This window comes from Biomphalaria glabrata, chromosome 5, assembly GCF_947242115.1.
Source record: "Biomphalaria glabrata chromosome 5, xgBioGlab47.1, whole genome shotgun sequence".
In the NCBI taxonomy this organism is placed as follows: Eukaryota; Metazoa; Mollusca; class Gastropoda; family Planorbidae; genus Biomphalaria; species Biomphalaria glabrata.
The window spans coordinates 23013839-23137438 of record NC_074715.1 but is presented as its reverse complement, the minus strand read 5'-3'; the positions used below and the strand labels follow the sequence as shown (position 1 = coordinate 23137438).

At 35.5% G+C, this 123600-nt stretch overlaps 3 protein-coding genes across 14 annotated transcripts; 2 read left to right on the top strand and 1 right to left on the bottom strand.

Moving 5' to 3' along the window:
* The first annotated feature begins 4820 nt into the window (after nt 1–4820).
* On the top strand, nt 4821–50364 carry LOC106060093 (ceramide kinase-like). Of its 4 annotated transcripts, none has more exons than XM_056030757.1 (10): nt 4821–5117; nt 6460–6716; nt 21020–21208; nt 32223–32351; nt 33848–33911; nt 44226–44446; nt 44742–44888; nt 45370–45626; nt 45845–46011; nt 46460–50364. In XM_056030757.1, the coding sequence occupies exons 2-10, from the start codon at nt 6602–6604 to the stop codon at nt 46515–46517; spliced, it is 1347 nt and encodes a 448-aa protein (XP_055886732.1). In that variant the 5' UTR covers nt 4821–5117; nt 6460–6601; the 3' UTR covers nt 46518–50364. The 4 variants fall into 4 exon arrangements, with proteins under 4 accessions (XP_055886732.1, XP_013073323.2, XP_013073322.2 ...); XM_013217869.2 differs by lacking the exon at nt 4821–5117 and adding an exon at nt 5165–5256 and having other exon boundaries at nt 6488–6716; XM_013217868.2 differs by lacking the exon at nt 4821–5117 and adding an exon at nt 5165–5256.
* Nucleotides 50365–62119: 11755 nt separating this feature from the next.
* Nucleotides 62120–114939, bottom strand: LOC106060096 (uncharacterized). 5 transcript variants are annotated; one of them, XM_056030736.1, is made up of 54 exons: nt 114873–114939; nt 111933–112043; nt 111528–111663; nt 110854–110976; nt 110369–110580; nt 109747–109847; nt 109224–109493; nt 108556–108738; nt 107668–108400; nt 106985–107313; nt 106482–106654; nt 106302–106376; nt 103730–103947; nt 102941–103112; nt 102439–102664; nt 101798–101880; nt 101392–101612; nt 100242–100406; nt 99320–99526; nt 91977–92093; nt 90920–91054; nt 90567–90710; nt 89654–90180; nt 89018–89309; nt 88590–88816; nt 87105–87194; nt 82196–82306; nt 81988–82077; nt 81563–81699; nt 81139–81425; nt 80422–80646; nt 79469–79573; nt 79047–79099; nt 77855–78707; nt 77302–77452; nt 76900–77030; nt 76628–76739; nt 75232–75353; nt 74466–74610; nt 73513–73627; nt 72922–73066; nt 71646–71750; nt 71072–71154; nt 70697–70840; nt 70030–70219; nt 66963–67221; nt 66332–66569; nt 65559–65782; nt 65151–65258; nt 64985–65035; nt 64481–64606; nt 64215–64381; nt 63357–63457; nt 62120–62751 (listed from the first exon to the last, which is right to left on the bottom strand). In XM_056030736.1, the coding sequence occupies exons 2-54, from the start codon at nt 112011–112013 to the stop codon at nt 62604–62606; spliced, it is 9966 nt and encodes a 3321-aa protein (XP_055886711.1). In that variant the 5' UTR covers nt 112014–112043; nt 114873–114939; the 3' UTR covers nt 62120–62603. The 5 variants fall into 5 exon arrangements, with proteins under 5 accessions (XP_055886711.1, XP_055886715.1, XP_055886712.1 ...); XM_056030740.1 differs by having other exon boundaries at nt 88632–88816; XM_056030737.1 differs by having other exon boundaries at nt 88590–88813.
* Nucleotides 114940–117230: 2291 nt separating this feature from the next.
* LOC106060100 (uncharacterized) lies at nt 117231–122540 on the top strand. Of its 5 annotated transcripts, none has more exons than XM_056030748.1 (3): nt 117231–117304; nt 118542–120148; nt 120964–122540. In XM_056030748.1, the coding sequence occupies exons 2-3, from the start codon at nt 118559–118561 to the stop codon at nt 121189–121191; spliced, it is 1818 nt and encodes a 605-aa protein (XP_055886723.1). In that variant the 5' UTR covers nt 117231–117304; nt 118542–118558; the 3' UTR covers nt 121192–122540. The 5 variants fall into 5 exon arrangements, with proteins under 5 accessions (XP_055886723.1, XP_055886721.1, XP_013073333.2 ...); XM_056030746.1 differs by having other exon boundaries at nt 117289–117422; XM_013217879.2 differs by lacking the exon at nt 117231–117304 and adding an exon at nt 117311–117706.
* Nucleotides 122541–123600: the final 1060 nt, after the last annotated feature.

Below are 123600 nucleotides of genomic sequence, written 5' to 3'. Positions count from 1 at the left end.
ATGATTTATTTAAAATGATCCCCTTTTCACTATTCTGTACACTAGATACGCCGAACAAAGCTTTCTATTTATGGATTGTATGGAAATCTTAAATAAGAAATCCTTGTAAGAAGATGTCACAGAAAAATGTGTGTTTATTGAATGATTCGATCTAAAGTCAAACTAAAGTGTTGTCACATTGCAAAGGATATTGAGAAGAGCTCAGATGACAGTATAACGGTAAAGTAACAACGATTTGATTAGGCTATTGTTTGGTATCTGTCAAAAGGAATTCAACACTAATCTATTGTGTATACAGAAAATAAAACCGTGAAAAGAATTAAATGCAGGCGATTAAAATGGTTTGAGCATATGACGAGAGATTGGAGAATGGTGAGTATAGTAGTAGGCCTGTTGTGTTTGGGCTTACCCAGAGACGTTGGAGAATGGTGAGTATAGTAGTAGGCCTGTTGTGTTTGGGCTTACCTAGAGACGTTGGAGAATGGTGAGTATAGTAGTAGGCCTATTGTGTTTGGGCTTACCTAGAGACGTTGGAGAATGGTGAGTATAGTAGTAGGCCTATTGTGTTTGGGCTTACCTAGAGACATTGGAGAATGGTGAGTATAGTAGTAGGCCTATTGTATTTGGGCTTACCTAGAGACGTTGGAGAAAGGTGAGTATAGTAGTAGGCCTGTTGTGTTTGGGCTTACCTAGAGACATTGGAGAATGGTGAGTATAGTAGTAGGCCTGTTGTGTTTGGGCTTACCCAGAGACATTGGAGAATGGTGAGTATAGTAGTAGGCCTATTGTGTTTGGGCTTACCTAGAGACATTGGAGAATGGTGAGTATAGTAGTAGGCCTGTTGTGTTTGGGCTTACCTAGAGACGTTGGAGAATGGTGAGTATAGTAGTAGGCCTATTGTGTTTGGGCTTACCTAGAGACATTGGAGAATGGTGAGTATAGTAGTAGGCCTATTGTATTTGGGCTTACCTAGAGACGTTGGAGAAAGGTGAGTATAGTAGTAGGCCTGTTGTGTTTGGGCTTACCTAGAGACATTGGAGAATGGTGAGTATAGTAGTAGGCCTGTTGTGTTTGGGCTTACCCAGAGACATTGGAGAATGGTGAGTATAGTAGTAGGCCTATTGTGTTTGGGCTTACCTAGAGACATTGGAGAATGGTGAGTATAGTAGTAGGCCTGTTGTGTTTGGGCTTACCTAGAGACGTTGGAGAATGGTGAGTATAGTAGTAGGCCTATTGTGTTTGGGCTTACCTAGAGACATTGGAGAATGGTGAGTATAGTAGTAGGCCTGTTGTGTTTGGCTTACCCAGAGACATTGGAGAATGGTGAGTATAGTAGTAGGCCTATTGTGTTTGGGCTTACCTAGAGACATTGGAGAATGGTGAGTATAGTAGTAGGCCTGTTGTGTTTGGGCTTACCTAGAGACATTGGAGAATGGTGAGTATAGTAGTAGGCCTGTTGTGTTTGGCTTACCCAGAGACATTGGAGAATGGTGAGTATAGTAGTAGGCCTATTGTGTTTGGGCTTACCTAGAGACATTGGAGAATGGTGAGTATAGTAGTAGGCCTGTTGTGTTTGGCTTACCCAGAGACATTGGAGAATGGTGAGTATAGTAGTAGGCCTATTGTGTTTGGGCTTACCTAGAGACATTGGAGAATGGTGAGTATAGTAGTAGGCCTATTGTGTTTGGGCTTACCTAGAGACGTTGGAGAAAGGTGAGTATAGTAGTAGGCCTGTTGTGTTTGGGCTTACCTAGAGACATTGGAGAATGGTGAGTATAGTAGTAGGCCTGTTGTGTTTGGGCTTACCCAGAGACATTGGAGAATGGTGAGTATAGTAGTAGGCCTATTGTGTTTGGGCTTACCTAGAGACATTGGAGAATGGTGAGTATAGTAGTAGGCCTGTTGTGTTTGGGCTTACCTAGAGACGTTGGAGAATGGTGAGTATAGTAGTAGGCCTATTGTGTTTGGGCTTACCTAGAGACATTGGAGAATGGTGAGTATAGTAGTAGGCCTGTTGTGTTTGGCTTACCCAGAGACATTGGAGAATGGTGAGTATAGTAGTAGGCCTATTGTGTTTGGGCTTACCTAGAGACATTGGAGAATGGTGAGTATAGTAGTAGGCCTGTTGTGTTTGGGCTTACCTAGAGACATTGGAGAATGGTGAGTATAGTAGTAGGCCTGTTGTGTTTGGCTTACCCAGAGACATTGGAGAATGGTGAGTATAGTAGTAGGCCTATTGTGTTTGGGCTTACCTAGAGACATTGGAGAATGGTGAGTATAGTAGTAGGCCTGTTGTGTTTGGCTTACCCAGAGACATTGGAGAATGGTGAGTATAGTAGTAGGCCTATTGTGTTTGGGCTTACCTAGAGACATTGGAGAATGGTGAGTATAGTAGTAGGCCTATTGTGTTTGGGCTTACCTAGAGACGTTGGAGAATGGTGAGTATAGTAGTAGGCCTGTTGTGTTTGGGCTTACCTAGAGACATTGGAGAATGGTGAGTATAGTAGTAGGCCTATTGTGTTTGGCTTACCCAGAGACATTGGAGAATGGTGAGTATAGTAGTAGGCCTGTTGTGTTTGGCTTACCTAGAGACATTGGAGAATGGTGAGTATAGTAGTAGGCCTGTTGTGTTTGGGCTTACCTAGAGACATTGGAGAATGGTGAGTATAGTAGTAGGGCTGTTGTGTTTGGCTTACCTAGAGACATTGGAGAATGGTGAGTATAGTAGTAGGCCTGTTGTGTTTGGGCTTACCTAGAGACGTTGTAGAACGGTGAGTATAGTAGTAGGCCTGTTGTGTTTGGGCTTACCTAGAGACATTGGAGAATGGTGAGTATAGTAGTAGGGCTGTTGTGTTTGGCTTACCTAGAGACATTGGAGAATGGTGAGTATAGTAGTAGGCCTGTTGTGTTTGGGCTTACCTAGAGACATTGGAGAATGGTGAGTATAGTAGTAGGCCTGTTGTGTTTGGGCTTACCTAGAGACATTGGAGAATGGTGAGTATAGTAGTAGGCCTATTGTGTTTGGCTTACCCAGAGACATTGGAGAATGGTGAGTATAGTAGTAGGCCTGTTGTGTTTGGCTTACCTAGAGACATTGGAGAATGGTGAGTATAGTAGTAGGCCTATTGTGTTTGGGCTTACCCAGAGACATTGGAGAATGGTGAGTATAGTAGTAGGCCTGTTGTGTTTGGGCTTACCCAGAGACATTGGAGAATGGTGAGTATAGTAGTAGGCCTGTTGTGTTTGGGCTTACCTAGAGACATTGGAAAATGGTGAGTATAGTAGTAGGGCTGTTGTGTTTGGCTTACCTAGAGACATTGGAGAATGGTGAGTATAGTAGTAGGCCTGTTGTGTTTGGGCTTACCTAGAGACGTTGTAGAACGGTGAGTATAGTAGTAGGCCTATTGTGTTTGGGCTTACCTAGAGACGTTGGAGAACGGTGAGTATAGTAGTAGGCCTATTGTGTTTGGCTTACCCAGAGACGTTGGAGAATGGTGAGTATAGTAGTAGGCCTATTGTGTTTGGGCTTACCTAGAGACATTGGAGAATGGTGAGTATAGTAGTAGGCCTGTTGTGTTTGGGCTTACCCAGAGACATTGGAGAATGGTGAGTATAGTAGTAGGCCTATTGTGTTTGGGCTTACCTAGAGACGTTGGAGAACGGTGAGTATAGTAGTAGGCCTATTGTGTTTGGGCTTACCTAGAGACGTTGGAGAATGGTATGCTCTAATTATGATGGGTCTTAGTAAGATGTTTGGGCTTATACAGAGACATTAAAAAAGATTAAGTATAATAGTAGCCTAGTATCAATATGTTTAAGATCATCCAGAGACATTGAAGGAGATAGATCTAGCAGTCATGTGAAGACTATACATCTACTAGGCGTCTTTCTCACATCCTCCAAAAAAAAAGGGGGGGGGGGCTGTACTGGGATCCTTCTTCCGGGTAAATTAATATTAATGATACTACCGGAAATTCCATGTACAAATGTATCATCAGATAAAAAAAAAGCAGAAGAGGATGAAATAGTTTATTTAAAGTATAAAATAAAATTCTATTTTAAAATGAAAACGAGAAAAATTTGAAAACAAAATACAATTTCATCACAGGCTATAAAACAAAAATGTTATGTTAAAAGCGACATTTTGATATGTAACTCCCATCTGTACTTTATATAATAAAAATTAAACGGTGCTATCCATGTTGCGTATGAATATGTTAAGGGGTTATTATCAGGCCTAGGTAGACATATAACCGTGACATAATCTTTGATCAGTTTGATGTGTCTCTGCGTGTGGAAAGTTTGGGTGGGTTAAAAAAAAAGCGATCTACTATTTTAAAGTCGCGTTCATCATGTTTCATGTATATTTGGATCTAGTAATTTATTATTAGGGCAGATAATGTAAAAGTCATCTGTTTGTGTGGCCTACGGTTTTAAGCTAATGAAAAAAAAAAGGCTCTTTGTTACCTTTATTAAATAAGTCGTGTGTCTTATCTTATAGTCTATAATACAGACGTTACTTCAAAAAAGAAGATGATTACATCTTATACCTTTATCTGACGATTTATTTTGTTTATCTTTTTTGTAAAATAAAGAATATAAATGGAATTTAATTTAAACCAACTCTTTCATTATCCCTGTATCATTATTCAGGACGTAGATCTATAGAGAAACAAAAAAACATTCTTTGCATACTTGGAATTGTTTACCGTTGCCAACCAATCACCTTCACCTTCGTCGCGCGCTTAGTCCCCCTAGCATATGCGTGATGTCACCAAGCGGCTTAAATCTAAACGTCCCATTGGCTGGTTGTGAACTTTCATGGCGTTTCGCTCCCAGTCCAATGAATTGTCGGAACTAAGGGGGTTGCTCGTAAACACCGCGAGCAACAGTTTTAATAGAAATGTTTAAATACATCGTTCTTTCTAAACACAGCTCTGTTGTGAAGATATCAAATAGTTGTAATCGCGGCTTCGCATTTTTATCATCGAACGAACACCACACGTGTTCGCAGTTTAGTAGATCTATAAGTGTATTCTGTTTTGTAGCTGTAACCACCGGATAGCTTTGTTTATACTTAACCAGCGGTTGTGTTATGACTCGGTTTTTTAACCTTGGTATTTAGATCTAGATCTAGATTAGATCTGATCTGGACTACTGTGTTGATAAAGGACATGTAGTAATGTAACATTCACTTTCATTCAGGATTGTGTGTAATGCTTATGTGTTCTCGATTTTGTTAACCAAGATTCCAGAGTAAATAATTACTATTAGTGTCTAGAAATAGTCTAGATCTAGATCTATATAGACAGATCTAGATTCTAGATCTATTCAGTTTCTACTAATGTCTAATTCTAAATCTACATATAAATAGATCTACTTATAGTGTATAGTATCATATACTTATACCATATAGACATGTATATCATTCATGTATGTAATCATATTAATAAAAATCATAATATATATTTAATAATATATTTTTCTTTAGACTAAATCTAGAATAAATCTACATAATTTGGATCCAGAGATCTGACTCACTAAGACTAAGTTGTCATAAAACTATTTTCTAGAAAGATTCTCATCTACTTTTAGGGCCTACTATACTAGTGACTATTATAAATTATATAGTGTAGGTCTGTCTTCGGTGTCTAGAATCTAGAATGTTTATTGACTATTGATATTTAATTTATTTAAATTATTCAGCTGGTGTAGATGTTTGTGCTAGAGATTTAGTCAAGTCTATCTAACGGTAAAACTGTTCTAAAACGAATGAGTAAAGAGTGGAGCCGCAAATAGCTAAACAAAAAGATGCGGCTTTAGTTTAAAAGGATAAAAAAAAAATGAAACACTTCAAATAGGAATAAAGCCTATAGGCTATAGGCCTAGATCTAGATCAATAAATATTTCGTTGACAATATAGACTCCGATAATATCAAATCTAGTACAGTGTCTTTAACTTTAGGCCTAGATTTAAATAGTCAAATATATTATTTTTAGCTCTGGGTCTAATTAAGTGTATTATAGTCAACATTTCGACAGTTGGATTTATAGACTATTTATACTAACTATGTAGGTTTAAACATTGTTTTATAAAAGTATGTTCGTATTGTTATAGATCAATAATCAATAAGAAGACTTACGTTACTATACTAGTAGTATCAATAAAATTACCTTCTACTAAACAAGAACTGAGATCCCTCAGACCTATATCTATGTAAGGTCAAAGCTAGTTAAATTTAGAATAGTCCTTCTTAATCATTTAACCCACATACAAGTACGACTAGAGCCTAGAGGTCTAGGAAAATACACGAATGTATAACATTGTAAAGGTGTTCTAATCTACACAAGTTATATACTGGATTAAACATACATGTGCTTTAAAAATTCATAATAATTCTTTTATATATATATATATATATATATATATATATGTTAATCATATAGACTATATTCTAGAAATTAAGAATTCTTAACATCAATCTAGACAAGTTTTATGCAGTTTTGGAAAACTAAAAAAGGAAAACATTTAATTTGAGAGACATTAATAGTGATGACCATTTTCTAAGAGTACGGAACACCATAGACAACATTTATAAAAATGGAAGGTTCATTTACTAAAGTGTGTAAAGGCGGAGGTCGCCAGTGTGATGTAACAGTTACTAAATCTACTCTAAAATGTGTTTTGAAAAATAGCATAGCACCAAACATTCAAGGTATGTAACTCAAAATATTAAAATAAGCTTACTATTGTTGTCATTGAATGCATCTTTATCCTATAATAAGTATATTTTATTATATTTTCAGCATTTCAATTACTCATTACTGTAAACTGGTTAAACATTTAATTTTAACTTGCACAACAAAACAGTCTGCTTATTAGGCCATTTCTCTGTTCCACTAGTAATAATACAATAAAAAATGTTTTCACATCCTATGAGCCCCTCCTAATATGGTACAGATCAGAGGCTCTAGGTTTAGGAACACACACCTACCAGTATGGCTTACTAAAAAGTTACATTTAACCCTTGCAAGTAGATCTAGTACAAGCCCCTGGACTAAATAAACATTACCCTTCAAGTGTTGACATTAAACTTCTATTTTTTTTTATGTGAGCTTTCATAATACATGTAATGTCCTCAGAATATAAATATATATAATCTTATTTCCCTTTGTATAGAATTAGATTAATATTTTATTTTATTTTGAAGAGAAATAGATGTTAATATATAAAGTTGTAGATTATATAATTATTTGACCTTTAGGGTGTTACGTTTGTTTATCTTTTAAGCTAGTTGCGTTAAATAGTATTATACCAAGAGCTTATGTTTTGTAACGCTAGTTATTGTCTATTATCAACTATAATAAATTAGCCACTTTAATAATGTTTTATTACATAAGTCTGTAATTCACACATTTATGTTTATTTGATACATCAATACTAAGTTGGTTTGTGTATAATAGTTCAAAGAGCTTTTGCCAGGAATTAGTGTAGGAAAACAATTTGACACATTAGATTTACAAGTCTTGTTCTCTAGCCAGCAACTATTCTAATTAGATTAGCCAAACAGGAGAGAAACAAAACTCTTTATAAAAGAGATTTAAAAGGGGCATTATTGAGGCACGTTCTCAAATTAAATGTATTTTACTATGAAATGTTACCTTATTTGATATAATAACTTAAGAAAAAATAATTAATACTTTCAAGGAGTGTTTAATTTATTTTTAATCATCATAGATTTTGGCTTTCATTATTTTTTCAGTTTAATATTGACAAACTGTAATTTAAAAAAAAAAATCCATTGAATTTAACAAACTGATTTTTTGACATTGTTTTTTCTCAATTTTTTTTATAAAAAAATATATTTCTCAGAAATTTTATTTCTGTACAGTATTTAAGTATCAACTTATATATATATTGCTTGGATGGCTTATGAGGAAATGCCATTATTTGTTGTTGTTGTTGATAGTACTTCCAGACATCCTTTTAACATTAATGTAAAAAAAAACAACAACACTGGAATAGAAGGTTTCCAAAATCTTTTTTTATCTTTAGAAATTTTATTTTTCTTTAATATTTGACATTGTGCTGTTGTGAATTATTTTGTTTGCTTTTTATAACAATAACTGAGCATGCAGTCTAGCTGTACTAGTTATAGGAACATATGATCCATTTTTTGTGTTCCAAACTAAAGCAAAATAAGAACTGTTGCACAATACCTTGTCATGTGACTATGATAATAAAAATAAAAAACTTTTTTTTTATTGGATATGATATGTTATTGTAAAATTAGATATCTACCTTAGAGAACATCTTTGGCCTACTTTATTCCCCTCCATTTGAAGATTAACTCTGATAAAATTGTAGTCTGGTGCACACTTCAATCTAAAATGAGATATAGTTTTATCATACTATACATGAGTGTATTGTGTCACTTGGCTCCCCCAAATACACAAAAGTATGGATTTTTTCCCCCAGCTATGAGTATTAATAATAGGTTAGATGGCATATACCGGTACAGAGAAAAAATAAGCTAGAGATATATAGGTAAAAATCTATAGACGAAATAATGTGTTATGTTTTATAGATGACACATTCCCCCCCCCCTCCCTTTTTTTCCGTTGTTTAAAAAAATGATGATACATTTGAAGTAATCTTACTAGTTACAAAGCTATGTAGAATTGAAACATATTGTTATGACATGATTAGGAATCAGTTATTTGTTTCGGGAATAAGTTGAAAGTTTTAATTAGCGACAAGTGACGTGACAGATCTTTAAAAAATAAGAACGCTCTAAACGACGCTAGAAGGAGGACGCTTATTGTAGAGCAGTAGACTTGAGTACGACATTATTGACATCGGACGATTCCCTTTTTGAGTATTAAACATATTGGTAGAACAACATATCAGCGTCGACTACCTATTTGATTGTTTCGGCCTTTCGCCGGTGTTACTGAAGTGTTGAGTTCAGCGTTACTTCCAGTCAGATCTACACTAGACAGATTGTCAAGAAGCAACACCGCGCAGAGGTCTTAACAATATATACATTATCTGTTCTCTTTGATTGTTTTTCATTCTTAGCTTTATAATTTCATCATGTTTTTACAAAGCTTATATCAATTCACTCTGTCTGCCTGGAAAAAAGTTAGTACATGTTAATTCTCCCACACCCAATCTTGGATTAAGCTGAAATTTTACACTATTATTTTATTTACATGACAACATAAGAATCTTTTTTTTTTTAAATTAACCAATTAGTAAATTAATTATTGGTAATTAATTATTTTGTTTGGTATATTGAACAAGGGAAAGGAATCGTACTTGACATGTAGTGGTATAAGTTGAATTAGTCCCCTTGAGGACTCGAGCCTGAGTGAAATTTTTATTTAATGCAGTTAAAAAAAAAACAATAATGTAAATATTCACAAAGATACCCCCCCCCCTTTCTTTTCCCAACTGGTCCAGACAAGTGATAATATCATAGCGCATAGAGAAAGCTAAACAAAAACAATTGGTAAAAATATTTTAAATCGCATAGATTTATTATCTGTAAGTCGGCTGTGGCTATAATTAAAAGACTGACACAAACTAATTGATACAATTACACTTCATTTAAGCTTGTTTTATTTTAAATATTTAAAAAAATGTTTTTCGTGTTTACAAGCTTAGCTCAAGCTTGGAAAAATGTTATCAAGAAGTGACTTTTATATTATTTGACCAGCTGTGTAGTTATTGTCTAAAAACTATCTTGGGACATTCGGGCACTTACTACATTCTCTTTGACTTTAAACAAAATGAAATCATTGAAAAGTCACTGAAAAGAAAGTTTAGTGCAAATAAAAACTGCTCATTAATTAATGTACCATTCTATTTATTAGGAATGTAGGAGTGTCAGGACACTAGGTCTTGAATACATATATTTTAAAATATAGCAGCAATTCATAGTTGACAGTAGACATAGAACTAGTTCAAAGAGAACAGTAGACTCGGAATAAGTTGACAATAGACATAGAACAAGTTACAGTTAATAGTAGACTCGGAATAAGTTGACAGTAGAGATGGAACAAATTATAGATAATTGTAGACTCGGAATAAGTTGACAGTAGAGATGGAACAAATTATAGATAATAGTAGACTCGGAATAAGTTGACAGTAGAGATGGAACAAGTTACAGATAATAGTAGACTCGGAATAAGTTGACAGTAGAGATGGAACAAATTATAGATAATAGTAGACTCGGAATAAGCTGACAGTAGAGATGGAACAAGTTATAGATAATAGTAGACTCGGAATAAGTTGACAGTAGATATGGAACAAGTTACAGATAATAGTAGACTCGGAATAAGTTGACAGTAGAGATGGAACAAATTATAGATAATAGTAGACTCGGAATAAGTTGACAGTAGAGATGGAACAAGTTACAGTTAATAGTAGACTCGGAATAAGTTGACAGTAGAGATGGAACAAGTTATAGATAATAGTAGACTCGGAATAAGTTGACAGTAGAGATGGAACAAGTTACAGTTAATAGTAAACTCGGAATACGTTGACAGTAGACATGGAACAAGTTACAGTTAATAGTAGACGTGTAAGAAGTGACTTTTTCTTCCGTGGTTAGTAGCATATTTTGTAACAATGTTTTATTGCTTTAGAACTTTGTGCATTGACTGTGATACGGCTATCGATCTCCAGGCTACATCACTATTCTAGTACATTGATAGACTTCAATTAAAGAAAACAACAACTTGTTAGTGCAACTCTTCAATGGCCTCAATCTACTTGCTTACGTCTACGCGAAGAGACTAGTGTGGGAGGTTGTTATTTTCTTTCCAGCCTATTTCTAATGTAATTTTCTCCAATCATTTGGCTGGAAACAGTCCAACTTGGTTTCACCTTTTCCTCATATGAAATTCAAGTCTTGAATTTGGTGTGTTGCTTCAAGAATATTTGTAGCTGCTGGTGACAGGAACTTTACGTGAGGCAAGAGAGCCGGCCTTAAGTAATTGGAGGCAAATAAGGTGGCCTAAGTTGAAGTGAGTAGTGTTGCCCCAAATAGAAAAAAAAATAAGACCGAAAAATACACAAAGAATTATAAACCATCCTGTATCTATATCTAAATCAACTAATAAGTTAAATTCAAATAGCACCGATAGAGCTAATGTGTTTCACCAGACTAGAAATAACGTTTCGACATTTCACCAATAGGAAGAAACAACGGTACGGTATTCTAACATATGCAGTCTAACATGTAGAATTAAACATTCGCAAATATAACTTAAAGTAGAGCCATAGAGTTCTTCTATGTTTGTAGAGCCCTAAAGTTCTTCTATGTTTGTAGAGCCCTAGAGTTCTTCTATGTTTGTAGAGCCCTAGAGTTCTTCTATGTTTGACATTTGATCCATGTTTCTTTCGCAATTTTTATCTTAAAACAAATTTAAAACAGTCCTCTGCGAGGCCCCCACCAATCGGAGGCCTTAGGCGACTGCCTAATTTACCTATGCCTAAGGCCGGACTGATTTGTGTTGAAGTTAAAAATGAACACACAGAATGAGGAAAAATATATCATCAATTGAATGTTTGTCTGTTTTGTGTGTGTGTGTCGTAAAATTGGCTACAACTCTCGATAATTAATTACAGGGACTAACTAGTAGGTTACTTTTCATTATGTTTAGATACGTCAGTGAACTCTAGTATACTAGTTTTATTTGAATGTTTACGCTCTGCATAGACATCAGTAAGCAGGCAGTCTACGTATGTATGTGAAAAGACGACAGTCTACGTATGTATGTGAAAAGACGACAGTCTACGTATGTATGTGAAAAGACGACAGTCTACGTATGTATGTGAAAAGACGACAGTCTACGTATGTATGTAGCTTATAGCATGCTCATCCCTAGTAAGATGGGTAAATTTTTTTTTTCAGAAAGGCATGAGACCTCAACAAAGCTCGCATTTAGATAAAACCTTGAGACAAAGAACTGAGACAGAATAGTCAGTGATGTTTAAGATTCGTTTTTCCATTTAGACTTCATAAAAACTGTTTGAACAAACGTCTCACTCTATGTAGTCATGTTCTGCAAGTCTCGGATCAGCCAGTGGAGGGGAGGGTCTGCTTTACTACTGTTAATGTCTAATAGTCATTTGAGGAAACGTCCTTTTCATGTCCGCTACTGACTGCAGGACCACAACCTTCAGGTTTTTAAATTGTCCTAGTTATCTACTTCACTGTGATCTATTTTCTTGAACAACATCGGAAACAATTCTAAATGAAATAGCTTCCATGACCAGGTAGGGAAATAGGCCTCTAATGTTGCAGAACTTAAGACGCTTGATGTCAACTGAAGAGTAGAGAGAGCGTATACTATTCAAAAAGTATGAAGTATGCTTCAAAGAAAGCTAGTTGTTTTAGAATTAGTTCACTTGGGTGCTTGACAAAGTAAGTTGCGCTGATCATTTATTGAAAGTAAAGACAATTCGCGCAACAAACTGATTCATTCATTTTAAAGGTTTAAAAACACGCATGCAGCGACTATCTCAACACTATTCCTTCTCCTGGTGGAAATTCGTGTAGATCTGTTGGTGCAATAGCGTTGGGATTGTGTTGATTCAGTAGGTCCTCTGTTCAAGGAATGTAGGCCTAATCCTACACTATTTAACGTATGCAGAGATGTTCACTTACCGTACATCATTTTCAAGATCAATGGCGATGGCAGTAACCTGCTCTTTCTTGACATTTTTACCATCAGACGACATTCTATAGCAATACAATGATGTAGATAAAAGTAAACTTAAAGAATAATGTGAGAGCATGAACGGAGAAAGATTCCGGGGGGGGGGGGTAGTGATTTTCACAATTATAGATCAAATACGCAATGTCAAGAACGCTAACATTGATCACTTTTGCCAACTAATTCTAACCAGAGTTGATCTTCCTTCTATTCTCTCCTTTATTCCCGCTAATTGCAGCACTGTCCTCATGAGACATATTGATAGTAGTGAACGCTACAAGAAGAACAGTTTTCAAATAGTGTTTCTGCATTGCGATTAACAGCTCAAATACATAGTTTATCAACACTTTCTATACTTAGGATGTGTGGCTTAGAGGCCAAAAACGCTAGTCTACGGCTCGACTTCCTAATAAGGAGGCTCGGATTCGAATGCGGACTCGAGCAGAGTGTGTTTGCTGACCGCCTATAGGCAGCACGTAGTACAGAAACTTTCTCCCAAGATACCCCCTTCTCCTACTGATCCACAGAGCACCATAGCGCACTGAGCATGCTGGAAATATGAAAGATACGCTAGATAAAAGCAATTTCTTAGCATAACACATTTAAAAAAAAAGCTTTTGTTATCCGCCATTTTTAAATCTCCAATGTCACTCTCCAGATACCGGTACTTTTTCTAATTTATTGCTGAAATGCGAACCCTACCTAACTGTTCATCAAAGTTGAAAATACTATCCACCATTTTACAATAAATCGTTTAGCCCATAGCAGGAGGGTGAACTTAAAAGCTTATACAATGTAAGCTGATGTCCCAGAAAAAAGTCGGGGACTTATGACAGTGTTTGTTTAGCACAATTGGCCTTTGGCATCAGTTCCCGCAGAGATGTTCCCTGGCCCTCGCCTTAAAAACTAATGCTGTTGTCAAAGTTTGGCTAGAGTGTAAAGTCACGTTTCTTTCGACTAGAGAGTGACTCATTGAAAAGACATCTGTGTAACCAAGCGAAACGAAACATTAAACAGAACATTAACTCTTCATAACGTGACTTGGCCAGGGACAAAAAAGAGTTCAATGTCTAAATTTATTTTCTGGGTAAAATGAAATACAAGTAATAAAAAAAATGCAGCTAAATGAAATGTGAAACTTTTGTTATAATTTCTGATCTGTCTGTGATTCTGATCCTTGTTTCTGTATTAAAGTCAGGATTACCTTTGGTTTTTGAAATATTTTGTTGCCACGTCAAACACAAGCCACAAGTTGATCAATAACTCGTCAGATTTGAAGTCGAATTCAGGAAAATAGATTTCATTGCTTCATTGCTTCAAATGAACAGCATTTAGTAGTAGCACCTATCTATTCGTCCGTTTGAGCACTACACATGATCTGTCGACCGTCTTTCTGCTTTTATCTCTGTCTATGGTCTCGACTACAATCTCTTTCATGATAAGTCTGTCCATTCGCATTCTTGGATGTCTTCCCATCGCTTTGTCTGTTGTCTGTTTCGTTCATTTGCAACTGTGTTACCAGTGATCAGGCATGCCTCCTACATTTTGTTTATATTAAACTAGCCTGGCATTACCCGCGGCCTGCGGGTCTAAGTTTGTGTTTACTAATGTAGTGGATTGGATTTAGATGTATGTTAACTTAGCTAATGATCCTTTCACATTATTTCTCTTTCGCTACGAAAATAAAATCATTTTTTCGAAAATGGGTTTACCCGGGGCCGATACATTCATATCTATTAAAAACGAAAAGAGCGATAGCTTTGTTAAATGAATGGGATTATAAAGTGAACAATTAAACGAAATAATTTTTAGTACGCGATTCATGAATGAATATAGATCTAGGCCTATCTCAACTCGGCTTCGCAGCTTTCGTAAACGAATGCAGTCTATTAAAAATGCTTTAGAAAACCAAATTTGAATGTTTATTTGATCAAAATAGGAAATGAATGGACTATAATTAGTAGTATAGTATAAAACTATCTGTGCTAAGAGAAGTTTTATCATCTTAGAGTTGAATTAGAGTTTTAGATCTAGGGATGGGATTATAAAGTAAACAATTAAACGAATTAATTTTTAGTAAGCGATTCATTACGGTATTGTCTAATGAAAGAATGTTTGTCAGGAAATCTGCAGTCACAGATATAACGAACTAATTAATTCAAAAAATGCTTTTGAAACACAAAATTGAAGGTTAATTTTATTATATAATGAAATCAATGGATCTTCTTTTGTCTTTTCATGTGTCAAAGTAAAAAACTATCTGCGCAAAGTGTATTTCTTAAAATTAGATCTAGGTCTAAATCCTTTCTATCTTTTCTAATGTCAACATTGTAGACATGGCCTAGATCCATAAAATACTATAGCTGTAATAGAGTCGGACAACATTATTTTTTTTTTAGGGTCTTACGTTTGTTTTAGGGCTACAATACATACACTAAGGTCTAAGTTGGTACCCAAGAAACATTCCTGCCAAGTTTTATCAAGATTGGTCAAGCGGTTTTGATGTCTATAAGTAACATACATACATACCCCTCACATTCTACTTTATAATATAGATAAAGGAAGAATGCCCAACTTTAAAAAGATTTATTTTTTTTTGCACATGCGCACATCTGATATCGCTCGAGGTTCAAATAAAAATTAAATTTTAATACTCTTGGTTTAGATCTTGAGTCAGTCTCGACCTTTGATGGCTGCCTGGTCTTGTAGTAGATCTAGAATCTTTGCGCTTCGGATTTTTGTTACGATGGCCCCGAACCCTGCCCGGGTCCATTCCCGCCTTATTCCAGGAGGTTTGGACTAGGACGTAATTATCTTTATTTGTAGGACTTGGGATTAAATCTAGATCTAGATTTAGTTCTAGTTGATCTTCTGTGAGATGTACCTCTAAGTTAATATTATCTAGAGTAGATAGATAGATTATTTAGATCTAGATTCTCTTGACCATAATCTTCAAATACAAAAACAAAATTTAATAAAATACTCAGAAAGACACAAAGATAAAGGTGCTTTCCTCATCCCATATGCTAGGACAAATTAGTACAAATACTCCTTCTTCCCTAGTGCTATTAGAGCATGGAATGGGTTGCCTGAGCTAGCCAGGAAAACCAGTGTTTTGTCAGAATTTAAGTCATTGGTTAATATGCATGACTGAATGCATGACGCGTAGGACGTAATCATCTTCTTTTTTGAAGTAACGTCTGTATTATATAAGATAAGAAGAAGACAACGTACCGGTATACAAACATCAAATAGTATTTTAAAAAAATACTTCTAGAAGCAGAGCAAAATTAACAACTAGTTTAGTAGAGAATAGATGTAGATCCTTTAGAGATTTGGCTTATATATTTGGCTCCTTCTGTCTGGAAAGACAATGGATGAATTACTGGTTTCTCATTGAATCTGGGCAGAATCTGCAATCACTAAACAAGACGATACAGGAGCGGCAAACTTTGCCATAGTTTATGGAAGTGAGTGCAGCTGCTTTCTGGCAGATTCGTAACAGTCTATCTTCATGTTGTCTCGGCCAGATTCGTACCAGTCTATCTTCAAATGTTGTTCATCATGTGCAGTTTCCTCCCAAGTACTTTCATTGATGTCTGTAGTCCTGAGATCATGCTTTCAGACATGTATGTTGGTTAGTCTTTTACGTCACTTGGGTCTGATTACCTCCACAAGCTCAGCATTGAGGATGTCTCTGTGAAGTCTTCCAATACCTTCACAAGCTCAGCATAGCGGATGTCTCTGTGAAGTCTTCCAATACCTCCACAAGCTCAGCATTGAGGATGTCTCTGTGAAGTCTTCCAATTTGGCATGCGGATGACTTGTCCGTCGCAACGTAATCTTCTCTGTATACATAGATTTGTGTATTGGCAACTTCGAAACTTTCTGATTGGAGACACGATCTCTCTAAGAAATGGCTATTACTGTATGCTTAACAAGCAGCACATGTGAAAACTATTCAACCCATGCTCTTGATATATATTATGTTGACCAGCTCTATCATAAAGAATAGTGCTCACTATACAGGCGTTTTAGACTAGAATTTTGGTTGCCTTGGTCAATTTTTCCAACTCGCTTAGTTTGATGACCACAGAGACCTATGTGTCTAGATTTTGGTTGCTGGCGATAGTTGATCCCATGTATGTAAATTTTGCACCACCGTTAAAAGATTACCGATACGGGTAGGCCTACTCCTCATCTGGTTGATCTTGCTTAAGAACTCAACAGTGATTCAAAAGCTTTTTCACAGTTGATTGTTTCAGCATTTTCAGTGAAACTAACATACGGTACTTTTGAAAATCAAGTTTTGATTTTAAAACACTTCTTTAGAGTTGTTTGCCAAATATCACTGCCATAACCAGATCGAAAACGTAATGCCAAGTGTTGGCATTTTGTGTTATGTATGCAGTAAAACATGTAGTGTTTTTATGATAAATAAGTTCTACATTTTCAAAAAAAAAATTCAGCCACCCCTTATCAGGTCACCTTGAAACGCCTGTTCACAAACGCAGGTGTAGAAAAATTCATAAATTTTGTGCATAGTCTGTCCCCATCATTACGTATGTTCGGTTACTGTTTGTTTTTTTTTTGTAAAAGTAAATGAATGAAATTGTATAGGCTTACCTTCCAGTTGTTGGTAGGGCGGGTACAAGAAGGTTGGTAGAAGGAAAATGAAACTGTTGTTGGTAGGGCGGGTACAAGAAGGTTGGTAGAAGGAAAATGAAACTGTTGTTGGTAGGGCGGGTACAAGAAGGTTGGTAGAAGGAAAATGAAACTTGTTGGTAGGGCGGGTACAAGAAGGTTGGTAGAAGGAAAATGAAACTGTTGTTGGTAGGGCGGGTACAAGAAGGTTGGTAGAAGGAAAATGAAACTGTTGTTGGTAGGGCGGGTACAAGAAGGTTGGTAGAAGGAAAATGAAACTGTTGTTGGTAGGGCGGGTACAAGAAGGTTGGTAGAAGGAAAATGAAACTTGTTGGTAGGGCGGGTACAAGAAGGTTGGTAGAAGGAAAATGAAACTGTTGTTGGTAGGGCGGGTACAAGAAGGTTGGTAGAAGGAAAATGAAACTGTTGTTGGTAGGGCGGGTACAAGAAGGTTGGTAGAAGGAAAATGAAACTGTTGTTGGTAGGGCGGGTACAAGAAGGTTGGTAGAAGGAAAATGAAACTGTTGTTGGTAGGGCGGGTACAAGAAGGTTGGTAGAAGGAAAATGAAACTGTTGTTGGTAGGGCGGGTACAAGAAGGTTGGTAGAAGGAAAATGAAACTGTTGTTGGTAGGGCGGGTACAAGAAGGTTGGTAGAAGGAAAATGAAACTGTTGTTGGTAGGGCGGGTACAAGAAGGTTGGTAGAAGGAAAATGAAACTGTTGTTGGTAGGGCGGGTACAAGAAGGTTGGTAGAAGGAAAATGAAACTGTTGTTGGTAGAAGGAAAATGAAACTGTTGTTGGTAGGGCGGGTACAAGAAGGTTGGTAGAAGGAAAATGAAACTGTTGTTGGTAGGGCGGGTACAAGAAGGTTGGTAGAAGGAAAATGAAACTGTTGTTGGTAGGGCGGGTACAAGAAGGTTGGTAGAAGGAAAATGAAACTGTTGTTGGTAGAAGGAAAATGAAACTGTTGTTGGTAGGGCGGGTACAAGAAGGTTGGTAGAAGGAAAATGAAACTGTTGTTGGTAGGGCGGGTACAAGAAGGTTGGTAGAAGGAAAATGAAACTGTTGTTGGTAGGGCGGGTACAAGAAGGTTGGTAGAAGGAAAATGAAACTGTTGTTGGTAGGGCGGGTACAAGAAGGTTGGTAGAAGGAAAATGAAACTGTTGTTGACAAGTGTATCGACTATTTGATTGGACAGGAAAACTAAATTTACTTTGAGTTTCTGACTAATTGCCCCGAGGCAAACTTTTCGTCGTCATCAAAATGTATAATTAGCTCTAATGACGTTTTTTTCTCATCTAAATCTCGGTAGTATCATAACCATGAGTGTGAAGATTGAAAGAGAACACTTTGTTATGTTGAGTTTAAACTAGAGATTAGCATTAGGTCAATCATGAAAAGAAGTACAAGTGAACTACTGGAGTAGATTTTCTCTTCTTTCAACATATCTATTCCTGTCACATCCTTAGATCACTTGTTCTGTAACTGAAGGGATTGGTCAAGGTATTGATGGTATCACTTTTATCAAATAAAAAACTCTGAATGCAGGACTAGTATCACAGAAATGGTTGTAAGGACAGTTGCGGTGCAGAATATAATAACGTCTAGATTACAAATCCAAACTCTAGATATAGCTTTGAAATCAAGTGAAAGATTTCTTTTTAGTTTGGTCTTCCACTCGGTAAAGACGAGAATATAGAAACGACAATAGTCTACACAGAGAAAACTAACATGATCTACCACCAGACGTCCCAGTTAACTTGTTTGATAATCTACAAAGAAAAAACCTAAAAGGGTTCTACCACCAGACGTCCCAGTTAACTTGTTTGATAATCTACAAAGAATAAACCTAACAGGTTCTACCACCAGACGTCCCAGTTAACTTGTTTGATAATCTACAAAGAAAAAACCTAACAGGTTCTACCACCAGACGTCCCAGTTAACTTGTTTGATAATGTAATTTAAAAATGACACAGTTCACCTGCTGTATAATGAATATTGAAAACAACAAAAGGTTATGCATTGAATGTGTCGATGTTGTGTTCTTCCTATCATCTCATCTCACTGAACATATCTCTGTACAGGCATTAACTTTACATTTGCTTACCGCCAAGTGTTACGGTGTCAACCTGCTCTAGTGTTAGGCTTATGTTTCCTGCGAGGTGCCCAGTAGTGAAACAAAGACAGCAGAGATGTAGTTTTAAACGAAGGCCACATTTACAGCGTGCCAGAAATGAGAATCTATTCAATCTGATCTTTAAGCTTCCCCGAGTCAGCAAGACATAAACCTTCATTGTTAGAATGTCAGACAAAAGTTATTGATAGCATACAATTGAAACAATTACCTTACTCCCCCTGCTTCTCTCTTGGATGAAACAAAACAAACAAACAAAAAGTATAAAGCGTTGATTTCTACACATTGACTTAGAGGGTGTGTAAACCGGTAGCCCTACATAGTATGTGTGCGTGTGTTTGAGTATGTTAGATTGAAATTTGTATCACCTGAGTTCAAATCCATTCAATCAATAATTAGAAAGACACAAAGATTCTTATTCCATATGCTAGGATCAAGTCGTACGGTACCTTTCTTCCCTAGTGCCTTAAGAGCATCAGGCGGGTTGCCTGAATCAGCCAGGAAACCCAATCACTTAGAGTTTCTAATTAACAATGCATGACTAGATTAACACTTAGTAGGGTGTATATGTTTTAGAAAATGTATTCCCCCCTCCCCCCGTTAGTTTATATATTTGTGTTTGAACGTAAAGATCTGGTTTGAAAGCATACGATATTCCTGCTATGTCTTTGGGAAATATCTTTTTTGATTTATCTGTTTTGATATTTCTTATTTAGATGAGCTTCATTTATGTGGGAAAATTAGCACACACACACATTTTTTTTTAATTGACTAGAGGAAAGAAAACAAACCCAATTTCCCAAAGCAATGTTCCAACTCTCTATTTATGTACAAGAGACCTGGGAACTCACTGCAGGCTAAGGGGAGAGTACAGCTGCTGGATGGAACATCTCGAGTTTTAGTTGTACGTTCCTTGTAGTTAGTTTACTACCAACACCACAACGTCATCAACGTGAACTGTGGGCATGAATCTGTGCTGGAAATACAAAGTGTGTGTCTCAGTCGCGGCCAAATGGTCAGAGAGCTAGAAGAAATCTTGGTGTTACCGGTCGTTGACTTGTAGCACCAAACTGCTGGTAGGCAACTCAACCGTTATAGGCGTAGTTTACCTTAACTAATACAACTTGAAAGAACTTGAATGCCTTCCTTGTGAACAAGACCAAATGTAACTGTATTTATAATATGGACAAAATCAACTTGTGATCAAATAAATGTAGTAGACTTAAGTCATGATATCTTTGAACAACATCTAACTCACTACAATAACACAACCTTTCAGTCTCATGTTCTGGAGTAGTCTGGCCTAACTAAGACCAAATGACGACAATGCCACCTATGTTGCATCATTCACAACCAATCGCTAACCTCTTCCCACCATCATCATAGCAACACACACACACACACTCCATAACAACGCTGGAATTTGTTGAATAATCATTTGATCTTCTTTTTTTTTTTGAACTTGAAGATTGTCCTAACGTAACTTGTATGTGTTTGTTTGACTCTTTCAGTTGAGGTAAACCTGTCTGATATCTTGGCCATACAGACAGGACCCCGGGAGAACTCCAATGCTAGTAGCGTCATCATTCACTATGCTGGACGGAAGAAGGACAAGTTGTTGACCTGGGAGAAGTTGGTGCTGGCAGCCGAGCCTGGTCTGTGTACAGAATTAAAGGATTCATTTTCCTTAGCATGTCCAGGTTAGTGTCAATAACAACAGCACCTCTGTGTGGGGACTTTTTTTTTTTTATGAAGTCAAACTTTCGACTAATACAGACTGTTGGTTACTTAATGTGGTCGGTGTTTAAAGAACTATGATGTGCCACACTTTTCTCAGCGAGTCTTGTCCCCCCCCCCCCGGCTCTCTCTCTCTTTTTTTTTTCTCCTTTTTAAAAATTCTAATTTGTCCAAGTCATTAAAAACATGAGAAATATAAAAAAAAATAAACTTCCAAAAAAGTTGTATTAATTTTTAGCGACCCTTACATGTTTGGATGCTGTCACATTTAGATCTCACAAACTTCAGGCACTATTGAATATTCATTGATCTATCGCCCGGAAATAGATGCACATATGAGAGTCATGCCTTGTGACGCTGGTGAAATTGTATTCAAAACCAAGAAATGAGGGTTTAAGACACGATCTTGTTCCTATGTATATTTCCTACTTACGAAAACTGGCGACTTTGTAACGTAATTAGAGAAGAGAGCTTTGCCTTGAGGGCGACCTTTAATTGGAATCTATTTATGCTCTAAACAGATCACGTTTTCAAGAAGTCCCCGGTCATTGAATCGCAATGAGAAACCCTAACACAGAAACTTGCACACGATGGTCTTGAAATAGCTACATCTTACCAATAAACTACACAATATCGTTGGCCAATAGATGACCTTTGACAATATCGTTGGCCAATAGATGACCTTTGACAATATCGTTGGCCAATAGATGACCTTTGACAATATCTTGGCCAATAGATGACCTTTGACAATATCGTTGGCCAATAGATGACCTTTGACAATATCGTTGGCCAATAGATGACCTTTGACAATATCGTTGGCCAATAGATGACCTTTGACAATATCGTTGGCCAATAGATGACCTTTGACAATATCTTGGCCAATAGATGACCTTTGACAATATCGTTGGCCAATAGATGACCTTTGACAATATCTTGGCCAATAGATGACCTTTGACAATATCGTTGGCCAATAGATGACCTTTGACAATATCGTTGGCCAATAGATGACCTTTGACAATATCGTTGGCCAATAGATGACCTTTGACAATATCGTTGGCCAATAGATGACCTTTGACAATATCGTTGGCCAATAGATGACCTTTGACAATATCATTGGCCAATAGATGACCTTTGACAATATCTGCTCCGTGGATCGTGAGCTCTGAAAAGAAAGCTTTACTTTTATCAAGGCTAATAGTTTGTATAAACACCTCCAAAAGGTTGAGATTTCCAAAAATCTAGCAATCTTTAAGTTTTCATAAGTATTCAGGCTTGTCACAAGTAGTTCAGGTTGTCATAAGTAGTTCAGGTTGTCATAAGTAGTCCAGGCAATGGCACCAAGACCTTGTACTTGGTGAAATTAAATTAACATCTTATTAGCCTCCGTGATTTCACTTAGTACAATTAGTGGATTTTTTTTTTCTTCTAAGATTGTTGCAGTCCTAGAGAGGCGACAGAAAATAACTAAACTCCAAATGTAATAAACACCTTTCATCATTCCTTGTTTCTTTGTAACCTCTTGAGCTAGTCTGCTCTAGTTAGAGGTCGGTGTACTAGTTGAATACAGTGTTCAGAAAGATGACGCTTTTGATGTTACTCCTAGCCTAGAGACATTTTGAAAATCTATCTATTTTAACTCCATGACTTCGTTCGTATAATTGGCTACGTATTTTAAGTCCATTGCTTAGCTCCTCTAATTGGCTACGTAGTTTGAGTCAGTTGCTTAGCTCCTCTAATTGGCTACGTATTTTGAGTCCATTGCTTAGCTCCTCTAATTGGCTACGTATTTTGAGTCCATTGCTTAGCTCCTCTAATTGGCTACGTAGTTTGAGTCAGTTGCTTAGCTCCTCTAATTGGCTACGTATTTTGAGTCCATTGCTTAGCTCCTCTAATTGGCTACGTATTTTGAGTCCATTGCTTAGCTCCTCTAATTGGCTACGTAGTTTGAGTCAGTTGCTTAGCTCCTCTAATTGGCTACGTATTTTGAGTCCATTGCTTAGCTCCTCTAATTGGCTACGTATTTTGAGTCCATTGCTTAGCTCCTCTAATTGGCTACGTAGTTTGAGTCAGTTGCTTAGCTCCTCTAATTGGCTACGTATTTTAAGTCCATTGCTTAGCTCCTCTAATTGGCTACGTAGTTTGAGTCAGTTGCTTAGCTCCTCTAATTGGCTACGTATTTTGAGTCCATTGCTTAGCTCCTCTAATTGGCTACGTATTTTAAGTCCATTGCTTAGCTCCTCTAATTGGCTACGTAGTTTGAGTCAGTTGCTTAGCTCCTCTAATTGGCTACGTATTTTGAGTCCATTGCTTAGCTCCTCTAATTGGCTACGTATTTTAAGTCCATTGCTTAGCTCCTCTAATTGGCTACGTAGTTTGAGTCAGTTGCTTAGCTCCTCTAATTGGCTACGTATTTTGAGTCCATTGCTTAGCTCCTCTAATTGGCTACGTATTTTGAGTCCATTGCTTAGCTCCTCTAATTGGCTACGTATTTTGAGTCCATTGCTTAGCTCCTCTAATTGGCTACGTATTTAAGTCCATTTTTTACCCCTCTAATTGGCTACGTACATTTTCCATTGCTTAGCTCCTTTAATTGGCTACGTATTATGAGTATATTGCTTAGCTCCTCTAATTGGCTACGTATTTTGTGTGTCCATTGCTTAGCTCCTCTAATTGGCTACGTAATTGAGTCCATTTTTACCCCTCTAATTGGCTACGTACATTGTCCATTGCTTAGCTCCTCTAATTGGCTACGTATTTTGAGTACATTGCTTAGCTCCTCTAATTGGCTACGTGTTCTTTTAGAAAGACGTTTTGTCGAATCACCTTTCACATTTGGACGTTGAATGTTTGCGTCATGCAACAAACTCCCGGGGACGTAGAGCGTTTGTTTTGTATTCTCATCTTGTCTTCATAGCTCGCCTGCAGCACTTGTCCAGGGCAACTCTACCTTTTGTATCTTGTGTGGATGACACTAAGGGAGGGCTGTTGTTTGAAATGTCACGGCTTTGGACAAATAGACAAAGAGATGAGCCCCCACCCATTCGGTTCTACCAAACACTTGTCCAATTTCAATAGCTTGCCAGATTTCTGTAGGTTACAAATGCCATCCTGCAGGTGCCAGGTGTAATGATAAGGTCTAATAGGAAGTTATTCTAACACAGCATATTATCTTTCGAGAATTCACCCGAATTGGACATCCAAATAGTTTAAGTCATTCTCAGTGTTTATTTAAACAGTCAAATCATCGATATCCCTATATTCAACATCTTAGTCAACTATTTAACTGAATTAAGAAAGCAGAAATGTGAAATTGACCAAAGACAAAAATAACAAAATAGCTACGTAACAAGTTGAACACACATTTTTCTTTGTGGGTTGATCTTCAGGCGTACAATGTATCAAAATAGTTTACGAGATGGCAACCAATTTAACAAAACTACAACCGGGTATTAGACATTGGATGAGCTGAGTAGAAACGTTAAAGAAAGCTGGATTCGTTTGACTTTGACGGGCATCACCTGTCTGATAGGTCTAGGAAATGATCTATACTAGGACTTCTGTTACAAGATCTATACATAACATTTATTTATTTCAATTATAATATGAGAAATGATCCAGTTAAGTGTCGATACAGAACGCAAAATAAAAATGAAGTTTATTTCTATCAAAAAGCAAAAAAAAAAAAAAAAAGGGAAAGAAGCCAGTTTTGAAATCAGACAGATACAGCAGAAGTGTTTATCTAAATGAACTAGATTTGTGGTGCTAGTACCCAAAGATGGGCGTTCCTAAGGCGTCCATGTACTAGTTTCAAGAGGACTTGACAAATAGGAAGTAATTGGTTCACTGTGGCCCGCCCTTTCTATGAACTAGGTAAAGGGTAATGAGTAACCAGTAAATGTCTTGAACTATTCGACTCTATACGAGACCTAGTGGAATCTCTGCTTGGACATATAGTACGAATACATTTGAAGATGACTTGGAATAAAAAAAAAACATTCGTGTTACGAAATAGTTGTTTTTGTAAATACATCTATATAATTATATAATAGTCATGTGACTAAAGTGCTGTCCTCATTAAACCCTAGCTTTGGATTGACCAATCGGCTGTCTGATCTGTGGTCATTCAACCATTCTCCCTCGACTAACTACCTGAACTCATTTCTTTCAGCGACCTAATCGGCAGTGCCACTGATTGTTGATGCTAATTAAAAATATATAGTCATAAACATTCAAAGGCGATTAAAAGTCTTGTCATTAACTGATTTACTAGTCCAATTAATGTTGGCATCCGTTTGGATTGGATGGAGTTTATCTCTCCAGCTGACTGCTCCTCTCTACACCTGACTGCCCGTCACGTCTGCTGGGACTTCCCCACTCCTCATTGACTAAATCTTTTCCGTTAGACTCGATTGGACCTGTCGCCGGCGTACCAAGTTACTTCACGCATCATTGAGCTATTAAATACCCCCCCACACACACACACACATATATATATTTATAAGAACTCTCCTCAAAGTCTTTGTTTTTTTTTAAATCAAATGTTAATTGACTGCTGTGTGTACAGTCTTATTTGTAACTGACTTGATTGATTGACTGCTGTGTGTACAGAATCTTATTTGTAACTGACTTAATTGATTGACTGCAGTGTGTACAGAATCTTATTTGTAAATGACTTAATTGATTGACTGTTGTGTGTAAAGAATCTTATTTGTAACTGACTTGACTGATTGACTGCTGTGTGTACAGAATCTTATTTGTAACTGACTTAAGTGATTGACTGCAGTGTGTACAAAGTCTTATTTGTAACAGACTTAAGTGATTGACTGCAGTGTGTACAAAGTCTTATTTGTAACTGACTTAATTGATTGACTGCTGTGTGTACAAAGTCTTATTTGTAACTGACTTAATTGATTGACTGCTGTGTGTACAGAGTCTTATTTGTAACTGACTTAATTGATTGACTGCAGTGTGTACAGCATTTTATTTGTAACTGACTTGATTGATTGACTGCAGTGTGTACAAAGTCTTATTTGTAACTGACTTAATTGATTGACTGCAGTGTGTACAAAGTCTTATTTGTAACTGACTTAATTGATTGACTGCAGTGTGTACAGCATCTTATTTGTAACTGACTTAATTGATTGACTGCAGTGTGTACAAAGTCTTATTTGTAACTGACTTAATTGATTGACTGCAGTGTGTACAAAGTCTTATTTGTAACTGACTTAATTGATTGACTGCAGTGTGTACAGCATCTTATTTGTAACTGACTTGATTGATTGACTGCAGTGTGTACAAAGTCTTATTTGTAACTGACTTAATTGATTGACTGCAGTGTGTACAAAGTCTTATTTGTAACTGACTTAATTGATTGACTGCTGTGTGTACAGAGTCTTATTTGTAACTGACTTAATTGATTGACTGCTGTGTGTACAGAGTCTTATTTGTAACTGACTTAATTGATTTACTGCAGTGTGTACAAAGTCTTATTTGTAACTGACTTAATTGATTGACTGCAGTGTGTACAGCATCTTATTTGTAACTGACTTAATTGATTGACTGCTGTGTGTATAGAGTCTTATTTGTAACTGACTTAATTGATTGACTGCTGTGTGTACAGAGTCTTATTTGTAACTGACTTAATTGATTGACTGCAGTGTGTACAGCATCTTATTTGTAACTGACTTGATTGATTGACTGCAGTGTGTACAGAGTCTTATTTGTAACTGACTTAATTGATTGACTGCAGTGTGTACAAAGTCTTATTTGTAACTGACTTAATTGATTGACTGCAGTGTGTATAGCATCTTATTTGTAACTGACTTGATTGATTGACTGCAGTGTGTACAAAGTCTTGTTTGTAACTGACTTAATTGATTGACTGCAGTGTGTACAAAGTCTTATTTGTAACTGACTTAATTGATTGACTGCAGTGTGTACAGCATCTTATTTGTAACTGACTTAATTGATTGACTGCAGTGTGTACAGCATCTTATTTGTAACTGACTTAATTGATTGACTGCTGTGTGTACAGAGTCTTATTTGTAACTGACTTAATTGATTGACTGCAGTGTGTACAGAGTCTTATTTGTAAATGACTTAATTGATTGACTGCAGTGTGTATAGAGTCTTATTTGTAAATGACTTTATTGATTGACTGCTATGTGTATAGAGTCTTATTTGTAACTGACTTAATTGATTGACTGCTGTGTGTACAGAGTCTTATTTGTAACTGACTTAATTGATTGACTGCTGTGTGTACAGTCTTGCTTCCTTATAACTGGCATTGCCACTTAAGTATCGAGACTTGTTAACATAACTCATACTAGTCTTCCCATCTGTTGGGATTTGACGGTCTCTCTCTCTCTCTCTCTCTTCAAGTCTGTCTAGGTCTAGGTCTGGGTCTAGGTTTATGTCTGGGTCTAGGTCTAGGTCTAGGATTATGTCTGGGTCTAAGTCTGGGTCTAGGTTTAGGTCTGGGTCTAGGTCTAGGTGGTGATTGTTTTACACATTTTTACTTCCAATTCCCATACTCGGATCAGGTTGAAGTTAATTAGGACACTCATCGTGAAAGAACACTTGAATCAATAGAAACAAATTATGCAATTAATTCGTGGGTTTTTTTTTCTTTAGCAAAAATGGGAGATAAACCTTGCAGTGTTAACAAATATTGCAGCAGTCGTCTCCCTTCACTCAATATACGCTTTATATTTTTTAAAATTGTTTTTTTTGTTATTAATTTCCATTGGCTTCTAAGCCAGTTTCTATTATCCCAAGTCAGTGTAAGAAATGCAAACCATCTCGGTGGCTATGTTCTCTTCTGTCTCATTGTTTCTTGTATTTAAAAAACAACAACACAACTTTCTAGAACATTTTCGTTTTCAACTTTCACTCAGGAGAGAAATCCCATGATACTTTTTATTGACTTTTTGGTTGAAATAACGAGTTGCTCATTGGTTGAAGTTTGACTGCGTGCGCGAGTTTCTTCCCTCTAGCCATGGAACAGACTCTAATGCTGTCTCCCAATTCTTCTAGTCCTTTCAAAACACCCACGCGCCATGTTCTTTCACATTGTGGAATGTTGTGCGGAGGGAGGAGAAATCAACAGCAACTTGTGTGAAATGTGAATCTAACAAATAGAATTAGCTTTGTTTATTTACGGGGGATAAGCTCCCGATTGCTGAGAAACACTGGAACAGCTGTGGCTGGCTAGAGAAAGGCTAGAGAGATATACGTTTTTTGTGAAATAACTTCATCTGGTTTGCAGTACCTACAATTCATTACGACATTTGGTCCATAGTACCTACATTCCATTACGACATTTGGTTCATAGTATATAAATTTCATTACAACGACATTTTGTCCATAGTACCTACATTCCATTACGACATTTGGTTCATAGTATCTAAATTTCATTACAACATTTGGTCCATAGTACCTACATTCCATTACGACATTTGGTCCATAGTACCTACATTTCATTACAACATTTGGTCCATAGTGCCTACATTTCATTACAACTACATTTGGTCCATAGTACCTACATTTCATTACGACATTTGGTCCAAAGTGCCTATATTTCATTACGACATTTGGTCCATAGTCTCTACTTTTCATTACAATAGTTGGTCTAGAGTACCTACACTTCAATACATTTGGTACTTACTTACATTACGACATTTGGTCCATGGCAACTACATTTCATTACGTCATTGGCCAAAAGACTTTTTTTTATCAATTGTAAATTTTAGAGATTGTCTTCTATGCGCCAGTTAACCTCTCGATTCATTGGTGACATCTGAAAAAAAATGCACTTGGACTAGCGTTCACCGCCTTCAATGAGAAACACATTTCCTACTAAGTGAACCCTAATGAGATTAATTAATAGATGTATATGTTTAAATGAATTACATTAGTGATTATGATGGTCACAAAACAGCTGAATGGACGGACGTAAGATAGCCTCCCTAGAGACTCTTTGTACTGGGAGTCATCTCTCGTTCTGCAACATTTATGAGTCCGTCACAGAACAGATTTAGAGGTTGACCTTAAATATCCCTAGGAGACTCTGAGGGACATGCAGCACGTGCACTGGGATACAATACGCGCATGCGCACCAGAGAACACTTTCGTCACGCCATGTGATTTATCTAAACTTTTCTTTATCTTTGAATTAGCCGTTGGTCATTAGTGTTCATTCCTCAGCGGTTTCTATTTCACCTCTGTCCCAGGAGTTTGTCTGTTTGGTCTTATCTCAGCTGCCAGCACTAAGTCTCAATTAACTGAGTGATTCTGAGCAGTCGTAGGACGTAATCGCGCTTTTTTTTTTATTGATTACCTTCATCCTAATTTTGTTTCTCTTTGTTTCTTTAATGGTTGAAACTAAATTTAAGATGCGTGTCTCGATTATGTTGAAAACGACTTTTAGAATGAAATCAATTTTTTAAAACTCTTTGTTTGGTAGAAATGTCAATAATTTACATTTAAACCCTTGGGCTCCTACGAGGACTTTTTTTTTGAAGCATCAATGTGGGTAAGATTTGTACAAAATCAAATAACTCTTAAAGAATTGGGGCGCATTTGTTTGTCTTCACGCCTGAAATGTTCTTTATGAAATGTACACACAAAAAAACTGTATCTGACGCAATCACTTATTGAACTTTCATCATTCAATGATACTTGATTAGTGGCCCGATTATTTGCGTGTTAACCTTTAACCTAGCACGCCAAGGCCTCCATTATAACGTTGGTGGCTAAACTAGAGGCAAGCCTTCTAGAAATGTTCCACATGGCCACTTTCAGTCTAACTTTAGACGTACTTGTAAATATTGGCCTCTCGACTTGATTGACGCTCGGCAAGAGATTTCTGGAGGAAGTCTGGTCTAAATGGTCCAAGTAGTTGGTAGACAAGGAAAATATAGTCTCTGTATACTATACATTTTGACTATCATAGAACATTTATACGCTATATATTTTGACTATCATAGAACATTTATACGCTATATATTTTGACTATCATAGAACATTTATACGCTATATATTTTGACTATCATAGAACATTTATACGCTATATATTTTGACTATCATAGAACATTTATACGCTATATATTTTGACTATCATAGAACATTCATACGCTATATATTTTGACTATCATAGAACATTCATACAAATTTTGAATATGGTAGAACATTTATGCACTCTAAATTTTGACTATCTTAGAAGACTATAAATGTAGATATATTTATCACATTTGACTTTCCTCATTCTAATGCCTGCTAGGAGGTCTGATGGAAACTAAAAGCTTTTACACTTGAGATTTGGATGCAGTTGTCTAACACTGACCTATATAACTTACAGACAAACTATGGCAATGTCATGAGCATTCCTGAGCCAATTAACAAGCACATTTCGGTTGACAGTTCTTGTATGGTCATGTAGTGGCTTCTGTAGGTCTAGTATCAAGAGTGAAGGATTCCCTCGTTATCGCTGAAATGTTCACAAGTCGTGTGGCTGTTGTAGTTGGATGTGGAAATGTAGCCTTGCCATTCCAATGTATTACCACATGTCCTCCACGGGTCAAGTTTTCTATCAAGGTCGTTATTCAGAAATGTAACTAGGCGTTTGGCCTGTGTGTGTTTGTGTAAACATTCTTGACAAGCAGCTGCCACTATCAGTTTTTCCTATCTGTTTTATCAGGCTGATAAACGAAAAGATCAAAGGTAAAATGAATATATATATATATATATATATATATATATATATATATAGAGAGAGAGAGAGAGAGAGAGAGAGAGAATATGAATATATATATATATATATATATATATATATATAGAGAGAGAGAGAGATAGATAGATAGAGAGAGAGAGAGAGAGAGAGAAGAGAGTTAGCGGGTGGGAATACAAAGTTTGTATTTCATCTGCATCTTTAAAACTGTAGTTCAGAGTCCTGCCTTGAAGACTCCAAATCAGAGATTTGAAGCTGCGATGAGTGCTAAAGTAGACATTGAACTGAAGACGCGACAAGGCTGTGTCAAGTGGGGGCCAGGTCTCTACTACTTTTCAAGCCGAATAGTGTTGATATTCATTCAGAAGTGTACCTTCGCTTTCTACACAGATTATCTCCCCTTGATCTGTGGCACAATCATCCCCCCCCCCCCCCAAAAAAAAAAAATCCTTTATTATTATTATTATTATTATATTTGTTTGAAGTGTCTGTAGTCTGATATACTCAGTCCAAAATATCATTTGAAAACATTGAGTAGGCACTTTGATAGGATCTATTTTTAACTTACAAGTTCAGCCTAATTTGGTACTTTCGAAAAAAAAAAATGAATAAAACTATTTGACAGAAACATTTTCATCGCATTCTGGACAGAGAGACAGACCGGAAATAAATTCCAAATAAAGTCGATGGCTCTTGTGACTCCATTCTGGTTCTCAGGTGTACGCGATGACGAAATGCAAGCCAGACGTCCTGAATACATAGTGTGGACAACTGTTTGATCACTTTAGTGACTTGTGTCTGAGCCTGTTGCATGACCAGGACACCATGAGAGGTAGTGAACTTGAAATGTGTTGACTTATTCACACGGTAGTCAAGCGTACAGCTGATATGACATTAAATAACAATTGGACGTGTCTCTTCATGCACTAGTTAGCTCTAGTTAATAGCAACAAAACACATTAGAAAATGAATTATCTAGTGTTCCAGGCGGATCTCTTGTTGTCTTTCCAACATTAAGTCTTCTATCTGCGACGTGCTGGTGACTGTCTTCGCGTAAGAATCAAACTTCCTTAAAAAACAAAAGCTGCCTTAGTCTCGGACTGGTGGAGCACTGCGTTCGAGAAATTGGTGTAGCAATGTGATTTAGTTGCAAAGTTCCTGTAATGCCTCCATTCTGTTCAGGTCAGCGGCCAATGTTACGCTCAGACTCTATTGATCAGCATGATCTCACTGTCTGTTTCACTTCCCAGATCGAGACAGGCCCAGACACTTCCTTGTCATTGTCAACCCACACAGCGGCACGAAAACAGGCAGCAGAATATTTCACAAGAAAGTGGCACCTCTCTTTAAGGCGTGTGGCATTACCTTTAAAGTGTATGGTAAGTAAGCTTTCATAGCATTCAACGTTCGAATTACTTTGGACATGGTTTAAATCTTCTACAACCTAGTGGTTTATTTTTTCTTGGTGGGGGGAATCCTCTGTGCCCTACATTTTTAATCACCATTCTATAGTTGTATATCATATAAGTGTAATCCTTTACTTGGTTGCATGCTTGTTGCATAAATCTAAGATGCTCATGTTGTTTTCATCTAGCTTATATGATATATTAATATGATCTAGTATAGACTCTATATTCTGTGGGCGAGTGATTAGCTAGCGTGTGTATGATACTTACATATACTGTCTATTACGAGTGTACACAAACTAGTTAGGCTCAACTCCTACTTTATGGCCATTGCTGGTAGAATACAACATTTGTGAGATTTTAATGGCTGGCACTTGATTCAGTAGCTAGGATGTAGCCAGTGTATCAAGTCATAAAAAAATGTAGAGGCTAGTGAACACCTGAGCCAGCAGACGATAAAGCTTGTACATTTCTAACCAATGGGATCGCTGTTGACGTCCCTATATTTCGAATAGCCAGACTAGTCGTTTTAGGAACGTTTATCTGGCACTGCCTACACAGAGAATGTCATAAAATACTGGCCAGGCAGAACCATGTTACTTGCAATCAGTGCAAGATTAGAGAGACCACTATTTTGTCCAGATTATTACTTCCTCTTTTCTACCCACATTAGTAAGCACAACTTGTACATCTTGGAGCAACGTGGAGCTTTATGGAAAAGCGCAGCAGTCTAAAATAGATAACCGGAGTTCGAGCTCTAACGAACTAAATTCATTTATATCTAGCTCAAAATATACATAACTTCTGAATCACTTGGCAGTGGTGGTAGACATAACTTCTGACTCACTAGGCAGTGGTGATAGACATAACTTCTGACTCACTAGGCAGTGGTGATAGACATAACTTCTGACTCACTAGGCAGTGGTGATAGACATAACTTCTGACTCACTAGGTAATGGTAATAGACATAACTTCTGACTCACTAGGTAATGGTAATAGACATAACTTCTGACTCACTAGGTAATGGTAATAGACATAACTTCTGACTCACTAGGCAGTGGTCATAGACATAACTTCTGACTCTCTAGGTAATGGTAATAGACATAACTTCTGACTCACTAGGTAATGGTAATAGACATAACTTCTGACTCACTAGGCAGTGGTGATAGACATAACTTCTGACTCACTTGGCAGTGGTGGTAGACATAACTTCTGACTCACTAGGCAGTGGTGATAGACATAACTTCTGACTCACTAGGTAATGGTAATAGACATAACTTCTGACTCACTAGGTAATGGTAATAGACATAACTTCTGACTCACTAGGCAGTGGTGATAGACATAACTTGTGACCCACTTAGCAGTGGTGATAGACATAACTTCTGATTCACTTAGCAATGGTGATTTTAATTTCCCCTCAAACCCTTGCAAATATTTTCACTCTAGAACTTATTATGGTATTATTACAGAAACAACAAGACCGAATGACGCTAGAACAGCTTTCCAGGATGTTGATTTGTCCACAGTACAAGGGTAATTAATGATTTTTTTCTATTTTACTCCACGGCTTGCATGTTGAACTAGGTACACAAACGTCACCACCCCACACACTGTGTGTGTGTAATATAAAAAGTGACAAATGTCAAAAATAAAAAAAAAGGTAGAGGGATTAAAGAGATGGTATATATTGTGATAAAACGCTTGGCTTCCGAACCGAGGGGTTCTGGGTTCGAATCACCGTGAAGGATGGGAATATTGAGTGGTTGGTCGTTTTGCTGGCTACAAGACACCCTCGTTAACTGTTGGCCATACAAAACGTGACCTTTATCTCATCTGCCCTATAAATCGCAAGGTCTGAAAGGGGAACTATAAACTTTTTCATCGTATATACGTTGTTCCTTCCTTTTGCTTGAGATTTCACCAACTCCAAATGACTCCATTTGAAAGAGAACTAAGTCTGGTCCCAACACACACACACAACTCTTCCACTGGGGTCTACCGAGCTAGTTGGATTGGAAGACTTGCATCTATTTGTTCTTCCAATCTCGAAGAGTTTGTTTTATTGTTTGCTTGGAAATTTTCTCTTTGTTCTAACCGTAAAAAGAGACGGTCAGTGGCTCCCGCCCAATGTCTAGAATAGCGCAGCCGTACAGTGAAAACATCTGGCATACTCGTGTCTAGAGAGACTTGGGCTGGACCTATGTGTCTGGGTCATGGGCGTAGCCAGGATTTTTTTTCGGGGGGGGGGTTTTGGGGGGGTAAATTTTTTTCTCCCCCCCCCCCCGACCCCCCCCCCCCGGCGAAAAAAAAATTATATGTATTTATGTGTGTGTGTGTGTACATAATCTTTATTACATTCTGACCCTTCATTCTTTCGGAAGACGTTTATTGTGCCCTAGAATAGGTTCTTCCATGAGTTAGTGAAAAAATTGTAGATTCCCCGACATTACTAGCAAAGGGGTCTGGGGGAGCGCTTGAAGCTCCCCCAGCGCGGGGCATAGCCCCGCCGCCAAGCACTATTTCTGATATTGAAAACCAACAAAATGCATATTCTGAGGTATCTACAGTGCATTTTCCTGCTATTAAAAAGTTCTATTTAAAAAACCTATTGTGCTCTTCTTACTGACTTAGACCCTCCCTCGTCGTTCGGCGCATTTGCCATCAAGCTGTTTCCATAAAATTGTGAACTCCCCGCCATTATTAGCAAAGGGGTCTGGGGGAGCGCTAGGAGCTCCCCTAGCGTGGGGGGAAGCCCCGCCGCCAAGCACTATTTCTGGTATTGAAAGCCAACAAAATGCATATTCTGAGGTATCTACAGTCCATTTTAATGCTATTAAAAAGTTTTATTTCAAAAACCTAATGTGCTATTCTTACTGACTTAGATCCTCCCACGCCGTTCGGAGCATTTGACGTCAAGCAGTTTCCATAAAAATCTGTCACTGGTAATGTCTGAAGCCTCTTCCCACCTACCATGAGGACCTCCATGAATGAGTGGCGTCAAGTTGTACTAGGATATCATTGCAACTCTTCTTATGCGTAATTCATTTTGTCGGAGAACATGTCCCGCAAACCTCATGCGTCCTCTCACAATCTTACTAAGGGGTCGACTCCCAGTTCGGCATAGGATTTCCTTGATTTAGATCCGATCTCTATAACTGACTCCTGAAATCTGTCTTAGCCATCTTTGTTGAGCTATATTTAGCGTTTTTCGATTTCGGCAGATGACTATTCACTGCAGTTTATTAATGGAGCCCTGCCACTGGTAAAAATGTGTAACCTCTCTTGAATACGCTCTTAGAATTAAGTGACTGTAGTTGCTTTAGATTTTATATTGAAAAGAGAAGTTTTATCGTCAAAATCTTCTGTTGGGGGTTTTCCACCTCAAAATGCTCTGTAGGGGGATCTTAGACTCAAAACCATCTGGAGGGGTTGTAAACTTTAAAAAAAAAAAGCCATCTGTAGAAGAAACTCAAAACCCCCGATTGGCTTGGCTACGCTCAAATAATTTTAGTGTGTAATTTGCTTTTTTTTTATATTGAAGATGTATTTTTAGCACCAAACCCCTCTGAATGGGGGTTTAAACTCAAAACCCCATTCGGCAACGCTCATAGCATTTTGAGTGCGTAATTTGCTTTTTTTCTTACACTGAAGATGGCGGGGGGTTTAAACTCAAAACCCCTTTGACTACGCTCATAGATTTTAGAGTGAGTAATTTTCTTTTATTTATATTGAAGAGGTACTTTTTAGCTTCAAACTCCACTGGAGGGGAGTTTAAACTCAAAACCCCATAGACTACATTCATAACATTTTTAGTGTATAATTTGCTTTTTTTTTATTATTAAAAAGAGGTATTTTTTTCCTTCAAACCCCACTGAAGTGGGGTTTAAACTCAAAACTGAGTCGAAACCCATTTAGCTACGCTCATAACATTTTGAGTGCGTAAATAGCTTTTTTTTTATATTAAAGAGGGGGTTTATCGTAAATTTTAGACGGGGTTTTAAAATCAAAATCTTCCTTAACTGTGCTCTTGGAATTAGGGGATTTTCGTTTGCATTTTTTTTTTTGTTTTGTTTTATAGAAGAGTGGGAGTTAACTGCAAAAACCCCAGGTAGGGGGATTAAAACTCAAAATCCCTGGTAGGGGGTTTTAAACTCAAAACCCCTAGTAGGGGTTTTTAAACTCGAACCGCTCTGGTAGGGGTTTTAAACTCGAACCCCCCTGGTAGGGGTTTTTAAACTCGAACCCCCCTGGTAGGGGTTTTTAAACTCGAACCCCCCTGGTAGGGGGTTTTAAACTCGAACCCCCCTGGTAGGGGGTTTTAAACTCAAAACCCCTTTGGTTGTGCTAGGGCAAGTGATGGTTTAGTATTAAAATCTCACCTAAAATAAACAAAATCAAAGCAAAAAATCAGTCACTAAATTCCGATTCCCCCCCCCTTGGGGGGGGGAATTCATTTCGGGGGGGGGGGGGGTTTGAACCCCAAGAACCCCCCCCCCCTGGCTACGCCCATGGTCTGGGTTAATCATAGCAGGTTGCTCTCTCGCTTTTTTTTCCTTCTCTTTTTTAATGGCGGACTGCATCTTCATTCATACTTTTTCTCCAGCAAGTGACTCGATTTTACGCATTTTCAATCCCAATGGCTGCGTGTACGTGTGGCTCATCACAACGAACTAGGTTCGGTGTTTTAAACCAATCTAGTCATTCACTGGGAAAAGATAAAAAAAACTCCCAGTTTCGTTTCTTTTAGATTCAGACTAGATCTCTAGTAAAGAAATGAAAAGGGAGCTAAACGAGCAGAACTAGGACGCTGTAAAGCGAAGAGTTCCGTGCCTTGTGTGTTCACTTAAAACATCGTCTTTAACAAGATTAGCTCAGCTCACGTTTTCCAATTGAACTTGTGGCTCAAAACTTGACGCGCCCCTGTCTACTTAAATCACACTCTAGCCAGTGGAACTCTCCATCCAAGCCCCAGCCCCATCATTCAAGTCAAGCGTTCTAAGTGTTACCTCCCCCTGGGGTGCCGTGAGTGACATTAAACATTATCTTCTCGGTTTTGACATTCAACACAGTCCTTGTGCTACCTCAATCTTTCTATTTATCAACAACACAGTCCTTGTGCTACTTCAATCTTTCTATTTATCAACAACACAGTCCTTGTGCTACTTCAATCTTTCTATTTATCAACAACACAAGCCTCAAGCTACTTCAATCTTTCTATTTATCAACAACACAAGCCTCTGGCTACTTCAATCTTTCTATTTATCAACAACACAAGCCTCTGGCTACTTCAATCTTTCTATTTATCAACAACACAAGCCTCTGGCTACTTCAATCTTTCTATTTATCAAAAACACAAGCCTCAAGCTACATCAATCTTTCTATTTATCAACAACACAAGCCTCAAGCTACTTCAATCTTTCTATTTATCAACAGCACAAGCCTCAAGCTACTTCAATCTTTCTATTTATCAACAACACAAGCCTCAAGCTACTTCAATCTTTCTATTTATCAACAACACAGTCCTTGTGCTACTTCAATCTTTCTATTTATCAACAACACAAGCCTCAAGCTACTTCAATCTTTCTATTTATCAACAACACAAGCCTCTGGCTACTTCAATCTTTCTATTTATCAACAACACAAGCCTCTGGCTACTTCAATCTTTCTATTTATCAAAAACACAAGCCTCAAGCTACATCAATCTTTCTATTTATCAACAACACAAGCCTCAAGCTACTTCAATCTTTCTATTTATCAACAACACAAGCCTCAAGCTACTTCAATCTTTCTATTTATCAACAACACAAGCCTCAAGCTACTTCAATCTTTCTATTTATCAACAGCACATTATTGTTGTAACTTGTGCTAGCAGACACACACACACATATAATTAGATAAAATTCTAGTTAAGGTCATCTGTTTCATTGGCCAATGAGCAGGGTGTCATGTGGCCAGAACAACGACCATCCGCCTTTACTTTACCCAACTAAAGTCAGGTACTCATTAGAGTTGGGTGGACCAGGGACGCCCTAAAAATCCTGAAATTAAAAGCCAGTCTTCACTGTGATTCGACTTCAGGATCCCAGGTTCGGAAGCCAAGCACTTAACCACTCAGCCACCGCGCCCACTAACTATATCAAATAGACTTTAAAATTATGTAGTTTAATTAATCCTTGTAGTTATATATATATATATATATATATATATTGGATTTTTTTCTGCAAATTATCAAGTTGTAATGAGGAGAGGGGGCACCACTATCGAGCTTTAGTTGTTCGTGTTTCCCCCTGAGATTATAGATCTGCTACAGTAGGCCTATAGTGAGAGATCAATGCTAGGTTTGGATACAACTTGACTAATTGATCTACGTGTTGTCTCTAGTCTAGTCATTTGTTTAATTAGCGTCTTTCGTTTTGGGATTTTTTTTTTCTTGTCACGAGTCTTTTCCTTGTCTATAACAAAATAGTGCAGTCTCGAGCAGTCTAGTGTAGTCTCAAGCAGTCTAGTGCAGTCTCAAGCAGTCTAGTGCAGTCTCGAGCAGTCTAGTGCAGTCTAGTGTAGTCTCGAGCAGTCTAGTGCAGTCTAGTGTAGTCTCGAGCAGTCTAGTGCAGTCTAGTGCAGTCTCGAGCAGTCTAGTGTAGTCTCAAGCAGTCTAGTGCAGTCTAGTGTAGTCTAGTGTAGTCTAGTGCAGTCTAGTGCAGTCTAGAGTAGTCTAGTGTAGTCTAGTGTAGTCTCGAGCAGTCTAGTGCAGTCTAGTGTAGTCTAGTGCAGTCTAGTGTAGTCTAGTGCAGTCTAGAGTAGTCTAGTGTAGTCTAGTGTAGTCTCGAGCAGTCTAGTGCAGTCTAGTGCAGTCTAGTGTAGTCTAGTGTAGTCTCGAGCAGTCTAGTGTAGTCTAGTGTAGTCTAGTGCAGTCTCGAGCAGTCTAGTGTAGTCTAGTGCAGTCTAGTGTAGTCTAGTGCAGTCTAGAGTAGTCTAGTGTAGTCTAGTGTAGTCTCGAGCAGTCTAGTGCAGTCTAGTGTAGTCTAGTGTAGTCTAGTGCAGTCTAGTGTAGTCTAGTGCAGTCTAGTGTAGTCTAATGCAGTCTAGTGTAGTCTAGTGCAGTCTAGTGTAGTCTGGTGTAATCTAGTGTAGTCTAGTGTAGTCTGGTGTAGTCTAGTGCAGTCTAGTGTAGGGTTAGGGTTAGGGTGGGGGTTAGGTGCAGTCTAGTGTAGTCTAGTGTAGTCTAGTGCAGTCTAGTGTAGTCTAGTGCAGTCTAGTGTAGTCTGGTGTAATCTAGTGCAGTCTAGTGTAGTCTAGTGCAGTCTAGTGTAGTCTAGTGTAGTCTAGTGTAGTCTAGTGCAGTCTAGTGTAGTCTAGTGCAGTCTAGTGTAGTCTAGTGCAGTCTAGAGTAGTCTAGTGCAGTCTCGAGCAGTCTAGTGTAGTCTAGTGTAGTCTAGAGCTGTGTACTCTGTTTAAAATTGTCAGCGCGGGAGAAAAAGAATTCCAAAAAAAAAATGAGGGGGCTACATAGTACTGTAGTTAACTTGAAGTCAGCCTTGTTAACTCATTCCTGTCATCGGAATTGGTGCTAAGAACATTCTGTTTTAGTTTGCTGAATTCATGTCCTATTTGATGGATGGAATAGTGTATACAAATATGTCTATTAAACCAATTGTTTCAACTCCTACCTATTAGACTAGTCATTCACAGCCCCTATCAAATCAGTGTTTTAAACTCTTATTAGACAAGTGATTCACAGTCCCTATCAAACCAGTGGTTTAAACTCCTATTAGACAAGTGATTCACAGCCCGTACCTAACCAGTGGTTTAAACTCCTATTAGACAAGTGATTCACAGCCCGTACCTAACCAGTGGTTTAAACTTCTATTAGACAAGTGATTCACAGCCCGTACCTAACCAGTGGTTTAAACTTCTATTAGACAAGTGATTCGCAGCCCGTACCTAACCAGTGGTTTAAAAAGTGGTTTAAACTCCTATTAGACAAGTGATTCACAGCCCGTACCTAACCAGTGGTTTAAACTCCTATTAGACAAGTGATTCACAGCCCGTACCTAACCAGTGGTTTAAACTCCTATTAGACAAGTGATTCACAGCCCGTACCTAACCAGTGGTTTAAACTCCTATTAGACAAGTGATTCCCCGCCCGTACCTAACCAGTGGTTTAAACTCCTATTAGACAAGTGATTCACAGCCCGTACCTAACCAGTGGTTTAAACTTCTATTAGACTAGTGATTCTCGGCCCCTATCAAACCATTTTAACATACAAAGTTGATATAACTGATGTAGACTGTTAGATAGTTCCCCTCGATACATCCCTTGTCAGCTACCACATACGATTACTTCGAATGGAAAGCTTCAATCAAGTCATTGACTCTAGCGCCACCATTCAGACAAAATTGTAAAACGATGCAATTCATTGGTTCACGTTTCTGATTGGAAAAAACAAAAAAACACCAGAAAACCTTTTTCTTTCCGCCGTCAACGTCCTTACGTCTGTGACTGTTTACTTGTGAATCTTGGCTGACACATGTAATGTATGTATGCTAACAGTGACAAGGATCGGGTCCAAGAGATCTCTCTGATTTAATGAACTAGAACTGTTTAGGTGTCCATCCAGTTTGTGAAATGTCAAGTACAAACCTACAAGGAATCACATGTTCTAACTTGTCATTGTATAGCAATGAGTGTATTTGAAAAAGGCTGGCTCAATGTTGGCTTGTCCGCGTGATTCATTGGACGGGTCTTCACTATTGGTGTTGAGTAGAAATGTTTCTTGTTTCCATCAGTCCAATAGTTTCCTGTCACTTTGCAAACGTTGTGGCTTTTTTTTTTTGGTTTCTTTTTCTGTTTTTCATGTCGCTTCCATCCAGAAAGTTTTGGTACTAGAGAATGTGGGCCAGTTGTTTTGTGTTCGTACTGTACATGTCTAGTGCATTAGACCAGCAGACTGTCTCGTTAGAACCAACAGCTACACTTGTAGGGACAGTCTCAGTTTGGGTAGGTTTAGGACGTGGTGTACATCTTGAATAGATTTGTTTCATTATGTTCTACTATTTGTGAGTACGTCTGACTACCACAACTGTATTCCACCCTGTCCCCCCCTTTTGTTTCCCGCCAGAGCACAACTTTCCCAAGCCATTGTTTTTAGTCACTTCCCACATTTTTTTCCATTAGTGTCAGGCTTTTGTCTTTTTCTTGTCATCTGCTAATCCTTTCAATTCACTTTTGGTCTATTAAAAGCTTGACTTGGAGCTCTCTGTGGCCTTTAAATAACAGGGACGTCAGTGGAATACATTGGACCTGAACTCTGTTTCACATTATTATAGGATTACTTTTAATTTAGAGGCAGCAGTGGAAAGAAGTGGGAAGATGTGTTGAAATGTCATTCCTATTCTGTCTTACAACTGACACTCTATGGTATTATTCAAGTCTAGCCTACTGACTGATAGATGTGAATATCAGAATACTAGCGTTGGCTTGTACCATCAAGTATCAACCCAAACATACAGACAGCTGAGAGCTGATACTAGTTGTATACTTTCAAATACAAACTTGTTTACTGTCTACATCAAGTATCAACCCAAACCTACAGACAGCTGAGAGCTGATACTAGTTGTATACTTTCAAATACAAACTTGTTTACTGTCTACATCAAGTATCAACCCAAACCTACAGACAGCTGAGAGCTGATACTAGTTCTATACTTTCAAATACAAACTTGTTTACTGTCTACATCAAGTATCAACCCAAACCTACAGACAGCTGAGAGCTGATACTTGTTCTATACTTTCAAATACAAATTTGTTTACTGTGTACATCAAGTATCAACCCAAACATACAGACAGCCGAGAGCTGATACTAGTTCTATACTTTCAAATACAAATTTGTTTACTGTGTACATCAAGTATCAACCCAAACATACAGACAGCTGAAAGCTGATACTTGTTCTATACTTTCAAATACAAACTTGTTTACTGTCTACATCAAGTATCAATCCAAACCTACAGACAGCCGAGAGCTGATACTAGTTCTATACTTTCAAATACAAACTTGTTTACTGTCTACATCAAGTATCAACCCAAACATACAAACAGCTGAGAGCTGATACTAGTTATATACTTTCAAATACAAACTTGTTTACTGTCTACATCAAGTATCAACCCAAACCTACAGACAGCTGAGAGCTGATACTAGTTATATACTTTCAAATACAAACTTGTTTACTGTCTACATCAAGTATCAACCCAAACCTACAGACAGCTGAGAGCTGATACTAGTTATATACTTTCAAATACAAACTTGTTTACTGTCTACATCAAGTCAACATTTTGGAATGTATTCAGGACAGAACTTTCTGGACTGACTTTAACAAAAAAAAGCACGGTATAGTTGAGTGTTACCTTGGTAACCTGAGACAGCTAATGCTTTAGACAGAAACTGTAATGGCTGCATAGGAAACACGCGAACATGCTCTTGTACAGATAGTCAAGGCGAGGCTTATCATAGCGTCTTCCCAGAGTTCTGTACCTTCTGATTTATAGAGGCCAAGACCAAGAGTAACTTGTGGCCCATAATTCCCTCTAACTAGATTTACTTCCTTCCTACTGATATTTACCTGACATGGGGACAAGTGAGGGGAGGGGGGAGGACCTGACCCAAGACTTTGATGAACGTTTGTCTTTCCTTTTTCTGCTGATAGCTGCAGGTGTTTTCCTCTTTGAGTTGTCTTAGTAGTTGTGTAATGGAGTCTAATGGCATTTCTTTTTGGCGCGAACTAAAGTAGGCAGGAAATGAAAGATGTCGTCTGCAAGTCTTGGAACACTTAGTTTTTACCTTCCTTTTGACGGGAACTAAAAGGAACAGAGTCAAACAAAAGGCTATCTCTGGTTGAAATGCATCAGACTGAGTAATTTGATTATGCCATTAAAGAAAGGGATCTTTTTTTTTCTCAAAGGTGATAGATGTAATGGGGTGCAGCGTGTGTCGCTTTTCTTGCGTTGTTGCTAGATGTAGTAGATCACTATAGTTGTTAGTATTTGGACTGCTTTTAGAGATTGCATGTCTAGATTTCACTATTTGATCTACGATCTCACTGGACACCAATCATCTTTCAAAAGCTGACACAGACACTAGGAGCCTATTCACTTTCTCTACACCCTTTTATTGTCATGTTTTCCCAAGGTTGTCTTCTCACGTGTCCAGTTAGTTGGAGCTTTTAGTTGGCTACACGCTAGGAATAGTTTCACTTGTCATGTATTTGTAGGCCAAAAAAAAAAAACAACAAAGGAAGAAAGTTTTAAAAAAAATACTACGAAGACTGACCTCTGCATAGTTGAAAGGAATGACTAAGTTTTTATCCCTAGGCCTAAGTTTGTTGTAGGAATGTATATTTGACATTCCATAGGCGTATGTTTGTTGTAGGAATGTATATTTGACATTCCATAGGCGTATGTTTGTTGTAGGAATGTATATTTCATTCCATAGGCATAGTTTTGTTGTAGGGAGTGACGAGGGACTAAGTTTGTTCAAGAGAATGACTAGGTCTCACACCCTAGGCTCAAATATTATTATAGAAAATGACTAGATCACACACCCTAGGACTAAGTTTGACAATACATGAATCATTTTTTTTAATTAACTTATTATTTAAGCAATTATTAGTAATTAATTAATTTTCTTTATATAGAAAAAGAGAGCTTATTCCTGCAGCATTGAGATATAAGGCAATAATTTTGGGGATTCTGTTGCTTACATAAGCTTTATTTTAAAAAAGATTTTTAGAAATATTTTGTTTCTTTAAGCATTCTATTTATGTACAGTTTAATAGTATTTCCTTTGACTTCCAGAGTAATAGCCGTTGGTGGTGATGGATTTTATTCTGAAGTGGCCACTGCTCTGGTTCTGAAACAGCAACAGCTCCACCAGGTGAACACTGATGATCCAAACTGTGGGTTAGTTCCAGTCAATGTGCCAGTGGGGGTGATCCCATGTGGCTCAGGCAACTACCTGGCCATGTACTTGCATGGTATCATTGACCCAATTACTGCAGCCATCAAAATTGTCCTGGGTAGGTTGAGACTTGGACAAAATAGAAATATACATCTAAATTTACTAAATATGCACATAAACTTGGAGGAAAAAATAATAGAAGAGAGGTAGACTAAAAATAGGTTCAATAAATAAAGATTTAACAGTTGGACTACTCCAATGGTTTATACTTCACACTGGCAGTATATACATGCATATTTAACTTGACAGAACCCAAAATAGGCATAACCAAATGCATGGGTTGAGCTAGCAGGGTTGCTATGAAAAATTCACATTTCCTTGTACTTCACTCATGGTACAAACATTTCTTTCAGGTAAAACCACAGCCACCAATGTAGCCAGTATACATATAGGTGGTAAGCTGGTAAGATATGCTGGACTCATCTCTTGCTTTGGTTTGATTGGTAACATGATGGCCATGTGTGAACGTCATCGATGGATGGGCAATGTCAGATATAAAGGTAAGATATTTAGTAGCATACACCATTTACAACACTGGAAGACAGCTAATGATTTATATATTACCTTTTAAATTACACTTGTTCCTTCTTATCAGAAGATAATTACATCCTACACATATTCATGTGTCAATCTAATGGTGCATATTAATTAGAGAAACTCTGTAAGTCGTTGGTTTTCCTGACTGATTCAGGCAATCCCTTCCATGCTCTAATGGCACTAGGGAAGTAGGAGCACTTTTATGAATTCGTCATACAGAATAAGAACTCTGCCCTAACCTATACCATGTACATAGAGTCAAAAGAGTAGAGCTATTGTATCTACAAGGAAAATGTCTGTCAATAAGTTGATGTTGGTGACCTACCATTCAAAATAAAACTATCAGATCATTAGATCTGACATTTTGAATGACTAGACTAACTGCAGCTACTTATTGAGACCTGAGACAACAGAACTAAAGTTCTCAATGTTTTCTCTTCACAGTGTTTCCACTCAAAGGTATATTAACCAGGAAATTAGTCGAGGCTGAGGTTTCTTATTTAAAAGAGAATGGTGAGTGGCAGGTGTATAATGGACCCCTGTACAGTGTGGACTTAAATGTGGTCAATCTGGCAGATAAGAACAACAAACTGGTGCCAGTCTTTGGAGATTCTGCTCTGACAATACACATAGCTTCTGTGTGTCCTCTAGGGGAACACATCAAACAGTTGTCTAAGGTGGCAGACTGGACAACTGGTGCTGTAAGTTGATCTCTCTTTTCATGGACTGACTGATGACCAATACATTCCAGTCCTCAGAACATACAGGCAGTGATCTGATTCTGCTATTGTTTCTGTTTGTTTATTTAGATGTTGAGTCTGACTGCTATTATTTCTGTTTGTTTATTTAGATGTTGAGTCTGACTGCTATTATTTCTGTTTATTTAGATGTTGAGTCTGACTCTTATTGTATTCCACAGTATGACTTCAACTTCCTAACCAATGAAAGAGTATTACGTTACAAAGTGTCATTGACATCTCTGCCAACATTAAGACTGGAGACTGGGGAGGAACGTCTTGTGGATAAGTTGTATATGAACTTGGATGGGGAAGCACTGCTGATTGATAGAACTAGCTTTGATGTCAGGTAAATAGAGACACTCTGTGATCTTTGTCACTTTAGCTAATATTAGAATGTCACATTTGAAATTTAGTTCAATGTACTTTCAAGGCACATTGACATAAATCCTTACCCTAAAGAGACTTTGACTAATTAAATATAAAATTATTTTTTTTTCTTAAATTTCATTTATCTTTTGACAAGACCTACAAGAAGCTGATGTAATATAAAAATATAAATTTCAAAACAACATTTGAGAGCCAGACATGTGTTTGAACTAAGTGATAACAACATCTCAGTGTTCAAACTGTCAAGTATTGTTAGGGGAGTAGAAACTAAATGAAATTGAAATGTACATGGATTGATTGGATCAATGAGACAGTTCCATACTTTAAAAGTACACTTGACTTTCCTTTTTTCTAGCATCACTTTGTCACAAGTGTAGACTTTGACTTGTAGTTCATTTTGTTTTCAGCTTACAAGCAGGCCTCATTGAACTCTTTGGAGACCATCCTTCAAGTTCAGCTCACTAACTGCCTTATAGTCCAACCACATCAGTTCCACAACCCATGGAAACCAAGAGCTGGGAACATTACAATGGACAATACTTGTAGATATTTTTGTTGTTACAAGACAATGGATATAGTACACTTGTATAGAGTATATATACAAACAATACTTTTCTCTGCGTTTTGTTTTCATAGATAGATCTACACTCTATATAAGCTCATTGATCAATAAATGTGCTCATTGATCAATAAATGTGCTCATTGATAAATAAATGCTCTATGCTTATAGGCAGATCTATGCTCTTTGCTCATCTGTTATATATATTTGTGAAATACCACTGACAGACTGATCTATCAAGAGCTCTCTTGAAATTTTTTACACGTTCCTTTTACCTCTAAGATGCTTGCTAAGAAATAGTTTTGATAGATTTGAGTCTTAGCATGGAAATTCATGAAAAATCATATGCTTTCTATAAATCTTTGTATTTAGTTCTATTTCCCCGTAATGGCAGGCAGCCAAGGCCTATTTATAACAATTGGAATACAAATGTTCCGTAGCACAAAAATAAAAGACTTTTTGTATTTTTTCAAAGCATATTTCCTTTCCCTAAAATAGAAAATATCTGCATGAATGCATGTTTTGTGTGTGTTCAAAGTTATAAAAACAAAATGAAATAAATTATTCTTAGGTGTGTAACTCACAATTGTGGACACTTTCAAAAGTTGACTAATAAAACCAAATTGATATTTTCATTTTTTTTTTTCAAGAACACTGAATAACTAGATGAAGTCTTGCCTGTGTATGTGTGGAGAAAAGTACTAGAATATAAAATCTAAACTCTGTAGAATTAGATCTAGATCTACCCAGTATACTAAATACAATACTAAATCTAGAATTAGTGAATGTGAAGGCCTATCAAAGGGTTCAAGTGTGTTGGGGGGGGGGGGAAGATATTTGAATACAGTTTGTGGCTGTGGGGTTATTTTATCTGTCAGCTATGAATAATGGGGACAAATAAGTACAAAGAAAAACAGGGGGGTGTATAAATGGATAAGGAAAAATGTATTTTGGGGGTTGTTAAAATGCGGGCTGTTTTATTGGAGGTGAAAAAAATTAGGAGGGGAGCTTCTGACCAAAATAAACAGTACAAGTATATAAACTGGGAAAAAATCAATGGCAGTAACCAGTATGTAATGCTAATTGATAAACATATGGTCTTTGCTTTAGATAGATGTATACTTCTAGATCACTATTGTTTTGTTAACTGTCCCTACAATGTTCTGATACTGAATTATTCATTGAGGCAAAAACTGTGTGGAATGATGTCAGCCTCATTGATGCCTTGTTAAGTTAAAATTTATATTCATAAAAGATGATATCTATTTGATTTGTTTATTCTACACCTGAAACCCTTTTATAATTATGATTTGTTGTAAAAAGGTTGTGTATTTAAATTTATCAGCATCCACTGGCTGTATATGTCAGCGCATTCTCTGTCTGTATATATTAGTCCATCCACTCAATGTATATGTTAGCCCTTGTCTGACAACTTACTATACCTGGCCTTTTTTAAACATAGTTTTATGAGCATTAAGTTACTATGTGTGTGTGTGTGTGTCTTTTGTTTACACATTCTAGGATAGGAAACATTTGTTTCCAAAGTACCTCAACAAAAACAAAATGACTGTTGATGAAAGTATTATGTGCATATGACTCACAAACTTCATTGGATAACAACTGGTTGTATATCAATGGTGGTGCTAATCCTTTAGTCCTCAATGGAATTCCATGCTTGCTATTAGATGTACACAATGGATATATATGCATTTGTATTAACCCTGTTTTATTTGTTATACTACAAATATATTTTTGAATGTTTTTGTTTTTTTTTTTGGTTGGGTAGGGTGGGGTTGGTGGTTGAAGGAACTTGCTTTCAGAATATTGCTCAAAGCTTCCCTCTTCAATGTTCTATGCCATTAGTTTAGACAAGTGTATCAGTTGGACCTTCCTCCTGTGGGTGGTTTGGACTAGTGTGTAGATTATTTTCAAACTCTGAAGGAACATCAGAAACATGTAAAACAAACGGAACTGTGACTGCTTCAACACTTGCAGGTTTTGTGCTAATGTATGAGTTGGACTGGAATACCAGAAAAAAAAAGTAATAAAATTCTCCCTCCCCCCCCCCTCCGATCTACCCCAAACAGATGTAGTAGTCTCCAATCCAATGCTGTGTTCTTTCTGTTGTATAAAACATGATATTGTATAGACATTTTGATATTGTATGTGCAATATATGAAACCAGCACTTGTTGATATTGTTGCTTTAAGCTAATTCTCACTCTGTTTTGTATATAGTTAGATTGTGTTGCTGAGACCATACTGTAACTACACCTATGTATCTATGTGAAGAGTTGATCATTTTATTACAATGGCAACTGAATGTTAGCTAACATAAAGGGAACTAATGAAAGCTATAGTGAGGGACATGTTCAATGTAGTCCCACAATACTTTGACAAGCTGAACACAAAACTGGATGCCAAGGAAAGCTCCCTCCAGCAGATTCCAGGAATTGGAATTTTTGGAAAACCCAAACTTTATCAGAATGAAAATATGATCAAAGCTAACAGACAAGATTTAAACCTAGAATTGAATATGTGTGGCCACTACTTCCCAACCACATCAAAGTGGTAGCCATCTAGAAATGCCTTTCATTACACGAATTTTGTTTAGATGTCAGAATGTAAGGGAAAATTTGTTTAGATGTCAGAATGTAAGGGGAAATGTTTAAATGTCAGAATGTAAGGAAAACCTGTTTAGATGTCAGAATGTAAGGGAAAACTTGTTTAGATGTAAAAATGTATGTTGTTATTGGATTTCATCCCATTGTAGAAAATTATTTGTATGGATGTCACAAGTTGTATGACATTGAATGAAGTTTGGAGCCCTGGAGATAGATTGTATAGATGACTTGATGTTTTGACATCTGAGCACTGGAAATAGATTGTTTAGATGACTTGATGTTTTGACATCTGAGCACTGGAAATAGATTGTATAGATGACTTGATGTTTTGACATCTGTGCACTGGAGATAGATTGTATAGATGACTTGATGTTTTGACATCTGAGCACTGGAAATAGATTGTATAGATGACTTGATGTTTTGACATCTGAGCACTGGAGATAGATTGTATAGATGACTTGATGTTTTGACATCTGAGCACTGGAGATAGATTGTATAGATGACTTGATGTTTTGACATCTGAGCACTGGAAATAGATTGTATAGATGACTTGATGTTTTGACATCTGAGCACTGGAAATAGATTGTATAGATGACTTGATGTTTTGACATCTGAGCACTGGAGATAGATTGTATAGATGACTTGATATGTTGGCCTGTGTAAAGAGGCATGTAATCAAAGCTTTACCATTGCTGGTATCTGTTGTTTGTTTTTTTCTGATGGTTGTGATTTGTAGATATCTTGAATGACCAGGCCTGTGTAGGTAGCCATGTCTGTGTAGGTAGCCATGTTTGTAGAAACTAATGAAGCAGCCAGTGTAAACAAAGAAATAGGAATCACTCTTAGAATTGTGACTCAGTTGCTATCTTGACATTGTTTAAGTGCTGTACAGTTGGAATGGTGTGACCACACAGCTTTATGTGTCACATTATGCTTCCATTTATTTAGATTCACTTGACCAAATCAAAACATGCTTACAAATGTTTCACTGAATGATTTGTGTACTTTGACTGCAGAAAATGAGAGAAGACCACTCACAAGTCACTACACTATGAAACTCTAGACTTGAAGTTATTTGCTGTTGTGTTGCTGTCTTCACTATGTTGTGATCAAATAAAATGTGAACACTTTGAACTGAGTTGTTTTACTTCCATTTCTCTTGTGTCTCACTATCATTTTGTTTACTTCTATTTCTGTGTCTCACTATCACTTTGTTTACTTCTATTTCTGTGTCTCACTATCACTTTGTTTACTTTTATTTCTCTTGTGTGTCTCACTATCACTTTGTTTACTTCTATTTCTCTTGTGTGTCTCACTATCACTTTGTTTACTTCTATTTCTCTTGTGTGTCTCACTATCACTTTGTTTACTTCTATTTCTCTTGTGTGTCTCACTATCACTTTGTTTACTTCTATTTCTCTTGTGTGTCTCACTATCACTTTGTTTACTTCTATTTCTGTGTCTCACTATCACTTTGTTTACTTTTATTTCTCTTGTGTGTCTCACTATCACTTTGTTTACTTCTATTTCTCTTGTGTGTCTCACTATCACTTTGTTTACTTCTATTTCTCTTGTGTGTCTCACTATCACTTAACACGCAACTGAAGAAGCCAAAGTCGGTAGACAACATTTTCCAAGACAGTTTTTCTTTACAAGTCGATCTAGTTGACCAGTACATTGAAGACATGGCTAACATACGATCTAGTTGACCAGTACATTGAAGACATGGCTAACATACGATCTAGTTGACCAGTACATTGAAGACATGGCTAACATACGATCTAGTTGACCAGTACATTGAAGACATGGCTAACATACGATCTAGTTGACCAGTACATTGAAGACATGGCTAACATACGATCTAGTTGACCAGTACATTGAAGACATGGCTAACATACGATCTAGTTGACCAGTACATTGAAGACATGGCTAACATACGATCTAGTTGACCAGTACATTGAAGACATGGCTAACATACGATCTAGTTGACCAGTACATTGAAGACATGGCTAACATACGATCTAGTTGACCAGTACATTGAAGACATGGCTAACATACGATCTAGTTGACCAGTACATTGAAGACATGGCTAACATACGATCTAGTTGACCAGTACATTGAAGACATGGCTAACATACGATCTAGTTGACCAGTACATTGAAGACATGGCTAACATACGATCTAGACCAGTGATGCCCAAAATACGGCCCGCGGGCCATATCCGGCCCGTGACGTGGTTACATCCGGCCCGCCGAAACATTGGCACGAAGAGTAGACCCCCCCCCCCCTCCAAAAAAAAAAAAGGTTGACTTATGTATCTTTACTTATGTTAGGGCCATCAATTTTTCTTTAATTGATTGGTACCATGACATTTAACATTAGTGTGTTTGTAAAATGAGAATCTGTCAGAAAAAGAAGACGGATCTTAATTTTTTTTTTATGTGGAGCTTGATAATAAGGCAACATATTTGATTTGTAAAGAAAGTGTGGCTATTTAAAAAAAAAGAACATATAAACGTCATTATGACACAAACATGACGGCATTCTTGGTTTGAGCCGCGAATAAAAGATCGTTAAACTACGCCTACAGATTGGAGGATCGATAGGAATATTTACCAAAAAGCGACAAGAAAATGAGTCGGTTGTAAAGCTAGCTACAATGTTGCTCTATTTTAAGTAGAGAAATTAAGACGTTTTCTTAATTCCTTAATGTAAGTACTAGATCCACGTGTTTCTAATCAATTAGTTACAAATTCAGGTCAATTTCATTAAATTTTTTTTTTACCTTATCGTTCATGTGGCCCGCGACACAAGTGTCAGAAATTATAATGGCCCGCAGGTCGAATTAGGTTGGCCATCACTGATCTAGATTGTTGTCTTCTTTCTGAACTATTCCACGCGACCAAAATAAACATGAATAAAACAATGTCTACACAGGAGAGCGCATCTATCTCACACGCACGCAGACGTACACACCTTTGGAAGTGGAGATAATTCCCCACAGCTCCATAAATCCAGCTTCTTAAAATGAGTGGATGTTTTGAGTTTTCTCTCTGAATGTAACCTGACCTGGCTTGCACATTACATCCTCCTTAACTCTAGTGTAGGCTAGACTTTTGATTTACAAACATGTTCAGAGATTGACCTCACTATATTTAGAACCTGTGCCCAATGCTGTGCAAACAGAACCATACTAGACTTCACGGTCTGATCTGTTTTGTGTAGATATAGTCTTATGGTTTTGTGTATAATACACAGTCACTTGGCGTTCCATTCATTATACGGTATGTGTACTATGCAAGGTCAAATAGCGTTATGTTTGTTTTGTGTGACACAGATAGGCTTACAGTCGTATATTCTATTTGAATGTATACATTTTGGCCAAAAGTTCAACTTTATTTACATTGTTTGTGTTAGGCCTAACCATGGGCGTAGCCTAGCCAGGATTTTTTTTTTCGGTAAAGACCCCCCCCCCGCGAAAAAAAAATGTATATGTATGTGTGTGTGTGTGTACATAATCTTTATTACATTCTGACCCTTCATTCAGACGTTTATTGTGCCCTAGAATAGGTTTTTCCTGAAGTTAGTGGAAAAATTGTACACACCCGTCATTACTAGCAAGGGTCCGGGGGAGCGCTAGGAGCTCCCCAGCGCGGGGCGGAGCCCCGCCGCAAAGCACTATTTCTGTTATTGAAAGCGAACAAAATGCATATTCTGAGGTATCTACATAGCCACTGGTAGAATTGTGTATCCTCTCTTAAATACGCTCTTGGAATTAGGTGTCTGTGGTTAGCTTTAGATTTTATATCGAAAAAGGAAGTTTTATCGTCAAAATTATCTGTTTGGGGTTTTAAAGTAAAAATCTCAGGAGTTGATTTTTTTTTTTTGAATATCAAAACCCCATTTAGCTACAGTCATAGAATTTGGTATTTGTAGTTTGCTTTACAATAATATTGAAGATAGAGGTTTTCCACCTCAAAACGCTCTGTAGGGGGAATTTAAACTAAAAATCACCTGGAGGGGTTTTAAACTTTTTTAAAAAGCCATCTGTAGGAAAGGGGTTTAAACTCAAAACCCGCCATTGGCTTGGCTATGTTCAAATAATTTTAGTGTGTAATTTGCTTTGTTTATATTGAGGAGGTATTTTTTAGCATCAAACCCCTCTAAAGGGGGGTTTAAACTCGAAACCCCTTTTGGCAACGCTCATAGCATTTTCAGTGCGTAATTTGCTTTTTATTTTTTTTTTTGCTGGCCGGGGGGGGGGGGGTTAAACTCAAAACCCCTTTGGCTACGCTCATAGATTTTAGAGTGTGTAATTTGCTTTTTTATATATTGAAGAGGTATTTTTTTAGCTTCAAACTCCACTGGAGGGGAGTTTAAACTCAAAACCATGGGCGTAGCCGGGGGGGGGGGTAGGGGTTCAATTCCCCTACCCCCCGAAATGAAATCCCCACAGGGGGGGAGACAGACTTTAGTGACTGATTTTTTGCTTTGATTTTGTTAGTTTTAGGTGAGATTTTAATGCTAAACCATCTCTGCCCCAGCGCAGCCAAAGGGGTTCTGATTTTAAAACCTCTACCAGGGGTTTTTGCAGTTAAATCCTCCTCTTCTATAAAACAAAACAAAAAAATGCAAACGACAATCCCTAAATTCCAAGAGCACAGTTAAGGAAGATTTTTATTTTAAAACCCCTCCAAAATTTACGATAAACCCCCTCTTCAATATGAAAAAAAAGCAAATTATGCACTCAAAATGTTATGAGCGTAGCTAAATGGGTTTTGACTCAGTTTTAAGATTAAACTCCCCTCCAGTGGAGTTTGAAGCTAAAAAATACATCTTCAATTTAAAAAAAGGCAATTTACACATCTATGAAGGGGTTTTGGGTTTAACCCCCCCCCCCCGGCCAGCGGGATTTGAAGCGAAAAAATACCTCTTCAATATAAAAAAAAAGCAAATTACACTAAAACTATTTGAGCGTAGCCAAGCCAATGGGGTGTTTTGAGTTTAAACCCCTCTTCTACAGATGGTTTTGAGTTTAATATCCCCCTACAGAGCGTTTTTAGGTTGAAAACCTCTATCTTCAATATTATTCTAAAGCAAAACTACAGTTACCAAATTCTATGATCGTAGCTAAATGGGGTTTTGAATTAAAAAAAAAAAACAATCCTGAAATTTTTTTAGTTTAAAACCCCCACAGTGGCGTAACTAAGGGGGGGGGGATGGGGGAATTTTAAAATCCCCCTGGGACCCCACCTGGCGGGGGGGGCCCAAATGGATTTCCGAAATTTATTTGTAAATACATAAATTAATGTGGTGGGTTTGTCACAGAAAACAACTAAATTCTAAATGACGAAGGCAACTCGTAGGACGATTCCAAACTTTATTATACGCTAAAGACCTGCAGCCATACGTGAACACATGGTGTAGAACCAAGCACAAAAGGGAGTGGAGACGACTTAGGTCCAGTAACATACGGACATTACAGCGACAAGAAATGCCGGTCGAATGGACCGGCGCCTTCGACACGAATGGACAGTGCCCACGTTGGTCTGCCTCTGCCATGCGCGGACACAAGGTGCCATCTAGGGTGAAGGGTCACGTGGATATCGGGGTGGCCGGTGTTTCCTGAAAAGATATCCACTCCACTACATTAATATATTTGATTGACAAATAGTGTCAACGGGTGTCTTTTTTTTTTTCAACATTTATGGATTAAATTTATCACAAAGACTAAACCTAGATCTAGGTCTATCAGTACGTTGACTCTGTTGACATTTTAAAAATATTTTTTCCCACAGAGATCAAAGTTTTTTTTAAAGTTAGTATTACATTTTAAACTTTGTTGCCACGAATAAAACTGCATGATATGCAGCGAATTCCAGGTATCTTGTTACCTTTACTAATAATAGATCTAAATGGCGAGTATTTTATGGCTACACTAATTAACCTTGAAGCAAAATTTACTGAATCTAGTATAACAGATCTATAAGTTATTCTTAATAATGCTAGAATAGTCCATTATTCGGGTTTGGCGTCTATAATTTCAGAATTAAACTTCACACTCGAGTTATTACCCCTCTATTCATCTTTCCTCAATCCAATGGAAACTCTCTTTTTATTTCCATCTAATCCTTTTGCTTTCGCACAAAACATAAACAATGACGTAATATCATATAATATTAACACATCCTTCCTTTTGAAGTTATTATCACACCCTTCCTTTTAAAGTTCTTAAGAGTGATATCTACTAGCAGGACCGGCCCTAGCATTTGCGGGGCCCTATGCGAAACGGATCGCGCGGGGCCTATTCTGGGTAGGGATAAGCATAATGTCAAAATTATTATTTTTTTTCAATTAGAAAATAGGCCTACTTTCGTCTTTGCAATAAATTTTTATCAAATGAAAGCTCGCAATGCTACTTTTTATTTATTGGCACCCCAAAATGTCAATTTCGTCTATTCTTTAGGAGAGTTGAATAAATTCAAAAAAAGTTCAGGATAATTTGCCTTTTCATGAGATTTCCTGGAGGCCCTGGAAAATTAGGAGGTCGCGAAAACCCTGTTATTTTATAAACGTTATAATGGTTTAATTTAATAATGCATGCGACCGCATAGGCTGCAGTGGCCAAAGGCCAGCCCTGTCTACTAGGAACTTTAACAATTCGTCCACTTCTGGTTGTCTTGACTGGCACAACAAGTTCTCTAGACGTTGGTCTATAACTGTCTGTTTCGTTTGTTTCAACAGTTTGCAGTTCATTGTCTTCATCGGTATCATAGTACCCAGAGATGTCTTCATAGAAACACTTATGTAAAAAGCGTTGATTTCTTCTGTATGTTTTTCCATCGTTTGTCTTTATGATGTAAGATCTGGTTGCTGAATGGGTTTTTTTATGACAACTGCTTTCTGCCATGTTTGACCTAGACGAACTCTCCGACAGAATAATCTTTAGGTGCAATAGGTGGTCTTGCTTTTGCATCGTATTTCACTTTGCTTTTCATCTGTCGTTCGTTGAGTAATGTCTCTGCATTTTCAGCGACCGATGGTTTCAATAGTTTGGGATCATTTGGAATGATTCCCTGAGTCTTCTACTCGTCAGCAGTTGTGATGGTGAATACGGCAGTCCACTTGTCGGAGTATTTCTATACTCGAGCATAACGAGATATGGATCTTTCCCACTTTTGTATGCTCTGAATCCTTTTGCTTTCGCACAAAACATAAACAACCAACAATGACGTAATACCATTATAATATTAGCACAGAATCTTCTTCATGCAGTGGAAAATTAAGAATGCCTATCTGAAATTCTGGTCAAAGCTCCTGCGCCCAATTAATATAATTCAGAAGAAACTACAAAAGTCTGGACTGCATATACGGGAAGCTGCTAAAGAAATTAGTACCCTTTCATGCTTTCTGCTTTCTGCGAAATGATGAGAAACTGACAAAAACCCAATCCATCGAAAAAGCAAAAGAAGGTAGTGAATACTATGGATTCCCTGTAATCAAAACAATCAGAGAAAGAAAAGACTTGATGGGAAGTTGAGTTCTAATGTAGGACTGTCAATAAAACTGCCATTCAAACGTGTTGCGACAGAAGTGCTGAACAGATTTGATATGGAGATGAAGGGCAGATTCCAAAGGCTGGAAAGAAAATGGATACCTTTGGGTTTCTTCTTGAACCAAGACACCTGTTAGATGAAGACACGCTTATGACAAACTGTGCTATTTTTCCTGTTTGTATGATGAAATAAATGGAAAATCGCTTTTTCAATGATGTCATTGATGCACGAGCACTTTTCATCAACAAACCAGTAATACAATCACCAATAGACATATTGAGGAAACAGGTTTCATATGGGAATTACGTGTGCTCAAAGTATCGATGTAGTTGATGTTATAGATGTCTTTGCTGCACAGAATGCACGACGTGAAGCGATATCAATTTAAATTTTTCACTTGTGCATTATTTAGCTAATAAACAACGGTATTATTCATTAAAAGAGGTGTCACCACCTCAAAGTTGGTGCCATAGAGTAGAAACCCTAATTCTGTATTGTGTATGTTAATTCCATATTGTGAATCTTATTCACAACCCATGTTGCACTAAGGTGAACACTTTTGACCTTAGGTGAACCAGGGAGTTAAAGGCAGTCAGTCCACATAGAGATCTTGTAGCAAGCACTTGTATTGAGTGACTTAAGATATAAGCAGTAGAGTTAGATGTTTAAAGTAGTTGGTTATAGAATAAGTACTAAGTTGTGATATTCGTATATTACTGTTGGATTAATACTGACCATTCCTGGGTCGAGTTGTATGGTGTATTCACTATGTGGTGTTATATTAAACTTATTGTGTCTGCTACACCCAGCGTCATTTCATTATTCTGTGATTTGTAACAAGAACCCAATGTCACCACCACGCCTACATTGATAACCACAGCCACATCCATAACATATAAAATAACACGGTGACAAGAGGCTTGATGATTAATTTTTGTTACGTTTACTCATATACTGAACCAATTTGATTTGGGGCTTATATATTTTTGCGTACATTATCTCATGTCATATGTCGAATGTCAAAATGCAAGGGGCCCCCAAAGAGGTCAATCCCCCCGGGCCCCCAAAACCCTAGTTACGCCTATGAACTACCAACAGATGATTTTGACGATAAAACTTCCCTTTTCGATAAAAAATCTAAAGCAAACTACAGACACCTAATTCCAAGAGCGTATTCAAGAGAGGTTACACATTTCTACCAGTGGCGGGGCTCCATTAATAAAGTGCAGTGAATAGTCATCTGCCGAAATTGAAAAACACTAAATTTGGCTCAACAAAGATTGCTAAGACAGATTTTAGGAGTCTGTTATAGAGATCGGGTCTAAATCAAGGAAATCCTATGCCGAATAGGAAGTAGACCCCTTAGTAAGATTGTGACAGGGCGTCGCATGAGGTTTGCGGTACATGTTCTCCGACAAAATGAATTAGGCATAATAAGAGTTGCGATGACATCCTAGTACAACTTGGCGCTACACATTCATGGAGGTCCTCAGAGCAGGTGGGAAGAGGCTTCAGACATTACCAGTGACAGATTTTTGAAGAAACAGCTTAACAGCAAATGCGCCGAACGGTGCGGAAGGGTCTAAGTCAGTAAGAATAGCACACTAGGTTTTTGAAATAAGACTTTTTAATAGCAGGAAAATGCACTGTAGATAGGCCTACCTCAGAATATGCATTTTGTTGGCATTCAATACCAGAAATAGTGCTCTTGGCGGCGGGGCTCCGCCCCGCGCTGGGGGGAGCTCTTAGCGCTCCCCCAGACCCCCTTGCTAGCAATGGCTGGGAGTCAACAGTTTCCACTAACTACACGAGGAACCTATTCTAGGGCACAATAAACGGTTCCGAAAGAATGAAGGGTCAGAATGTAATAAAGATTATGTACACACATACATACATACATACACATTTTTTTCGCTGGGGGGGGAGGCGGGGGCTGAGAAAAATCACCCCCCCCCAACCACCACCCCCCGTAAAAAAAATCCTGGCTACGCCCATGCTCAAAACCCTTTTGACTACACTCATAGAATTGTATAAGAAAACCTTTGATTCAAATCCCTGACAGCAACTGGTAACTTTACGGGTTCCGTTATTGTCAATGTTTGATCTAGCTAGAAATGAAAAACGAGTATAATCATAGATCCGATCTTTAGACATTTGAACCGCTTTATTTTATAGAAAGTCAAGAACTATTATTACAGACCTTCCAGTTGTGTCATGTTATCTCTAGTAGTTGTCTCGCTTGATTATAGTTTTAAATAAAATATTTAAGAGAAAAAATATAATCAACTTACTGATTGGCTACTGGTTGGCATTTTTTTTTTGTTTGTAAAAACAAAAATAGGTGCCGGTACTCAGTGATGGATTGTCTAACTTTTAACTCCTAATAAATTAATAATAGAAGTAAAATACAAGAAAAGTCATAATTATTTCTCTACACTGAACAAGGTGCCGGTGCGTACCGTCACAAATAAAAAGCACTGCTCGTTGGTATATATAATGTATGTAAAAAAAAAATCTAATAAAATACTCAGAAAGACACAAAGATAAATGCATATTCCTCGTTCCATATGCTAGGACAAATTTGTACAGATGCTCATTCTTCCCTAATGCTATTTAGAGCATGGAATGGGTTGCCTGAGCTAGCTAGGAAAACTAGTGACGTGGCAGAATTTAGGTCATTGGTGGTTAACATGCATGACTAGATGCATATAGGCCTATATGACGCGTAGGACGTAATCATCTTCTTTTTTGAAGTAACGTCTGTATAAGATAAGATCTATGTTTATTTTGTCCGGAACTCTTAAATCCATCAGTAAAACGTCCCTCAGCCCAACACAGTTTTCTTGCCCTCAAATTCTAGGTTGTTTTTTTGTGTTTCTTTTTTCTTTCTCAAAGCGCCCGCAATCCAGAGTATTCTAGAGTAGGCACACAATCCAGAGTATTCTAGAGTAGGCACACAATCCAGAGTATTCTAGAGTAGGCACACAATCCAGAGTATTCTAGAGTAGGCACACAATCCAGAGTATTCTAGAGTAGGCACACAATCCAGAGTATTCTAGAGTAGGCACACAATCCAGAGTATTCTAGAGTAGGCACACAATCCAGAGTATTCTAGAGTAGGCACACAATCCAGAGTATTCTAGAGTAGGCACACAATCCAGAGTATTCTAGAGTAGGCACACAATCCAGAGTATTCTAGAGTAGGCACACAATCCAGAGTATTCTAGAGTAGGCACAAAGACTTCTGAAACCCATCAGTTGTAGCCTTTCATCTCCCTGCAATATAACCCCCCCCCCCAACAATGACACACACTATTTTCAAATGAAACACCCTCCCCGCGGAACAGTTCACTGTTCTCAACTTATTCTACTCTTGACATATTTATTTGTATTTTGTCAGCCATGGAGTTTTATCTTATAAATTGCAGACGTTACTTCAAAAGAGAAAATAATTACGTCATACGCATTTCAATTTCATGTGTCAATCCAGTCATGCGTGTTAATCATTAACTTTAATTTTGCTAAGTTGTCGGTCTTCAATCATGGCTTGGAACAAGATGGCATGTGTAACAACTGTCCGTACTTTGACTGATAAAATTATAACAATATCCCAACTATAAACTCTTAACGGGAAAGTTTGCGCAAAGCTGCATTGGATATCAAACATATTATTGACCTAATCATATCAGTGATAAAACATATCAGAGCTAAAGGACTTAACCACAGGTAGTTCCTAGAAGTACTTAAGATTTGGGAACAAAACATTCCGATGTTCGGTACAACAGTATTATCCGCTGGCCTAGCAAGGGAGTATTGCAGTGGGTTGGTTCCACGTGAAATTTATGTGCATGTTAAATCTTTTCAAACAAAGCTATTTGCATTTATCCAGGCAAGCAAGGGAAAACAAGTTTAGTCATTTTCGTTTGTTGAAAGGTGAAATTATTTCAAGTGACTTGTTGAAAAGTACAAGATTTATTTGGATTCCTTTATATGAAAGCAAATTTTAAGACGCCAAGAACTTGGAACCAGTTTTCAATCCCCTCAGCTCACCATTAAGTGCTGAAACGGATTCAGCTCCAGAGGAAAAACCTTGAAGCAAATTACGACTTTAAAGAGAAGTTCCAGTCAGTTCTTCCGCGGGAGTTTTAGACTCCCAGAAGCTGTATTTCTATACTTAAAAAAGAAACTTTGCTGCTAAACTTTCACATTATTAGAGTCCACATACACCTGTAAACAAGTTGTTCTTTTTTTCGTTTGAAAATAAACAATTGTAAGAACAGGTCGATTCCGACTGTCTTTAATTTGAAAGCAGTCACAAGGAGAACAAATAGTAAGCTTGTTCCAGAGTTACGAACATTAAGTACGAGTGTAAACAGTTAAATACTTCAAATTAAGTACAACTGGACATTTTGAAAGCAAACTAAACCAAATAATAATAAAAAATTCGTCAAAATATTTGGTTCAAAATGTCAACGAGGACGCCGAAATAAATTATGATTTGCAAATAGAGTCACTTGACGTCCGGCAAAAAGGGGCCATGTCCATCTTTTTTTCTTTTGGGGGGAGGGGGGGTCTTGTCCTCCGTCCGGCCGGCATTACCCTAAAGTATGAAAATGTCCCTCTTTTTCACTGTTGTTCACCGCAATGCCAGAAAATGAGAAGACGCCATTCTATGACTCCAGTCTTCTCGCTGGATGTTTCTCATACTAGGCGTCTGGTAAATTATTTTATTTTGTCCTCCTGTGAGTCTCTAGGTGTCTGGTAAATTATTTTTTTTTGTCCTCCTGTGAGTCTCTAGGTGTCTGGTAAATCTATTTTATTTTGTCCTCTTGTGAGTCTCTAGGTGTCTGGTAAATCTATTTTATTTTGTCCTCTTGTGAGTCTCTAGGTGTCAGGTAAATCTATTTTATTTTGTCCTCCTGTGAGTCTCTAGGTGTTTAGTAAGTCTATTTGCACACTGAAAACAAACTATTTGAAATAGAAATTGTTATGATTTCGTTTTATAACAATAAGGTGAATTTCTCCTTTCTATTGCTAGGCCATGTTTGTAGAAGCTGAAGGAAGTATGTCACATGGCTATGCAGACCAGCTATGACCTACATACTGACAAATTAAAATCTGTTACAAGAACAAGAATTTTACAAATGAGATTATAACAATTAATTAGAATGTCACAAATAACAAGAATGTCACAATAATAGTAAGATATTGTCTGAATGTGCCAGCACACACTTCTACACTAGATAACAAACAAGACTACTGGTAGAACAAAGTCACAAATGAGGGACAAGACTCTAGCAGGTGAGAAAGATATAACAACACAACAATCTGAACTCCAAGAATTTATTTGTACAAATATCAAGATATTCATTGGACGGATTTTTTTATATGCTCATAAGACATAGAAGAAAAATAATGTAGGTTAGACATAGCCTATATATTTTTTTTAAAGAGTACTACAAGGCTAAAAATCAGTACAATGTACATAGTCAAGGCTATAGTGACTTTCCAAAGAAAAAAACAGAGTCCTGGAAGACACAAGACATTTGTGGTACCTCAAAATTCTAGTCCAGGACACATTTAATAGGTTTATTTTTCACTGATACAGTTTTAAAAAAATCAAACAACATAATAAGTCTTAAATACCATATACAACATCAATGAAATAATATATCACAGTTATTTTTTACTTCATAAGTTTCTTGAGATCTACAATACATGTATTTATGCTACTTAATATATGTGCATATAGAAGGTTCTCATACAAAGGCACAAAAAAAAAACAAAAAAAAAACAACTCTGGCCATATAAAGTTAGACATCTTTGATCAAATCTTCTACAGCATCCCAGTCAATGACACTTAATACACTGGCACTGGCCACTGAAGCTGCTTCTGCTATTTGTTCAATGTCTACAGATTGTTGGTAGTCCCCAGCACCAAGCTCAGCACTGTCCACCATCCTACAAGATTGAGAGAACATTTCTTGTTTAGAAAAACACAACATGTATCAGTTAAAGAACATTTGTTGTTTATATAGACACAACATGTATCAGTTAAAGAACATTTGTTGTTTATATAGACACAACAGGTATCAGTTAAACTACTGGAATACACTAACTCTACCAAACCTTTGTCTTTAACCCTGAGTTTCTTTTTTCTTACTCTGTCTAGCTTTAGAACAAACACAAACTTGAATATTTTTCTTATCAATCTCGCTCTCATTGTCTCTATCAATCTAATAATAAACATTCTTCTGACCTTAAATCACACAAAATAGGAAACAACTTTAGTCTTGTACAAAGTGTAGACCTGCCCCTAAATGTGCTGCTAATTTGGGGAAATTGTTCACATCAAACCACACTATGTCCATACACACATGGCGTAGAAATTTGCAGAAAAATAGATAGAGTGGCTAAGAGTCATATTGAAAATTACAGACAAATCTGTTCAGCTGTTTGATAGAATTAATATTTCACCACTTCACCAAAAACTAAAGTGTAAATAGTGAAACAGTCAAGAGCAGTCATGGAGTCCAAAGACTGACACTAAGACCTACAACTCTTACCTATATGGTCCTCTGTTTCTCATGACATCATCAAAATAGTCAGATTGACTTTCTGAATATGCTTTATATAAGTCACCACCAGATCTGTTAGTATCAGTCATCTGAAGAAAAGACAGGGGAAGGAATTCAATTAAAAGTAATTTGTGATGCATATTACAATAATTCTAATGTAGGGAGGATGACAGCTGTCATCCTCCCTACATTGCTCTATGCCTCAGAAACGTGGACAGTGTACAGAAAACATGAAAAGAAACTGAACCAATTCCATATGACATGTCTGAGAAAAATGCTGAATGTCAAATGGCAAGAAAAAATACCAGATACTGAAGTCCTTCAAAGAGTGGGTCTGTAAAGCACCCACAAAATCCTGATGCAGTCCCAGCTGCGATGGGCGGGACATGTCAGCAATAGAAGACCGCTGCATCCCTAAACAACTCCTGTATGGCCAATTAAGGGAAGGAAAGCGCTCGCAAGGTGGACAAGGAAAACACTTCAGGGACACCCTCAAAGCTTCTCTGAAGGCTTTCAGCATAGACCCAGCCACCTGGAAGACAGAGGTACATGACAGAACATCATGGCATCACGCTGTGAAAACTGGTGCACAGGTTGCAGAGGACAAGAGAACAGTGCTAGCAGAAGAAAAGCGCCAGAGAAAAAAAGCAAGGCCAATGACATTAGTTCCAGCTGGACATTCCGGGCTCACATAGGTCTCACCAACCAGATGAGGAGCACAAAACCCCAGTGCAAAGCCCTCAGCCCCCTGTATGACAAAAGTGGTCATCATCGAACCACGATGGACGAACTATATATATATAATTCTAATGTCATAACAAGTACTAGCTTAGTATAGTAGTTCACCTGATAAGATTCTGTGTCTAGAGATCCTCCACCATATAGAATATTTTGTAAAGTTTCATCCACATCCCAGTCACTCATTACAGATGCCAGTTCTTCATAATCCACATCAGAGTAAGGATCACTGTATGGCCTGGCTCTATGGGACCCAGGGCTGACAACAGCACTCTCTGGACAATCAGAAATACATAGATGAAAATATTACATGCAAACATTCACATACTTAATACAATGACCTGCAAACTTGTCAGCACATTTTCTGGACTTACTAGACAGTTGGGATGAAGGTTCTGTAGCATGAGGGTGGGATCTTAATTTCTGCAACTGTTCTGTGTAGGATTGTGGTTTGTGTAGAGGTCGATGAGAACGTAAAAATGTCCTCATTTGAACAGAAGCTAAAAGAATAAGAAATTATTGTAACTTTTTGCTCTCAATGTTAGCTTTAAGAACAATATTTAGCATAAAATAAATGCTTTTTTTTTTTACTACATTAACTAGGAAAATGTTTTCTGGTCAAGTCCAATGTATACATCAGATGACATTAAAGACTACTTTTAAACAAGGAGATATTCAAATTCAAGCTGATTAAAAGACCCTGCCTATTATTATTGCTTTAAAAGTATATGTATCCCATGTTCCCAGAACAAACCTAGTCTGGTTTATTTTGTGAACATATGGGGGAGAAGATTAATATGCTCCCTATATGTACTCAGCAAACATAACTTAGCTGTGTCTATTCTTCAATTTAAAATTTCTGTATAGAAGATACTTACTATGTGAAGATTGAGGAATAGATGATACAGCACTAACTGATCTAACACCAGCTGAAAAGTCAGAAGAAACATTAAATTAAACTTTGAAGGAAATGAACATCATTTTATTACAAAGATACCTATATCCTGATAAAATAGAACACTTAAATTGCAAACTATTTCCAACCTAGATGATACTGAGATGAGGATTTGTTCTTGAGTTTCATTTCCTGCAGACGTTCAGAATAAGTCTTGACTCTTCTAGGAACAACTGGTGCAGACAGTTTTCTGGATCCTTTAAAAAATGAAAATAACAAAAAAGTTACAAATGTAAAATTGGTTTTCCTTTCCAACAGTTTCATACTAGTTCAAGAACCTAAAGAACGACTAATCTAGTTGAGCTCTAGTTAATAGTATAAAGCAACATTGGACACTACAGAATTCTAAAATGTCATGTTGGTTAGAAAATGTGGACTAACACAAAATATGTTAAATACAACAGAAATACAACACATGTAATATTTTTTTTTTACACTGACTATAAAAGATTGGAGTTGGTAACATATATTGATATTAACTTCCTTTAGTAGTTTACCTAAAACTTTTGTTTTTGGGACTGCAGATTTCTTAACTGCTTCTTGACGTGCAATAAACTTATCCTGTTCATCTTGACACTGTCGCTTTCTGTTGAGTTCAGACCACTTCCTGGTTGTCTCTGGCCTCTGAAGTCTCACCATGCTGGCAAAAGATTTCCTTGAAGTGACTTGTGACTTGTGATCTACATATGACCCATGTTTCTGGTTTTCAAATTTGTGTGGCCTTCAGAGAACAAAATAGAATGTAGAGCATGCTAGGATGAATTTGAACATAAATGAAACTTTGTTTTACAGTTTAAAAAAAAAAAGAAAAAAAAGGTGCTCTGCAAAAAGAATGAGCATGGTAAAAAATGCTAAAATGAAATAGAACAAGATAATCACAACTGTTGGAGAGATGGCCCATAAATCTCCCAAGATACACAGAAATAAATCACATCACTGTTAAAGGTGGCTGGCAATCTGAAGATCTTATGTATATTACTTATTAGAAGGGTAAAGACCATCAATCTCTACCAAAGAGATGTTAATTTTAATTTCACATCCACTGTATGGACCTGTATGATTCATGAGGAACATATACTTATTAACACTTTTAGATTGGTAACAACAAATAGAATAATCTCAACGCTAGCAACTTAGTTTATTCTTTCTGGTAACAAAGTAAAGCCACATACATAATGCTTAGCAATCAAACCTAAAAAAACAGTTTTAAGTCTAAAACACAGCAATCAATAGGGAAAAATAACTGACTGTACGTCACCAGATCACTTACTCTAGATAGGATGTTGTGGTGGACTCCAAATCTCTGTTGTCCATCTCCACTACTTTCTTGGCATAATTTATAATGTCTTGGCTAGAGTCTATACTGTGATCGACTTCTGTTATGGAAGACAGTGCTTGGTTGTCTAGATAAAGGTCAGTGACACTAGCCTTACCAGGCACTTTCAAGATTCCCTTCACTGGAGTGGAGTCCTTGGTGGAAAGTCTTGATCTAATAGCCAGAGAAGGTGCTAAACATACAGACAAACAAAATAATTAATTCTACAGAGAAGTTGATAGTTTGGCTTCATTCTATTTTCAATTCTACTAAAGCTGAGTCTAATTTAATTGTATCATTTGAAGTGTCTACAAATAAAAGTGATCAACATTAAATTTGTTTCTTAGATGTTAATAACGAAAAGTCAAAGATAAAATATTTTTTGGTCTTAATATTGGTAAAGAATTTATTTCATTTTAAAAGCCATTCATCATTACTTATCATGAACTTCAACATCTGAAATGAATGGAACAGTTTCATTTCAATAAAAGTAATTCTATTATTTTCCCTTTAAATTTATTTCAAAATAAAATAATAATTACATGAATTGTTTTTCTTTTGCCTAACAAACTAAAAATTTGCATACTTGACACTTCTTGGTCACGCGACAGGAAAGAGGAGCTCTCTATTTTCTTTGTTGGAGATTTAGAAGATGCAGCCACATTTGCAACTTTTCTTTTTTTTGGTTGAAAGTCTAGTGTCCAAGGTATGTCTGGTTTGTCCACTAGGATGTTGTCCATCAAATGCCCAGCCTCAATCAACCTCTGCTCCATAAACTCTGTGGCCATATTCATTCGTTTTTCATTCAGATTCTCTTCTAGAGTCTTCAAGTTTAATTTGGTAATCTAGAACAAGAGAATTCAAGTTCAATTCAATAATCTACTACAAATGAATTCAAGTTTAATTTGATAATTTACAACAAGAGAATTAAAGTTAGTTTGATAATGTACCATACTACAACAAGAGAATTCCAGTTAGTTTGATAATTTACAACAAGAGAATTCAAGTTAGTTTGATAATTTATAACAAGAGAATTCCTGTTAGTTTGATAATTTACAACAAGAGAATTCAAGTTAGTTTGATAATTTATAACAAGAGAATTCCTGTTAGTTTGATAATTTACAACAAGAGAATTCAAGTTAGTTTGATAATTTATAACAAGAGAATTCCTGTTAGTTTGATAATTTACAACAAGAGAATTCAAGTTAGTTTGATAATTTACAACAAGAGAATTCAAGTTAGTTTGATAATTTATAACAAGAGAATTCCTGTTAGTTTGATAATTTACAACAAGAGAATTCAAGTTAGTTTGATAATTTATAACAAGAGAATTCCTGTTAGTTTGATAATTTACAACAAGAGAATTCAAGTTAGTTTGATAATTTATAACAAGAGAATTCCTGTTAGTTTGATAATTTACAACAAGAGAATTCAAGTTAGTTTGATAATTTACAACAAGAGAATTCAAGTTAGTTTGATAATTTATAACAAGAGAATTCCTGTTAGTTTGATAATTTACAACAAGAGAATTCAAGTTAGTTTGATAATTTATAACAAGAGAATTCCTGTTAGTTTGATAATTTACAACAAGAGAATTCAAGTTAGTTTGATAATTTATAACAAGAGAATTCCTGTTAGTTTGATAATTTACAACAAGAGAATTCAAGTTAGTTTGATAATTTACAACAAGAGAATTCAAGTTAGTTTGATAATTTATAACAAGAGAATTCCTGTTAGTTTGATAATTTACAACAAGAGAATTCAAGTTAGTTTGATAATTTATAACAAGAGAATTCCTGTTAGTTTGATAATTTACAACAAGAGAATTCAAGTTAGTTTGATAATTTATAACAAGAGAATTCCTGTTAGTTTGATAATTTACAACAAGAGAATTCAAGTTAGTTTGATAATTTACAACAAGAGAATTCCAGTTAGTTTGATAATTTACAACAAGAGAATTCAAGTTAGTTTGATAATTTACAACAAGAGAATTCAAGTTAGTTTGATAATTTACAACAAGAGAATTCAAGTGAGTTTGATAATTTACAACAAGAGAATTCAAGTTTATTTTGATAACCTACAATTAGAGAATTCTTTAGTGAAATAATCTACAATAAGATAATTTTTTCAATCATTCCTTTAGGTTTGAAGATTATTATGTCCTTGTCCAAACCTACTGCAGGGTGGCATGGGATGACAGCAGAGCAGGTAGGATTTGAACCCAGGACGATTGCAATGACTGTCTGGAGCACATTTCAGATAACCAGATTTAAAAGGATATTATTTCACTTGGTTTGGGATTCTTCTAGCCTACCTGCACCTTCCAGAAGAAAATGTTTCAAACCTCAGCTCCATGAAAACGTTTAGACCAAGTCATTTCATGTGGCAGCTAGGACTAGAACTATGAAGTGGTCCCTCTCGACTTGCCTGACATTTGATATTTAGTCAGGCTTAAATAAATGTTTAAGAGGGGCTTCAGAATAAAAATTCAACTGCAGAAGAGTTGACCTCTCACTCCTTTTTGTAAAAGTTTTGTCAGTCACCAGGAAATCAAAATCCTTTAGTGAACATTTAGGATTATGTGGCCATCATAATGAACTTAGAATTTGTTTTCCCAAATGAGGCCAGATTCCTCTTTGAGCTTGGTAAACTCAGTCTAGACAACAAAAGCCAAAAACAAAAAAAAGAAAACTAAGACCTTCAATAAGTTAATATTTGCCTGTCCCTATAGGTTATAGCAGTGATGCCCAACCTAATTCGACCTGCGGGCCATTTTAATTTCCGACACTCATGTCGCAGGCCACAAGAACGAAAAGGTACAAAAACGAATTAAAATTGACTTGAATTTGAAACTATTTGATTTGAAACCCTTGGATCTAGTACTTACATTAATGAATTGGACATTTGAAGCTTATCTCCTTTTTCATGCTCCAGAAAATTGCTTGATTTCTGTCCTTAAAATATGAGCAACATTGTAGCTAGCAACGACTCATTTTCTCTTTTAGTAAATATTACCATCACTCCTCTAATCTGTAGGCGTAGTTAAACTATCTTTTATTCGTGGCTTATAAATCCAGAATGTCGGCATATTTATTTTATAATGCTGTTTACATGTTTTTTCTTTTTAAAACAGTCTTTCTTTACAAATCAAATATGTTGGCTTATTATCATGTTCCACAAAAAAGTAAAGATCCGTTCACTTTTTCAGGTAGATTCAGAGTCCAATTTAATAAGCATACAAATATTAAAGGTCATGGTACACATACATTAAAGAAAAATTGAGGGCCCTAACATAGGTAAAGATACATTTGACAAGATTTTTTTTTTGGATGGGGGATTTTCTTCACTTTGTGCCAAAATTTTGTCGGGCCAGATGGAACCACATTGCGGACCAGATCTGGCCTGCAGGCTGTATTTTGAGCATCACTGGGTTATAGATTTTAGATTCACTGTCTTGACTTAGCATGCAATTAATCAACATCCACACATTGATACAGTGGGACAGACAAAAAAAAAAGGTTTCGTCAGGATATTAACATTAGCTCTGTTTTAATGGCAAACATTAACTATAGTATGATGACATTATTACTACAAAACATTTTTATTGACTGATATTGAAAACATATTCTCAAGGCTGATGAAGATATATTTACCGTTGACTGAGACTTGAAGGGTTTTGGTTCCCTCTCAATCAACTCATTTCTTCTCCTCTTGTACTCTTCTTGTCTTTGGTGAAACTTTTCTGTCATCCATTTCTTTAACTTCTCTCTCTCCTCTGGAGATTTCTTTTTGATTCTTTCCTCTGCTGTTTTAGCATTGATCAGTTGGTCACCAGACAGTTGGCTAAATCAAATGAGTTATAACCAATTGATACAGTTATACAAAGTACTAGGACTTTGGGATAGAAAAAAAAACACTAGTTCTCCTTTAATTGAAGCTTTTTTTTTTTAAATGGTACTGAAATAAAAACAATTTTATTTTGAACCTCTTCCAGGAGATAGTGATTTATCAAAGTAATTGAACTAGGTTTGGCCATTTAGTCTCATTAAGTTTTGATTTTTTAGTTAATTTACTATTTGTAACTTCTGGCTCTCATTAATATTTCATTTTCAAATAATGCAAATGTAATAAATTGATACCATCCAGCACTAAAGAATGTAACATATATGTAGCTCTCATTCTAGCTTAATGCAATTCTGAATACAAATTTTAAATTGTAAAAAAAAACAACTTTTGTTTGTTATTAATGTTGAATCCTATCAATGTTATTTTCTTACTTGTTAAGACTGTCAGCTGTATTTAAATCTAAATTTAACTCACAATTCTTTGTGAAGTTTCTCACGAGTGTCTCTCTCTACTTGCAGAACTATTTCCTCAGAGTAGTCATCTGACTGGACACCTTGAGACAAAACTTCCTGAATGAATTCTGACAAATGACCATGAGAGCCATGCAGACTGCCTAGACTGGAACATTTAGAAAAAAAAGTCATTTTTATATCTAACATTCAGCAACTCTTCCAACTGAACAAACATCTATAGGACACTGAACAAACATCTATAGGACACTGAACAAACATCTATAGGACACTGAACAAACATCTATAGGACACTGAACAAACATCTATAGGACACTGAACAAACATCTATAGGACACTGAACAAACATCTATACGACAAAACAAAGTGAAATGTTGACCTGCTGGAGGTCTTGGATTGCAATGACCTGGCACTGACTTGTGGAGAAGTTAAACTGGTTTTTGTTGAGGTCACTGATTTCTCCTGAAAACAATAAAATAATTAACAATCTTTGTACTTACAGTTGTTAGAAAACTAATAATAGAAATGTAAGCAAACAATATAGTTTGAGGTTTCCAATGAGACACTTTCAGACTTAAACAAAGTACAGGTTTTTGTAAATCATTGAACAGATGAAAATAAAAATAGTTCAGGTCATACATTGAAATATTTATGGTGAGTAGTTCAGGTCATACATTAAAATATTTATGGTGAGTAACATTAAGTAGATCATGTAATCCACAAAGGGTGACATTAAGTAGATCATGTCATTCAGACTGTAATTTAAACTTAAATTTTGGCTCTAAAACAAAGTTTTTTTTAAATGACTAACAATAAACTAACAACTTTTCAACAACATATTGTTTATTTTGCCAGATCTACCTGCCCACATTAGGAAAGAGGCCTGCCAACTTAAATGCATGATTGAAGTAACTTAAAAGTTATTTAGGAGTTACACATAAAACTATTTTCACCTCTTGAAATTTCACTGGTGGCCTCTGTGGGCTTTTCAATCTATCTGGGCTGGGTGACCTTGACCTCTGTAGTGAGGCATTTACATCTTGTATAGTAGACAATAACTGATAAAGAAATTATTTTAAAAATTTTACAAGGTAATTTGTGATAATACTAATAATGTCAATTAATCAATAAATAATTCCTGGTCCACACACATACACTATAGGCAAATGAATTCTAGTAGCACTTTGTCTCAAACTTTGTCAGTCTTTTCGATTTTATTAATTTATTTGTCAATTTGTAGCCCATAAGGGAAAAGGTTCTATAACTCCTTCTTGATAAAGGAAAAGGTTCTACAGCTCCTTCTTGATAATGGAAAAGGTTCTATAACTCCTTCTTGATAAAGGAAAAGGTTCTAAAGATACACAAAAGTACACGCACACACACACAAAAGCCCTTATATCTTTTTCACATTTTACTAACACATTATTTTGTTTTGATAAAGTTGTTGTTTAAGGTGTTTACTTGGCAAAGGAAAAGGAAACATAAATCTAGAAAGTTTCATACTTTTGTCTTTATTAAAACTTTTTGGGATGAACTAATGCTATAATGTCAAGTAGAGAAAATTGACAACTCAATAATTCAAACTTAAAAAGTGCTTAGTTGTTTCAAGTACATGGTAAATAATAACTGGTTAGAATTTCTTTCATTTTTTATCCCTCCTGAGAGGAAAATTGAGTGATGTGTGAATCAATAGGCAAGAACTTTGGCCTGTATGTATATAATGTATATATTGTTTAGTTTTAAAAGACCAACTGAAGTGATTTTTTTATCAAAATTTATTTATCTATTGATTGAAAGTAAATGACATTAAAATTAGTTTCTAAAAATGAGTAAACATATTTATTCTAGAAAAAAGAATCTGAAAGTGTGAAAAGTAACAAAATTGCTAAAGTAATGGCTGAAAGCAGAAGTGACTTATACAGGAGGAGGGAGAATCTGTGTATTTAACTTGGGACTGACACGAATGACCTACCTAGTTTACCCCATTGAAGTCAAAGACCTGCATAGCAAGAAAATAACTCATCTAGTATGGCTTGAAGATTATGACATTATTATATTTTCAAATCACACATTTTAGTGCCAGTCTCTACAGATAGTAAGCATACATGCTGCTTTCAGCAAACAAAGAATTTAATTGCTTCATGAGACTGAGCCTAAAACCTCTTCAGTTGGTCTCTAAGTACATAATAATTTATGAAAACCAATGAATCCAATTCAAAATGTCTCTACCAAATGTGAGGATTTAAATTCTCTTTCTATGTTCTGTGACATCTCATCAATTGCCTTTAGTTGATTAGACATGTCGTGTAGATGACGTAGCATTGTTGACTTGGGCTGGCTCACACTATTTTGCGGTATGATTGAAATAGACATTCTAGAAAAAAAAAATATATACTATAGTTCGACTTTTCAAACACTGATGGGAAGTTTTTAATGAGGCTTCTAGACAAATATTTGTAAAAAAAAAATTTGGATCATGTCATTTTATTCATTGATACTAATGTTCCTAAAAAAGTACAGAATGATAAGTGAGGTGTTTGTTAGGAGTTCATGTCAGCAGGCTGATATCAATCAAACAAAAATTTATAAAAGTTTAAAGAACAATAAAATTGATAGTAAACTAAGACCTATAAATTATAAGATTAATCTTCGGACTCAAAGCCTTATTATTATTATTATACATTATAAATAAGTAATAAGCATCAGAGTGAATTAAAAAATACATTAGATCCTGAACTATATAATTATATACATTGATTGCAATACAAAAACACTCATTTTAAATGAAGACAACCAATATTTATAGGATAATCCACTTACAAATTTTCTTTGTGTAAATCAGTAAACATGCCAACAGTTAACTGGTCATGTTTTCTTGGTGAGACTACACTATATTTTGACTGGAATTTTTCCCTCAGGGATTCTTCTATGGCACCTGCATAGTAAAGTATAAGACCTTTATATTTAGAAATACTTCCTAGATCATATGCATTGGTGTGTTAGCTGTACATAGCTACTAACTGATATCTGTGCTTCACCGCAAAGTTGGTATAACCATTTTAGTGAATGCTAGATAAAAATAAATAGTAAAAGTTTCACTTGAAAAGCTTTTTATTTCCAGAACTCCTTTTTTCTTGTCCTCCAACAAAAAGGCCAGCATTATAATGCCCCTATAACAATACCACACAATTTTTGGCCTGTGAATTCTAGTAGCTCTTAAGAATCTCTAGCTCGTACCATAAAATATTCCAATAAATTCCACAATGAACCCCCCCCCCCCCTTACACATTTTTCTTTTTTTTTTGGCCTGTCTTCTTTGTCTCATCCCATGGGTTTGAGAGGGACACACCCCTAGCATAATTTAGACACTGCACACTTCTTAAGTTCATCAGTTCTAACTTTCAAGAGAAAAAATAAAACGACCTTTCTTTGCCTTCTACATAGCGAACAATTTTATTTTTATAATACAAGAACAAAAACAAGAAAAATAAGGATTTGAGAAAGTTGACCAATATAGGAGTTCTAATGCACTATTGCTTCAAACTGCTTAGTTGTTTCATGGATACTACATAACAAGTGATAAGAAAGACAATTAGTGATAAGTGAGTTAGACTTTGGATTAAAAGCAAATATTTTAAAGGCACATTTAAATATCAAACTGTTCCAACAAGCCAAGACTGAGATATTAGAATCACATTTGGAATGAATCTTTTTAATAACATGATGAATGAAATGTACTTTACATTACTAGATAAACAGAAAAACATTTTTACTCATTTGTTCAACTGTTTGTTTTGATGTCAAAATTGCCGAGTCAATAACCTCTTGATTCTGAGTGTCATCTGTGCGCTCTGGGATATCACGCAAAACAGATGCGGCAGCTATGTCTACAACATTTAAATAGGAACGACCTTTGCCCTAAAGAAAGAAAATAAAATAGAGTTATAAAATATTAAATGAAAGGAATAAAACAATTGTTAATTTTGATTTTCTATCATTTATAAATTTAATTAAAAGTTAAATCCAATATACAAGACATTGGTCTTATATCATTCTATGCTGGTAAATCAATTACTATAAGCATGGAACATGGAAGAATATTGGCACAACATATCACTAGACAGTGGCATGATGACACAACATATCACTAGACAGTGGCATGATAGTACAAAATGATGGATGCTATATTGCTAAACAATGAGAGTCATGTGAATATAATACTATAGTATTTATTCTGCAACAGTTATCTTTCCATAGAGTATCCTTGACATGGTTTTTTAGTCTATTTAGTTCAAACTCTCAATCTTACTCTTGACATTTTGTTAGCAATGCTCTCTCTGGCCCCACATTTCACCACAGTTTTCTCTTTATTTTCTCAATTCTTGTATTTTATTTCTTAAAGAGTTTTGTCATTGGAATGTCAACAGGATCTTACAAATCAAAATGTAATCACAGAGCAGATTACTCTGATGAAATTAATTATGATTAATAATCAATTACTTATAATTATGGGGTCAGTTGACACCCAGGAACACTTACTATCTCACTGGACTTAAGATTCTGGTCAGCAAATCTGAGACCCATAAATATATCTGGTGGTAAAACATTATTGTGTCGTTTCAAGTTATAGTCATTGAGGACTTCCTCAACAGGATCCACTCCTTGATACAGTTAGAAAATAAACATCAAAAATGTTTTAGTCAGATCTTAACATATAAACATAGAGATGAGGATATTTCTAAACACAAAGATCAAACTATGTGCTGGGAAACCTGTTGCTATCTACCATTCATTGTTGGTAATCACTTGTTTGCACCTTGCTAAGTCATTCAGACATTCTATTTTTTTGACCACCAATAAAAAAATGTTATGAGCACTACTGCATGCTACACTTTTTAAATATTGTAAGGTAATATATCAATTTATGTATTACAATATTTTTAACAAGTAAATTGTTTATGCCTTTTGAACAGTTCTTTCCATTACACGAAATTATAAAACAAATTACTTTAGGACATTATATATAGTATCATTTAATCTAAAGAATAAATAAAAAAATAAAAAAATAATAAATAAATAAATAAATAAATAAATATATATATATATATATATATATATATATATATATAGAGAGAGATAGATAGATAGATAGATGGATAGATGGATAGATAGATAGATAGATAGATGGATAGATGGATAGATGGATAGATAGATAGATATAGTTATCAGTAGTTGAGTGGTAAAGCACTTGACTTCTAAACCAGGAGTCCCGGGTTTGAATCCTGGTGAAGAATGGTATTTTTAATCTTGGGATCGTTAAAGCAACCAGCTCTAAGGGGTACCTGACATTAATTGGGGAAAAGTAAAGGCAGTTGGTCATTGTACTGGTCACATGACACCCTCATTAACCGTGGGCCACAGAAACAGTTGACCTTTACATCATCTGCCCTATAGATTACAAGGTCTGAAAGGGGAATGTTTACTTTATGTATATATATATATTTTTTTTTTTTAATTTATTGTATGGGTAAATATTATACCATTCATGTCAGTTATTTAAAAGCCTCTCTGTAACTGTTGAGTTACTTCTAAGTACAAAATAATTCAAGTAGCCAATTTGTCAGCATAGCTGATGATAGAAGTTTGTTAAATTAGTGTTATAAACATAATATAACACTTAAACCAAAAACCATGTCCATTTTGTATGACTTTAATACACTGAATGACCTAACACAGCATCTCACTAACATCTTGTTAACATTTTCAAACACAAGGAAACAGAAAAAAAATGGCAACTGATAATCCTATTCACCACAGTCAGTATTGCTACTGATAGAATTATTGGACTATGTGTATGTTCACTCAATTGTGCTAAGGAGTAAATGACTAATAAAGTGGTCAATGGAAGATAAGTAGAATTAAAACAACAAGTAACCTGTGTCTTTTGTAATAGAGGTAGCAGCCTCAGCTGTTCTAATAACTTCCATAGCTGGATCAGTAGCCATTGCTGTGTCAATCTGCTCTTGAGTCATGGTACTGAAATCAACCTAAACACCAAGTGATAAATTAAATGTCATTACAAGATTTTACTAGGTCTAATTATTCTCCATATTTTCTTCATTTTACAAACATATCATAAGAAAACAACAACAACAACAACAGTTCTATTGAAACTCTACACACATAATACTGTGCAGAAGAACTTACCCTGGTTCTAATTTTTCTTTCCATTTGTCTCTGCATAGCTTGAGCCATTTTGAGCTGGAATGCTGCATTGGTTTCATTGGCCTCAGGGCCAATCAAATGTTCTCCTAGTTGAAGGTAACTCTCAAACAGACCTACACCAACAAGTTTTAGCCAACATAAGTTCAGGATAGAATTGTTAAGAAAATAGATTCATGTGACACAATTGCCATCAACCTAAAAATATTTCTAGAATCCAATCAGATAACAAGTATGAGGACTTATAATCAAACTATTTATTTTGTTTTAAATTAGAATAACAGCAATATTGCTACAAATCATAATTACAAAGTTGGCTATTAAAGAAACTAAAACGTTAAGGACATATCTATCTTTAAGAAGACAATAAATTTAAAACGGACCTACCTCTAGGTAAAGCAAAACCAGCATTGATGCGGGTGTCACTTGTAGAGGCATCAACTTTGTCTTCAGTCAAGTCTTGAGCTGTGTCTGATGTTTGAACTTCAGCTGAATGCTGACCAGGTATACTTTCAGACATTTTTGGTTTGTCTGTCTCCTGATTAAAATGAATGCCATTTAATAGTAGCACTGTTTTATAACATAGTGACATGAAAAGTGAACAAAGTAAAAAAAAAACAAGTGAAATATACAAAATAATTTAAAAAAATAACAAAGCTCATCTAAAGGGAATGACTCCACATTTACAGACATATATCTCAATACTGTAGATGTATTTCCCCTTTTCAATATCAAACTAAATTTATTAATTACCACTATTTAATTAACTAACTGGTCAACTTTTTTTTTATTGATTACTGTTTTGTTAGGAGCCATGCATAATTGTGCAAATAACTTGATCAAAGTATGGAAAGTAAGGAAACATTGTGTACCAGACCCATAGTCAGAGTAGAGATAAGCTTTGCACAAATAAACCTAAACCTTCTCATTATTAACTTACTGCTAACAGACTGGGCAGCTGAAAGTTTTCTGTGGAGACTGGTTCCTGTTGACTGGGTAACACATTTGGATTCTCTAACACATGCTGGTGGAACTGGTGCAACAGTCTCTGTTTGGTTTCTTGGGTGATGTTCCTGGATGACTCTGGGGGAATTATTCTTAGCAATGGGAAGTTTTGAGGAAAGTTTTGCAAGTTAAGATAAGCAGAGTTTGTTTCTGGAGCAGGGGGCTGAGAAGGCAGAAAGTAGTTAGCTAATGATAAGGTAGGAAATGGTGCCTGCTGAGAAGAGGGTTGGAAATAAGTGCTGGAAGGAGGGAAATGAGTGCTAGGAGGAGGAGGAGGAATAAGATTACTAAAGAGAAGAGGACGAATATAATAGCTGGGAGGAGGAGGAGGAATTTGATTGCTAGGGGGAGGAGGAGGAATATAATTGCTGGGATGAGGTGGAGGAAGTAAATTGCTGGGGAGAGGAGGAGGAATTATATTGCTGGGAGGAGGTGGAGGAATTAAATTGCTGGGGAGAGGAGGAGGAATTATATTGCTGGGAGGAGGAGGATGGAAGTTCCCATGAAAGGAATGAATGAAGTCTGCCTTATGAGATGAAGATTGGTGAAAGAATTTAGCAGCCTGTGGCTTAATGTGTAGAAACTGAGGTGCGGGTGACACTTTGTCTTTCAAAAATAGTTTCTGTTGAAACTGAGGTAGATAGTGAGATAGAAACTTAAATGGTTCCTGAACCTCTGCTGATGTGCTGCAATGTAAGAGAGGCAGTTGAACTGGTGCAGGCTTGATCTGTTCTGTCCAGGCTTGAAGTGAAAGTAATGGAAGTTTCAATTTTTCCTCTTTAAGTTCACTGTAATACAGATTTACACAATACACACACATATAAATATATACTTTGCCATATACATAAATAATGAGCAAGAAAAAGAGTTAACATTCCATGTACTTCATGTGGAACAGAAGAATTTAAAAAAAAAAAGAGGATTTCTCTTTTGTGCTAAGGTTCAATCAGACTAGGTTTAATGGATTTGTAAGATGACTACCTATAAAATCTATTTACTATTAAAGAATTAAATATCTATATTTTTTTGATTGTTCTCTATAAGTACAAAAGTTATTTACAAATTATTCTATACAGTACTGCCCTGTTTAGTTATATTGTTCTATAATACTAATACAAATAATTTACCTGACATCTTTGTCTTGGTTTATTTTGTCCAAAGAAGAAGTATGCTCTGGCAGCTAACAAAAAAAAAAGTAAAAGTCTATAGGGCAAATGATGTAAAGGTCAAGTCATCTGTTTCTATGGTTAACAAGGGTGTAATGGGGCTAGCACAATGACCAGCAGCCTTTACTTTCCCCGTCTAATGACAGATGATTAGATTAGAGATGGGTGAACTCAGGAGAATCCCACAAATCCCAAAGTTCACAATTTTCTGCCTTCACAAAGATTCAGACACCAAGTGCTTTAAAACTCAGCTACCAGGCCTTTAAAAAAAAAATTAACATTTTCAACAAATATTTTAATTATTATTGAATCCCCAATTTAGATTTAAGTAAAGTTTTTTTGTTGGAAAGTTAAAAAAGAAATGTTTGTATTTCCTAGCTTACATTTCTAACTTCTGCTTGTAGATTCTGTAGCTCTAGCAAAGCTTCTCTCATCTGTCTAGTATGAACTGATTTATATGGAGAACTTTGAAGATTGGCTACATTTTCCTAGTATATAAATAGATTGATAATGGATGAATACACAATATATACTAATCAAATTGAAAGAAGATTTAATACAACAAGAACACTATTAAGTAGATTGAGACCTTACAAAAGTCGTGTAAGTAAAAAAAAAAAACTGGTTAGTTTTTAGTCTATAAAAGTAGATATAGAAGTTTACATTGCAGAAACAGTGAATTTTTATACTCAACTAAAATGAAACTGAATTATAGTGACTGATGCATTAAGATATATTCCTTCTTCTACTTAGATCTATATCTAGACTTTAGTATCAGTGTAATGTTTGTAAACATTGCTTTTAGTTAAACAAAAACTTTGAGATTAACATGTCACTCTCTCATTTTTTTTATTTAAAAAATTAAAAACAATAATATTCACCACCATTAGTAGTTTGTAGTAGTTCAATTTTATCTTATAAATTTCTATTTTTAAAAAGCCATATTTTTTTTATTATTTTTTTTTCTATTGTACATAGAAAGGCCACAGTTGAAAGACATTGCTAATACATAACATACACAATTTATTCATAATTATAATTTTCATGAGAATTCCAGGAAATCTTTATCTTTTTTCTTTAAAGATTTCCAGAATTTTTCCCATTTATTTTTGTATTTCAAGATAATCAGGAACACCTAGGGTGAAGTGGAGACTTAGAATTATGTATATGATATTGGAATGTCTTAAAACATGTTCACTTTTGTTATGAAATCAAACCACTCCAATTTATACTCGAAGATGAAATTCCTTATGTCTATGTAAATGAAATTCATTAAGTCAAAACTAGAAGCTACTAAAACCTGTTGCTTGGCTAACACTAAGATGACATGACACACCTGACTTGGAAAGGACTCAGTTGTTCTATTTTCTGTATTCACTAACATCTCAGTTTGTGCTGAAGTTAGCTGCTGTAAGCCTGAAACTGATTTCATTATCTTGGATTTAGTTGGAGGACTTGAGTTGTGGTGTAGCTGCATGTTGGAAGAGCTAGATGTGCTGATGACCTCAGCTGTTGTTTCATCAATAGCTCCCATCATGGCCAAAACACTTTTCTGTTGGACCTTTACCACAAAATAGAATGTAAAAATGTCTCTATTAATAGACAATAGAAAAAACGTGACACTAATATGACATTAACAGATATAACTACACTAACTATGAAACAAATGAATTTATTTAGAAAATAATCACAAGTCCACCACTAAAGCAATCACTAGATTCCATCACTAAAGCAGTCACCATAAGTTGACCACTAAAGTAGTCATCACAAGTCAATCACTAAAGCTTTTACCACATAAAACAGTCAACACAAGTCCACCATTAAAGCTGTCACCACAAGTCCACCACTAAAACAGTCATCATAAGGCTACCACTAAAGCAGTAGTCACAAGTTAATCACTAAAACAGTCACCACAAGTTGACCACTAAAACAATAGCCACAATTTAACAACTAAAACAGTCCCCAGCCACTAAAACAGTCATCACAAGTCAACCACTAAAACAGTATTAGTGAGAAAAAAAACAAATAGAGCAACAAATTCAAAAATCCAAACCTCTAAAATTCTTCTGAATTCCTCTCTAATAGCACTCTGAATTTGATGAGCCATGGAACCATCTTCAATTTGGATTGTGACTTGATTTGCATTTGGCAGTTTCTTGACTTCTTCTGTTACATGACTTCTTGGTTTTATTTCATGTTTTTCTGTTAACTGACTTCTTGGCTTTATTTCATGTTCTTCTGTTACCTGACTTCTTAGTTTTATTTCACTTAGTTCTTTTCTCTCTGTTTGATGCTTTATCTCAACTTCATTTATTTGTTTACTCATTGTTTGAACTGACTCTATCAAGAATTATGAAGTCAAAAAAGAAATAACAATTGAAAAGATTGCTATCAAAAACAGATTTCAACCTATTGAAATAAATGAATAATATAATGCATGATCAAGTTTTATATAAAATCATCATCCAATCAAATACCTGAAAGAATGTGTCGAGCATGTGGGGAGGTAACTTTTGGTACAGCAGAAGGAATTGTTTGATTTGGTGCTGAGTTGACTGATTGAACTCTCTCAGGTGATTCATCTTTAGGGAAGACTGTTTTATTTAAAGCTGACCTGGAATTGAAAAACATTGAAAAAATAATAAGCCTATAATGAATATCATTAGCTATGTCATAACAAAGTAGCATAAAATACTATAGACTGAACATATTGTTTGGAATGATAAGTTTAGCACATAAAAAGATAAATAATAAAATAATATGGGCTGAATATTTTGTTTTGAATAAGTTTAGAACTTAAAAAAAGTCCCTTTCTTATTACTATACATATTCTCTAAGTATAAGTAAACATATGTTTTAGTACTACTATATACATACTGTTGAAGTACAACTATATACATACTCTCTAAGTACATTAAGTGTATTCATTAAACTGTCATCTAGTTCATCAGATGCAAGGGAGCTCACTTCCAGTGAACTGCTGTCATCTTTTCTATAGAATAGAAAACAACTTTGAATGATATAACCAAACTTCATGTCAAGCTTTCACTTGATATATCTTCTAAATATGCACATTGATGAAGTTATTGATGCTACTGATGTACACTAACCCATCCAGAACTTGAGTGTAAGCATTTATAATATCGTCATGCTCCAAGCTTGTCAGAGAATGTATACTTCCAGCAGTTGGAGTGAATGGCTTCTCAGCAGGTGTCTTGTTCCTTTTTGATCAACAAACATAAAAACAAAAGAGCTTGAGAAATACACAATAGAATGCATATTTTGAAAAAGCAACTATAATAAGACATAAAAAAAAACTCTACAAAGCTATGTGAAATGTTCAACTTTCTCTGGCTCTACAAAGTGAAATGTTCAACTTTCTCTGGCTCTACAAGGGTATGTGAAATGTTCAACTTTCTCTGGCTCTACAAGGGTATGTGAAATGTTCAACTTTCTCTGGCTCTACAAGGGTATGTGAAATGTTCAACTTTCTCTGGCTCTACAAGGGTATGTGAAATGTTCAACTTTCTCTGGCTCTACAAGGGTATGTGAAATGTTCAACTTTCTCTGGCTCTACAAGGGTATGTGAAATGTTCAAGTTTCTCTGGCTCTACAAAGTGAAATGTTCAACTTTCTCTGGCTCTACAAAGTGAAATGTTCAACTTTCTCTGGCTCTACGAAGTGAAATGTTCAACTTTCTCTGGCTCTACAAAGTGAAATGTTCAACTTTCTCTGGCTCTACAAGGCTATGTGAAATGTTCAACTTTCTCTGGCTCTACAAAGTGAAATGTTCAACTTTCTCTGGCTCTACAAGGCTATGTGAAATGTTCAACTTTCTCTGGCTCTACAAAGTGAAATGTTATAGTTTCTCTGGCTCTACAAAGTGAAATGTTCAAGTTTCTCTGGCTCTACAAAGTGAAATGTTCAAGTTTCTCTGGCTCTACAAAGTTAAATGTTCAAGTTTCTCTGCCTCTACAAAGCTATGTGAAATGTTCAACTTTCTCTGGCTCTACAAAGTGAAATGTTCAAGTTTCTCTGACTCTACAAAGCTATGTGAAATGTTCAACTTTCTCTGGCTCTACAAAGTGAAATGTTCAAGTTTCTCTGCCTCTACAAAGCTATGTGAAATGTTCAAGTTTCTCTGGCTATACAAAGTGAAATGTTCAAGTTTCTCCGGCTCTACAAAGTTATGTGAAATGTTCAACTTTCTCTGGCTCTACAAAGTGAAATGTTCAAGTTTCTTCGGCTCTACAAAGTTATGTGAAATGTTCAACTTTCTCTGGCTCTACAAAGTGAAATGTTCAAGTTTCTTCGGCTCTACAAAGTTATGTGAAATGTTCAAGTTTCTCTGGCTCTACAAAGTGAAATGTTCAAGTTTCTCTGGCTCTACAAAGTTAAATGTTCAAGTTTCTCTGGCTCTACAAAGTGAAATTTTCAACTTTCTCTGGCTCTACAAGGCTATGTGAAATGTTCAACTTTCTCTGGCTCTACAAAGCTATGTGAAATGTTCAAGTTTCTCTGGCTCTACAAAGCTATGTGAAATGTTCAACTTTCTCTGGCTCTACAAAGTGAAATGTTCAAGTTTCTCTGGCTCTACAAAGTGAAATGTTCAAGTTTCTCTGGCTCTACAAAGTGAAATGTTCAAGTTTCTCTGGCTCTACAAAGTGAAATGTTCAAGTTTCTCTGGCTCTACAAGGCTATGTGAAATGTTCAAGTTTCTCTGGCTCTACAAAGCTATGTGAAATGTTCAACTTTCTCTGGCTCTACAAAGTGAAATGTTCAACTTTCTCTGGCTCTACAAGGCTATGTGAAATGTTCAACTTTCTCTGGCTCTACAAAGTGAAATGTTCAACTTTCTCTGGCTCTACAAGGCTATGTGAAATGTTCAAGTTTCTCTGGCTCTACAAAGTGAAATGTTCAACTTTCTCTGGCTCTACAAGGCTATGTGAAATGTTCAACTTTTTCTGGCTCTACAAAGTGAAATGTTCAAGTTTCTCTGGCTTTACAAAGCTATGTGAAATGTTCAACTTTCTCTGGCTCTACAAAGTGAAATGTTCAACTTTCTCTGGCTCTACAAAGTGAAATGTTCAACTTTCTCTGGCTCTACAACATGAAATGTTCAACTTTCTCTGGCTCTACAAAGTGAAATGTTCAACTTTCTCTGGCTCTACAAAGTGAAATGTTCAACTTTCTCTGGCTCTACAAAGTGAAATGTTCAAGTTTCTTCGGCTCTACAAAGTTATGTGAAATGTTCAAGTTTCTCTGGCTCTACAAAGTGAAATGTTCAACTTTCTCTGGCTCTACAACATGAAATGTTCAACTTTCTCTGGCTCTACAAAGTGAAATGTTCAACTTTCTCTGGCTCTACAAAGTGAAATGTTCAACTTTCTCTGGCTCTACAAAGTGAAATGTTCAAGTTTCTTCGGCTCTACAAAGTTATGTGAAATGTTCAAGTTTCTCTGGCTCTACAAAGTGAAATGTTCAAGTTTCTCTGGCTCTACAAAGTGAAATGTTCAAGTTTCTCTGGCTCTACAATGTGAAATGTTCAACTTTCTCTGGCTCTACAAAGTGAAATGTTCAAACTTCTCTGGCTCTACAAAGTGAAATGTTCAACTTTCTCTGGCTCTACAAAGTGAAATGTTCAAGTTTCTCTGGCTCTACAAAGCTATGTGAAATGTTCAACTTTCTCTGGCTCTACAAAGTGAAATGTTCAACTTTCTCTGGCTCTACAAAGTGAAATGTTCAAGTTTCTCTGGCTCTACAACATGAAATGTTCAACTTTCTCTGGCTCTACAAAGTGAAATGTTCAACTTTCTCTGGCTCTACAAAGTGAAATGTTCAACTTTCTCTGGCTCTACAAAGTGAAATGTTCAAGTTTCTCTGGCTCTACAAAGCTATGTGAAATGTTCAACTTTCTCTGGCTCTACAAAGTGAAATGTTCAAGTTTCTCTGGCTCTACAAAGTGAAATGTTCAACTTTCTCTGGCTCTACAAGGCTATGTGAAATGTTCAACTTTCTCTGGCTCTACAAAGTGAAATGTTCAAGTTTCTCTGGCTCTACAAAGTGAAATGTTCAAGTTTCTCTGGCTCTACAAAGTTAAATGTTCAAGTTTCTCTGCCTCTACAAAGCTATGTGAAATGTTCAACTTTCTCTGGCTCTACAAAGTGAAATGTTCAAGTTTCTCTGACTCTACAAAGCTATGTGAAATGTTCAACTTTTTCTCTGGCTCTACAAAGTGAAATGTTCAAGTTTCTCTGCCTCTACAAAGCTATGTGAAATGTTCAAGTTTCTCTGGCTATACAAAGTGAAATGTTCAATTTTATTCGGCTCTACAAAGTTATGTGAAATGTTCAACTTTCTCTGGCTCTACAAAGTGAAATGTTCAAGTTTCTTTGGCTCTACAAAGTTATGTGAAATGTTCAAGTTTCTCTGGCTCTACAAAGTGAAATGTTCAAGTTTCTCTGGCTCTACAAAGTTAAATGTTCAAGTTTCTCTGGCTCTACAAAGTGAAATGTTCAACTTTCTCTGGCTCTACAAGGCTATGTGAAATGTTCAAGTTTCTCTGGCTCTACAAAGCTATGTGAAATGTTCAAGTTTCTCTGGCTCTACAAAGTGAAATGTTCAACTTTCTCTGGCTCTACAAGGCTATGTGAAATGTTCAACTTTCTCTGGCTCTACAAAGCTATGTGAAATGTTCAAGTTTCTCTGGCTCTACAAAGCTATGTGAAATGTTCAACTTTCTCTGGCTCTACAAAGTGAAATGTTCAAGTTTCTCTGGCTCTACAAAGTGAAATGTTCAAGTTTCTTCGGCTCTACAAAGTGAAATGTTCAAGTTTCTCTGGCTCTACAAAGTGAAATGTTCAACTTTCTCTGGCTCTACAAAGTGAAATGTTCAAGTTTCTCTGGCTCTACAAAGTGAAATGTTCAAGTTTCTCTGCCTCTACAAAGCTATGTGAAATGTTCAACTTTCTCTGGCTCTACAAAGTGAAATGTTCAAGTTTCTCTGGCTCTACAAAGCTATGTGAAATGTTCAACTTTCTCTGGCTATACAAAGTGAAATGTTCAAGTTTCTCTGGCTCTACAAAGCTATGTGAAATGTTCAACTTTCTCTGGCTCTACAAAGTGAAATGTTCAAGTTTCTCTGGCTCTACAAAGCTATGTGAAATGTTCAACTTTCTCTGGCTATACAAAGTGAAATGTTTAACTTTCTCTGGCTCTACAAAGGTATGTAAAATGTTCAACTTTCTCTGGCTCTACAAAGTGAAATGTTCAAGTTTCTCCAGCTCTACAAAGCTATGTGAAATGTTCAAGTTTCTCTGGCTCTACAAAGTGAAATGTTCAACTTTCTCTGGCTCTACAAAGCTATGTGAAATATTCAACTTTCTCTGGCTCTACAAAGTGAAATGTTCAAGTTTCTCTGCCTCTACAAAGCTATGTCAAATGTTCAACTTTCTCTGGCTATACAAAGTGAAATGTTCAAGTTTCTTCGGCTCTACAAAGTTATGTCAAATGTTCAAGTTTCTCTGGCTCTACAAAGTGAAATGTTCAAGTTTCTCTGCCTCTACAAAGCTATGTCAAATGTTCAACTTTCTCTGGCTATACAAAGTGAAATGTTCAAGTTTCTTCGGCTCTACAAAGTTATGTGAAATGTTCAAGTTTCTCTGGCTCTACAAAGTGAAATGTTCAAGTTTCTCTGGCTCTACAAAGTTAAATGTTCAAGTTTCTCTGGCTCTACAAAGTGAAACATTCAAGTTTCTCTGGCTCTACAAAGTGAAATGTTCAAGTTTCTCTGGCTCTACAAAGTGAAATGTTCAATTTTCTCTGCCTCTACAAAGCTACGTGAAATGTATAAGTTTCTCTGCCTCTACAAAGCTACGTGAAATGTACAAGTTTCTCTGGCTCTACAAAGCTATGTGAAATGGTGCACTCTTCTTTACTCTATGGACATGAAAACAATACCTTACATATCATGTCCTGTGCTAATGACATGTGTTTCACTCACATTTCTGTTCATCTTACCTAGTTGCAGAATGAGATGTTGGCTGGTGAAGAGGTGCCTGTTGTCTTATAGATTGAATGTCTTGCAATTTACTCTCTGTAACTGGGGACCTGATAAATCCAGACATCAATAGTCACAGGTGAGCAGTAAGACAGTAAATGACAGAAATATTGCAATCGGTAGTGTACTCTACATTCATTTTAGATTGAGACACCATAATTACTAACCAATTTAAAATAATGACAACAAAGATGTTTAAATTAGAGATGGGAAACAAATGCAACCTCTAGAGCCTCACTTACAACCAAACTGAACCTGAACTTTGAAATTGCTCAGTACAGACCAAACTGAACAAACCATCCTTACTCTTAACTTACATTTCCTGTTAGTAAACATAGGCCATAGTCAAATGTTGGCCTTTTGTTAGATCTTAGTAAGAAAATTACAGACATGTGTAAGAGTAAATTAACTAGTAAATGGACAAAGAAGGATTTGGAGAAATTGAAATCAGACTGAGCCCAGCTTGGATAAAAGATAAATTATTCCTCCTTTGCACCAACTTTCAACACTTACTGTCCCTAGTTACAAATATTGGTGTTTTGTAACTGCACAAGATCACAAATGTGTTTATTCAGAGATGTGTTATATGGTAGACAAAATTAGGTCTTCAACACATCAGGTTGTCTCAAAACACTCATAGACAGTTTTGGTGTATGCAGTCATTCTAATCAAAAGCTTCTTTCCAAAAAATGTCAAGTTAACTCTGAATCACAAAATTTACTGGCAGAACACAGCTGTGTATCCATGCTGAGAATAATGACAAGGGACATAAACTTAAAAAAAAAAGTGACTTGACTTAGATGTATTGCAACTTTGGAAAGAGAATAATTTTGAACATTAGCTTCAGACAATGGCATCATTAGCTCAAAAGTTGTTGGCTATTCGTTGCCACAAGTACTGCGTGACAATAAGTGGATGCAGGGCTAGGTTGAACACAGAAACATTAGAAATGCTGACATTTCTCAAATGCATCCCTGATTGTTAAACTCACAAACTTACATTATGCTATCATCATCTGTGTTCAATGTCATTTAATCATGTCATCACATTTACTGCTTCATTCTTTTGTGTACTTTGACTGCAGCTATTTGTAATTTGAATGTTTGATGTTGCAATAGCTAGTATGTTCCAAATTATTTGTGATTTATCATTATTTATGTCAGGTTTCAAGTTCAAGTGTTGGAACTAATTCATTACATTGGACCTTATTACTTAGTTTTTATTTTGCCTAATTTCATACAAATCAAACCAAACATGAACCTGAACTTTGGATCTGATCAAACAAAATTGAACATACTCATTACTGGACCAAATCAAACTCAAACATCAAATCTAATTAAACTTAATAAGATGGGTTCTATTCCCACTTCTAATTCAAATTTGGTTTGATTAATTAAAATCTAGTCAGTCTGTACTTAGACTTGTTGAACTGATAATTAATATACTTGAGAAATAAATTGATCAAATGTTCTATTTTTCTGTTATACCTTGCAGGCTTGTTAGTTGATTGTCTTCTGCTAGAACTAGACCTTGACCTGCTTAAATGTTTGCTGGACTGCTGTAGTGAACTTCCCTTGGCAACATCCTGTTGACTACTTCCATACTTGTACTCCAGAAGCCATAAAGATAATAGTATTAACTGTGCAGGAATATTCAGCCTTATTTTGGCCTGCTAGCAAAAAAAAAAAAAGAGTCATAATTTTAAAAGAAAATATATTTTATCTATAACCAAATATCTATCTACAGTGAACAACAGAAAGAATATATTAGCATAAGATAAGTAAATACTTTTAGACCAACAGTCATGTATGAAAACTTCACTAACACACACAACATAAATGTATGAACAAATAATTTGAATAATGTGACCTACTGGAATTTCAAGAATGTCCTCCATCCCAACACATCCAAAAGATTTCTTCCCCCACAATTCTAGCCATTCCACTAACTGTTGTAGTGTTGTGTACTTTTGACCAAAGTTGACAGTGAGTGACCAGTTCAATTTATCTCCTTCTCTGAAAGAGCTAGGCTGAATAGTCTCTCTGGACATTGCAAACCTACTGGCCATGCCAGAAATGTTTTGTTGACTCCCACCAGCCTGAGTAGATGATGGCGTCACGCCCATGATGTAGTGGATATCATCTAAGCATGGTTCACTCTCTGCCCTACATGCAACACACATTCAAGACATATATAGTTATGATGAATACAAATCAAATTTTCATTATAACATATATACCCCCTTAGTATTTCTAGAAAATTTTACAATGAAAAAAAAATCAAAATGTAAATAATGTAAATTAATAGATAATTGGCATTGATCAAGAACTTCTGTCTTTAAAAAAAAATATTTTTTTGGCCATGATAGCACATTACCTGGTAATATTTGAAACAATATACTCAAAGATAAATTATCTCTAGATCTAAAAGAATATCTTCCAAAATGGAAAGAACTTGTCAATAAGACATGTTAACATTTAACTGATCATTAAGTGATGAAAGGGTGTACCTGTAGACAACTGCATGACTTCTCTCAACTGGTATTTCAATCATACTGTTTCCTCTAAACAACCCAACAGGCATTAGTTTTTTAGATTTTCTAGAATCATCTGCAGAAGTCAAAGTCTCCTGAAAGCTTCTTCTGCGAGGAAGAGAAGAGCTTCTTTGATGAATTTTTCTTTCGTTTGCAGCTCTGTTCAAAGCCTGGGAGATGCCAGAGGTAATGGACAAACCAGAAGATTTGATTTGCATTGGGACTCGCTGAGAAAAAAACTTCATCTCATGACTAACAACGTCTTCAGCAAACACCTGAAGTAGCGGGAGCCTGGAGACCCTCGTCTTCTGAGAGCTGACCTCCATTATGTGTGTGAATCTCAAATCTACAAAAGTGTCCAGAAAGTCAATAAAAGATTTCCTGGTTTCAAAAGGTCTGGAACCAATGTTTAATTCCATGGAGACATTTTTACTTTCACTGAAGACAAACTCTTCATATGTTCCAAAACAATGTTGTTTTTTCTTCAATACTTTCTCCATCACCTAATGGAAAATATATTATTACAGTCTCAGCCAAATGTGTAGGCAGGATGAGACTAATGTCATGATGACACAACTATAGTAGTCAAAACTTAGTTAAGCAAATTTCCTGTACAAATAAAAATATTTTCAAATCTATAGGCAAAATATATTAAAATATTTACTTCTGAATATGTATATAATGGAGAGACTATGACAACAAATATTCACAACATTTACTCTGAAATATTTCTGACAATTCAAATTGAAAAATTAAAAAATTACATTTCTTAATGCAGTAATGTTCTGAAACATTTTTTTACATCCAAATGTTATTGCTAATTCAAATTCTCTAGCTTGTAAAGAACAAAAAAAATCTAGAACTATTTAGAGAAGAAAATGTAGCTCACCTGACACTGTTTATAGAAGTAAACACTCAAACTCAATCCTCTAGGACTAGAGCCCAAAAAACTGACAGTTTTCTTTGTATCAAGATCTAACAGGAGTCGGTCCCCTACAGATTTACCATCAGAAACTGGTTTAAGGATTATGCACTGAAAAAACAAAATGGAACTTTAAATTACTTGCATTTCCTTTTTTTCAACAAAACAAAGTATAACATTTTAGAACTTGTGCACTTAAATACAGTTGTTGTTTTTTTTGCTATCAAATTACTTCCAAACAATACACATTTTTGATCCAGAAAAACCAGTGCACAAAGCTACTTGCCAGAAAGCCATACAACACATACAAAATACTGTACCTGCCAAGAAGCCATCAAACGTTCAAGTCTTTCCTGTACCTCAGGATGAAGGTTCTCTATATCATAAAGATGTTCAGCAAGAATATTGGCTGTATCTTCTGTGGCTGGAAGATCTTGGAGTAAAGCCAGGATAACCTGCAGATAGAAGAACACAAAGTGAATGAATTTTTCAATACAGTTCTTGCAATATGTTTTTGTGAATCATTAATAGTAAACATTTTTTTTTCAGTTTTATATACTATATAATTTTTTTAAATTAACTAGACAATACATCAAGTTTTAGTCTTATTTTATATGTTTTAGATGTTCCCACAATACATCAAGTTTTAGTCTTATTTTATATGTTTTAGATGTTCCCACAATACATCAAGTTTTAGTCTTATTTTATATGTTTTAGATGTTCCCACAATACATCAAGTTTTAGTCTTATTTTATATGTTTTAGATGTTCCCTTCAGAAATAAGTTGAATGCATCTTAGCCCAAACTTCCTGGAGGTCAACAGCAGATGGCTGTAAATAGGGTTTGAACAATGGACCATTGTGATGACAGTCTAAGGTGCAACTATATGGCCAGGCAACCATTTAATCACTTAAAGCAGCCACTGTGTGCTTCTCTTTTCTTCTGATGAAATACGGATGTTACTTCAAAAAATGAAGATGATTACATCCTATGTCTCCTTAAATTTGTTTGTATAATAATGCTAAGCAAAGCAATAAAAAATGAACACAACAGCCACTCAAGTAAGACAACTCTCTAAAGTTGTTCACAGAGAAAATATAAAAAATAAAATGTACTTGAAATAATGTTAAATTTATCTATAAATAACTTTAAAAAAAAAAAAGCTATAAAAATGATATAATGATTATTATTAATAATATTATTATAATTATAAAATGATTTTCTATAAATTCTACAATTTGTTTAGTTGTTTTATTTTTACTGCTTTTTATTTCTTTTTTTCTGGCTGTTCTCCTAACACAACCAATCATACTGTACAATGGCTAAAAAAAAACAATAACTTGGTATAGGAAAAAAAATAATATTTGGAGCACTTACTTTATAAATACTTGCTTCATCAGCTAAATAATGAGAGTAAGGAACTAAATTAATAGCCCATTGTAGAGATGTAAAACATTCCCTCAACCATTGTTCATTATTTTCTACATCTAGACCCTAAAGAAAGTCAGCCAAAAATTAAAAACATAATCAGAGCATGAAACAAAATATAACTTTAATTTTTTGATGAAATTTTAAAAACAATAGTTTGTATTCATTTTGAAAATTACTTTTTTGCTGATGAAGACCTGCTGATTTTTAGATTGGGAGGAGAGAGGTGACCCAACTTAGAGCCATGAAGGTTATCAGGATTAATAAAAAATATTAAAAATATAAATAGTAGTAGCATAAATTGAAATGATGATGCACTGTGGCTGTCACAGTCCAGTTTTAGAACCTCTGTGACATGAAGTGACACTCAGTCACCTATTGTAACATTCCGTGCGGGCAAGCACGAGGTTATGTGAATAAGTTAAAGGACTCTAAAATAAGGGTCAAAGTTAGTTAGTGAAGAACTCCAGCAGAGAGTGGATGTACGATTTTCTCTGTCTGTAATATGTACCTTAATGAATTTGATTTAATGTTAACTTGAGAGTTTTCTTCGGATTTATATGTTGAACATTTCATTGATGTGATTGCTTATTCCACATGGCATGAACAGCCAGTATTTATTGGTGTATATTTTGTGACGGCTGAAGTCGCCAGTATTTTCTGTAATTTGTCTTGTATATAATAAACTTTACGTCTGCTACCAGTGTGTTCATCAGTAATTCCAAATGTTGTCATTGGAGACTTTAGTATATTAGTAATGTTGCGCACTCGCAAATCTAGTGCGTCTAATAAAGTACATCGTTAAGAGGAGTATCATAGCCGTACCAGAAGAGGTACCTACAACACACGGACGCACCCACGCCGCTACGGCTACTGCCAAAACTAGGTAGCGACATTTGGTGGCCAGTATGGTAGCCAGTATGGACCTACAACATAGGTGACATTTGGCCTTTGGTGGCCAGTATGTTGTGTTCTAGACACGCACGGACTCAAACACCACTCAAGCGAAACCAGCCACAAGTATTCAAGTAGATCATCATTGACCTAACCTGAGCCTGCACTTTTTCACCGGTTGACCTGACCCGTATTTACTAGAGTCCACTATTGTCGACATCTTGGGATTTAGCACGGCGTGACATCACCATCGGCAGAAGACAGCTGATACATTTGTGTGGGTGAAAAACTGAAGGCGTCGCTCGAAGACAGCTGATACATTTGTGTGGGTGAAAAATTCAAGGCATCGCCTGAAGACAGATGATACATCGTTTCCACGTCAGCGCTCGTCACCAACGTTTGACACGCTCTTGCATTGTCGAGGTTTCACCTTACATTGCTATACAGAAGGTCCTCCATTTAGACTTCTGTTCACTTATGGCCATGCTGTTTTTTTTTTCAGAGACTTTACATATTTGGATTATCTAACCTGAAGTCTTCCATTTAAGTACTGTTGGATTATTTGGATTATTTGGTGAATTATTATTTTGGATTATTTGGATTATTTTGTGGATTACTTTGGAGTACTTGACAGAACTTATCTGTATTGTAAATTTTAGCATTTGAGCCATCTTATGGCATTGAACTGGATTATTTTTCTTCTACCACTTTAATGCTCATAGTAACGTGTATTCTTAAATTGGATTACTTATAGTATACATGGATTATTATTCTTAAATTGGATTACCTATACATGGATTATCATTCTTAAATTGGATTACCTATACATGGATTATTAGTCAACCACCCAAGCTATTTGAGGATTAAACTACACGAGTCAACAAGAAAAAAGTCTGTAAGTCATTATTAACAAATTAAATACATGCATATGATTATAAAGTACATGGATTTTGCTTTGATATAGCAGTAATTAAACTTGATTGTTAGTAGAGTTAGTAATTGATAACTCTTGGCATTTTTGGAACCATATTTTGATTTCATTTTTCTAAGTGTTCTTTTAAGGGTGGCTGGAGAGGGACTATTTTATGAACTATCATAACAATAGGATCTATTAGGGTCTATCCTATTTGTTCTTTAACCTCTATAAGGCCCAATGCGTTTGAGGCTCTCCTTGTTGGTACGGAGGTCATAGAATATAGTGGGAAATTATTTATTTAGCTGTTGAGTCTTGTTTGTATTTCTGTCAGTGTACTTAATCTGTATCTATATTGTTGTTTGTTTAAAAGTCCTGTATCCATATATCTGTATTTCTCCTGTCACATTTCTACTTTTTATTAATTTCTTTAAAAGCAGACTGTGTTGTTCTCTATATTGTTTCTGTGTTTGTCCTTTTTACTTATACTGTACATATATTTTTCTTTCTCTTACTAATTTACATTTTTTACTATTTTACTCTGGCACAACAGCACACATGTATAGCATATATTGATATTTGTGAATATTGAATTTGAATAGTTTATAATTGAGTAACTGAGTAAATTTTGACCTAGATCTATACATTGGACAATTATCACTACATTCTTTCATTACATTGTAACCATTGATTGAATTTTTTATATTATTATGTAATATACACATGTTAAATAATTGACACACACTGTATTGACAAGTATAACACAGTACATTTCTTTCTTTTCTCACTTAACTAACTACACAAAGCATTAAACATGTCGTCCTATGACAAAATATTAGAGCTAGTGAAAGTCATGGAACTAGAAGGGGATGAGAAAAAGGAATTTATCAAAAAAGAATTAGAAAAGGCTGAGAAGAAAGAAAGGGAGGAAAGAGATAGGGCTGAAAAAGAAAAAGATAGAATAGAAAAGAAAGAAAGAGAAGAAAAAGATAGAATAGAAAGGAAAGAAAGGGAGGAAAGGGAAGAAAAGAAACAAATTAGAGATAGGGAAGAAAGAGCTGCTGAAAGAGCTCATCAGAAAACATTAAAAGAACTAGAAACTAAACAAAGAGAAAGCCAAGACAAAGTAGAGTTAGCTAAACTAGAAGCTGCCAAAACAAATTCCAACATTAATACCCAACAGTCTACAACAAAGCCATTCATCTCCAAATTCCACAAATATAATTCAAAAGATGAAACACTTGAAAACTATTTAGTCCAATTTGAGCACATAGCCTCAACCTATAGTCTTGACAATGAGGACATGGCCAAACACCTACTAGCAAATTTGTCAGGAGAACCCCTCAACATTATTTCCACTTTAACTGTAGACCAAAAGAAAGACTATGCAGCAGTAAAGACTAGATTATTAGAACACTTTGGAAAAAACTCAGATTTCTATCGTAAGCTATTCAGGGACACTAAATTGAAAAAAGATGGGGACTTCAACAGAATAATATTCGACATGAGAACTAACATGATAAAATGGTTAGAGCTAGCAAAATGTGACATCAAAGACCCGACACAAATCCTAGACATGCTACTTATTGACAATGTCCTCAACAACGTGACAGACTTAGTATTTACTTTCCTTAAGGAAAAGAAGATCAAGACAGAGACTGAACTGATAACGAATCTAAATCTATTTAAAGACAGTCACCCTGGACACACGATTGACAAAAGAGACCTACACCAACTAGTAGCCACAGCAACAACATTCAACAATAACAACAATGACAAATTCAAATGGTCCAACACCAAGACTTGTTTCAATTGTGGGAGAAAAGGTCACGTAAAAAACCAATGCAAAGCTCCTATAAACTACAATAACAATTACAGATACAGAAGCTACACTAGTTTCTACAACCCAAACAGCTACAAACAAAACAACAACAACTACAATAATAGACCATATAGACTACACCAGAGTGCAAGTCCCAATGAAAGAAGAAGTTTTGCAAACAGTTACCAGCACAATAGCTATAACAGAAACAGGCAATCTAGAAGGGACCAATATAACTACCACACCAACAACCACCCAAACAACTACAATAGAGGAAACAATAGAAACAACAGTAGCAATAACACCAACACCCATAGAGAGGAAAATGTAGCCTACATGCAAGCAAATAAGTCCAAAATAAAAGTCTTTCCATCCTATGTTAATTCTAAAGAAGTAGGATCAATTCGCGACAGTGGAGCCACGGCAATAATAGTTAAAGCCTCTTTAGTTGAACCAGGACAGTATCTAGAAGATACAGTAAAAGTGACCTATGCAAATATACAAAAATTCGATATTTGCAAGACCGCTAAAGTCCTAATAGAATCACCCTGGATTACAGGAGAACTAGAAGCCATAGTCATGGACACCCCAGCACAAGATCTAATAATAGGCAATGTAGATGGTGTAAAAGATCCAACACTAGAAGAAGTTATGCAATGGGCGGAAGATAGACAAAAATATTCCCTATTTAAACATAAGGCACTATTAGCTCAAACCAGATCACATAAAAAAATAACACCAGAAATAGAATGCCCCACTGTATTACTCAATGAAATAGGTATAACTAGGGAGGAACTAATAGATATGCAGAAAAATGACACCACAATACAAGACCTCTTAAGTAAAGATTATAACAAGATAAATTTAAATAACCACCATATAGAAATTAACAACTTAGCCATTAGATATAACAGGAAAGAAAACTGTACTAGACTTCAAATACTAATCCCTAAAACTTTAAGAGCTAAAATATTAAATATGGCACATGATGACCCCACAGCAGGACACTTAGGAAAAAAGAAAGTATATGCTAAGATAGCCAACAAATTCTTCTGGCCAAAGATGGGAAAGGACATTAAGAACTATGTAAACAGTTGCACAGAATGTGCCAAACAAAAAACAGTAACTAGAGCCCCATTAGAAAAATCAGATAAATCTCACCATTTTTGGGACAAAATTGCCATGGACATAATGGGACCCCTAACAACCAGCAGTAAAGGGAATAAATAGAAAAGCATTCCAGGACATGAAAATGTAATAGCTGACTTTTTATCCAGATACATAATACATGAAAATGAAGCAAGTGAAAATAATGACATTAAACACATCAGCCAGGACATCCTGACAGAATAAATAACCAGTACAAATCACTTAGAAACAAGCAGTAGTAGTCAACTAAGTCAAATTAACATTCTACACATTTTTCAAATAAGTCATGACACTTTATTGTTACACTTTTCTTTTGGGTCATGATGACATTTATGCTTATGATCAATAACAGATCATCTATTTTCTACTCATTGTATTTTATTGTCAACTTGTAATATGACAAATACCAGATGTGTTTATTTTGTGTGTATATATTATATTTCATTACTGATTGTGCACAGCAATGTAAACAATGAGATGTAAACAACAGTGAACTACTTGAACTGTTGACCTGAATTTTTTTTTCATAACAACTCACAGATGTAAATATTGTCTAAAATTTTTTACACACCTGAATACTACAATGAATGTTTATAAACATGGAAATTTGTTTACTATTGTACTTCAATACTACACTCAGACTATTTATAGTAGTCTTATGCAAGGTCAACCTTGAACTGGATTGACAAGTATCTGAAAATTTTTTTTCCATTTTTCTTGATGATGGCAAAACTTAGAATAATATTTTGACACAGCACATCACAGTTGTAAATAAATATGAAATTTTTTTTCTGTAATCATTTTGAGTAAATTTACTCAGTGTGTCAAATGATACACATTGATAATGTTGTGCATCTACAATTATAGTAAAACATTGGATGTGGAATAACTTGTATATTTTTTTCCTTTTTTATATTGATTAGCATGTGATTGTTTGTACAAATTTTTTTTCAGTACAAATGTATGCATAAAGTTTGTTAACACTTGATGGAGGTACTTTTCAATACAATTAATGTTACATTTCAGTGATTTTGCTCTCAGTGAATTAAGTATATAAATGATTTTTTTTGGACTCAGTAATTTATATGATGTTATACATAATTACTAAGATTATATAAGATGATATGAGCAATTGGAGTGAACTTACAGCACTTGATAGAATAATGGACTAAGCTCATATATATTTGTACAGTGATATTAATGTAAAATATATTTGTCAAAGATTTTTGGTCAAAAATCTTTTTGGAGTGTGGGGCGTATGTCACAGTCCAGTTTTAGAACCTCTGTGACATGAAGTGACACTCAGTCACCTATTGTAACATTCCGTGCGGGCAAGCACGAGGTTATGTGAATAAGTTAAAGGACTCTAAAATAAGGGTCAAAGTTAGTTAGTGAAGAACTCCAGCAGAGAGTGGATGTACGATTTTCTCTGTCTGTAATATGTACCTTAATGAATTTGATTTAATGTTAACTTGAGAGTTTTCTTCGGATTTATATGTTGAACATTTCATTGATGTGATTGCTTATTCCACATGGCATGAACAGCCAGTATTTATTGGTGTATATTTTGTGACGGCTGAAGTCGCCAGTATTTTCTGTAATTTGTCTTGTATATAATAAACTTTACGTCTGCTACCAGTGTGTTCATCAGTAATTCCAAATGTTGTCATTGGAGACTTTAGTATATTAGTAATGTTGCGCACTCGCAAATCTAGTGCGTCTAATAAAGTACATCGTTAAGAGGAGTATCATAGCCGTACCAGAAGAGGTACCTACAACACACGGACGCACCCACGCCGCTACGGCTACTGCCAAAACTAGGTAGCGACAGTGGCTGAGTGGTAAAGTGCTTGGCTTCTGACCCAGGGGTCCTGGGTTTGAATCTCTGTGAAGACTGGGATTTTTAATTTCAGGATCTTTGGACGCCTCTGAGTCCACCCTGCTCTAATGGGTACCAACATTAGTCGGGGAAAAGTAAAGGTGGTTGGTTGTTGTGTTGGCCACATGAAAACCTCATTAATCGTAGGCCACAGAAACAGATGACCTTTACATCATCTGCCCCATGGATCTCAAGGTCTGAAAGGGGAACATTACTTTTTTTTATAATTGAAATGAACCACATATTAATGTACACACATAGTGCACACCCTTCACAATGAATTCATTTTGTTGAAATTTCAAATTGAACAATCTAATAAATTTCTATGTCCTGATGGTGGACCACCATTACAAATAGATATGGCGGAACAATGCAGCTTTTTTATGTAAAGTTTATGTATCAAGTAGCAACCACCCTATAGTGAAGAGAATCCTTGGACCATGAACATTGTACTTTAAAATTAAATCAATGTTTGACTCAATGTTCATCTTGGCCAATGGTCATTGAGACACTGGACGAGAAATTCTGGCACTATCTTAGCACTAAAAGTATTCATAGAATGTGTCTTATAATGTAATGATGCTCCACTCTTATGATGAGAAAGCAATAGTGGAATAAAAATGTGTCCTACTCACCAAACTGAGATGTTTTTCTCTGTATCTCAGACACAGTGAAAGCTGGTCACGGACATGAAGTAACCACAACAGTGTACAGAGATCTCTAAAGCTTGACATGATTGACTGTACAGAGGAATCCTCTATCATTGGACTCAACTCAGACTCTGACTCCAAATACTGGGACAAGACATCTGGAAAGTTGATACAGGATCCCTCTGTGTTGGCCTACAAAGAAACAATGAATCCTCCGCTATGAACATTTCTTTTAAAATGGACCATAATTTACAGGTATAAAACCTGGTTACAGCAAACATTATGAAACCATTTAGACTAGTTTGAGGCATTAAGAGTTTTAGAAGCCCATTTATAAAAACAAAGTAAAGAGTTGTTTTTTTTATTGTTATCTGAATACTAGAACATATTAAGTAGTGTTCAAGCCATTATGCTAAGAGAGGAAAGAAAATCTCTAACAGTTTTTAAGAAGTGTGAATATATTGTTCAATGAGATATGTTGCTGAGAGGCCGCTTGGCTAAGTCTTGGTCATCTAACAAGGGGGATTGAATTTAAATTCAGACTTGAGCAGAGTTGTGTTTGCTGAGCAACTAAAGGCAGCATGGAAACCTTCTTCCCCCCACTAGTCCACAAGAGATTGGACTGTAGCGTACTGAGCATTCTATAATGTGTTATATAAAAGAAAAAAAAAAGTCTTTCACACTTTATATAAATATTTATTTATATATAAAGCAACTTTAGGTACCAAGTTAAAATTTACATTAAAATTATCAAATAAGAACATTATAATTAATCTTGAATGTGCTATGATATTGCTGTTTGTAAATATCAATCATTTATTTAAAAAATCAGAATCAACCAGATCACATTGATTATTGATCAAATCTACCAAAGCAATGACTTATCAATGTACTTCTAATGAGCTACCTTAAACTGTGCTGCTTTCTTGTGAGCATCATTTAACTCTTGTACATACCATCCCACAAGAGGAATGGACAAATGAGCTGCATTTAGAACACAGAGAGTTAACTGGAGGACTGATGAAACTCTCTCTCTCAGTTGACTTTCATCTTCTGCTTCCAGAGAGAAAGTCTGAAATCAAGTTTTCAACAAAGTCAAGACTTCATTGGTCACTAGTCATGAAATAAATGCATGTAAATATAAATAAAAAATACAAGTTCAAGATAATTATCTAAAGATAAGCTAAAGGTAGATGAAGAACACAGCAAAATATGATGTTTAAAATAAAGAATCATAAAAAAGTCAAACTATTATAGAAAATTATAACAACCCAACTTTTTATTACACAAATTATAATAAAGATTTACAACTGATAAAAAAAAATGTGTTTTTTAAATAATATCTCACAAATGCTTTCATTCGCATGACTATGATTGTCAGTCTCGGTTGACAGTGCCTGTTAAATGTTCACCTCTGGTTAAGACGGTAATAAGATACGTGATACTCCTGATATAGAAACAGGAAATGGAATGACTAAAATTGACTTTTAGTTAAGTCAGTCAGTCAAGTGCTATCCTTTGGACAAGGCAGTCAAGTAGTATCTTTTGGTCCAGTATGGACAGTAGTGACTTAGAGAGTCAAGTAGTAATTTTGAGTTAAGAAGAATCTTTTGGGCAGTCGAAGCCAGTGGTCACTTGAGACATGTATTTCTAGTAGTTATTATTCTGTACTAATTATTATTATTAAGTATTTGTTACTCGCTGTGATGTGGACGTTACTTGAAGTCTATTTTGGAGAATTTGATATGTTGGATATATTTGATACCGCTGTTATGCGGATGTGACTTTGTTTCTTATTGGATTATGTATGTTACCAAATAAACTTTATATTTTGTCTGCTGAAACAAACTTAAGTCAATCTGTAGTATCTATGTTTGTCACATGTCAAGTGTGACTCCAGGAAGCATGAACCCAGCATTCTTCAATATTACACATTACAACGTTACACAATTTAACATAACGTTTACAATGATCACTAAATTACTTACAGAAACAAAACAAAACACTACTTAAAATTATTAAAAAGAAAACAAACAGATCAATTGAACAAAATCTACCTTCTCTATTCTAGGAGGCTGTGGGCAGTAAGCTGGTGGTGCTGGTAAATAGAACTCTTTACAAACCAATGGAGTGAACAGTTTGACTATTGCTTTGAGCTGATTCACCATATCTTGTAAAAGCCAACAACCTACTTCAGTGTAGCCCATCAGGCCAGCAAGGGAAATGCTTTCAAGAATGGAAGTCATGTGATCCAAATCTGCCTGCTCACTCTTGAAGTCTGCACCATTTTAAAAAGAAGACTACATTAAGTCATTGTAATTCTTACATTAGAACTCTATATTGTACAGTGCTGTTTATCTTTTTTTTATGAAACTTGAAATTATAATACAATAATTTAGTTTATCAAAATGAAATTTCTTGTTTAATATAATCAGAAGATGTTATAACACATAATTTACTCACCAATTTTTACCAGTTTATCTAATCTTCTTCTTAAAATACCATCTGGAGAAAGCCAGTCTGGTAAACTCAATGGTTTGTTAACTCTATTGTAAGTTTAAAAAAAAAAGGTTTGACCATTTAAAGGTTGAACACACATTACTACATGTAACAAAAATATTTTGTTTAGAATATATCTTCTACTGATATGTATTTTCAAATGAAATATCAAGATTACTTGTGGTCTCAGCAAAGAAAGTGTTTTTTGAAAGGATAGAATAAGCATTAGAACAAATCTTGGTTTTTGTTTTTTTACCTCCAACATAAAGAATACTCTTGACACTAATTTTAGTCCCTTTTAAACAAAAGTTTTTCATTCACAAAAATGTTGGTGTAGGCTGGGGTCTATTGTAGAACTTTTGTTGTTGTTGTTCATTATGTTATTATTCAGATTAGTGGATCCTCTCTTAAGTATTAAAATCTGAGTAGATAAAAACTTCTAGAACAAGTCAAAAAGTTTGACTGATCGATAAGTAAGGGGGAAAAAAAACAAAACAACATAGATGTTAACAAAACAAAACATGGATAATACAACATTTAGGGTTTCAAGTCAAAGATAGAAGATAACTTTCTTAGTAAACTTAATGTCAATAATGTTGACTAACTTGGTATACAGAGGTCTTGCAATTCTTCTGTGAATGACATGAGCTACAGACAACTGATAGGCTGATTTCCAATCCCCCATCCTATCTGCAAACCAGACCGCTTCACAGACAAGTCCACTAAGCAGAAGATACTCAAGTGTCCTCTCAACACTCCAAATTTCAGACAACTTTTGGTGGCGAACTATGGCTACAATATCTTCATGATATTTAGGAATGATTCTACTATCTGTAAAATAGTGAGGGGAAAAAAAAAGTGCTTAGTTTTACAATTTCTTTCCATGTTTAATCAATGTTAGTTCAACCTGACAGTAAAGGCTATTCATGTGTAGATGTCATTTGTAGTCCTAGTTTTGTTTTCTTTTTTTGTGTTTATGTCTTAAAAAGTGAACTTTATTATAAGCAACTATAATTTGAGGGCTTTGTAGTCTTTTTATTTAAATGTATATGAAAAACAACAACAAAAATTAAAATAACTTAATCAATAACCAAATTTCAAACTCACTTGCAATGGATGTCTCATAATGTACAGCTGGTAGTGGTGCTGGGTTGTGAGGTGGAAATATGAAGACAGTCTGATTACTGAAGTAAGCTGCCATAAATCTGGCCAAGGATTGAACTAATTGCCTGATAGCTCTATCACGTATACAAGGTATCATATCAGGTTCATGTAGTGCCTGTAGCAATGATTCAGTAATATATAATGTATAAGTAAATTGTAGTGAAAATAAAGAGTACTACTAATGAACACACAATGTACTTGACATCTGTGGAAAAAATATGATAAAACAAGAGATGGTCAGGCCAAGAAAATCCTATAAAAATTTAGCACGATAAGAAAAAGTAAAGTACCCCTTTCAGACCTTGCCATCTATGGGGAAGATGATGTAAAGGTCATCTATTTCTATGGCTGACAGTTTACAAGGGTATCATGTGGCTAGCACAATAATTAACCGCCTTTACTTTCCCCAACTTAAGTCAGGTACCCATTAGAGTTGGGTGGACTCAGGAACATCCTAAAAATCCCTAAATTAATTATTCCATTCTTCAAGACATTCAAACCTGGGACCTCTCAGTTAGGAAGCCAATCACTTTACCACTCATCCATTGAGACATGGAAACTCTTATGTACAGAAAACTAAAAAATAAGACTATTGTGAAAATGAAAAATCATATGAGATATATTTTTAAACAATATATAAAACTTAGAACCTTTAAGGAAAATTGATGCACTGACATGATTCAATAATAAAAAAAAAACAACTAACAGTAGAATAACTATGATCTCCACTACCTGGACTCTTAATGTCTTAGTGATAAAGGTCATCAATGAAGGCTGTAGCTTTAGACTTAAGTCTTTTTCATCAGGATTTAAATCTTTGGCAAAGTTAAGTTTGGCTTTTCCAATGAGTGAGTCCACAAATGAGAGTGCAGCTGTGAGGTCATTACGCAGGATGTATGTATAGAACAATGAGTGCAGTACCTTGGATGCACTTTTTGTGTTTTGAACTTCTGGGGAGATATTTAGTTATTGATTTCAAATATTAGTGTCATATAACTAGGTTCTGCAAGGTTGTTAACGCCAGAAGTGGTAATGGTCTTAAGCCCATCATTACCTCATTACGTGACGTTTTGGCCACGCCGTTTTGGCGACAGGACGTTTTGGCGCGAGCCGTTTTGGCGACGGGACGTTTTGGCGATAATTTAATACGCACGTAACTTTTATAATAATGTTTATTTCACTCTACCATAATATTGTATGTATAGTTTGAATTCTCACACCGTTCAGCGAATTGTTTTTTTTTTAATTATAAAGGTTTTGCTTATTTCATGAATATAGGCCTATAATAAGTCAGATTCCTGAATGGTAATGACATGCTATATGTGAGTTCTGCTAATCGCACTGGATGACATTTTTGGATTTCTTTCCAAAAGATTTTGTTTTTTATTTGACATTAGTGTAATATACGAATTAGCTAAGTGTCACACTGTAATATAACAAAAACCATGTTAACATCTAAAGCTCTATTACGCTGAATGACGACAATAACTCCACACATAGTAAAGATCAAGACTCGGAATGTGGTCAGTACAAACTCTAACGTGAATCCACAAATGCAAACAAATACTATGGGCGACAATAGATAGAAACAAATTCACGACACTAAGATACTTTGAAAAGATATATTTTGAGAAATTGGGTAGGGGTGATTTGGGTGACACATCTCGCATTGACACAGGTAGAGTTAAACAAATGAAGACAAGACCAGCACCGAGCACTGGTCCTTGGCGTCATGCGTCTGGCGATCATCTCCTTGGGAATGGTCATTACATGTGACACCTATCCCGCCCCCTCTCTTCTGCTCACATTTCACTCCTTGTATATACTCTTTCCTCCACCCTTCCCCTCTCTCACGCGTAAGACGATAATCTGTTTCTAGCAGACATCCCTAGGTGCGAATTTATAATCCTTAATCTTTAATTCCGAGAGCGGCCCAAAGTCTACCCCTCTCTTTCAATCTCTTCGCCCCAACGTCTTTATAAGCTCGCGCAAAACATAGATATGAATAATTCTTTTAAAAGAAATAATACAATAAACGTACATAATGTACATTGCGCCAAAACGTCCCGTCGCCAAAATGGCTGGCGCCAAAACGACCTTCGCGCCAAAACAGCAGGGCCAAAACGTCCTGCTTCGTCATTACCTATAATAAAATGCTTCCAATGGCATGCATCTCAAAGCCTCTGACAACCAGTCCAACTCCTGGCTTTCAAGTGTGGTTCAGATACTGAGCATGGCGGAACCATTACCACCGACAGGAGAAGGGGCAAAGGCAAGCAACTGGCGCCTAAACCAGTAAGCTTCAGGCAGGAGGGGCTCGTTAGTCTTGGTTGGCTACCCATCTAGAAGAAGAAAAATTCTGAATCCAAACCTCCCCAAACATGGGAAAGGCTTCTGGAGACAACCCTGAGGAAAAATCAGGAGCTGGTGACCCTTAGGCAGATTGTGGCACACCATGCTACAGCCTGGCAGAGCCTGCGGCGCTACCTTCGGTCACATCAGCTGTGCGGAGAGGGGGGAACTGCAGTGTGGGCGACATCATTCCGACCATAAACAATGCCCAGGCTTTTATCTTGCTTGTTCGAGATGAACCAAAGTCGCTCTACGACTGAAGGAGGCAAACATAACTAGAAGCAGGCCTACATCAACAAAGTGTATCTTGATAGAACTAGAAGAAAATGTTTATGGAATGTGATTTTTATAGTTAAAGCAACACTAGATTTTTAGTTTCAACAATATTGGTTACATACCTATTTTTGTTAGGTCATAATGGAGATGTATAAAACAAGGAGTTTCTTAGAAGCATTATTTGGATTTTAAATTTTTGGGGAGATCTTCATTTGTTGTTGTTGTTTTTTCAAATATTAGAGTAACATAACTAGAAGTAGGCCTATATCAACAAAGTAGAACTAGAACATTTTAATAAAATGTGATATTTAAAATGCAACCAACACTAGATTTTTAGTTTCAATACTATTGCATCTATGCTAATTATTGTTTTTAAGAATTCATTAGTAAAATAAATAGTGCAATGATGAAGTCCATCTAAATGTTCATGGTGAGGATGAAATACAAAGTACCCATTTCTGTAATTAATGTACATGTTCTATACCCAACACTATGAGCAAGAGCCTTTATCAATGTAAGAATCCATTTAAAAGGAACACTCTCAGGGTCTTAAACAAACTCAACTCTAAAAACTTAAATCTGAGCTCTTTTTGAATCAACAAGAGAGTGTTTTACCACTTAGCAAGAAAATATCAAAGGTTTCATTAAGTAGAAATAAAATGAATGCTATCCTCACCTGGGTTTTTATTGAGTTGTTTCTGCCATGCCTGTATAGCCATTGTATGCCTGCCATCTAGACTGTATCTTTCTCCTGAGTATTAGTAAAATGGGAAAACAATATTGACATGGCTTAACTTTTGTTACAAAAAGTGATTAAGGGTGTAAAATAGCAATCTCTAAATGGCTATGTACTTACCAGAACTAATCTCTGGTATCTGTACTGGCTCCATGTCAATATCCATTTCTACCAAGTTTTGCTCTAAAGCCTGTTTCAATGTGTGCGCTTGTCTCATAGCCTGGGCACTCACATCATTACTAGACATATACTGGAGCACAGCTTTAAACAAAAGTTTCCAAGTTGAAGTCATCCTACACAACAAAATCATACAATAGTAGTTTATATTGACTAATTTTAACAGGCTACCCAACATTGGATATAGTATCAGGAATTTCTTATGTATCAATAGCAAAATATACATTTCTATCTTTAAGTTACTTGTGTCTGTACACTCAAACAAAGTTCAAATAACTTCCAGCATAATTTTAGAAACCATCTTCTTCCTTGCAAATATTGTACAACTTCTGACACCACAATTACCACTTTTATTCTCCAGAACAATGATAACCTAGCTAACACTGAACATATTTTTGATACTGTCTAAAATGACACATTATAAGAACCATACATCACTCCATTACCTTTTTGTTAAGTCTTTGTCTAACTGTAAAATGTCCTTATCTGCCAAATGATGAGCAACTTCACCATCACTAGAAACTGCAACCAAACTTTTTGACTTTAAATTATGTGGGATCACCACATAAGTGTTAAGAAGAGATTTTTCAGTGAACTTGAGAAGTGTAAAACAACCAGTTAGAGTCTTGATTCTAGGATCAGACTGACTGAGTCCAACACTAGATAGTATGGTACCAGACAACTTATGTGACAAATGTAGTACTGAAGGAAGTAGATAGCGCTGTTGGCAGTCAAACTGAAGAATGTCCATTAGTAATTTGTAAAAAGAAACTACCTGTTAAATTTAGAAATAATTTGAAATAAATGATACTATGGAAAGAAAAAAGATGTTTGGTAATTAGTAATAAATAAAATAAAATTCTAAATTAAAATTGTTTGCTGAAAAAGTAAATCTATAGAATATTTATTTTTGGACCATGTTAAGTGAGTGATAACAACTAGGCTAATAATATTAGATTTGAATTCTGATGTAAATACTTCTTTGATTTTTGTAAAGGAAAGTAAAACTAGTTGGTCTCCTGGCATTTGAAATGTTGTTGACCACAAGAACAAGTAAATGTTACCCTAAGGATAATTTAATTTTTAAAGATTTCAACAGACTTTGAAATAAAACAAAAACTGGCCTTACCTGAAAAAGTCTTTTTGTGTTGATCTGTAAGTCCTTGCCTGATGCTTCAAGTAATTCTTCAACTTGAGGACAATCCAGGATTAAAGAAAATAACTTGACAATATTGTGAACAGCATGATTGACAACTTTGTCCATATTGGCTGACCAAAGCTCAGTGCTTGAAGCAGCAAGCTTCCAAACATTCAACAGATTCTGTCTAGCTAAATGCAGAGCTTTTAAAGTATCTTTGGGCTCATTATGGATTGAATCCTCATTCAGTGTTATGGCTTCAGTTTCTCCAAACACAATCTTACCAGAGCTTATGTCAAAAACAGCTTGATCTTCTAAGCCAAGTGCCATGCTAACTTCACTGTCCAGTGTCTCATTTAAACTGACACTAAGGTCCTCAAAGGAATAACTCTTGCCTCTGATTTGTCTATTTTTATGAACCCTTGGCGTTTGCTTGACACTCTCCGATTCTCCAGCAGGGAGGCTGTAAGCATTCGCTAGAGTTAGATCAAGCCTGTTGGTGTCAGCCACAAGCTTCAAATAGACTGAGGACTCCAGCACCAAATCCCTCATAAATATCATCTGGCTGACCTCAGGTGGGAGACTTACAACAGTTACCACATAGCCATCAGAGAATAGCACTAAAGGTAATGAGGGGTGAGTTGAAACTGAAAATTTCTGATGTTGTACATTGTAGTCTGAGTTAAGTGACACTTGATTACTTAAGTTGTTAGATTCATTTGATCTGGAAAAGAAACACATAATTGTTACATACAGGCTTCTAGAGCTTAATCCTTTAACTAATTGACTTTAAAAGAAAAAGGCAAGAAATTCACTTAGAAGACTAGTTCAAACTATAAATGGGCTAATAGTGGAGACTGAGATTTAGAAGATACTTACTGTACAGAAATAAGAGGAGTGAAGGGTAGAAAATAGGCAGGTCCTAAATGAACAGAACAGCCCTGGGATATCAAAATTAAAAGTTCACCAAGTCGAGACAAAATTCCAGCTGATCCATTATTGAGCATCAAAACTAAAAATAAATTGTTGCTTGTCCATTTCAGTTCAGCAATCCAGTATTGTCTGAAAGCCAAAGGAATGAAGAACATAAACAAAAACACAGACAGGTAGCATTATTTAGCAAATCTATTACAAATATTCAGTTCAAAACATTTAAATAACTGAAACAATAGTAAAAAGTGGATAATAATTTGGCAGTTGTAACCTTAAGAAAATATCCATCAAGTCTACAATGTGACCCTAAGTATATCAAAATGTAGAACAACCTGCTTGGGTACTGCAAAAGTGTTAGAAATATTTCACATTTTGTTTCAGTACAACAAACTTTCTACAACTTAGAAATGATAACATATCAATTGTTTTAATTTCAAGAACGGTGGATACTATTATACAACATGACATGAAATGATAACATATCAACTGTTTTAATTTCAAGAAGGGTGGACACTAATTAACACCATGACATGCCCTTGCCACAAATCAATTATGAAGCTAAAAGATTATGTTCACATTGATCTTGTAGAGAGTTACAATGTTCAGAAACTAACCTTCCTCTCTTAGAGGCAGGATCTTTCACACCAGCTCCTTTGATATCTGAGATGAGCACAGTTTGAATAAATGGTGAAACAAAGAGAACACTTGTATGGGCTGGAGACTTTTGGTTGATACCAACAGCTAGAATCTGGCCATTATGTGTATACTGGCACACAAAAGCTCCTTGCATACTGATTGGCTCATAATTTATTGCACTGTTTTTCAGTGACAAGTCTATGTGACTCCATGTACAAGAAATGGATATATCTTCTTTGTCTTGTTTGCTGAATAAAATAAAATAATATAAATATTGAAGATGAGTTTTAGTTTTCATCCTAACTGCATTAGTTCATAACTTGTTTCGCTTAAACTAAACAACCAGAATTCTTTGATGATATGTAAAAAAAAAATGCACTCAAGGACACATGATAATTAAATTAATTTTTTCATCTAGTTCTACTGAAATTGAAATGTATACTAATGTAAATGTGATGTTAGGATTAAAATTGTTGATTTGTGTATAAATAAAATTCTTACATGGACTGTGAGAGTTTATCAAAATGAATCAAAAGAGTTGTCACATGTACATTTTTATTCTTGTTAAAAACAATACTAAGTTGGCAACACTTTCCAAAAACCTGTATGTTCAATAAAGAAAGAAACTATAAAAATCTAAAAGACCTCATATACATTTTCAACAAAATAAATATTTCTATTTTTTATTAAGAAGAATAAAGAAACAAAAAGAATACTTATGTTGTAAATAATTTTACTTGTAAATAATTTTACTAATTATTTTCATTTTTTAAAAAACAACTAAAATTTACATTGACTATTTGACAGCCTAGTGTTTTAAAACTTACTTGTACCAAAATTATCTTCTGACTATAGAATGACCTTCATCAATATTTAATTCTAAATTAAATGAAAAGCTTGGATAATAGTTTTCACTATAAATTATTCATTATTATTGAAAATTATTGCAAAAACATAAACATTTTATAAAAATTGCTCTGAATCAATTTAAAGCATAATATCAACTCAGTTTTTCTGTTCCAAATACCTTCCATATCCTATCAACAACAACAAGAACTTTGCAACACAGATACTACTCCTAGTTGTAAATAAAAATTAGTACATTTAGGACTTCATTGCTCACCTCACTATTGTAAAATGTTGCATCTGTTGAAGCTTCTTTATTATCAGGCAATGGAAGAAGGGTACCAGAATGAGTAGGTACTCTCAACCATTTTCCAGATAGTGTATGGTTCTTTAAATCAGCCTGATCTTGCTGCCACAGAAAGATGCACTTGAAATCAATCACCAGAAGCAACTCAGTACAATCAACAGAAGAGAAAAGTCTACAATTTCCTGATCAGAAATATATCATGACTAAAATTACATTTGAAAACAACAGCAAACAAAGAAGAGTTCATAAAAACTTTATTCTGGCAGAGTATTAAAAGTTTACTTTTTATCTTTCTAATCTTTCAATAAACATACTTAATGATTTTATGAAGTTATCCATGTGAATTTCATTTCATTGGAACTGTTAAGCATAATTGTAGCAGAAAAGAAAATAACAACATTTTAACATTCCAACAAAAATAACTTTTAATAATAATTAATTGCTTTATGTATTACCTTTCAGGCTAATTCCTTCACTAAGTAATAGCCCAGAAAGCCCACATATAGTTTTTAGTTCATCAGAATCTTTTTGCCAAATAAAGACTTCTCCTGAAGACTGTATGCCCAACAAATGTAGGCCTAAAAAAATGTACATTATTGAAGATTAGTCCCAAGTATTTGGCATTTCTTTTTACACACTCATGCAAAAAAAAAATAAAAAAGGTTAAGCTTTTAAGCCTAGAAAAGCTAGGTGAAGGATACTCTGACCTCAAACCCTCGCTTCTATGCAGTAATAGGACTTCAAGAAACAATATTTAGGAAAATTCAGAAGTGGAGACCCTAAAGAGTTGGGGCTTTTAACTGTGATATTCCTTCTGACAGATCCTACAACTGAGTTGGTGCCAATGTAATGCGTAGCATTCCTTTAGATCACACCAGAAAGGATGAGAGACCATGAAGCATGGGCAACCCATGATCTCTGTATCTAAAGCTCAGGAGAAGAAACTCTGATATTGAACATCTAGCATGTATATGTGTTCCTAAAAAGATTGTTTTTATATCTTAAAATTTCCTTTTAAAAAGTCAGCATTTACGCATTTTTTTCATAAGCTAATAAATAGTTGATATTTATTTCATTATTTTATTTTAACTATTAAATTAAATCTGTTTAGTTTAAAATAAATATTTACCATCTGTAGTAGATGTTAAGCAAACTGCTTCAGAGAGTAGAGCAGACAATTTTGTAATATTTCTTTTGGTTTTTCCTGAGGGTACGTATAAAACACTAACTCTGTTCCCATCCAAGAGAAATAAACTTTCACGCTCCTACAGAGGAAAAAGTTTCAATAAAACTTAGCAGCATTTGGTAGATGCAATGGAACTATGTGTTAAAAGCAGACCTTTATGTGTCTTTGTCTAGTCATCTTTTCATATTCACTGTGTAATTAAATATCCTCATCTTATTTTACTCCTTTTTGCTGACTTAACTGCCTTAGCTTTAGGGTAATACTAGAGCTAAAATAGTATTTTTACAGTGCAGCTTAAGGATAATAAATTTTTAGGATAATTTTAGATTTTTCCAATAGATACATTACCTTTCCTAGCCATATTACTTGGGACCATGGCTTTTTACGTTTGATAACTGTAGAGGTTAGTACTTCCAAATGAATTTTCATTTTTTTTTTTGGTAGGTTGTAATCGATATGCTGAAAAAAAAATATTTACGTATTTCAAAACACATTTTTATTTAGGGATACTTCAAAGGAGAAAGTAATTAAGTACACAACAAAGTGTGAAGCAGTGATTAAAGAAGTGGGTATTTTTAAATTGTAAGAACAACAAATAATTCATTAAAAAAAGTATAGTGCTGATCTGTGTTACAGACATTCTTATTGTGAAACCATTTGCCTCAAGTGTATGAAGTATGGATTTTTGTTTCTGGCTAAGTTTAAAACCCAGATAATTTACTATAATTTTAATGTCATAATAGATATTTTAATGTACCATATTTTTGTGCATATAACCAACACACATGTATAGCTCACACATGCTTATACCCTGCACAAATTACAAAATAAGTAAAAAAAATAAAAAATAGTACAACCTGCACCCTTATATACCACACATGTGCAAAGAGTGACTAGCAGTAAACTACCAGTAAACTACCGATACATAACGTTGTTGCTTAACAGACATCTGTCCCTAGAGATGCAATCATGCTCCAGTTGTTGTTCCAACAGGCGATAAATAGAATGCAACACACAAGTGAAATACAATCCTATGGTCATATCAGTACACAGCTAACTATAGGGGGTATAAAGACCCACCTCTATGTTCATAGTTTCCATTATGCTATGATTATGTGAAATAAATTTTGTATACCCCGCACCTTTGTATACCCCTGATGGCTGCCACTCATTTGTAAAAAATTGTATAACCTGTGGTTTATATGCACACAAAAAATGGCAGTACACAGTAGCATATATTCTAGATTAGAAGCATGTATATTTTTTTTAGTATGAGACTATTTCTTCATGGGGGACAGATGTTACAATCTGAACCTCATAGGCTTAAATAGTTTAGTAGAAGGACTATAATTCTTCTTCTTCTTCTAGCCAGCTTTTTGCTGTAGAGTTGTAAGCTCTTTTACTTTAAAGTACTATACTACATAAAAGCTCGGGCAGAGTTTTTGAGGAGAGATTTTTTATTGGTTTACTTATATGTTTTTAGGGCTTGCCAACTATAAACCTACTATAAACTAGAATTAAAGCTTTGATTGGTGAGTTGACACTGATTTACTACTGCAAGTTATTTTATTTCTTGTAAGATCAGAATAATATTCATTTGAATGATATTATTGGTGTACATTGAAAAAGCATTTTTGAATGGCTGCCTGGTCGTGCGGTTTGCGCGCTGGACTGTCGTTCAGATTTATCGATGGTCGAGGGTTCAAACCCTGCCCGCTACCATCCCCCGTCGTCCTGCAGAAGGTTTGGACTAGGAAGTAAACTATCTTCAACTCTGAAGGAACATCCGAAACATGTAAAACATTTTACAAACAAACATACTAGATTCTCTAGATCAATAGTAATTTGTATACAACAGTTAGTCGTTACACTACAGTGACAGTCTTAAGTAAAAAATAGATACTAGATTTATTCTCTAAGTAATTCTTTAACTTTTTAAAGTCTACCTAATGCCACATATCTAAATTAATAGTGATACTAGTGACCAACTATACATCTATATCATCTAACTCTATTTCACTTGTTGAGTAGCTCAATAACTGTATGTATATCATTAATATTAATATCACGTCTTCATCTGATCAATTATAATTTAATAATTAGATACTAGACAATCACAAGTATCATATTCATACTTAGACTCTAGATCTACATAAATACTAGAATGTAAATCATATTGATAATGAAAAATAGCCTTAAACAAATTTGTCTCATTGTAGTTCTCTTTAAAGCTACTCTATGAAGTAACTCAACAGAAGTATAATATAACTATTGTCTTCATCTTAACTCATCAAGTCTGTATGTGTAAGAGTTACTAAGATTAGTGATTAACTATGCCTCCTATGGCCTGTGGTTAACTTATTACTACTACTAGATCTAGAAATCAGTATAAATATAAAAGAACTATAATTAGTATAATTCCTCTGTTGAAAATGTTTATTTTGATGTAGATCTATACTTTAGTATTTTGTATTATATATTAATATAAAATATAGTATATGTATTTATAATATAAAATAAATATTTTCTGAAACATTCACATTTGAATTTTAAAAAAATAATGACAATTGCTTCACTTTCTTCCCTGCATTATTAGGACATAGATCTAGCCATTCTAGCCTAGAATCCAGATATTAATATATAGTATAGTATTAGGAGACAAGGAGTAAATCATAATTCAGTAATGTAGCTTTTTGGTGCAAACCATCGTCTACTATACTATTTAGATTATCATTGGAATAGAAAGTGACTAAATAGTATAAATACTATTAAATAGTCAATAGATAATCAATTCATGTCAATTCAAATGATTAAAATTTAAAAAAAAAATAAAAGTCTAAATTTTAAAATTACTCTAGACTACTCAGTAATGGCATGATTAGTAATGGGTATGATAGTAATGATTCTAGATCTAAATTCTACTAATTAAGTAATAACTAAGACTAAGTAAGGACGTAAGGTAAATACTAAAACTAAATGAGTAACATTGTTATCATAGTAGGCCTACATACAATTATAATCATTATTAGGCCAATTAGGGCCTATCATACATACTAAAATTCTAAATCTATCAAAAATCATGATCCTAAGCCGCCTAAGGCCTTACTAACCTTAGTAAGGCTAATTCCTCTAAGTCTAAGCGATTATATATATCTCTATCTTTTAAAAGTGATAATACACATAATAGTAAAACAAATTCTGCTGTTGAATAATATAAGCAAATATTAGGTTAGATAAACTTAGGCTCTAGATCTAGACTAGATCTACTCTAGATCTAACTAAATATACTTGTTATATCTTGTTGAAAAGGAGTTAAGCGACGCCATTTGTAAACCTATCCCATGATTCATATCTGTAACCCAGTTGGTTTTCACTGGCCTACATCTAAGTGATATATTATATATATAATATATAATATATCGCTCTGTTTTCGCGAACCCTAATAACAACGCAACCAGAACTGTCTATAAATCTTCTTGTCACACTCTACAGTCAAAGGTCAGAGAACTAAAAAATAATTGGTGGCTTGAGCTGTCCGTAAACATGCAGAGAAAGGCTGACACTGGTGGCACGCGCTCGATTTTCTATGAGTCGCTTCGTTGTGCCTATGGCCCAACTTGCCAGACTACAGCACCGCTAAGATCACCCGATGGTTCTACCCTATTAACCAGCAAGGCTAAATCGCTGGACAGAACACTACAGTACGCTGTTTGGTGATAAATGGCACGTATCGGAGGAATCGCTGGCAATTGTTGCTCAGAAAACTATGAGAGAGGAACTCGACGACCCATCGACATCTGAGGAAATTGAGACAGCAATATCTACACTCAAAAAAACACAAGGCACCTGGCTCTGATGTACTTCCCACTGAAATATTTAAAATGGGTGGTGTCGCCCTGACCGAGACGCTAACAGACTTGTTCGCACTATGCTGGGAGCAGTGCGTGGTCCCACCTGAACTTCGAGATTCCGTAATCATATCCCTATACAAAAAGGGTGACAATTATTATTAAGTTACACTGCTCCAACTATCGAGGCATTACACTACTGTCAGTAGAAAGAAAGATCTTTGCTCGAGTGTTGCTCGACCGACTAACTTTAGTAGACTAGGTCTTATCTGAAAGCCAATGTGGTTTCAGAGCCGGTAGAGGTACATCTGATATGATATTTGTTCTGCGACAATTACAAGAAAAATGCAAAGAGCAGAACCTAAACCTGTACGCTGCCTTTGTGGACCTCACCAAGGCTTTCGACACCACGGTCAGTCGCGATGGTTTGTGGAAGATATTGGCTGGGATGCCCACCTACGTTCCTATCCATTCTCAAGCAGTTTCACGTGGGACAAAGAGGCCAGATCAGACACAATGGTGCCTTTTCTGATCACTTCCCAATAGAAAATGGCGTAAAGCAGGGCTGTGTCCTAGCCCCTACTCTATTCGCTATCTTCTTTGGCGTAATGCTGGGTCAAATGAGGCAGCGATTGCATGAAGGCATCTACATCCCTTTTCGTTCTGACGGCAATGCCTACACAATCTCCGACGTCTACTATCCCATACAAAGACAAAGGAGATGGTCATAACGGAGCTTCTATGTGCCGATGATTGCGCCCTGCTAGCTCACAATGAACATGACCTCCAGAACGCGGTAAACGAATTTGCATACGCTGCTGCCTCTTTCGGTCTATCTATAAACCTCGGGAAAACAGAAGTCATGTTTCAGAAGTCACCCAATAAAACCTACTCAGCCCCAAGAATCACAGTAAACGGACAGCCCATTAACGTGGTAGACCATTTCACATATCTAGGTAGTATAGTGTCAAATGACGCCCAACTTTCAAGGGAAGTTGATAACTGCCTGGCCAGGGCCAGTGGCGCTTTTGGACGCATTCAGGCGAGAGTTTGGCGGAACAAATCGCTCTGCCTGCCTACAAAAAAATCAATGTCTACAAGGCGGTGGTTCTCTCAAACCTTCTATATGACCCTGAGACATAGACACTATATAGAAAACAACTAAGACTTCTTGAGCGCCTTCACCAAAGATGCATGCGCTCCATCATGGACATACGGTGGCAGTACCGCGCTACAAACAGTGATGTCCTTGCTAACGCCGGTATGGACAGTAAAGAGGGATTTCTTATGGTCCGACAGTTACGCTGGGCAGGGCACGTATCCCGTATGGGAGACGAACGTATGCCAAAGGCAGTCTTTTTTGGTGAGCTAAAAGGTGGTCGGCGTAACAGAGGCGCCCCACGGTAACGCTTCAAAGACCAGCTTAGGCGTCAACTTTCCTTGGCTGACATAGAAGAGAGCACCTGGCTGCATGCGGCGTCGGAACGAGTAAACTGGAGGTCACTCACGAAGGCCGCGGGATACACATTTGAGACAAAAGAAAATTTGCTGCCGAGGACAAACGCAGACCTCGAAAAGAAAATCTAAATCGACCACCTCCGGACAATGGTTGCCCTGGATGTGGCAAAATATGTAGGTCACAGCTGGGGCTGCGCACCCACGGGAAATACTACATTCCTCACTAATCTTCTGACTTGAAGACAAGCCTTATTATTATAATATATATCTAAAATATGTCAACTTTGACCTTCAGCTATGCCTATTGTATAAGGGAAAACGAAATTAAGTGAATACGTTTTTTGTTTTTTTCTAAATCACTGACATATCTAGAAACTATGGAAACTAGAAAGCTATTTCCGGAACCAAAATAATGTGACAACCATATTCTAGAATAGCTATCTAGATCTAGATCTATATCTATATTATAGATCTAGATCTCTGAGTAGATCAATCATCTCTATATAGATCTATCTAGATCTAGCTTTATATAGTGTGTTTTAAATTTTTTTATGGAGTGATCCTTAAAGTAAAAAGGATTACGCCTTGATTACGGGCACGAAATGGCCTAAGCTAAATTGTGCTGATATTTATGCCTAAACTCTAAACTAGGGCTAGGCTAAACTAAACTCAAACTCTGAAAATACAAAATCAAAAGATATTCACCTCTCTACTCTATGCCTTTGTAAACTTTGTTAGTTTGTAACAACTTGAAATAATAACACACGGATCACAAATAATGTGTAGTTGCCACAGTACAACGTTTTACGTGAGCTGGTAGTGGTAGAGTTCATCTAGATCTATATACTATAGCCCTAAAAGTAAAGTCAAAGTTAAAGCTATGAATATTACTCAGTCACAGTTTGTCACTATTTAATCTTAAAAATATTGTACATTTATTGAAAATTAATTAGTGTTGTTACAAAAATCCATTAAAAATGTATTTTATAGAAGATATCTTCAGAACTTAAATGATATTGAAAAAGTTTAAAAAAAAAAAAAAAGCAAACCCAGTAATGCTCAATACTAGAGTCGAGATAAAACTGCATAATGCAACACACATACATTTATTTGACAGAATTATTATGATAATAATTAAGTTTTTAGTCACAAGAGTAGATCTAGATCTACATTTTCAACTTTGAAGATTACCTAGGCTAGTCTATGACACTATTACAATCATTATAATAAATGATTTAAAAACATATTCCTTTTGTAAAAGATTATAACTTTAAGCTTTTGATTTAAGCTCAATACATTATTTTATATGTCTAAGTTGTATCATATGCAAGTATAGAGAAAAATTGATCTAGATCTGTGACAATGAAGATAAGTTCAATGCACAAATAATTTTTATCATGACAATCTTTGTAATCTATTATTTGATAAGAATCTAGAAATACTAGTCTTATCATCTGATTATTCTTATTAGAATTATATTAAATTCTACTCTACTTGCCTATTGATCTATTACCACTCTTAGCCAAGCTAGTACTAGTCTACTGTATATTTAAATTAGTATTATCAGACCTATGATAAAACTAGAAAATCAAACTTTTACATAAACAAAAAACACAATAATTTATAAAATTGTATGCTTTTTTTTTTCTAGATGGCCTGGACTTGACTATGACTTTCACATGTCATTTGAGAGTAAGATGTTTAGTATTCATCATGATAAGCTGTATTGTATTGTTCAAGCGTAAATTAAGCAGATTGTGTAGATGGATTATTCTCTATCGATATAGACTGAGCATTAGTCTATCAGCTCTACTATTAATTTCAAACATCATAATATTTGACATGAGCTGTGAAGGTTTGAAGAATCAACTTAACCCAGTACATTTAGCCCATGGCTATGCTCCTATTTATCCATATCATTATTATCATCAACCAGATATTTTGAATGCAACTAAAAGCATATTATCCAAAAACTGGTTGAAAACTCCAAAGAAACTCAATACTTATTTACAACAAAATGTTTTTCCAAATGTTCTGCAATCTGCTTACTCACCCATTGTTCATGTAATCTGGTGTGATGGCGGCTCTTTTACATTTGTTAATTTTCTTTCTGTGCTCTCAGTTTATAAAGTGTTTACTCCAACTATTGTGTACCTTTATTTGACTAAAGAGCCAGAATTAGATCCAGATGGTTATTATCAGTTTTTGCCTGACTTGGAAAGAGATCTTCTCCCTTTAGTCAAAGTGACTTTAACTGGAAAAGACATTTGTGGTGGAGATAAAGAGGACAAAATTTTAGCTTATTTAAACTTGTTGAACTCCCATGGTGGCATAGCAATTAATGGTAGAACATTGCTTCCTCCCTCTAAGAATCTAAAACATTTTTTGGAAAATAAAATCAGTATAGCCACTAATGAAATGGATACTGAACCTTTGATCATTTCAGCTGAAAGAAATGTGATATTGGATACTCTCAGCAAGCAATCTTTGTCCACATTCCTTCAGTCTTCTTTAACCAAATATTTGAAATGTGGAACTATTTTATCAATGTCACCTAATCATATCTGTGCTTTTATGCAGGAAGAATTATTTCCTGTTAATATTTTTAACAAAACATCTTATTTTGATCATCTGGCAAGATGGGTTGCTTATGGAACATCAGAAAGTCGTGTCTCAAAGTCAGCAACCCAAGAGATCGTTCCTAATATAGTCCACTATGTCTGGCTTGGAAAACGTAAACTTGACTTTTTTTCTTTTTTAAGCTTGCAAAGTAGTCTTCATGTACTCAAAGCTGATGCTGTGTACATCCATGGAGATGTACAACCATTTGGTGAACATTGGGATCAGGTCAAATTAAATACTCGTGTGAAATTTATTCATCGTGACTTTCCAAATGCTGTCTATGGAGAACCTATTAAATTATATGCCTCTCACGCCAGTGATTATCTTCGTGCTGACATCCTACTTCGATATGGAGGCATCTATGTGGATTGGGATGTTATATTCTTGCAAGAAATGCCTCTTGATATAAGGCTTCATAACACAACAGCCAATGTGGATTGGCCAGAAACAGGTGCATTTCCAGATGTATTTAACTTGGGAGTACTGGTTTCTGCTCCAGGAGCACCTTATCTCCAATACTTCTTGGAATCTTACAGGTGGTACTTGGACAGACACTGGTCATATAATGCTATTCACATGCCATATAAAGTTTATGAAAAACAGCCACAGACTCTGAATGTCAATAGACATTTACAGGTAATATTGAACATAAAGTTTGTTTATATAGTTTGCAAAGACATTTAAAAAATCAGATTTTTTTTTGGTAAAAGAAATTGAATTTTGAAACACATCATGTAATATAAATTAAATGATTATTATTATTATTATCCCAATCCTCAGAGATTTGTTATAGCTTTGCTGTTAAATTATCAGTGTTCTTTTTTATCTATCTTCTCTTTTTTTTTATTCCTCTTTCTTTGTAAGGTACCAGGGTTTGTAAAATTTCCAGAACTTAGGGAACATTGATTCTTTAGTCAGCCAAGAAACCTTCATAATAAAAATAACAGGCAGTTTTAGACTTTAATTCTAATTAAATCTACATTTCTACATTAAAAAATAAAAAAAATAGGTCTAAATGGAGTTATCTGGTTACTAAAATGTATAATTTCAGCTCACTAACTAAAGTTAATGACACTTACCTTGCTTTTAATCTATTATTCATTAGTTATTTAGAAAAAAATGCTCTAACAAAATGTCATCAGCTTCATAAATGAGGAATTGTCTTTTTTTTTTTTTTTTTAATTTTTTTTAAAAGTTACTTGTTTTCTATTAAAGACTGTTAGATTTTCTTTTCAATTACAGCACACCTGATCTGGGTTATATTAATAGCATTTGTGAAAGTGAATTAAGCATGATAAAATGTCTCAATACTTGTCCCTGACTTTACAAGTTTTTTTTTGTTTTGTTTTAGGTCATGAAGATAAATCAAAGCCTGAATTTAAATATATTTATATATATTCTCACAATTGTATAACTATTTAGTATAAAGTAGATTTCATTTTTTCCTTTAGATTTTGTGCGCCCTTAATAAATGCCATGCTCCTTGGATGGATGGATACAAGCAAGAAACAATAGATCATCTCAAGTCACCAGATCTCCATTGGCAAACTGATGCTTTAGCTATACACTGGACTCATCCAGACCCCGAAGAGTTTAGTAGTAAAGAAATGTTGCTCAAGTCAGAAACAATTACTGGTGAAATAGGGAAAAATGTGCTGAAGAAATCTGGGTTAATTTAGACATTGTCTTTTGTTAAATTGTACCAATAAATCTTTAATTAAAGATATTAGTTTTATGCTTATAACTTATACATGTATAGATTTTACATGAATTTTAAGTGTCACAATTGAAAAAAAAATCAACGCTAGATGAAATTAACTTGTGTGGATTTATATTTCTAGTAATTGTTCAAATGTTGGATGCTGATGACACTGTAAAGCTTGATTGTTTTTTTTACAATGTTTATATTAATTCACTCTTGTTATGGTTATTTTGATTTTTAAAAGCTTTGTGAAACTTTTTGTCCTTTTTTATTTATCTTCTAAATTACTTTTAAAATCACAGTAATATTGTTTAAATATTGTTGTAATTTCTCGCAGTCTCAAGGCATTACTTTAAATGTAATTTTTTTAAAAACATTCCCAAAACTACAGTACCCAGTTAAGTTTACCACACTATACATTTGTACTTTATGCATAATTAATTTTATACAAGCTTTTAATCTTAAATACTTGGCATACTTTACAATGGTTACTTGATTAGCACATAGTAAAAGGGAACACTGTGATATTTAAGGGAGGTTTATTAGAATTATATACAAATCATTATCAAACTGTGTGAAAACTTGAGAGGTAATTTCTCCTTCACTTGCACTAAAGTGAAGAGGATTAGCTCAACATGTCAACATCACTCTCTTTTCCCTAAGCCTATCCTCTTCTGGTAGAAAGATTTAAATCTGCTGTGGTAAACAACCCTAACCCTAAATACAATGATAATTAGAAAAGTGCTATTTTAAAAATATAGTTATGAAACCAACCTTTCAATAACATGAGACACCCCCACCACTTCATTTTTATATTTTATGTCACTGACCCTTAACACTCATATTAGTCCTGCCTCCTCTTTTCTGTGATTTTTTTGTTTGTTTCTTCTTTGATGCAGTTGAAGATTTTTTTTTTAGCTGGTGATGTGGTCTAAATGTTCTTTATTCTAATTTTGGTTTTGTAGGCAGGGACTAGTAATGTAATATTTATATTTCACAGAAGCCAAGCCTTGTGCTATTGTTATATTTTTCATCACAGTAATTCTGATTCTTAGTCAACCTACCATATCCACATTTCTTTGTTGCTTACTAAATTTACAGACTAAACCTTGACAATTTTGGGAGATTTTCTTTGTTTGCAGTGTTTGTTTTATTTTGTATTTATTGGATATTCTTCCAAGGTTTAAAAATGAAATTATATGTTGCAGCATTCTTCAATTTTATAAACTGAGTTCTATGATTCTTTTCTGGTCGTGTATTTAACTGCTAAGTTAGACTTTCATTTTGTACATATGTTTCTATTAAATCTTGAGTTCAGAAAAGTGATCTTTGTTTATTTATATATGATGTTATAATGATTTTAATTGTTGGCATCCTTTTCCATCTGTCATGACTACTTGGTGAGCTCAACAGGTGCAGTTATTCAGGTTGTAATAAACTTCAATATTTCAATTCAATTAGGCAATCAAAAGCTATTGAGAAACAAGATTTACATACTAATGTACATTAATATAATGTAGCTAGCATTAGCCAGAGTTTACCACCTGAGCGACCACCATTTAACTCTTTATCTCCGTAACTATTTTTCCATGTTCTGACAGAATTGTTAATTTCCCACTTTCTACCTCTACCCTGTTATGATTAAATTTCAATAACATTTTTGTTCGTAATCAGAAAACATTATTTTTGGTATAGAATTATAGGAGAATGTATGCTCTTTTAATATAACACAAATTGAATTTTATAAAAACATATTTATTTAATGAGGTCAAATCAACAATGGTATCGTTAATCAGGAGAGAAAGAGTTAATATAATGTAACTAATATTAGCCAGTTTGTTTACCACCTGAGCAACCAACATTAAAATATAATGTAACTAGCATTAGCCAGTTTGTTAACCCACACGCAATTTTTTTTCTTTTAATGTTAAATGAACTCATTGATATTGCTGTGAACTCAGATTCCTTTTTAAAACTAATTTGAATTAAAGACTGAGTTTGTATGAAAATGTCTGGTTATAAGCAATGGAATCTAAAAAGAAAAATACACAAAATACATTACTGTACTTGTTTGCATGAGAGTAATTTGCCTAAAAGTATGCATATTATGAAGCAATAGAGCCCTTACTAAAAGAATACAAGTAAAGTACGGAGTCAGTGTATGGTACAGTAATCTACCAAAGAACAGACAGCAAAAGAAGGCATAAAGCTGTCTATAATGGAAATTAACAGCAAAACCTGGCAACATTTTTCATAAAGAAATGAGTGATGTCCTGTTATCTTCTGCACTGCACTCAATGTTTCTTCTGCCTGATCATCAAGACTATCATCACACATTGTTCCAAGTAATGAATACAGGGGAGGGGGGATTGCCCTGCCAAGGTGT

What these genes read in the sequence shown, in the direction of transcription:
- LOC106060093 (XM_056030757.1), top strand. Translation starts at nt 6,602, where the DNA reads ATGGAAGGTTCATTTACTAAAGTGTGTAAAGGCGGAGGTCGCCAGTGT. An exon ending in CATTACCTTTAAAGTGTATG is followed by an intron (nt 32,352 to 33,847) that starts GTAAGTAAGCTT and finishes GTATTATTACAG; the next exon opens with AAACAACAAGACCGAATGAC. An exon ending in AGCCATCAAAATTGTCCTGG is followed by an intron (nt 44,447 to 44,741) that starts GTAGGTTGAGAC and finishes CATTTCTTTCAG; the next exon opens with GTAAAACCACAGCCACCAAT.
- LOC106060096 (XM_056030736.1), bottom strand. Translation starts at nt 112,013, where the DNA reads ATGAAAATTCATTTGGAAGTACTAACCTCTACAGTTATCAAACGTAAA. An exon ending in AGATAAACTGGTAAAAATTG is followed by an intron (nt 101,613 to 101,797) that starts GTGAGTAAATTA and finishes AAAATGGTGCAG; the next exon opens with ACTTCAAGAGTGAGCAGGCA. An exon ending in AAAGAAAAATTAGAACCAGG is followed by an intron (nt 76,740 to 76,899) that starts GTAAGTTCTTCT and finishes CTTGGTGTTTAG; the next exon opens with GTTGATTTCAGTACCATGAC.
- LOC106060100 (XM_056030748.1), top strand. Translation starts at nt 118,559, where the DNA reads ATGACTTTCACATGTCATTTGAGAGTAAGATGTTTAGTATTCATCATG. An exon ending in ATGTCAATAGACATTTACAG is followed by an intron (nt 120,149 to 120,963) that starts GTAATATTGAAC and finishes TTTTTCCTTTAG; the next exon opens with ATTTTGTGCGCCCTTAATAA.